This window comes from Syzygium oleosum, unplaced genomic scaffold (assembly GCF_021117445.2).
Source record: "Syzygium oleosum isolate NSW1041296 unplaced genomic scaffold, Sole_v2.1 Sole_v2.11, whole genome shotgun sequence".
Taxonomy (NCBI): Eukaryota; Viridiplantae; Streptophyta; class Magnoliopsida; order Myrtales; family Myrtaceae; genus Syzygium; species Syzygium oleosum.
Genome location: NW_026607495.1, coordinates 993,945 through 1,104,514, shown reverse-complemented (window position 1 = coordinate 1,104,514; position 110,570 = coordinate 993,945). Strand labels below are relative to the sequence as shown.

The 110,570-nt window shown below is 40.6% G+C and overlaps 9 protein-coding genes across 12 annotated transcripts; 4 read left to right on the top strand and 5 right to left on the bottom strand.

Moving 5' to 3' along the window:
* The first annotated feature begins 7,711 nt into the window (after window positions 1-7,711).
* LOC115666252 (TPD1 protein homolog 1-like) lies at window positions 7,712-9,543 on the top strand. Of its 2 annotated transcripts, XM_056316196.1 has the most exons (4): window positions 7,712-7,817; window positions 7,902-8,082; window positions 8,817-8,936; window positions 9,037-9,543. In XM_056316196.1, the coding sequence occupies exons 2-4, from the start codon at window positions 7,989-7,991 to the stop codon at window positions 9,369-9,371; spliced, it is 549 nt and encodes a 182-aa protein (XP_056172171.1). In that variant the 5' UTR covers window positions 7,712-7,817; window positions 7,902-7,988; the 3' UTR covers window positions 9,372-9,543. The 2 variants fall into 2 exon arrangements, with proteins under 2 accessions (XP_056172171.1, XP_030443873.2); XM_030588013.2 differs by lacking the exon at window positions 7,712-7,817 and having other exon boundaries at window positions 7,866-8,082.
* Window positions 9,544-11,325: 1,782 nt separating this feature from the next.
* On the top strand, window positions 11,326-11,957 carry LOC115666253 (uncharacterized). Its single transcript, XM_030588014.2, has one exon. It carries the CDS (start codon window positions 11,419-11,421, stop codon window positions 11,764-11,766), a length of 348 nt encoding a protein of 115 aa, XP_030443874.1. The 5' UTR covers window positions 11,326-11,418; the 3' UTR covers window positions 11,767-11,957.
* Window positions 11,958-34,592: 22,635 nt separating this feature from the next.
* On the top strand, window positions 34,593-38,739 carry LOC115689289 (microtubule-associated protein 70-5). Of its 2 annotated transcripts, XM_056315825.1 has the most exons (12): window positions 34,593-34,716; window positions 34,802-34,962; window positions 35,608-35,693; window positions 35,860-35,925; window positions 36,009-36,179; window positions 36,280-36,450; window positions 36,561-36,716; window positions 36,813-36,959; window positions 37,283-37,354; window positions 37,449-38,054; window positions 38,150-38,298; window positions 38,491-38,739. In XM_056315825.1, exons 2-12 carry the CDS (start codon window positions 34,866-34,868, stop codon window positions 38,504-38,506), a joined length of 1,737 nt encoding a protein of 578 aa, XP_056171800.1. In that variant the 5' UTR covers window positions 34,593-34,716; window positions 34,802-34,865; the 3' UTR covers window positions 38,507-38,739. The 2 variants fall into 2 exon arrangements, with proteins under 2 accessions (XP_056171800.1, XP_030471152.2); XM_030615292.2 differs by having other exon boundaries at window positions 34,605-34,962.
* A 1,482-nt stretch (window positions 38,740-40,221) lies between these two features.
* LOC115689288 (pentatricopeptide repeat-containing protein At4g16390, chloroplastic) lies at window positions 40,222-42,721 on the bottom strand. Its single transcript, XM_056315824.1, has one exon. It carries the CDS (start codon window positions 42,652-42,654, stop codon window positions 40,543-40,545), a length of 2,112 nt encoding a protein of 703 aa, XP_056171799.1. The 5' UTR covers window positions 42,655-42,721; the 3' UTR covers window positions 40,222-40,542.
* Window positions 42,722-48,247: 5,526 nt separating this feature from the next.
* LOC115689290 (protein PYRICULARIA ORYZAE RESISTANCE 21-like) lies at window positions 48,248-50,059 on the bottom strand. The gene is made up of 3 exons (XM_030615293.2): window positions 50,008-50,059; window positions 49,339-49,420; window positions 48,248-48,951 (listed from the first exon to the last, which is right to left on the bottom strand). Exons 1-3 carry the CDS (start codon window positions 50,017-50,019, stop codon window positions 48,395-48,397), a joined length of 651 nt encoding a protein of 216 aa, XP_030471153.2. The 5' UTR covers window positions 50,020-50,059; the 3' UTR covers window positions 48,248-48,394.
* A 19,638-nt stretch (window positions 50,060-69,697) lies between these two features.
* Window positions 69,698-70,804, top strand: LOC130139370 (uncharacterized). Its single transcript, XM_056316183.1, has 2 exons — window positions 69,698-70,120; window positions 70,669-70,804. The coding sequence occupies exons 1-2, from the start codon at window positions 69,829-69,831 to the stop codon at window positions 70,704-70,706; spliced, it is 330 nt and encodes a 109-aa protein (XP_056172158.1). The 5' UTR covers window positions 69,698-69,828; the 3' UTR covers window positions 70,707-70,804.
* A 17,791-nt stretch (window positions 70,805-88,595) lies between these two features.
* Window positions 88,596-90,156, bottom strand: LOC115689320 (uncharacterized). 2 transcript variants are annotated; one of them, XM_056316182.1, is made up of 3 exons: window positions 90,008-90,156; window positions 89,829-89,910; window positions 88,596-89,519 (listed from the first exon to the last, which is right to left on the bottom strand). In XM_056316182.1, the coding sequence occupies exons 1-3, from the start codon at window positions 90,017-90,019 to the stop codon at window positions 88,816-88,818; spliced, it is 798 nt and encodes a 265-aa protein (XP_056172157.1). In that variant the 5' UTR covers window positions 90,020-90,156; the 3' UTR covers window positions 88,596-88,815. The 2 variants fall into 2 exon arrangements, with proteins under 2 accessions (XP_056172157.1, XP_030471195.2); XM_030615335.2 differs by having other exon boundaries at window positions 88,596-89,522; window positions 90,008-90,152.
* A 7,589-nt stretch (window positions 90,157-97,745) lies between these two features.
* LOC115665641 (uncharacterized) lies at window positions 97,746-100,206 on the bottom strand. The gene is made up of 3 exons (XM_056316181.1): window positions 100,068-100,206; window positions 99,803-99,884; window positions 97,746-98,788 (listed from the first exon to the last, which is right to left on the bottom strand). The coding sequence occupies exons 1-3, from the start codon at window positions 100,203-100,205 to the stop codon at window positions 98,061-98,063; spliced, it is 948 nt and encodes a 315-aa protein (XP_056172156.1). The 5' UTR covers window position 100,206; the 3' UTR covers window positions 97,746-98,060.
* Window positions 100,207-105,693: 5,487 nt separating this feature from the next.
* LOC115669270 (uncharacterized) lies at window positions 105,694-107,346 on the bottom strand. The gene is made up of 3 exons (XM_056316102.1): window positions 107,249-107,346; window positions 106,984-107,065; window positions 105,694-106,755 (listed from the first exon to the last, which is right to left on the bottom strand). The coding sequence occupies exons 1-3, from the start codon at window positions 107,258-107,260 to the stop codon at window positions 105,788-105,790; spliced, it is 1,062 nt and encodes a 353-aa protein (XP_056172077.1). The 5' UTR covers window positions 107,261-107,346; the 3' UTR covers window positions 105,694-105,787.
* Between the last annotated feature and the right edge of the window lie 3,224 nt (window positions 107,347-110,570).

The window sequence follows — 110,570 nt, the reverse complement described above, 5'->3', positions numbered from 1 at the left end:
GCGGCTAGAGCAAAAGCGGCGGCGATCGACGGGGACGGCGGCGCGGCAGCACGGCGGACGGCGACGGCGGTGACGGCCTTGGTCTTCTCAGCCGTGGCTCACGGCCACACGGGGGAGAGAGGGAGAGAGACGAACGGCGTGGGGCGGTGGTGGCGGTGCGGTGCGGCGGCGAGACGGCGTGGCACGGCGAGGCGGTGGCCGGACAGCGGCGGCGCGGCGTACGGCAAGGAGAGGAGATGGCCGGATCGGTGAGGGGGGGGTGGGGGGGGGGGGGGGGGGGGGGGGGAAAGGGGGAGAGAGAATGGGTCTTTGGACCTAAATAGTGAATTTTGACCCAAATGGCAATTTACCATCTTGCCCTTTACACACAAACCAAATCGACGGCCCAGATTCGATCTTATCTTGAAACCGACAGCCGAGATCGAATCTTGCCCAAAATATCCAAGGGCAATTTGGGAATTTCTCAAAAAGTCCAAGGGTATAATGGTCATTTTCCAAAATTAGGGCAAAATTACCAAAATGCCCCTCCCTCATAAAACATGCCCTTCATAACATTCCAAGGGTAAAATGGTCCTTTTCCTCATTCCTCATTGAAATCGAATTTTTCTGAAGGATCCGGGAAAATCCGAAGCTATACTTTCCAACCACAACGTCGTCCTAACGTCCCGTTGTGACTTCCAAATTTTTCGATGTCCAATTTGGGCTCAATTACATAATTAAATTTTATTAAACACAACTCAAGCGTTTCTCAAACTAACGGGTGGCTTTTTGGGGAAATTCGCATATTCGATCTGTGACTGATAATAAATCGAGTCACGTGCAGATTCATTCAGCTCGTGACGACTTCGGTTGTCATTTAAATCGCGAGGATCAATCACTAGATCCAAGGGGCACAATCGTTTGGTATAGGTTCAAGATCGTTCGTCAATTCATTTCGTGGTCCAGCGGAATCACCCGCGATCCACTACTATGACAGTGGCGAACTGACCCCTAGCTATCCTTGGATTGGCCAACAGTGACTCAAAATGTCACCTCGGCGATTTTATGATCGAAAATCAATTCACGATCGAATTTTCTCTTAGTCATACGAATTTAAATCTCCAGTTAGCCTTTCCCTAATGGTTAGTATCTCAGGAACTATTCAGGCGAGAATTTACTACGAGTACATTCATAAAACTCAGTATTTTATAAATCCAAAATGGATCAATTTTCAGGATGTCACATCGAATCTTTAAAAGCATATCAAAAACAATATTTCAAGTCATCATAAATTCAATAATATATATGTAATATATATAGTTTTCATTTTGGTTGATAATTCAGAAAGCCTCTTTGGGTTGACAAGTCCTTTCTTAGCCATTAATCTGGAAAAAAAAAAATATTAACACTGATGTAGAGGGAAAAAAGATAATAAAAAGATATTATGAAATGAATAATTGGCTTGGTGAGGAGTGATTAAGCCGTGGACACAAAGGATGAACCCTAAAACGAAATTAAGGAAGCAACGGTAGAGAAGTTCTATGAGATTTGCCTACCTTTGAACTGTTGCTTTGATGATTGAATTTGTTGTGGCATGCCAAAAAGATGATTAAAGCTAGGGTTTGAAGCTTGTCTTGAGCTTCAACAAAAACACCAATAAACTCAGAAGAATTATATTGGACTTGTATATAAGGAAAGAGAGAGGGACATTTGAGAAGAGGAAATCAAAATGTGTGAATTTGATTATTGAAGTTGCACCGATTTATAGGCGTGGATGGGGGATATCTGCGATTTTTTTTTTTTAGTCGAAGAAACAAATATATTCATTTACGGAGGAGATCTGAAGAGTCCAAAACAAGGAGAATCTAAGCATAAGAGAGCCCAAAGGGCTTGCGGGGGATCAGAAAGCTAATATTGTGGAAGAGAGCCAAGACGTTGGGTCTTTGCGATCCAATCGGCTATTGCGTTTAAAGCCCGCGGACAATGGTCTATGCGGATTGAGGGGTGAGCTTTGAGGAGTTGAAGACAATCCATGATAAGGAGTCGCTCTTCCCAGTTGTATAAATCTACAGACCCACTTCTCAACGCTTCAACAAGATCCACACGGTCGGACTCCACTATTAAGGTATCAGTTATGTCTTCGATCGACGCTGCAATTTGGAGTGCTTCCAGGACTGCTAGGCTTTCAGCTTGAGAGATAGAGGAGACCTTCACCGATTTTGCGAAGCCCGTGACAATTGTGCCGGTGTAATCTCGACATATACCAGCTATGGCGCCATCCGCAGATCCATCAACTAAGGAGGCATCGACATTAAACTTTAGGACTTTCTCTCCCGGCGGCATCCATGTCCGTGACTCAGTAAGAGTAGGATTTGTCCTCATTTCAGGTTTGTGGGGGTTCCATTTTCTGTAATTCTCTTGCAAGAAAAGTGATGATTCTGCTGTTTCTTTGGCATTCGGATTGCACAGTATTAAATTTCAGATTTTAGCGCAGATTTAGATAATAAATTTTGGCGTTCTATTGACACGTTTGCATTCACTTATACCACTAGAGATTTTCAACTCTATTGATAACGTCCGATAGTTGCACCTTGTAAATTCGATAATGATGTTACTTTATAAGGGTGAAATACATGGATTCTCTTAAACTTTAATAGATCATGAACTACGCTAACCTTATAAGTAAGTTGCCTATGAAGAAATGGCTCTTGGAGATTTGAGTAATTAGTCTTATTTTATACCATTTTCTAAATCCTCAATTAATACTGATAGGACTGATGTGAAGGGTATACAAGAATTTTCATCACCGCTCGAAATAAGAACATTAGGGAAAATTGTTCAAAAAGTCCAAAACCTATTACATTTTTGCTAATTTAGTTATAAACTTTTCAATTTTGCCAATTCAATCCTAAATCTTTCAATTTTGCCAATTTAGTCCTAAACATTTTGTATTTGTGCCAATTCAGTCCATCCGGCAAATTTTGGCCGGCCAATGCTGACGTGACAATTTTTATAATATTATAATATTTTTTTTGAGTTTTTTGTTTTTCTCTTTTTTCTACCCTTCTTCTCTCTGACCGGTCCGGCGACCGGTGAGGTCGACCTCGTTGTCACTGGGTTGGACAACAAGGCCAACCTCACCATTGTTGGGTTCGATGGTGAGGCTAGACCTTACTGTTGCTGGTGGGTGAGGTCGAGCCACACCTAGCTAAAGTCGAGCCTCACCTAACTAAGGCGAGGTTGACCTCGCCCTCATTGTGTTCTCCATTGCCCAGCGATGGTGAGGTCGGCCTCACCTTGGCTCGACCTCGCCCAGCCAGGGACGGACAAGGCCGACGAGGTGGACCCTCACCTCCGGCTAGAGGGAAGAAGGGCAAAAAAAAATAGAAAAAGAAAGAAAAGAAAAAAAAGGAAAAAAATAAAAAATTCGAAAAACAATATTAAAATATTAAAAAAATTACCACGTTAATGTTGGTTGGATGGTCGGCACTGACAGGCATCCATGTTAGCATCGGCCTGTCAAAATTGGCCGGATGGACTGAATTAATATAAATGCAAAAGGCTTAGGACTGAATTGGCAAATTTTAAAGATTTATAATTGAATTGATAAAAATGCAATAGGCTTACGACTTTTTGAACAATTTTCGCAAAAACATTATTTTCATATTAGCATAAGTAAAGATTTCTAGATTACTAGGTCCATATCCTAATTATAAGGGTGATGCCTATATTGAATCCTAGACAAGTAATGGAAAATAGGAATTAATTAAAATGTATTGTTAACAAATTCAACGTGAAACTTAGGGAAAATTATCAATTAGTCCTAAATCTATTGTATGGATGCCAATTTAGTCCCAAACTTTTAAATTTTTTCAATTTAGTCCTAAATCTTTGTGTGAAATTTCAATATAATCATTCCGGTCAATTTTTATCTTCATCGCTGGCCGTCCTACATGGTACAACACTATGTCAGTGATTTCAGATGAAAATTGATAGAAAGAACTGGATTGTAATTTTGCACAAAGGTTTAGAACTAAATTAGTAAAATTGAAAAGTTAGAACTGAATTAACATCTGTACAATAGGTTTAGAGCTGATTGGACAATTTCCGTTAAGTGAATAGAGATCATATGTTTATTAGGCTTATATAAGCCTTGTAGACAAGCAATATATGATATTTCAACATCCTTTTTACGTACAAACACTTTAACAAACATGGTTGATGCACAATGAATTGATGTGTGAAACTTTGGTTAATTAAGTGAGATGTCATGCATAATTTAAATGCAAATCATATCATGATATGGACGCCCGTTTCCTTCAATTTGTGAATATACACATAATATACGAGCACTTAACTGATATGCAATGAAGTGTACCTTGTGTTTTGATATGTTATTGTAGTGTTCCATTAAGATTAACGTTAAAATAAATCTATCTATAAGAACTCAACCGCTTGATTGTTCTTCTTCATGAATATAATTTAAATTACTGTAAAAGGAAACACGAGAGAATTATGGAATCTGTGACAATTATTTCGAATTCGAATTCAAAGGGCAATTAATTAATTACTTGTTAATACTCTTGATTATGATAATTATGATTTTACCTATTTATGGCTGCGTGGTCATATAGTATTTTAAATATGTGTATTGGCTACAAACATAGAGAGAAAGAAAGAACGGGGTGGCCGAATCAACACAACCTGCCGATGAGAGCCGTCGGGATTAACCCAAGCCCAGATGACCCTCATCGTTCTCAGATGAGAGCGACTGCTGCGTCCATCATAGAGAGAGAGAGAGAGAGAGAGAGAGAGAGAGAGAGAGAGAGAGAGAGAGAGAGAGAGAGGCCATGAGGCCCCGAGAGGGGGGTGGTGGTGTTGCGAGCCATACCATGATCTACCCTGATCGATGAGGTTCGATTCTCGTCCAGCTCGAAGGCGAGATGGTCGCACCTCGCCACCGAACCTCACCACCAGGCCCCTCTATCGATTAAAACAGAAAGTTCTATCAAAGTATGACCACTTGAATGATCTGAGTTAAGTCTTCCGAGACTTAATTTGTAGATATCGTCATGAAATGAAATGAACAGATAATGCTGCAGAAAGGAGGGGCCAAGGAGCGTGTTGGTACAGCATATTGAAGAACACAAGACAGACGCCGATCATGAGTCATGAGTGGCAACGCCGGCATGGCACTGCCTTTGGCGGCTCTCTTAACTGTGCTCACCAATTCATACAACCACCCAAGTTATGCTGGTGAAGATATGTCTTTTGACTAAATCGCCTCCTGTCTGGCTTTCAATGGAAAAAGAAAACAAACCTGGAATGCTCTCTCTCTCTCTCACAGAACAAATGAGTGAAATGAACGTACCCTTGTCCAGTTATATATGGAGCACAGTCGGACATACATAACTACATGCAAACCTAATTTATTCTAAGGCTGGCATGCACACATACCTCGATAGTCAACATTCTTTAATGTCCTGTTTGAAGAAATGCCCAGAAGAAGGGGGGTGGGGACTGGGGAGAGAATGATCATTATGCATCTGACACGCATCCTGCGTGATTTCATGCAGATTTTCGGCCCAATTCCCTAAAAAATTCCCAACTTTAACCTTTGTCCCAATTATATCCCAAACTTTTATTATCTCATAAAAAACCCCAAACTTTTACTTTTGTCCCAAATCTACCCCGTTTACTATTCATCCAATTTTTTAATATTATTTTTTATTTTTTCGAATTTTTTCTTTTTTTTTTTGTTTCACTTTCAACCTCCGGCCGGTTGCCGGTCCGGCGATTAGCCAGAGGCGAGGACCGGCGAGGTCGGCCCCGCCGGCAGCTGGCGAGGTCGGCCTTGCCGTTGCTAGGCGAGGTCGACCTCGCCGGCGGCTCGGCCGGCGAGGTCGGCCTCGCCCGGCAATGGCGCGGCCGAGCCTCGCCGGATCTAGCGAGGCTCGGCCCGCCCGGCACTGGCGAGGTCGGCCTCGCCCGGCAACGGCGAGGTTCGGCCTCGGCCGACCTCGCCACCGCCGGCGGGCCGATGGCGAGGTCGGCCTCGCCATTCTTGGGCGAGGCGAGCCTCGCCAGGTGCGGCGACCCGACCCTCGGGAGATCTGGCGAGGTTCGGCCTCGGCCGACCTCGCCAGTGCCGCGGGGGCCGATGGCGAGGTCGGCCTCGCCATTGCTTGGGCGGGTGAGCCTCGCCCAGTGCCCGGCGGGGCGACCCTCACCAGAGATCCGGTGAGGCTCGGCCGTCGCCGCCGGCGAGGTCGGCCTCGCCCGGCAGCTGTCGAGGCCGAGCCTCGCCGGATCTGGCAAGGCTCGGCCCCGCCGGCAGCTGGCGAGGTCTGCCTCGCCCAGCAACGGCGTAGGTTCAAATTTCTGGCCGACCTCGCTTAAAGCAATGGCGAGGCCGACCTCGCCAGTGCCGCGGCGGGGCCGAGCCTCGCCAGATCTCGGCGAGGCTCGGCCCGCCGGCCGTCAGGCCGAGGTCGGCCCTCGCCCGGAAAGAACGGCGAGGCCGAGCCTCGCCGGTGAGCCGGCGGGGCCGACCTCGCCGGCCCTTGCCTCTGGCCGGTCGCCGGATCGGCGACCAGCCGGAGGTTGAAGGTGAAAAAAAAAAGAAAAAAAAAGAACAGAAAAAATAAAAAAATTCGAAAAAAATAAAAAATAATATTAAAAAATTGGATGAATAGTAAATGGGGTAGATTTGGGACAAAAGTAAAAGTTTGGGATTTTTTATTAGACAAAAAAAGGTTTGGGATATATTTGGGACAAAGGCTAAAGTTGGGGGGTTTTTTAGGGAATTGGGCCGCAGATTTTCTTTGAGAAGGTTTTGAAATTGACAGACACGACCCGGGCATTGTCCATCAAATCTTTAACAAATAGAAGCCTCATTGTTCTTGACCTCAATCTCTCAGATGTATAGGTTCTCAGGTCAATGAAACTTGAGTCCAATCCCTTTTTCTCCAAAATCAAGCAAAAGAGAAGTGAAAACTGTGCTTAAAAGCACATCCTCTCCAATCCAGCAGGTTATAATATAAGTCATGCTCATGCTGGGAATTCCTTCAATATATCCAAACTTTTAGCTCAGAAAAAAAAAAAAAAGGAAAAACGATGGGGAGGATCTGAAAGGTCACATGAGAAATGAGTTCGTGCATAAATTATACCAGGTGACAATGACACACGAAGAACAAGCTAAGTCAATGATGCATAGTTTTCAAAATTCAAATGCAAAATATGTAAGTCAGGATTCCTATCTTGCGAACAATGCGATTGGCCTATCACAGCCCAATAGCGATGTAACCAATACATTACTTCTTCTTCTTTTTTTGATGACCCGGACTCCTGCACCGGCCGCACTATAAGAATCCGATCGGCCAGGCACTAATCGGGGGAGAACTAGCCAAACTCACAGATTAACCTCCATGTCAATCAAAAGTGTGATAAGGTGAAGGGCAGAGGGACTCGAACTTGAGATTGGTCACCCACAATCCCAAAGCCCTTACCACTCCACCAACCCCTTGGAGAGTTTGCATTACTTTCTTTTGACAACAAAGAAAGAATACTTTTACGTTGAGTTCGTCCACGTGTAAAAGAAAAGATGGAACAGAGTTAAGATGGGGTGCACCTGCGACAGCATGCTTGCTTCTGTGCCAGTGATGACCAGACACTCCCCTTGAGAGCTATAAATGAACATTGCATTTACGCCCTAACTCCTCCTACCGCTCCTCCGCCTTCTTCTTCCGCAAAAGTCCCGCCCAAAACGCTCCGAAGTTGAAGTAAAATAATGTCCATTCACACAGAGCAAATCGCCAGTCTTGTGAGTACAAATATAGGTACGATACAGTTGCTGCGAGTTAAGCACGTTCGCCATTCATCTTGCATAGATATCTTAAACATCATTCTTCTTCATCTTTCAGCTGTTTCTAAAGCTTGAAGGGTTTCTACCTCTTTCTGGGATTTGCTTTTCGAAGCTCTATTTATGTGTCAGAAGTGACTCGAACATTATGGGTCACCACGGAGCGGAGAAAGAAGCTAGACTCGGCTCGGTCTCTTCAGCTGCTTCTTGTTTCAGATTCGTGGTTGTCTCTACGCTCCTTGGTACCATCTCTCTCTCTCTCTCTCTCTCTCTCTCTCTCTCTCTCTCTCTCTCTCTCTCGCATGAACAGGAGGAATGACATAAACCTAGCTACTGTTTTCTTGAGGCCATTCACGAAGAGAATGTATGATCATGCATGCATGCATGCAAGCAATATATTTTCTTGTTTTGTGGGTGACTCTGAGTTAGATTGTGTACGTTATGGGAATATTTACTTGTCATATATATAAATGATAGCTCGGACTAAGAAGAAACAGGACAATCAACTGCATGTAGTTCCAGAGTTCATGACTGGTTGGAACTTTATATACGTCAACATGACATTGATAGTCATAGACAACTGATTTCCTCGTTCACCTAATAACTAAATAAGTGTTCAGAATATCATAACATAGTAAATAGATGTTCCGGTTCTTCAGATCCCTTTCAGTATTTTCCACTCCGGGCCTATAGATTCTTCAACTACAAGTATCATTCAAATCAGGGCTATCGCTCAATTTATTAAGACATGCGTTTTCGCAAATTAGGATTTTGGGTTGAAACTCGTGCTGATAACATGGAAATGAAAATCTTTAGGCTCGATTGATTTTCAAATCATTTAACACTTTCATAGCGACAAACTGGGGAAAACAGCTTGTTTGTAGTCTCTTCATCACTAGGTTTTAGGCTTTAACTTAGCAGCATTAATTCGAGCATTTTGGAGCTCAAAAAAGCATTTGGCATTGATTTGTTGCAGTATTGGTTTTAATTCATGAAGAAAAGAGAGTTGCTGGTGAGGCAGCCATTAATAAAGGACCTGAGCATTCCAATGGTAAAAGCCCTAGCTCTTCCAGAAAGCTACTTCAGTCAGATGATGGTAAAATGCATCTCTCTCTGTCTCTGTCTGTCTGTCTGTCTCTCTCTCACATTTAATTGATTGTAATGACATGCAAACATTTTCCATTGATGTAATGGAGATGGAGGAGGCATGAACCGGATTGGTTCGTCATGCTCGAAGGACGACATCATGATCTACCAAGGACCGACCTCTCCGATGCCCCAGGGCATCCCGATATTCACCGTCCAGATCCTGAACGCATGCGTCTCTGACTGCACCATCTCTAACATCCATGTCAGCTGTGGCTGGTTCAGTTCTGTCCGCCTCGTCAACCCGAGGGTGTTCCGGCGGGTCGACTACGATGACTGCCTCGTCAATGATGGCAATTCCCTCGGCCCGGGGGAGAGCCTCTCGTTCCAGTACTCCAACAGCTTCCAGTACCCGTTGTCCGTCTCGTCCGCCGAATGCGAGTAATCAATCTGGTCGTAGGATTGGTATCTCGTGCACAACTCGTGTAGATTTAATATAGTAACTTCCGATGTCCCTAAGCTACTGTTAAGAGATCTTTCCTACTTGTCATGCATGTACTTGCATTGTTATACTTGGGATGTTTGAAAGTCCTCAGGAGTGTGGATTGGATTTTAAATATGAATTAACCCCATCTGAAAGAGTTGGTAAGTACTAAAAAAATTTTGGTAAAAAATAGTTACCAGTCACCTGATTTCCCGGTAAATTCAATATTGGTAACTTACTCACACTTCTATAAAATTATGAACTCTTTTTTACGGAATCCAAATTAACAAACTATCTTACCTTAAACCAACTTTCATTTGTCTTTCTTACCAACTCTTAAATGAGTTTATCAATTTTTGTTTGAATGACCTACCCAACTCTTTTCTAAATAAGAATATTAATTCTAGATTACCAACTCTTATTAGTCTTGGGTTTAGCACTAGTTCTAACCCACATTTCTTTGCTCAAAGAATGTCCCAAAGCAGCTAGTCCTTATAACTTTAGCTGCTTCCTTCTTTTCCATTTCTTGAGCTGGTCGTAGAGGTTCTTAGTTCAATGATTTCATTTTTATCAAGCATGAATTGTTTACACCGATACCTACATGACAAGTTTGTAGATAGGCTTTAACGAAAAAATAAAATAATTTTTTTTCCGAGAGGTCACAACCAAGAAAAAAAAGGTTTATGGCACTAAAAACAGAGCAAATAAAAAGAAGGTGCAACTCTGTAGTACTTAGAGTGGAAATTGGACAAAAGAATTTCCAGATTTCCTTGAAGAAATTTGTGTCCGAGAAGAGAACGGGCTGTAACTCTCATTGGCGATTACGAACCGTCACTTAATCGGTTCTCTTTTTATTATGAAATCCTTCTCGATACCTTTAATTTTTTTTCCACATACTCCAGAGGTTGTAGGTGTAATGATCGTTTCTAAATTGCCCTTTTGAACAACCTGAATTCATGTGTGTGAGACTTGTGTCATTTTGCCGACCTTCAATGTGAAAGAGAATGTGAAAATATAGATACATCAGCGCCGCCATATGATAAGTTGAATTAATTATTGAAATAGAAAGGGTAAAAGTCATTAAAAAACTTCAAATTATGTCTATTGTGACATATTTATCCTGAACCTTTTTTTCAATATCAAAAATCTCAAATCATGCCCATAGTTTCACAGTAACACATTTACCCTAAACTTTTCTTATGATACAAAAAACCCCAAACTTATATCTATGTGATATATTTATTTTCCGTTAAGATTTCGTTGGAAGATTTTTCAGATAAAATAATTTCGTTTTTATTTCACTTAAATCAGTGAGCGTCATGTCAACACTACTTGCTTTTTAGCGTTTATATAGATAGATTTTTAATGGTTCTCATTAACAGAACTTTGACAGAGGGTAAATATATCACACATATATAAGTTTGGGAATTTTTGTGTTATAGAAAAAATTTAAGATAAATGTGTCATAGTGAATGTAGGTTAGGGTTTTTAATGGTTTTTTACCCTAATAGGAAACAGAAAAATTTCTGTCTTTTGGGTTGCAATTAATTTAAGACGAGCCAATCCACATGAAGACACTCTTAACCTCACAATTCAAGAAACCACTCAACATTATTGAGGGTCACGTCAAGGCAGTTTTGCATCCATCAAGACGCAACCAACCACGATTGCTTTGTCATCTCATGCACGAAACTGAGTCTTTCCCCTCCTTCGTTCACCACAAGAAGCATTGAATTGCCAATGCGTGCGCGACAAATCACCATCCCAATTAGCTGTACAACTCGAAGTCCTAAGACAGCACTAACTATTTTTATCATTAATTTGACCACCTTAATTGCTTCATGCCTGTAACCCGCTTGTTTTTGTCCTTCACGCATTAAAACCCTCCCTATATAAATGCCTCGCCTGCTCAGACCCGAAAGCTTGCTTTACGAGATCACTTTCTCAGCCCAAAGATCTTTCTCTTTCGAAAGAGAGAGAGAGGGAGAGAAACTAGAGTCCTAGAGAGATGGCCCTGAGGTGGCTTCTCCACTCGGCCTGCCACGTTCTGGGTCACCCCAACCACGACGCCGGCGGCGTGAACCATCACGCGAGCGTCGTGTCCGGCGTGAGCCCAACATGCCGGGATGCTGTCAAGAGCTTGGAGAAGACGTCGAACCCAAAGGAGATGACATGCGGTCCGCCAGGATTCCAGATGCCCCTCCACTATCCGAGGTACAAGAAGGTCGATTACGAGAACATGGAGGAGTGGAGATTGGACATGCTTCTCAGGGAATATGGACTCAGCTTTAATGGCAACCTTGATGAGAAGAGGGCTTATGCAATGGGTGCATTTTTGTGGCCTGACCAGTATTAAGGGTTCCTACATCTTTCTTTGATATAAGCTTCCACCTTATGAAATATCATAAATAACCCTTCTCAGTGATGACTATCAGTCTCTATAATCCATCTAGACCTATTTTAGTTCTACTACTTTGGTTAAACAGTCTTTGATGTGCATGTATATGCACTTTGTAATATCCGCCATAATATAGATATGCTTAATAATGTTTTGATGGTTGCGCATGCATCTCTTTAATGATCGACAAACATCTACTTTAATCTCTAAATGCATGTTTTTAATCCAACACTAGGCAGTAATAAGTATAAGGAATTCGAGGGATAGTTGTCCAAAAAGTCATAAATCCATTGTACGGCAGCCGATTCAGTCATAAACTTTACAATTTGGTCAATTTAGTTCTAAACTTTTTGACGATTTGCCAATGTAATCATTCCAACCAATTTTGGCAAAAAATCGATATCGTGGACACCGGCTGTCCTATGTGACATGGTGTTGGCATCGGCGTTGGATGATTTTTTTAATTTTTTGTTAAATTTTATGATTTTTTTTTCTTTTCATTTTCTTTCATTCTTTTCCTTTTCTTTCCTTTTTCCTATTTCCCTTCATTGGTTGCCCAGGCATCACGGCCCTTGCCCATATCTGGCAAGCGCCAGCAAGGGCGTCTGGTCCTCGACTAAGAAAAAAGAAAAAAAAAGGAAAAGAAAGAAAGGATAAAAAAGAAAAAATTCATAAAATTTGAATAAAATTCGTCCACGTCAGCGTTGGTCATGCCACATAAAATGGTTAGAGTTGACCGGATTGCTACGTCAACAATTTCTAGCCAATTTTGGCTATTGGTTGGAATAACTACATTGGAAAATCGTCAAAAGAATTTAGAGCAAATGAAAAGTTTAAAACCAAATTGATTGTCGTATTATAGTTTAGGACTTTTTCAACAATTTTCCCAGGAATTCGATAAATATATGATGGTTAGAGTGACTATCGATAATTTGGCACTAATTTAAAGTGATCAAGGAAGGACGAACTGACATAGAGGAGAATTACAAGTTTTGTCCCTCGCTCCTGGAAGAGCTTGTAACGCAAGCAAGCGCAAATCAAAACACACCATCCAAGCAGAAAAAAATTCAATCAGGAATCATATAGAGATTAATAAATCATATAAGATTCCTCAATTTCTGTCCTTATAATCTGCCGGATTTGCTGGTTCAGATGTTTTAAGACCATTTGTTCCGTCCCAGGTGGAATGCTAAAATTTATATGACCTTTGTCTAAGCTCTAAGCTAAGATACATGCATGTGCTTGAAGATCCATTTAAATATATATCATAATAACCTCTTTTCAAAGTTTTATCTCTAAGGTTGACACATATGATTTTAAAATTAACAGGAGGCTGATCGTTCTCCTTGCAAAGAACACTTTTCTTGCATTTTTGCTTCCAACTAGGATCTTGTGCTCGCCTCATTCAAAGCACATTCAATATCATGAGTTTTGTTTGACAAAAAAAGATAATGAGTTTCAGTGAAATGTTGCAAATTTTCGACCAAAAAAATGTTTCAAATTAATAAATTATGATAATTTCTACTATTTCCCATAAATCTTCTTGCATTTATGATAATTCCTACAGCTCTTTTAGTGAGTATTAATGAAAGATTTTATTATTTTCTCTGAATATTTATATTGTTAATTACGTATAAAATTTCCATAGAGTAATACATATTAAAAAAATCAACATATTTCTTTTCTTTACATGGTGAATAAGTTTTGTGAAAAGTGGGAGAGATGCATATGGATGATTGAGAAAGCGTACATGGATATGCAGTACTATGATTCTGAAAATTAGTTTGTGATTCATGTACATTAAAGTTTTGAATTTGATATTTTAATTTAGGCAAGTGTATATTTTTTCTTTTCGTGAGAATAAAGCATATTAGGTGATCTAAATTTCGATTGTATTCTTTTATCTCTTTTAGTTACCCAAGTTCAAAGAGGTGATTTTCTTTGTTTTGTTTTTTGTATCAGTTAGTTACATTTTTTTGCATATTTTATTTGATCGAGCACAACTGTATTAGAAAAAATCTGATCAACAAAAGGCTAATGACAAGCCCATATACATCTACAATGAGCTTTAGTTATTGAGTTCCAACATTTGATTTTCTACTTCCCGATTATGTTTTCGTTTTATGTTGGCTAGCTGATATTTGTATTTATGTAAATGTTAATAAGTAATTTTTTTTAATAAAGAGAACGTAATCGACAACTGAACATAAAGCTGCAATTTCTTTTTTGCAGTGGGAAAGTAATTGAGAAGATTTTTTTTATACTTCTTCTATAGTTATGATAAGATAGTATTCTCACTAAATTGTGGTCTTCCAACTATCATTTTGTAACAGCCATACTATAATGGTGTACATGCTTGAATCACAGTAGTTTTGGCGTAAAAATTGATTAGTTTTCACCATTATTTTTTTAATTTGTGTATATGAATATTTAAAAATGAAAAGAGACAATTTTTAATATTTGATTTGCATATTATATCTGTACAAATTGAAATAGTGAAAAATACATATAAATTAATGTCGCTAAAATTTCCGGAATGGATGTAGAGAACGGCAAGCCCAGGTTTAAATTTTAACAGCAAAAGTCGAATTAGGTAGGTATAGAAACCTAAAAAAACAGGGAATGTTTTATTCCTACTGAACAAGATTCTAAGCCCAGGGGACTTGATTACGCTAGATGCGGTCTAACGCCCTTTCGGTACCTTTTCTTTTCAAAATGTTTTGGCGGGCGGTTTAGATCCATTTCAACTTAGTTACTAACATGTGAGGTGTTCATGCGAGTGCAAACCACCAATTTAACACCGAGAAAGCATTAAATAAATTGCAAGTTTGGAAGAATTACTTACCTGGAAGCAACGTAAGCATCTGCATTGTTAGCTAGAAAATCACATTGACACCCTAATATGATTTCTAATTAACAAGCAATTCACTCAATTTCTTTTTTTGGATTTTCACTTATTTAAATGAAATCTAGCCTATATGCAATGACATGCGAAAATGACATGCGATTAATGCAACCTAGCATGCAAACTATATGTCGTGCGACGACGTGACCTATTTCTAATGACAGGACGAATGATTATTTTTGGTATTTTCTCAATTTAAATTCGGAATAATAAAAATGCCTAAATTAACATGCAAACTATGATGACTTAATCTACCCTAGCATGATTTCTTTTAGGATTTTGTTAAAATTCGAAATAATGAATAACCTGAATAATCTATTAAGATTAGAATATTACTTAATTTAAACTAGGAACTAGATCATCTCAAGTCCTAATTTAAATTAAATAACTACTCTATCTTCTAGATACATTTAGGATTCCTAGACATGCAAAAACTCTAATTCAAATCTAATTAATATTTTTGAATTTTCTGTTTATTTGAAAAAGGAAAGCAATTAAAAAAACAAGGATAGCAACCACATTCAAAACGTCCACGGGATCCGCCATATTTGTTTCAAACTCGGATTAGGCACAAAAATCAAACTATCGGTCATATCTATAGGGTTATAGATATCGACGGAAGCCGATTATTCAAATTTGAAAGCGGATAAAAATCATTATCGTACCCAAGTGGTTATGGATATGATAATAATTTTCCGTATCGCCGCGTATCGAACCTTAGGGATAAGGTCGGATAGTCGTCCAGATACGTTGCTAAATTAGGAAGTTTTCCTAATTTTGGGTGTTTAAAAATATTGCGGATATATCGAACATTATCCTAAGATATCCAAATATCCACATGATATTCACGAAATATTCAAACACCCATATTAGGAAATTAAATATTCTGAAAATATCGGATAATGTTGAATTACCTAATTTGCAGATAATTCCCAAATTCAAATCGACTCGGGATCGAGTTTGCGGATCGGGATCGGACTCGGACGACGGGCGACGCGCGTCGCGCGGCGGCTCACGGTGGCGTCCGGCGACGGGCGCGGTGGAGCGCGCGCGGTGGTGGCGGGACCAACGGCGGGTTGCTGCTGGTGCTTGGCTCGGCTTGGAAAGAAGCCGATTTGGTTCAGCGAGCACAGCAAGAACGTCGAGCGCTCGCTGGATCGCTACCGGAAATTCGCTGCTGTGTGGACGTTGCTGTGGTATTCAAAAGAGGACCTCCAGGAGTCGTCCAAATTGATTGAGACACGCCAGACCGGGACTGTGACGGTGCTATAGTGGCTGGCAACGAGCACTAATTCCGCTGGATCGCTATGCTCAACGTCGGAGAGGATGAGCTCGCCGAGAATCTGCAGAAAATCATCTAGAATTACTGGAAACTGCTCGGGATCACTGGCTGCTATCTCTGGGCGCTCGCTGATTGGTGGAGCAGCGTCTCAGACGTGAAGGGCTGAGGAAGGGACAACTCCGGATGTTGGAGGCGCGGAGGTGCCGAGTGGGACGTGATATCATCCGCAGGAAATAAAGCAACAATTGTTCATGAGGTGGAGTCAACACATGGCAGTCAAGGGAGAGCTTCTTTGAATGTGTCCCACGTCTTCTTCTCTGTGGCCGTGCTTCTCCGAATGTGTCCCTCTTCACGATTTTCTTTTCTCTCAATGGTGGCCGTGGATGTCTGTGTTTCCTCTGAAAATTCTCAACCGAAAATTATGAGAGTCCCCCCGATTATGACAGCATAACGACATATTTATATCGCAACCTAGGTTAATTAACCGGGCTTCCTAGTCTTAATGGGCTTAGGCTTGGGCTTAGGTTTAATTTAATTTAAATGGGCTGATTTAACTTGGGCTTTTATTTAATTAAGCATAATGGGCTGAATTAAACTCAAATTAAAACAACCGAGCCCGTTTGACTTGTAATTCCGGCCTTGCCTTCCGAGCGAGCCGAGTCTCGTTCGATGAAATTTTAAGCTCATTCGCCATTTCTTGCTAACTGAGATGCAAAAATGCAATTAAATTAAATGGACCTAAACTATATGTTTATGCAATTTAAATATTTTTTGTTTAGGGGTTAAAATTTAATCCCTACTTTTCTATGCAAATTACACTAAATGATACGCCAAAATTTAGGTGTCAACAAGGCTCCCTCTTTGAAGGTGAGCTCGTGGAGTTGCATTCAAAGACTAAATGATACCTAAATTTCAACCATGCAAATGCAATGAATGTTGTTTTTGTCGGGATTATGAGTCCCATTTTAAAATGCATTAAGAAATGATGCATGCTAACATGAGTGGAAAACATACCTGGAATTACTTACTGACATGAGGAGTGAGATAGAGCAATTCGAGGCACGACTCGGACTTTGTATGTTGTTTGGCAAATGTCCGCTCATTTCCATAGGTATTGCCCGATATACGTTGATGAACTTCGGTGATGCAGTTAAGTCAAAACACACGAAGAAAGCTCGACGTATCCAATCATCATCTGGATTCGTGAGAATAGCTTTCGATCTTTACCAACCGCCTATACATCTCCATAGGTGTTTGCAAGATTTGGCCGCTTCATACTGCTTCGCTCATAAGTGAATTGCGGGGAGAACTTTGAAGTCAAGAGGATATTCCGACCTTTACATATACTTTGCTCATATGCAAAGATTTGGCCGCCTCACCTATACCTGCTCATTAAGCGAGTAGCGGGGAACACACGGGTTGAAAGAATATTCCGACCTTTACATATACCTGCTCATATGCAAAGATTTGGCCGCTTCACCTATACACCGCTCATAGGCGAGTAGCGGGGGGAATACCTGAAATTTGGGAGAATTCCGACCTTTACATATACACGCTCATATGCAAAGATTTGGTCGCCTCACCTATACCGCTCATAGGCGAGTAACGAGAATACCCGAGATTTGGGGAGAATTCCGACCTTTACATATACCTGCTCATATGCAAAGATTTGGCCGCCTCACCTATACCGCTCATAGGTGAGTAACGGGGAATACCTCGAGATTTGGGGAGAATTCCGACCTTTACATATACCGCTCATATGCAAAGATTTGGCCGCCTCACCTATACCTGGCTCATAGGTGAGTAACGGGGGAATCTTCTCGAGATTGTATGAAAATACGTGATTTGGTGAACAAAGGGGCCAGCCCAAGTGTTCAGGTTCCTTGACAAAGTACTGGATATCATCAGAGGTACTTGAAAAGCTTGATCAATAGACACCTAAAACATCATCAAAGGCATCTAGAGATCGCAAAAATGATCAAATGTGGGTCCCGACGATTGCTCGAACAGGTTAGGGACACCTAGATAGTCATAGACATCCTAGGGATAGAGATATACTTACCTGGCGATATCTCCAACTCGAAGGTGTGTCTACTGTAGACACGGATTTAAGTAATATGTAATATGCATTCGCACCTTTGTCAAGAACACATATACACATGCACTATGATTTTCAAGCGATTTTCATGCACAATGGTTTTTGTCAAATCGGTATTACAAACTTCGCTGAGGAACAATCATGACAAGACAATCCGAACTTACAAGTGGGTGTCTTGAAAATGCCGAATGAAGGACTTCCGATCTAAAGGGCTTTCTCTCATTCTCATTGAAAAGGCTGATTTATGAGAATCACTCCATCTCACCTTCATCATGTGGACAAGGGTCCGAGTATTCTCGCAAGGGGTACGACCTTACCAATGAGAGGTCTTTGTCGGGGCCGTAACATGGGCTTGGTCAATGGCTTAGCAAAAGGGGACTCTTTGAGTCAAGGCTATTGAAAGAACAATACTACTTGATCGTCTCCGGTTTACAAGTCAAGAACCCCGCAAAACGAGATAGAAATGGACTTGCTCGCACTTCTTCGAGCTAAGCATAAACATCCGAATCCTTCGTTAGTTCAAGTACCCTAATCCGAAGAGACTTTACAAGGAACGTAACGTAGGCTAGGCTCATGGGTTGAGAAATGAATAGATCATTAGGCTCAAAATGTATAATTGGGGTGAATAAGTTGGTGATCATCTTGGCATTGTCACCGGTCTTCTTGTTCATTCTTGGGAGTTGTCTTTTTAGCGAATGCTTCATTGGGCTTGAATTCACCACTTCTTTAAATTTGTAGGACTATGACTATCCCAATCGGGGATGATTTTGATACACTTATCTTTCATCCTTGGGCATTGGCCTTGCTTTTACCAGGCACACCGCTCTTTCTTGCCCACTAAACTCTTTTTTTTTTTTTTTACACTTGACATACGCCGTTTACAATGCATATGTTGGCCAACTATACTCTGACTGAATGATTCAACATTAGACTTCCAGAGGTAATTGCCTTCGATTGACATTCCGAATATCTTTGCCGCTCGGCGGTGACAACTTTTACCTTGCCCCAATGTGGGGATGATCACCAACTCGGTTTAAGAAATGAATTTGCAGGCTTAATTGGGCTTAGCAAAGGATAGAATGTGTATAGGATAGAGAAAGAAATGCTCTTCGTCATCCTAAGGCACTTGAACTTCGTAGACATTCATCTGAAAAAGCAACACTCGAAGATTGATGCAAGTGAGAGCAAGACAATCTCTATTCATTTTCACCTTATAATGCGACTTACCTCCTGTTTGCCCGATGTGGGTGGTTCTTGACAGGGGTAATTTGAAAGAATTTCTCCAAGTGTTTAGGCTCAAAGTGGCGAAACAATGGATAACTCAGTGTTTGGGATAGAGAAATGAACCGCCTTTCGTCATTTCGGTTGCCGTACCTTTGCGAGATAACCCTTTACCTTACGGACATGAAATTTTTTACTCAACTCATCGGGATTAGTGCATGGGACTATGTATAGGATAGGGCTTGCCTTCCATCATCCCAATGTACCTCATCCGACACATTCAAGTCATTCCACATGAGTTATCAGATTGTCTAAATAGATTTCCCTTTTGAAGTCGATGATGCAGACCGACAAAATAACCATGCAGAATTTAAAGCCAAAGCACACATCTTAACTTGAAACCATTTATTCATCGATTGAAATGTTTGCAACTCTAAATACGAAAACCAAACACTTGAAAACTTTTGCTTTGCAAAGTGTTAAATTCTATCGGGAAAAATACATCTTCACAGCATCGAGAATTAACGGGAGTGGAAAACTCACGACCATCCATTTCGGGAAAATCGGGCACCTCGAGGAAGTACCTTTTTAACCACATATAGACCAATGTAGTTTGGGGCTAATTTGCCCGAATAGGAAAAGGCAAGCGGTAAGATTTCCTTAGGACTAGGTCAATTACACTGGAAGTGTCTTTGACGTATACTTTCGGTTGAAGAATCCAACTATTCTCATGCGGCAATCGGATCAAGTGTTTCGTCTCACTTTCAAGGAGATTTGCTCTTATCTTTACTTCCTTGGGTTCCTCCGTATCACTCAGGTTAACAAGTGATGGTTGAGTCTCAAGTAAGAACTTTGGACCTTTCATGTCGTTCTAGGCCACGCGGCATTTACGAGGAACCCTCAAGATCATTGAGATCATCAAGATGTCATCGTTGAATATAATGCACCCGATTGGACCGTTCCCATACTCTTGCATGTCACAAGATTGCCCCACGAAACATAAAGTAGGGGTTCGGAAGGACAAACGGGGCTAAACGGTGTATTTTTTTTCGATTTGTTTTTTTTTTGTGACTTTTTCGAAATTCTTTTCAAAACGGTTTTAACACGAGGAAGCATGAAGAAGCCCGGGCCTCGAATTCTCCTTGGACTATATTTTCTTTTATCGGTTGGATATCATCACCGGCTGGTTTGATGTACCTCAACATGCCCTCAAAAATGAAAATAATTTGTAATTTCATTGATTATCACCGAATGAATTACATTTATTGAATGGAAATTGTAACGATGAGTCCTAGAAATGAAAAATCCTAAAAAGCAGCTCGAGATGGGGCAAGTCCTAGAAAGTAGTAAAAATTCCCGCGGGGAGTGTGCGAAAAAATTAAAGGTGCTACTCTTGCGGGCCGGTGCCCATTCCTCCAACGGTCCTTCCTCGATGGCTCCAATAAAGAAATCATCGAATAGGGTAGTGATTCCTTCCATCGCATCATCAAGGTTTTACGTCCTGGAGGTGTCGGATCATCCGTACCTCCCCATCCGTCAGGGACAATATCTACGAGCCACCCGTCTCTCAGCCCCATCTCAATATGTTCGCCTATGGAGATGAGTTGATTGAAGCTCTCAGCCGGAATGGCTACCATCCGATTACGGTACTCGAACGGGAGAGTTTTAATGAACATCCTCTTCAATTCACCGTCTATGGGTTTGGGACAACCTCGAGCGGCTATATTTCTCCATCGATAGCATAATCTTTGAATGACTCAGTCTTTTTCATCCGAGCACGCTCGAGGTCTTCGCAGTGGGAATGATGTTCGTTATGAACTTGTCTTACGCTTTAGAAATGCTTCACTAACTTCCTTCCAGGTTTTGAGGCTATTTATCTTCTTCATGAGATACCGGTTCAAGGCGGGACCCGTCAAACTTGCTTGAAATGCATGAATCGTCGGGAGTTCATTATCAACGACGGGTCATTTGTACGTGATATAGGCTGCAGTGGGCTTTGGGCGGGAGGTGCCATTGTACTTGTCAAAGTCATCTTGAACTTCTTTGGGATTTTGATGCGTGTGCGCAGGACAGGTCGATCGAAGGTGAATCCTGTGCCAGACCTTCCAGTTTCCTTCACTCTCTCTTCAAGTTTGTTGACCCGTTCATCGGGTTTGTCCTTGTTGACGATAATTTGGACGGGGTCATCTACTAAATCGGGAAGATCGTCATCTTCCTCACTATCGGCATTCTTTCCACGTTTCTTCTTTGGGGCCGATGCCTCAGGGGATGCAAGAATGGGAGTCAGTCGAAGGGCTTTGATCTCGGCGGACATCTGTTGCATTGCGGTGAGGAATTGCTTCATTTGGTCCTCAATGCCAACGACACGATCTCGTAAGTCGGTTTGGTCAGCCATTCTAGTTCTCGACCGCGCACGAATAGGCGGCGTGATCGGTCCGTAGTTACCCGATGTAAAGGAAATGAACTAAATAAGCACATGGTCAAGACAAGGTTGGTCCATGACACGCTTCTAGTCTTTTTTAGTTTATTCATGAAAATATGCGCATATGGACGAGACTTTATGGAAAGGTGCTATAAGCAATATAAATAACAGAAATATAAATAACACTCTAGACACAACCTAGAAATAGACGCATCGAAATCCCTAATCATAAAACTAGGAAAACCAAAATTAAGACTCCCTAGAAACTATGAGCGAAAACAAATTCTCTAAAGCTTTTTTTTCCGCCATTTTTATTATAAAAACAATGACAACCTCTTGTGAAAATAATTACCTATGACATACCCAGAAATAAATTCTCTAAAAAAAAGGCTTTCTTTCTTTCTTTCTTTTTCTTTTCAAAGGACTCAATGATTATGGCTTTCAAATTAAAACCTACCTAGACCTGTCATGGACCACCCAAAAAAAAATACGAGAAAATAAGTAAAGCTTGCAAGATAAAGGTTCGGAAGACTTACTTCACCTGGTAGAACCATGGCAACCACATAGACATGCGCATGAAATGTGAGATTCGATTTCTATCTAGACTCGGCTTGCAAAGTGGAGACGAGGATTACCAGAGCTAAACCGGTCATGGTGGTGGTTGAGGGATTCCCACGACTCACGGCTTAGTTAAGGAGCCGACCCGGGTTGCAAAGGGTGCAACCGTGGTGGGAACTCAATGACAGTGAAAGAACTTTCGGGACTGAGGAGGGCGACCCGTACCACACGGGTGTGGTGGGGTGTCACGCCGTCTCGATACCATCCTAAACTGTGCCGCCCGGTCCGGCGGGTAGTGTGTGCGGTGTAGTGTAAATGCAAGGCATGCACAACATGTTATATCAAACGGCGCTTTGTGCATAAAATAAACCATACATCCAAACACCTCCACCGCTGAAAACAAGGGTTAACAATCACGCCTCCCCTTATACCTCCCATTCTGCAAAAACATTTAACACCTAAAATGTTAGGGACGTACACAGGATCCTTTCTGCCAAACAAAAAAAAAAATTTTGAAAGAAAAAGCTGGCCTAAGTCCACTAAGAGTTTTAACTCAAATCCCAGTAGTCGCAGAAGTATCGCGACCTAAAATTTACTCTCGAGGCTAATGGATTGTTAAGACTAAGCCTAACTCGGGCCCTCCCTAAGCCCTACTAGATTCGCAACTTAGGGTTTAAATTTTTAACATGCAAAAGTTTTCATGCTTGGAGCCGCCACTAATCAATTTATGGTAGGTTGATTAGAAACCTAAATAAAACATAGGGAGATATGTTTTATTCCTACGAACTAGAGATTCTAAGCCGGGGACTTGATTACGCTAGATCGGTCTACAGCAGCCCGGTACCTTTTCTTTTCAAAAATGTTTTGGCAGGCGGTTTAGATCCATTTCAACTTAGTTACTAACATGTGAGGTGTTCAATGCAGTCATAAACCACCCGATTTAACACCGAAAGCATTAAATAAATTGCAAGTTTGGAAGAATTACTTACTGGAAGCAACGTAAGCATCTGCATTGTTAGCTAGAAAATCACATTGACACCCTAATATGATTTCTAATTAACAAGCAATTCACTCAATTTCTTTTTTTGGATTTTCACTTATTTAAATGAAATCTAGCCTATATGCAATGACATGCGAAAATGACATGCGATTAATGCAACCTAGCATGCAAACTATATGTCGTGCGACGACGTGACCTATTTCTAATGACGGACGAATGATTATTTTGGTATTTTCTCAATTTAAATTCGGAATAATAAAAATGCCTAAATTAACATGCAAACTATGATGACTTAATCTACCCTAGCATGATTTCTTTTAGGATTTTTGTTAAAATTCGAAATAATGAATAACCTGAATAATCTATTAAGATTAGAATATTACTTAATTTAAACTAGGAACTAGATCATCTCAAGTCCTAATTTAAATTAAATAACTACTCTATCTTCTAGATACATTTAGGATTCCTAGACATGCAAAAACTCTAATTCAAATCTAATTAATATTTTTGAATTTTCTGTTTATTTGAAAAGGAAAGCAATTAAAAAACAAGGATAGCAACCACATTCAAAACGTCAGCGGGATCCGCCATATTTGTTTCAAACTCGGATTAGGCACAAAAATGTCAAACTATCGGTCATATACATAGGGTTATAGATATCGACGGAAAAGCCGATTATTCAAATTTGGAAGCGGATAAAAATCGTTATAAATGCCCAAGTGGTTATGGATATGATAATAATTTTCCGTATCGCAGCGTATCGAACCTTAGGGATAAGGTCGGATAGTCGTCAGGATACGTTCTTTAAATTAGGAAGTTTTCCTAATTTTGGGTGTTTAAAAATATTGCGATATATCGAACATTATCACCAAGATATCTAAATATCACATGATATTCGCGAAATATTGGCAAACCATATTAGGAAATTAAATATTACTGAAAATATCGGATAATGTTGAATTACCAATTTGCAGATAATTCCCAAATTCAAATCGACTCGGGATCGAGTTTGCGGATCGGGATCGGACTCGGACTGACGGGCGACAGCGGCGTCGCGCGGCGGCTCACGGTGGCGTCCGCGACAGGCGCGGTGGAGCGCGCGGTGGTGGCGGGACCAACGGCGGGTTGCTGCTGGTGCTTGGCTCGGCTTGGAAAGAAGCCGATTTGGTTCAGCGAGCACAGCAAGAACGTCGGCGCTCGCTGGATCGCTACCGGAAATTCGCTGCTGTGTGGACGTTGCTGTGGTATTCAAAGAGGACCTCCAGGAGTCGTCCAAATTGATTGAGACACGCCAGACCGGGACTGTGACGGTGCTATAGTGGCTGGCAACGAGCACTAATTCCGCTGGATCGCTATGCTCAACGTCGGAGAGGATGAGCTCGCCGAAATCTGCAGAAAATCATCTAGAATTACTGGAAACTGCTCGGGATCACTGGCTGCTATCTCTGGGCGCTCGCTGATTGGTGGAGCAGCGTCTCAGACGTGAAGGGCTGAGGAAGGGACAACTCCGGATGTTGGAGGCGCGGAGGTGCCGAGTGGGACGTGATATCATCCGCAGGAAATAAAGCAACAATTGTTCATGAGGTGGAGTCAACACATGGCAGTCAAGGGAGAGCTTCTTTGAATGTGTCCACGTCTTCTTCTCTGTGGCCGTGCTTCTCCGAATGTGTCCCTCTCTTCACGATTTTCTTTTTCTCTCAATGGTGGCCGTGGATGTCTGTGTTTCCTACGAAAATTCTCAACCGAAAATTATGAGAGTCACGATTATGACAGCATGCATAACGTATTTATATCGCATTACTAGGTTAATTAACGAGCTTCTAGTCTTAATGGGAACTGAGGCTTGGGCTTAGGTTTAATTTAATTTAAATGGGCTGATTTAACTTGGGCTTTTATTTAATTAAGCATAATGGGCTGAATTAAACTCAAATTAAAACAACCGAGCCGTTTGACTGTAATTCCCGTACTTGCCTTCCGAAGGCGAGCCGTCTCGTTCGATGAAATTTTAAGCTCATTCGCCCTTGCCAATCTGATGCAAAAAATGCAATTAAATTAAATGGACCTAAACTATATGTTTATGCAATTTAAATATTTTTTTGTTTAGGGGTTAAAAATTTAATCCCTACTTTTCTATGCAAATTACACTAAATGATACGCCAAAATTTAGGTGTCAACAATTAATTCCCGAGCAATGTGCAGATTAATGGTCTAGTGTATTTGTAAGTTAAACATTTATAGCGCAAGAAAATTGAAAATATTTTCATGATCAAATAGACCCTTAAAATGTCAAATCCTTTATCATCCATTAATAATATTGCACGAGCGCACTTTTTCTTTTTGTTTTGTGTGTATATATATTGTTTTGGCCCCGAGATGTGTTTGGCCTATGTTGAACTATATGTATGGATGAGCTTAATTCAAGAATAAATTACAGGTCCTTGTTTTGCAAGCAACTTTGACATTGGGCAGGATTCTCTACGTGCACCTTCAAGGCATGGCTATATTGCTCTCTCTTTGGGCTAAATTAATGTTAAAAGCACTAACTCTTGAGCAACCTGTTTATGTGCACCAACCTAGTCAGAGAAATAAAAAGGCAATTTTGGCCAAGAAGACTAGAGATTTTAGTAAAGCTTGTGGGGGCATGACTACAATAGATAGCACTTAATAAAACATCGAACTTCAGATCTCACACTTTTCTTAGACATAAGATCCTTGTCATTTTACCATTTGGGCAATCTGGTCACGAGCCTCGTCTTTCGTTTCCTTAAGACCGGGGTTAGCTACAGGTTGTTTTTAGTCTTGATATTGATTTAGTTGCCAAAATAATGACGAGGTTCATGTTCATGGCTATCTAATTTGACACAATGCATTCGAGCATAGAATCCCCTACAGCTAATTTAGTGGTTAATGAGCCCACCGTCGTGTCAATTAAGCTCGTGATACAAGTACAATTCCCCCATATCGCCAGCTCAAACAATTTGTTATGCCAACACCTTGATTTTGAAACACGTACTACCTAATCGATGAGGTTAGTTGAACATTTTTTGTAAACCTAACTTTGCCTACGTAAAGATGACTCATATTAAAAAGCCAAGCATATTATTATCCCTCTCCGTTTGATATTAGACAAATGCACCATCAACTCACATGATATCTTAGTTGTGTTTAGGTGGATCGTCGGGATCTCAATGGCCTGCTGATGACTACCATTCCAAAGCATAATTTGTTAGGCGATGAGAGTTGGCATGTATATTACCGCATATCTATGAGGGCCTTCCTGTTTCGCCTCGGTTTCGCACTATCGCTTGGGCCAGTGCACCCGACCAAATCAAGGCCCAATTCTATTGATAATAGTCGCTTGCTTTATGTGATGTAGTTGCAATTGTAGGCCCATTAGTAGGATGGCCTTGTTAATTCTTTGTTGCCGACCAATCAAAAGCCTCATCAATCATGATTGGACTATATGGCCTTAATCTTTGGCTGCAGAAGTAATACCTAATTCAATATATTAAGGTTCAATGAAATCAAGATTTAAAAATTACTTTATACTCGATAAAATTAATGATTGAAAACAGAGCGAGGGACTGCACAACTTCTCAGAATAGAGGTCACAAACGGAGAGAAGCTATGTCGTATAAGTCCTCTCATTTAATTTACTTTTGCACCTATATTAGGGAAAATTCCAAATCAGTACCCAAAGTTGGGCCATTTTCTCAAAAAAGGGTCCAAAGTGAACATAGTGTCAAATAAGGACATGAAGTGCCCAATCAGTCTCAAATAGGGACCCGAAGTGCCCAATTAGTCTCAAATAAGGGCCTGGGTTCGCCGGCCGATCAAATGCTCACTAGCCGGCTAGCACGTTACTGTTCCGGCGACCGGAACAAGGATAGTTTTGTCTTTCTTTTTTTTTCCTTTTTCTATTTTTTTCTTTTCCTTTTCCTTTTTTGTTTTTTTTTTCTCTCTTTTCCCTCTACCGGCCATAGCCGGGGTCGGCAGAGGTTGCCGGCCTCAGGTGGAGGCCGCCCTCGCCGGCATCGGGCCCTTGCCCGACACCGGCAAGGGCGGCCCTGGGTTTCCCTCGCCGGTGTCGGGCGAGGGCCGCCCTCGCTTGGGGCGGGCGAGGGTGACCCTCGCCAGATCTGGCGAGAGCAACCCTTGGTCTCACCGGATCTGGGGAGGGTCACCCTCGCCCGCCCACCCCGGGCGAGGGCCGCCCTCGCCCGATGTCGGCGAGGGAAACCTAGGGCTGCCCTTGCCGGCAACCTTTGCCGGCCTCGGCTATGGCCGGCGGAGGGAAAAGAGAAAAAAAAAACAGAAAAGGAAAAGGAAAAGAAAAAAAACAGAAAAACGAAAAAAAAGAAAAAGACAAAACTATCCTTGTTCCGGTTGCCGGAACAGTAATGTGCTCGCTGGCCGGTGAGCATTTGACCCACCGGCGAACTCAGGCCCTTATTTGAAACTAATTAGGCACTTCGAGTCCCTATTTGAGACTGATTGGGCACTTCAAGCCCTTATTTGACATTATGTCCATTTTGGACCATTTTTTGAGAAAATGGCCCCACTTTGGATACTGATTTGGAATTGTCCCCCTATATTATGTTTAAGCCCGGATATCTCAACACTTAGCATTCATATAGGAAAGGACTAATGCTCGCTTCAAGGTCAACGACCTCTATGGGATGTGTATCCAATCCATCTTCTATTGAGTCTTCACATTTCAGCGAGGTCGGGACGAAGATCTCCGGAATCACCAGCTAGGGAGTCCCCCCTATTCCCAGGCTCTGATGAACGTAAGCACCGGCATACGAGGTAGCGTCCACGGTTAGCTGTTAGAAATCCTTTGAAAAGCAAGTAGTTAACTACCTTAGTTTTGGCTATATTTAGGTGGATGACAGGTTCTGCAGGGTAAACTTGAGCTAGGTAGATTAGTTTCACTAATTTATTCGGTAGGAAACTGGAATTCAAGACAGGAGGCTTTCGCCGATGCTGATCTTTAAACTGGTAGCTGTAGCCTGTTGTTTGCAAGCAAGTGGGTTGGTTTTGAGTCGAATGTTCGAGCGAACATAGCCTTCAGTGCCCTACTATCAGAGTTCTATTCTGCAGCTAATTGTGCTACTTTTAATCCTTATTTTCGAGCATCTTTGTATGACTCTCGTTGTATCGCAGCGACAGATCTCTCCCATCAACAATGTTCAGAGTTTATAGCGGGAAATCTATCATTTGCTCGTTAGAAAGAATGATACGGGCGATCTTTCGAGATATGATTCAAATGATTGTCTATTCCCTGATTACGTGCATCAGCTTAATACTTGAATTTATATTAACTACTGCCACTTAAGCTGGTTTTCGCAGTTAAAAAGGACAAATAAAAGGACATATATCTTTAAAAGGCAATAAGAGAGATCAGATGACATAGAGACCGAACAACGAAGACAAACTCTCTCTGTGTGATTTAACTTGCAGATTGACTTCCATGAAGATTTACATATTTACTCATGCCTCTGAGGCTCAGTCGATATATCCCGATTGCCCCGCGACATAGTCGATGATTCCCTCACCGGCTTTCTGGCCGTGACCTTCTGTCGAGAGCTTGGAAATCCCGCCAAAGGCGAATATTGTGACCAAGAACACGGCTGTGGAGACAAAGAGAGGCCAGAAGTAAGCCAAGATGGTCATCAATCTAGGTGCTGCGTATACCATAAGAGAAATTGCTGTGACTCCAATGACTGCCATGGCTATTTGATTCTTGTATTGCGAAATCTGAGCAGCGATGTCCATGGCCATTGAGAGAGACAGAGAGACAGAGAGGCTTTCTTTAGGAATGGGTGTTAAAGACTATTGTTATGTATTTAATGGAAGTCCTTATATATTTGATTTGTTTAAAGGTTCATGCTTTTCGTACATTATCTGCTTTGCCTATAAAGTCCCTCACCCAATTGCTTTAATTGCAGAGATACCCTCTTGCTATTAAAAAACTAAATACTAGGAGAAAATTGTAAGAGAGAGTAGAGAAAAAATTCAGAAAGAATTTTGCCAAGAACACTCTGTGTTTAAGCTTAATACTGAGTGCACAAGCTGTGTAATCTTTTTCAACACCTCCAACATTCGTCTCCGTCGATATGAATAGGAAGTTATTTGTTAAAGATCTATTTTGGCCATGATTTTAAAAGTACTTGATCTTGTATTTTTCGCTAAATACACGGACTTTCGAATTAGAATTTATGTTAAAATGGACGAACCAAGAAGAAATTATATATTTTCTTTGCTTGTGAATCTAGGTTTAGAATGTATAGGTTTATATGCCTTGACTATTTTTTGAAGAGCCCACTTTTTCAATCCAAACGAAGATTAGCGGAGAGGAATTGGCATAACTTTCCCTTTTCTCCTTCCTACTAATTGACTTCATGAAAAGATTAGGTTATCGAGAAAATGGGCCTTCTCATTTTTGTCTTGATTCCAATTCATGAAAAGAATGACTTGATGGGGGGTTCTATAGATGTCATTCTTGAAAAGGGCCATTATTATATATAAAAAGGCTTGTTGTCAGCATCCTTGTAGGCCACCAAGTCCTACCACTCAAGATTTGCATTATTCCACTTGCACTTTCGGCAGCAATTATTTTTCTTATCAGTTTCTTGATTCAACATCAACTCATCGATTCTTGAAACAATTTTGCGAAAGTTGTCGATGTTTTCCTAATGTTCTTGTCTACCTCTTACCTACTATTTCTCTATCATTTTTTAGAGAATTGATTTTATGCAGCTCTAATTTTATTTGACTTTGTGGCAAAAACAAGAACGTCTTCTTTCTATCATAGAACTGCAAGAATCGAAGCCATCTGAGTTGTAATCACGATGACCAACGAAGAATTTAGCTTTTGTTACTAGACACAAAGGGCTAGCATTATCCACAAGTTTAAAATGTTCCAAAAGAAAGGTAAACAATTAGACTTAAAAATGAACACATAATTATATGAATAAGTTACCAAAAAAAGAAAAAGTTAAACGGAACATTCTAGCAACGAGAAAGGCAGGTGCTAACCAATGTTATAAAATTCGGACCGGACCGGCTGGTTCAACTGAAAACCGGTCAGGCCTCTAATCCGATTTCTAATCCTTTGCCGGATTGAGTCAAAACCGAGCGAACAAGGTAAATAAATAATTTAGTAACTCTTTTCAATGTTTTCCAAATAAAACTAAAGATTGCCATGAAACAGAAGTGAACTTCTATACTTCACCTTTCTATCAGAAACGACAGTAGACAACTCCGTAACTTAAATTAATGCACTAATTAATGAAAGGTTCTTAACGTTCCCTACCATCTAATTATTACATTGTCCCAAGTCGGATTGCGAAAGTCAATTTCAAATGGAGATAGAAATGGATGTAGGTCATCTGTCTTGACTACTACTCTTTTGGTGTTTCAATATATCTCTACTATTGATTAATGTAATTAAAGTTGTTATCAATGGTTGAGATTTGTTAAAACATTAAAAGGAAGACCGTGCGGGATAGAGGATCTTCATCTATGAAAAATAAGATCTGGAGTTTCGAATATAGAAAAACTCATAGTTTAACATCAATATGTTGGTGATTTAAACTGATCATGACTGAAAGAACAATATTGCTCTAATTCCAGATTTCCACACAAGATAGGATCAGAAAATGTATCAAGTGAAGAAAAGCTTAGAGAAGAAGGGGCCTGGAATTATAAAATCAATACCTTGAAATCTGGATATATTCCTGATAGGCTTCAGCCCAATTGGGTTGTACTGGCCAGGCCATAAATCCATAGATATTGCTTGGGCTCCATCTGAGACTTCAATTCAAGCAATTGCATGTCAACCAAATCCCACACCCCCTAATCAATCCACTTCCTTGAGATGCCAATAATAACGAGAACAATAATAATAATAAATGGAAGAAAGAAAACATTCCTTTGTCTGATGTTCTTGTGAACATGTGCATATGAGACAACCAACAATGGTCCAGCCAGTGTGAACTTGTTCTCAGACACCCATGTTGAGCTCCTTCTGAATGAGAATGTTGAACTCTTCTCACCATTGTAGTAGTGGATAAGCAAGCATAAGAATAGCACCTCTAATGCCCATTGAGTTGGCGCTGGATCATGGTTTTAGATTTAGATTGATGATCTAGGGTCACATATTTAAAGGGTCCCTCTCCCCAAATTCCTTGGTTCAAGGTTCATTTATTGCTTTCCACTTTGTCCAAGATACGTTTAATGTAGACTTTCTTGCCATATAATTATCTAAAGTATTAACTCACAAAATGCTTGAAGTGGTGTTACAGTTCAATTTCAACATCCTTTTGCTTTATTCTATGATATAGAACTTGTGAGGTTTTCACCCATGTAACTTCTTTTACTCTATCACCCACCCTGGGATTGAAATAGTGGCAATGATGTTTTCATACTTTATGCTCAGGAACCGATGGTTGTGCATTCGATTCCTACCATAATGAACTCAGATTTAAGAGGGGAGGCATAACAATGGGTTGGTATGCTAGTTCTCCTCTAATTAGCCGGCTAGATATGGCCATGTCTTGTGCAATAAAATAAATGCATATCACCTAACATTCATAGTTTATCGGTTTGCACGTGAGAAGGGATGATAAAGTCCATCTCTCCGGAACGAGATCAATGTAGGTGTAAGTATTCATGTATACTCACATCACCTGCCATTTTTATTTCCTTTTAACCCTCTGACCATTGCTTCTCGGAAACTTCATCAAGAACAAGAGAGCCAATTATCTAGTTTTCCCTTTTATTTTCATTTATATTTTAGCTTAATGTTCTATTTCTTGATGTAAATTCTTTCTTTCTATCTACTCACCCTCAATCATGTTTATCTCAACGGTTCCAATGGAGTTGGGACCCATTAAAGAGTACTAGAAATGCCAGGTGTCTGGCATTAACATAGCATAGTTAGGTCAATCATTATCTTTAATTTTTTTTGCACACTTTATAATTGCATTATCCCTTGCCCACCTACTCAAGCAAATAAGAGACGCACAAAATAAACTACTCTCCCGCCTCCCAAAATCCCATTTCACATCAGCAGCCAGCGAACAAGAATTCATTGTTCAATAATGCAAATGATTATGATCAGAAACCCCAATCTTGATCAAACCCCTTTTGACTTTTTTTTGGTGCTTTTAAGGATTGGTCAAGCAATGTCCTTTTCTTCAAGAGCCATTGAGGGTGTTGGTAAGGGGGGGTGGTATGGAGTCTTCCCTTCGTCGTCTTCCCAAAACACTTACCGGTGTAGATTTTAGTATTGCCAAATGGCCAAAATACACGAACAAACTCGGATAAAAAATGTTATAAAAATTAATAGCTGCACATCAAGCTGGCTTTCTCTTAATCCAATCATATACTTCCAAGCAAAGATGAATGACTCTCCTCCATTCATTAAACAGTATTTCGTTTTTTGATCTTTCAAGCCACTTCAGTTGGTCCACATCAGGTATGAATCATCAATACCTCATTTACTTAGTTCAAACCCTTGTTTCCTCAGTTGCTTCCATTGAGTAAAAAAATGGCGGCAGCGGTTCAAGGAGGATTTAGCGCTTAAGCAATCAAGAGAAAATTTCTGTCGCGAGGGACACGAGTTTTATCACTGACAATACTAAGTTAGATGCCGGCAATGACAGCATATGAAGGCTTTGAAAAGAAATTATGACTTTTGCAGGTCTGATTAAACGAGATGAGCGAGAGCTTCATTAAGCATTCAAACTATTAAATAGAAAACAACATATTCAATTACTTCAAAAGTTTAGTTAATGAAGAATGATACAATGTGTATTTTTATATCGAATTACTAAATTCTCCCGTGTCGACTAAGGAAACGACGAAAATCTTGATACGTGCATGCGGATGGACTCCATCATTAAAACTTATGTTAGGAAGTTAAAATTGTAATGAATTGAAAATAACACCTAATTTACTGAAAATTATCTAGTTTTCGGATTTTTATTTGGTACACTCGGAGTGCAAAACATCTATGCCACAAGCCGAATTAAGATATCGACAACTACATAGCTTGCCGTTGTAGCAATTTTATTCTTTTCATTAACAGATAATTAATCTTTCCATTTAAAGACTACGCATGATAAATTAGAAATTTAGTGTGTATGATGTCTTTGATGAAAAAAAATCTTGTTTTACCCTATCGAAACTCAAGTAACATGTTGGAATTTGAAAATACGGAATTAAACTAAAAAGTTAAAAACAAATGAGGCATTTCGATAAACAAAAGAATTCACAAACAGAATTAACATTAGAAGTCAAGTGCAATTTCATTATTAGCATTTATATTTATAACATCAAGGAATGTACACTTCCTTCACAAGATTGCTTGCATAAGAAAAATTATTTCTCCAGTAGTACACATAATAAGTCTCCCTTAAGCATTTACATTTGAATAATAGACGGAAAAATTGTCTAATCAGTCTTAATCCTATTGTATGTATGCCAATTCAGTTCTAAACTTTCCAATTAACCTTTGCGCGAAATTCCAGTGTAATTCTTGCGGTCAATTTTGTATGTATGAACGCTGACACGGCGGTAGGCCATGTAGAGCGGTCGGTAATGACAAGTCTGCCATATACGCGATTCTCATCGAAAATTGATCAGAAGGATTGCACTGAAATTTCGTGTAAAGATTTAGGAATAAATTGGCAAAATTGAAAAGTCCATAACTGATGGTATCCGTACATTAAATTTAAGATCAATTGGGAAATTTTTCCAATAATAGCCACTCAATATATAAAATCCATGGTTGAATCTAACTTTAGATGTATAGGTCTATTTGTGAACACAGTTAAAGATTTGGAGTGATACCAACCCCATGTCACAATCATCATTAAACACTGACAAAGATTTCTACCCTATGAGATGAGATAGAAATGCAGGATGATTTTAACTGATTCCCATACCTTGTTTTGGCTTCGGTTGGCCATGCTTGGGTTCTTGATGCAATTCAAAGGTTCCTCTTCTCTCTCAACATATGGCAGCAACAGGAACAACCACCACACTCCCACAGCATTCCTTCTGGAAATACTACTAACACCCACATGTTCATGTCAAACTATGAGTGGTCCAAAATGAAATGAGGATAAAAAAAGAAAAAACCCAACACGAAATGAAATCTGCAAATAAATCATTGTCATTAAACCATGGAAAATCCAACATTTGGGCAAGGAGGTTTCTTTGTAGATAAGTTTGGACTTAAAGATAGGATTTTTTTGAATAGTAATCTTGAAAAGGAAAGAAAATTGAGTAACGGTTAGCATCAGGGGAGGAGGAAAACAAGCCGGCCAAGCCGGCTCTCTGAGAAGTAATTTTCGGATTTTGCTTCAAAACGAGGGCAATGACATCGCCTCCCTCTTGGTCAATTCCTAAAGTACATGCCAACTCTCTATCTTCAATCCTGAAACGCTCTTATAAAGAGTCTTCGTTGTGTTCTCTCGTTCTTGATTATTTACTAGGAAGGTGTGTACTTTGTGATACTGATTAAGCACCGAGAAAGAGATAAAGTCATCAAGAAAAGAGATGGGCTCTGAAGAACAATTTGGAGGACAAGAGCTCTCTCTTTCTCACTCTGACCCCGTTGTTTTAGAGCTCAACCGCTTGCAAAACCTCCTCAAAGGTTCTCTCTCTCTCTCTCTCTCTCTCTCTGGTTTTTCAAGAGAGTCGGTGCACTGTACTTTTGAATTCTGTTGGTTTAGTATGAATCACTGGCTCTGTTTAATCGAGACCCATCATGGGATTAAAATGTGATGTTCAACATGATGTGGAATTCTTGCTTCTAGGTAAAATTTTGGCTTTCTTTTTACATGAAATGATCCAAGGCTTAAAGTTGGTGCGGACATGGTTTGTACAGTCATGGTTCGATAACTTGGAAGTAGTGCTTTCTTTGGTTCTTAATCCTGTAGTTCAGAATGAGGTTATGTCTTCGGCAGGAGGACCCTTGCATGACTCCCTGTAATTTCCTCATTGGGTAATGATTATTCGTCTTGAAGGAGTCATACGGGACACTCCTGTCAATAAATGATGCTAGGACAACTGCCATGAAAAAAATGCAGATAGCTGACGTTGTTGATTGAGAAATGCTCCTGGTTTTCTGAATAAATCATTTAGTCTCTGGGGCATTTGTAATGTCAACCATGTTTCAGATAATTTACGTTGTCGATTGAGAAATGCTCCTTATTTTTTATTAGATGTTTATTGTTTCTTTGGTTCACAATATCTAGCATCCTTAATTATACATCGTCACTTTTTATGCTCAATGCAGAAAAGGATAGAGAATCGGCGAATGCTCAGAGTGAAATCAAGTCTTTAAAAGCGAATGAAGTTCTGAAGGACAAGGTTATAGAGGAGGTATGGGAATATAATGGCATTAATCACATCAATACAATAACCCATTACGTGTTAGTTCAATGTTTTTACCAGCTGCAGAGTAGGACTTTGATTATTCTTCAGTTCATGAAAATGCTCAATACATGAGCTTATATGTTCTTTCATCTCGATTATTTTGGCATGGCAGCTGAAACATATTGTTCAGAAACTGGAGGAAAAACTTGCAATCACTGAAAATTTTCTGCAGCACAAGGTGAATTGCTTCTTCAGACAACACATTAACCGCCTCTATGTCGCAAAATGGGCATAACTTTTCCAACTTCACTACTAATGCAGAATCTGGAAGTCAAGAAACTCGTGAGCGAAAAGAGGGATGCATTGGCTGCACAATATGCTGCGGAGGCGACTATTAGAAGGGTTCATGTGAACCAAAAGGACAATGATTTGCCTCCTGTCGAGTCTGTCATTGCTCCACTAGAGGCTGAGATCAAAATGCATAAGAATGAGGTATCGTATCCTTACTGAATTCAAGATAACAATGTGAAATCCTGTTGATTTCTTATCTTGAAGCACTGCTGGTGACACAATCCCCATGTTTGTTTATCAGATTGCAGCGCTGCAGGAGGACAAGAAGGCTTTAGAACGCCTCACTAAGTCGAAAGAATTAGCTCTGCTTGAGGCAGAGAAGATCTTGCGAAGCGCTTTAGAAAGAGCTTTGATTGTGGAGCAAGTTCAGAACCAGAACTACGAGCTAAAGAGACAGATTGAGATCTGCCAGGCATGATCTTATCATCCTAACAGACACAACCTAAAGGATCTCAATTTGAACAATTCGCAGCAATTCGAGTATCTGGTGATTCTTACGTAGTTTTGCTTCTAAATGTGCAGGAAGAGAACAAGATACTCGAGAAGACCAACCGCCAAAAGGTTTTAGAGGTCGAAAAGTTGAGCCAAACAATTCAAGAACTTGAGGAGGCTATTCTAGCTGGTGGTGCAGCAGCGAATTCTGTTCGTGATTATCGACGGCAGATTTCTGAACTGAATGTACATATGAAATCTTTGTAATCTAGATATCCACATTCTCATTACATTAGTTGAAGTCTAGCTGTTGAACCTATGTCCTACGTTTTCTTCCCTCAGGAAGAGAAGAGGACTCTTGAGAGGGAGCTTGCAAGAGCCAAAGTTTCAGCAAACCGAGTTGCGACTGTGGTGGCCAATGAGTGGAAAGATGACAATGACAAAGTAATGCCCATTAAGCAATGGCTTGAAGAGAGAAGGATACTGCAGGTAATTAAGTTCCTCAGTGACAGAAAACTAGAGATTCAGTAATTGTGTCATTTTTGTGTCTTTTGAATACTTCTTTTCGTTTGCTATGAAAAATTCCTATTTGTTGCTTCCTCGTGAATATGGAACTTCTTTGTGAACTGAGGGAAAATTGACTTCTATTTGTGAGATCAGAGATCCACAGCTATTTGAGCAAAATTTGAAAGCTTCATTACAAAAGGAGGATTAATGATGACAAACTTTACCTTGTTTACTAAGTGAATAGAAATGCTGGGACATGAGGCTTTGCATTCTCTTTGATGGAAATAACATATTTGGCCGTGTAGGCGGAGATGCAAAGATTAAGAGACAAGCTTGCTGTATCAGAAAGAGCAGCCAAGGCAGAAGCACAAATGAAGGTGAAGTCTAAGCTATAGCCATTTTGTATGTAGTTTGTTTCTCCTTTCGTTTTCCTTGGAAACTAATGATGATGTTCTACTATGTTGATCTCAGGAAAAATTTAAGCTGAGGCTAAAGACACTGGAAGAGGGGCTGAGGCACGGGTCAAATGTCTTGGTGAATGCAAACTTTCTTTGTGCATCACCAAAGACTGAAAAATCGAACAAAATATTTAGTTTCCTAACGAGCAATGGTGGACTCAAAAAGAGATCATCATCGCAGCCAAGGGCTTCTATCATTAGAAGCTCTCCCCTTCGGCAACCAAATATGCAGGATGAAGTGGTGAATGTTGCCAGAGAATTCAACGGCATGAATAGTCTAAGAAAGAAATTTGCTTCCGAGGAATATTTGCTGAAAAAAGGTATGTGGGTGTCTAGAAATAAGGTCATTGATAGCACAGGTAAAGAAAATGCGGAAAAGAAGACATATTCAGACGAAAGCATTGACAAGTCTGCCAATGAAAAGAAAGCAGCATCGGGGGCAAGTATGACAGACAGCAATGGTGACACTGAATTGGCAAGCAAAGGAAGTGCCAAGTTGGATAACGAAGACGTGGTCTCAGGCTTTTTATATGACAGACTTCAGAAGGAAGTCATCGGGTTAAGGAAGTTTTCTGAGGTTAAAGATAGCGTCTTGAATGCTAAGGAACAGGAAATTCAGGTAAAGTTTGAGCAATCTCTCTCCCTCTCTCATACACCCATGTGTCTGCACATGTCCACGGATGCGAATAACTGAGGTTGTCAATTTCTTTTCAGATGCTAATGAAGAAGGTGGACACATTGACAAAAGCCATTGAAGTGGAGTCTAAGAAAGTGAAGAGAGAAACAGCAAGCAGAGAAAAGGAAGCAGCGCAGATGAGAGTGGATGAGCTTAAGAACATCAAGAACCTGAAATCGACCAACAGGTAGAAGTAGAAATCCTTTTTCACTCGGCTATCGTGCTCGTAGTTTCTTGATTTACCCTGTCATTTTTCTTTTGTCCTCATTTCTTGCAGCTAATTAGGAGGAACTAAGATCATCTTACTTCAAATCCTTCGATGTCAATCTTCCACTTTTTCCCCCTATATTTAATATTTCTCTTCTCAAACGTTTGACAGGGCGATCAAGGCATGACGCGTAAAGCGAAGGAGTAGATGGAAATTGGAAACTCTGCTACACCAGCAACATCTCTTGATTTATTTTGTGTAAATATTGGTGGAAAGGAAAGAGCTTTACCATTGATTAACTAGTGCAATTTCAGTTCTGATTACTTTGGTTTGTAAAATTAGAACTGATAAATTCTAGGATTGAACTGGGAGTGTGCTTTTTTAGCGCTTGAGATTGACAAGAATGGTATTTCTTGCTCATACTATATAAATAGCGAGCCTACCTCATGAGAGATTGAACTCGATCATCTTCGAATATATACAAAGTCGAGTATTTGCTAAGCAATTCAACTTCAGCTACAAAGAAACAGAGATATATTACCAGGGTCTCTCTCTCGCATCATCTACACACTTTAACACAAAAAGTTTTAGATCTAGGCATTGCCAGCTACACTGAAACGTCCTCGAGGCGACCCGTAACTTCAACAGTTCTGGACTTCTGGTATAGTGGCTAAAGATGGTCGCCATTTCTGGCACTGTTCATCAAAGCAGAATCTGTTCAGTAACTGAACAGCAATTTCTTCAGGCACCATCTTGTCCCCATCTCGCAAGATTGACGCAAGCTCTCGCTTGGTCACCATGATCTTTACGAAGTTGCTTTTGCACTTCTTCTGATCAGATGGTTCAGTCTGCATTGAAGGGCTTTCTGGGTGCTCCGCATCCGGCACTATGTAGTATACTCCTTCAGGTTCTAGCATGGCGTTTGATAGAAATGACGACCGAGGCTGTCTTTCGCCATTGCTGGGACTGGATGTTATCTTCTTTACAGGAGTTGACGCATCAAATTCCTCCTCTCCTCCATCAAAGAGAGCATGGACATTGTCGTGGGGTCGACAAAAGAAAAGACGAATGCAATTTCCCATGATTCATTGTACTCAAGAATTGGGATTCTTGAGTATATATACAGGCATGCTTTAAGTGATTCACGTTGTAAGTAGTTAAACGTGCAAGCCATTACAGTATTATTTTATCAGTTCCTGTTTTCTATATAGCAGGGCAAAATTATATTGATCTCTAAAAATAATGATACTCGAATAGTTTATCATTATACTTTCTGGGAAGACAATTGCAGGCAATCAGAAAGATATACCTACTGGGGAAGGATCGAGTTGATGTCAAATACTAAATTACTAGGTATTTTTTTTTGGTCGGAAAATTAATTGGTATTTAAAAAGTCAATAGGACGCGAGATCGTCAACTGAATTTCCCCCTCAAGAACCTGTACAACATGTCTCCATAGATCAACCATTGTCGGCATACGAAATGAGATATATTACTGCAATCTCCTGTTTCCTAAAGTTAATGAAAATTAAGTGATACAGTAGATATACATGCATATAACAAGATTACATCATGGTTGAAGATTAAAGTATACCGGGATGTTGAGGTTCATTTCAATTAAGGAAATTAGATGAAGGATTCGGTTGATTTATCCGTCTTCTCTCTCATTTTAGGGGAAAATGCTGTTTCTCATCTCAACCCTCAACTCAGAGACCATCTAACTTCAGAGAATATCAACAGATCTGATATTTCCCAGATGGGCTAAATCATTAAAACCGTCTTAAGTCAAATTATACAAGCTGACTCACATCACTTCTTATGTTTTCTCAGCAGCGCCAATGCACATACCGCAAAGGCATTAGTTCCAGAATCGTACAGCAATCATACTGCAGCACCGGGCTGAACCATAAAAGAGAGACGCTGCCAATCCATGTCTATTGCACACCGCGACTCATACAAAGCTTGTCCAGAGTAAGCTGAGAATATATCAGGAATGCCCAAAATACAGGAGAATTAGCTGCCTAAACAGAACATCAATTCCAAGAGATTCATTGACTCTCTGCATTCAAGTTTATCTATCAATTCCCGTCTCAGATTGTATGAAAAAATTACCCCCTCAAAGACAAGGGTGAGGGAAGTCACAGGAAAGAGTACCTTTCAAGCTAAGGAGGATTGACTCTATAGTGGTTCTAATGTCCTTTTCAGCCCCTTATGCAAGCAAGATTATGAAGCTTCTAACTCAAGGGAGCTTCTGGTTTCTAACCATGACAGTGCAGCAATCTTTGTTGTCAAGAACCAGCCAACCTTATCTGGTGCCTCATGGAATGGGGCATTCAGTTCCTTCAAATGTGACTCGAAAACACTCGCTAGCCCTTTATCCGAGTACTTGTGTTTCCCATGTCCGGTGTTGATTCCTAGCAAAGGAGGAAGCTCCTCCCCAGATTGCAGTGCCTTGGACAGATCGTTAATCCAAACATGTAACGCAGTCAGAGCTGCCCCGAGGGACAAACTTTTCAAATGTAGAGACCACTGAGTTGCAGACCTGGACTGTATGTCTGTGTAAATCTCAAGCGTAAGCCCTAGGTCTAGTAGCTCACAGGCCTTCTCCAATAAATTGGCATTGACACATAGGTCGATTAAGCAATTGCAATAGGCCTTCTTTACATCAGCATTAATGGACTTAAAGAGTTCCAGTGCTTCCTCCTTAAAATTCAACTCACTCTCATGCTCTTTAATAAGTAGTTTAACCACATTTCCGAGCTTAGGATTAGCCTTCTCAATGCAGCAAACGAGCTTATCAAGATCCTCACTTGAGGTCTGCGTCATCACATTCAGGAGACACCCACAGAACCGGTCATCTGGAGTTATGGCCAACTCCAGGAGTCGATTGAATGTACTAACAACATCATCTGTGCGCTGGGCTTTTCCATAGCATTGTATAAGTGATGTCAAAACAAATAAGTTAGGCTCAAAACCTGCCTCCATCATTTGATCCAACATCCCCTCTGCCTCCGAGACCTTTCCACAACATGAATATATAGTAATCAGTGATGAAAATGTCCAACTGTCAGGCTGGCAAGTCCCGAAGCTCTTCATTTCCTCAAAAATCTCAACTGCCTCATCTATGTAACCAACATCAGCGCACATTGCCAGGAGAGTATTGTAAAGAATTATATTCAACTCCATTCCCTTCTCCTTCATCTCTCTATATATAGCTAGAGCATCTTCACTATACCGAGCTTTGCCATAGGCCCGTATAAGAGCTGCATAAGTGGCAAAACTCGGGGTAAACCCATTGTTAATCAACTCTTTGTATAAGATCTTGGCCTGCCACGGCCTCATAGCTCTGCCCATGGCATCCAACAGCGTGTTATATATAACCAAGTTTGGCTTTGCCCCAAGAGCCTTCATCTCTTCGTACACATTCAAGCACCCGTCAAAATTCTTCGTCTGCCCATATATCTTAATCAAAGTCGAGAATGTAACAACATCGACGCGCCACTTTTCAGTCCTAGCCCTGTCATAAAGGCTCAAAGCCATATTGACATTACCAGCCCGACCATATGCGTCGATCATAGCTGAATACGTAACATCGTCAGGATCGCATCCGAACTGAGGCATCTTCTCGAACCATTCAACTGCCCTCGTCGGCAGAGAACACATCCTAGCGCAGCCAATAATAGTGGAAAAAGTCACATTATCAGGCTTTACCCCTCTCTCAAGCATTTCAGCGAACAGCTTCTCTGCTCCATCCAAATCCTTGCACTTCCTAAACACCTTCAACGTCACATTATACATTATCACCGCCCTCCTTGGTCTTATCCTCTGTTGGAAGTACTTCAACGCAAGCACCGCATTCTCCGCATTAGCCATGTTATTGAGAACAACCACAGCATCCTGTTCCAATATCTTATCCCCCAAACCCCTCAAGATCCCGAAAACATCATCTTCAGTCGAACCACACGAGTTCAACGATTCGGCCATGTTCAAAACACAAGCGTACCTCGCATCATACGACTGTTGCCTGAGCTTTGAAGCTCGGGGGCTTTTGGGATTGACCCAGATGTAGCTTCTCGACGGAGAACCGATTTTCCCATCTGGGTGCTCAGAATCCGGTGATTCCGGTACTGGGTTCCGTGTTTCTTGGGAAACTGCGTCCTCCACGGGCACCTGGGTCGCCTGACAAGAGGATTTCGAGTGAAGCGAAAGGAAATCTGATTTGCGGGGGAAATTGAAGCTTCTGAGTTTGCTGTTCGGAGGGCAAGGGAGGGAGCTGCAGGGATGATGGCGGTCTTGGAGGAAGTAGGACGGCGAAGAGCAGAGATGGTACGCCATCTTCGTCGGCGTTTGCTGCTCAGAGGAAGCGGAAGAGACCTTATCGAGTGGAAATAGTTTTGTACCATTTTTCACCAGGGCAAACCTGTCAATTGGATAGAAAATATCTTCTCGAAATAGGAAAATAATTTAAATGATCCCCGAATTTTGATGAAATATGCAATATAATTTTTGAATTTGTAATTTATTCAACGTGATCCTTGAACTTTAACTTAATGTGCAATACCGCACTTGAACTTTTAATATGGTCAAACTTTTGATACATGCTTAATTTAATTCCCAAATCATATGAAATTATAGTCCAAGGATTAATGAATATGTAGTTCAAGGATTAACTTGAATATGTATAAAAAGTCTAAGGATCACATTGCAAAAAATTAAAAGTTTAGATACCACATTACACATTTGACTAAAGTTTAGGGATCATATTGAACAAATTAAAAATTCAGATATTACGTTACATGTTGACTTAAAATTCAAAAACTATTTGTGCCAATATCCATTTAAAAATTAACCCTTATTTTATTTGAAATAACGCTGTTAACGAGCATAGAAGTACTCGTTAAGTAAAAAATTCATGATAATGACATTAATAGATCAAAATATTTTGCTCATTATTCAATATTGTGTCTGATTTTTTTTTTTAATTTAACATAATCTCAAACTTTTAAAACTTGACCCGACATCGTCTTTTGTCAAATGGAAGAAAATATTACGTATAACAAGTGTGCCACGTCAGTTATGTATAAGTTCACTTACGTATGATACGTGTCCAAATGGGACCCACTTTTCATTTTCTTCTCTCTCCTCCTTACGAGAAAATATTCAGTGGTTTGTGCGCGCCACGTCACGTGCTTACGTGGCGTGCATGAACTCACGTGGATCCACTAGTAGAGCGACGTGTGGCTCTGACCTGGAATAAGAAGAAAAGATATATTTTCAGACTCTCTCCTCTCTGGCGCCCTAGAGGACTGACTCTGTCTCTCTTCTGACGCCTCTAGATAGACTGAACAAAGCAACCTTGCATTTAATGCTCTCGTTTATTGCCGCGTTCTCTCTCTCCCTCTCCCTCTCTCTCCCCTTTCACGTTTGAATGCCTATTTTCTTTTCACTTTAGAGCCTCTTCCTTCTTCCCCAGAAAACTTCCCTCTCCCTCTCTCTCCTCGTAATGAAAGCTAGATTAAGGATCAAGCTGCTGTATCAGCATGTGTTTTTTATCCGTGGGTCTATCGGCTGGTTTCACTTCAAAAATATTCTTTTGCATTGTCACGGCTGTGAAAGTCGTCCATACATGATTTATGTCCTAATGTTGTGGTGTGCATCTTTGTTCATTCGTTCAAAATGATCATGCATTGGCTTCACTTCTTGTCCTGGAGTTTGCAACAGATGAGTTGCAACATGCCAAACTTTTCTTAATGCCGGTTGCAAAAAGTAATTTTTTTGAGAGCGAGATCTTTAATCAAGAAAATGGATCCCCCACACAGCATTTCCCGATGCGATAAGCACCAAATAACATTTTGGTCCCTTCATTCAAATGTCCTTTTTCTACCCCCAATAAGGAAAGGGATCGGGAAGCTACTCAAATCAACCATTGAAGAACTTCCATTCATCATGAATAGACTCCATTCACGGCAAAGACTTGCCGAAATCTTTATACACAATGGCAGTAGTTGAAAGATGAAGTAAACATAACCATATTCGATATTATCAGTACAAATACTCGGATACTTGTGGCTCAACAAGAGTAGAGTACGAGGATGCAAAAGCTCAATCGCCCCTCCTAAAGTGCTTTACCAAGCAAGATCATAATAATAAAAAAAAGCATCTACACAAACACTAACAGTAATATCACATGGAAAACATTGCCACGCGATGGAATTTTAATACTAGGCAGTGAGCAAATCGTTCTCCAATTCCAGGTCTGAATCAGCTCCCAAATGGTGAAGTCTCGATTCTTCTAGAACAGCAAAATTCAAAGAAAACATGAGAGAGAGAAAGGTGGAAGGCTCGTATTGGCTTCCGGGATTTCTTACACAACAGCGACAAGCTCTTAACAAGGAAAAACTTGGCCAAAACCGAAACTTTCTTTGCCGGATTAAACCAAAACTGACAATTTGAAATGTCTACGAATGGATTTTTGGGTGGCCCATCCAAAGTTTGTTCTTTTTGGTGGGAGGAAGAGGAGGAGGGGAGGTGGAAGACGACCCTCCCTCGCGGCCGTTGCCGGAACCCGAGGAAGAACACGCAAATGAGAGAGAGAGAGTCCCAATGCGGAGGCGACGAGGCGGAGTCGGAGGTGGCTCGGGACCCAGCCGCTGCGACCGGCCTTCCGCTTTTCGCCGGAACCCCAAAGCTCAACGGCGGTTTCTAGAGCCCGACGAGGAGAGAGAGGGAGAGGGAAGTTTTCTGAGGAAGAAGGAAGAGGCTCTAAAGTGAAAAGAAAATAGGCATTCAAACGTGAAAGGGGAGAGAGAGGGAGAGGGAGAGAGAGAACGCGGCAATAAACGAGAGCATTAAATGCAAGGTTGCTTGTTTAGTCTATCTAGAGGCGTCAGAAGAGAGACAGAGTCAGTCCTCTAGGGCGCCAGAGAGGAGAGAGTCTGAAAATATATCTTTTCTTCTTATTCCAGGTCAGAGCCACACGTCGCTCTACTAGTGGATCCACGTGAGTTCATGCACGCCACGTAGGCACGTGACGTGGCGTGCACAAACCACTGAATATTTTCTCCCTCCTTACACTCTCTTCTTTTGCTCTTTTCTTTGGCTTCCTTTTTGCTTTGAGGCCATGGACGACAATGGCTGGCGGACGTGGATAGTAGCGTCACCGGCCAGCCATGGACAATAGTGTCACCGACCATACACTAGCCACACTCACAAGCGACACCGACACTCGTCCATGGCCGTCGTCATCATCATCCAGCCGGATTTGGTCGACATTTGGAGACTGAAATGGGCGAGGCCAGATTTGGACGAGCGACGTTGACGCTCTTCTATGGCCATCGTTGGCGTTGTTCGGCCAAATCTGGTAGGCTTGGTCGGCGCCGGGGACTCCACTGGTGGCGACGGTGGCGAGGCGCGAAGGTCGGGCTCAGAGGGAAAGGATGACGAGTTGGGTTTTTCGAGCAAGAAACACCGGAGGGAAAACCAGGAGGCGGAGGTGGCTCGAGCTGGGGGAGGTCGGTGTAGTTGGAATAGAGCCTTTTGGAAATTTTTTGAGACGTGCAGGTGGGACACCATTGTTGTTGCAAAGCAAGCTTCAGAGAGAGGCCAACCAAGGAGAGAGGTTGAAAGAAAAAACTCTGACAAGTGAGCTCATTATGGACACATGACGAATAATGAGTAGACTTATGCATGACTGACGTGGCACAATTATTATATTTAATATTTTATCTTCGTATGGTTTTTTTGATGACGTGGAGTGCCAAATAAGCATTTATGGGATGTAATTGATGAGGTGAAATGCCAACGCATTAAAAATGAGATTCTTTAGAAAAGCTCTTTTCTCCTTTTACCTTTTTTTTCCCTTTCTCCGCCATTGTTTACCTTCTTCCCTAGCAGCTTTCTTACAGAGACATCACTCTAATCGCCATCGAAGCCAGTCAGCCGGGGCCAACTCGTTGCATTGCGTGTAGCCACCATCAGAGCGTGTTAATGCCTATGCATTGCCATCATATCAGTATAAAAATATTTGTTGATCAACGGGCTCAATCTTTTAATTTTTGCAAAAGCATTTTTTCTAAAAGAGACTTCAAAACCTATTTAGAACCGGTTCAATCGAGAATTAGACTGATTGAACCATTTCCTAGGTAAAAGTAGGTTGCGGACTTGGAATCGGACACCAAACCAATCCTGGATCGATACTAGGTTCGTGGCGGTCCGCCGCTGCCAAAGAGGAGTAGGACACGAGGACGAAAGCCCCTTGACTCAGGAACCTAACTTCACATAACCTTTGCTCAGATGGATATTGCTTTAGTCGAGCGCGAGTCACCAGTACATTATGTTCAATCCCATTTTGCGAGCCAGCATCGAACTCCTCGACTTGAAGCGGTTCTTTGGAAGGCCCGTCCCCATCCAAAGGCTCGCGCTGTCTTCAAGCCCATCCTCGTACGGGGAGTTCACGGTCACGATCTCTATGTCCTTCCATCATCAACGGCCGGTACTCACATTCCACCTATCGGGAGGACATGCGTGGAGGGAAGTGGCTTGTGATCCTGATGCATTACAAAGGGCGATCCGTGGCCATAGAGGCATTCAAGCGGATAGTAACTCATGATGCCGACAGAATGTATACTGCAGAAGCCCGGCTAGAACTCGAGCACGGGTTCCTCGCGGAGGAGTCCGACGGCTGCCCATATCTTGTGGGTGTCGTGGCTCGTTGCTGGTGGCTTGGACAATTCTTCGTGGTGAATTGGGTCAATTCCTCAAAAGAATCCGAGTCTTCGAGGTGGATCTGGAGAGGGGGACCCAGACAGAGGTGAAGAGCTTGGGGATGGCGTTCAACTCTCTTGAACTGTTTATTCTTAACCGTTAATTCAGTTATAAATTTATGAACTTTTTAATTTGTTCTTCTAAACCTAACCCAAGAAATTATCTCAAATTGTAATTGAATGCGATGCCTCATACTGGTTTTTGACAAAAGATTGCAACCTGGTTTCTGAAGTTTCTTCATATTGATTCTTTTTAATGATAGATTCGAATTCAAAACCTAGTACGTGGTTTTTGCTTTATCATTTCAGTGTCGACATCGCAATTGCTTCAAGTCCTCAACATACTGATGGTAATACATTAAAGTTTGGATCGCGCATTGCTCGTGGCTTGGCGATATTAATGACAACAATCGTACCCATCAATAGATTAGTCTTAGTTTGGATATATATAGATGTAGTTTGTTCTTCCTTGTTCCTATTTCAAAAGACAACCTTATGGAATTGAGGGTGATATGCATCAACAATGACTAGAAGTTTATTTGCAGAAGCCAGCGATAACATGCATGACGGCAGCACATAGAAGGGTCAATACAAATTGCTTGGAGGAATGAAGTAAGGATACATCTGCTTTATAACACATCCATGGCGCAATTCTTCGCATTATACGACTGCGATCTTCACTTCATCGATCTTTAGACAAAGCCGTCAGGTTTTTTTATGCTCAATGGATGTCTTATGCAACTGTTGAAGGGTCGATCGTTTCAAAAGTGAGAGGGAATCTTGATCTTGAGCAAGACAATTTTGACTTGATCAAGTCTTTCATTATTGTCTTTCTGGTGGAGGGACGATGGAAGGAGGCAGGACCACAGCCACATACTCATCTTTATTTGGAGATGTTCAGCAAAAATTTGTGAAAATGTTAATGTAGCTTGTCCGAAAGTTGATCAAAATCTTAAATTTATAGATGAAGGGAGATCATATATGTATAAAGAGAATATAAATCTCAAAAATAAGCGTTTTGAGGCATTTTAGCATAGCTTAACTTATGGGGTGAATCATAGAACGGGAATGACACTAAGCAATTTTACTTGATTGATACACACTCAATATGCATACATGACCAGACTGACTTTTCACAACGCTTCAACGGTCGATAAAACCTCAACTACATAAATGAGCGGTTGATATTTATTAGGGCATTGAAGGGAGTATCGTGCGAGATAAAAGATCCACGTCATGATTTGACAGATATCGTGAAAATCCCAAACCATGGAAATGAAAACCCCGTTTCAACTAATATCACCGAACTCTCTTTACATTTGCAGGCAGGATTTCTGGCACTGGGGATAGCCGGCATCGCTGCAAACCGGTGGCCATCCATGACCACAACCATAAGGCGTCCTTGATGAACAGGCGTTTCCCTCATTGCATCGGTTGCTACACCCCAGGTAACTGGGTCTCCGGCATCCGCACTCGTGGGCCAGCCTCCCACACCCGTCATGGCACATCGGTGGCCTCCCGTAGTGACAGTTGCATGGACAGAACCCATCGCAACCCCGATTATGACATGGGATACAAACATTCGCCCCGGCCATCACATACACCGGCGGGTAGGTTGGCACCGGTGGAGCAGGATTTGGTGGTTTAGTTGGAGGGGTCTTCTCCTTTTCTTTCTTATCTTCTTTACCATTTTTCTTACCTCCTTTCTTTTTAGTGTCATCTTTCGGTTTCTGTTCAGGTAAAATATCGACGCCTTGAACGAAACATCTTCCCTTACACAATATCTTCTGTCGGACATTCTCGGGACTGCCATCCACCACTGTGATTGTTACTGTGTTTTTTGCCACCTCGTAGTTTTGGTCTTGGACTTCTGTGTTCACAAAGTTTTAATAAGTCCATACGTTACGAACACTTCATGTTATTCATAAAAAATAGTAAGTAAAGATGTACTGCACAATAGAACTGATGCATATGCCTTTGAGAGAGAAGAGAGGAAAGGAAAAGAACTAAGAAATCATGAACACAGCAGACCTAGAAATCATTTTGATTGGATAACATTTTTTCGAATTTCTTCAAGAAGTTGAGGAATAATAGGACGGAATAATTTCTTTCGTCTTCTCACAATCACTGAAAATAACAAAGATCCTCAATAGAAGTTTCATCAATATGATTAGACCAAACGATAAGTATGTTATGTCAAAAAAATCGATAAGTATGCATTTTGAATAATTGATTATGGCAAAGGCTAGGGACTCACGAGGGATCCCACACAGAATTTTCTTGATCTTCTTGAAACATCGATGACACTGAAGATCCACTTTGATCGCCATCTTTGTCGGCTGTAGTATTGCAAGCAAGCATAACAAAGTTAGAGAGTCCTATCTAAAAGCTTAAGCTTATAAGTAAAAAGAGATCACATGTATATAAAGAGTATATAAACCTGTGGACAGGCGACGTGCAATATTTTAGCACTCCCTCTCTCGTACAGATCGAATTAGGAACGGTACATAAGATTTAACAAATATGGGGCTGCACATGCGAAATAAATTGGGACTGAACCTGGTTCCGATACCATGTTACAAAGTTAAACCCAAAAACTTAAGTTTATAAGTGGAGAAAGATCATGTGCATATAAAGATCATAACAAGTGAAACTCATAACGAAATTAGTTAAACTCATAAGAAGTCATGATCATAAGCTAGTGATAAGAGTGAGGCTCGCAGCCGGCGACATTCCACATAATTGCATTAGCTATAATAGAAGATCATGAAGATCTCTCTCTCGTCCTCTCGACACTTAGAGGAATGACTGATGAAGAGAAATGCATAATATGTTCTTCCAAGCAAAGCAGAGAGAATTGAATAGAAGAAAGTAAGAAGATCAATGAAGTAGAGAGGCAAAGCTAAAGTGAAGGCGGATTTTGCACCTTCCCTGCCATATTTCTTGAGCTGACAAGACGGATTGCTGTCTGAACAAGTTCAACTCTTCTAAATAGTGGAACGTGAAGGTAGGTATGGTAGTTAAATAGAGAATAAAAACAAAGAACTTGAAGGTTCGTAGTCTTATCTCCTGTTGAATATCAGAAAAAGCAAACGTTGAATTCATGATCCACAGTATATTATCACCTACATTGTTGGTGGCAAAGATGGGTTAGAAACAAATTTTTGCACTTTTTCTGCCTTCCGCAATAGAAAAGACTGGAAAATGACATCACAAGTGCCATATTCGTAGGATGCTCATTTGCGTGCTATAATTTTTTTTTCCGTTCACATGATTGCCATATAAATGTTTTAGTTGATCACTCGAGTGCCGTGACTTTTTAAATTGTTTATCACAAGTGCTATGCCATGTCAAATTTTCGACACTCGGGTGAATATTTTTTAAAAGTTACGGCATTCAAGTGATTGAAAAAAAATTATGCAACTCAAGTGAACATCGTATGAAAGGTATATTACTTGTGGTGTCCTTTTCCCATCAAAAGACTCGTGATAAAATGATATAGCGAAGATTACAATCATACTTGAGTCACTCAAATACTCTTGGTGTTTCCTAACTCTTAATTACAACCAATAACTTACATAGTGTTTAGCCCTCACAATTTTTTGGGAAATAATCTCTTAATCTTGCCAAAAAAATTCATAAATTTTACCCCAAAATTTGTTGCCTTTAAACATATACTAGTTCTTTCATTAATACAATTCACGTTCAGCCCTTAAACTCATGGAAATTCTCCAAGAATTCCAATGACAGCCACCAAGCCGGAGATCTATTCTGCACATCAACGGCATAAATACAAAGACCATCTCTTGGAGAATATTTATATTAAACTTCAGAAAAGAACGTTTGATGAGCCATCTCCAACGTGAATTAGGAAATTGTGTTTTCCAACTGACTTCACATGGTTTAACACAAGTCCAAGTTAGATTTTCCTTTTTCGACCGTGATGTAAACACACTTCCATTCAGGTTGGATATTGTTCACGAGTTCAAACACGAGATGTAAGTTTAACAAATCTCCACCTCTTGAGCCAAATAACAATTGCTTCGCTGGAACTTGAAGTCATCACTTCGACTCTTGCACGGCCCCTTACGGGCTCAACAAATCTTCTCAAACTTAGTAGCTATAAAATTCATTGGCACTACAGGCTCTACCTCATTATACGAAACATTTGTGCTGATTATTACGCTAGCACTTGATATGTCGGCAGTTTCTGGTTGCAACTCCATATAATGCTAAATACTGTCCATATCCGTATAAATGTTGCCATAACCACTCTTATCCAAATGTATCAGAGACTTGCCAAATATAACTTTTTGCTGAAAAAGTGAATTTAATTTCGGACACTACAATGAATAGTTCCGCTCACCTTGTGCATAGCCTAGGAATATGCACCTTGTTGCCCTCCCATCAAACTTACCATAATATGGGCAATAAATATTCTAAAAACAAAAATGTTAGCAAAGTTATGTGACCACACTTCCTCGGGAGTCGAACATTCAACCACAATCGATGGGATCTATTCACCAGGTAGCTTATGGTACTAAGAGCATCCGTCAGGAATTTCCTAACTAGATCAATGTGAGAGCATTTTATGGATCGTCTTTAATAACATTTTACTTATCACAATTCATTGATACTAGTGTTGTGTCTTACTATGCCTTCCTCCTTCTAGAATTTGTTAAACAACTCAAAGTAGAACTCCATACTATTGTCGGTAAGCACATGCTTGATCTTATTACCAATCTCCATTTTAATCAAAGCACTCAATTGTCTAATTCTAATAACAACATCAAACTTGTAACTCAGCACAAGCACCCATGTGCCCTTTGAGTAGTCATCCACAAGTGTTAGCATTAATTAGGCGCTCTTTATTGAACAAAACCGCGACAGCCTGTGAACATTCAAATGAACCAACTTTGCAATCTTCATGATTTCTCCAACAATCACACTGAACTCCACTTTCCCTCGTTTGACAGCACCTACATAAATTCAATTTCTTAGCCACATAACTGCACACAAAATTTCTTTAAGTTAGACCCTTTAGGCTTCTCTCACCATTGTACCCCAAACGTAGGTTCCATATGTTAGACTCTCAAATGGATGCATTCAAGTCTTCATGGCGAAATCTTTCATTGTCTCTCCTTGAAGCTCATACAGGCTATTGTGGTTGATTCCTCTCATTATCACTAGGGCACCTCAGTTGACCTTTAGAACTCCACCTTCTGAAATATACCAACACTCGGTTGCGATAAATGAGGTTCTTATTCAACTTGGAACATGCCTCATTCCAGTCATTGTCCTTATGATATCGTCTTGCATTCTGATTTTGACATCTCTAACAACCACACATCATACTCTTAGTTGTTTCTCAACTGCACTTTATCAATATCAATACAATGATAAGTAATAAATCAATTCGTGTTTAGCATACTATGACATGAACATATAGAATCCACAACCTATTTGTCAAATGACAAATCCTCAATGACAGATAAGACATAATCAATATCTTTCGAATTACTATCCGCTATTGCAATAATAACATTAGTAGACTCGATTCCAAGTTCCTTACCTTTATTGTTCTTTAGGTTAAGATAATCCCTTCTAAGATGTACCCTCTTGCTGCAGTTCCAATATACAACAACCCATGGCCTACACTAACTACGTCTGTTCATATTCACACTAATCCCACTAACAAGAGTAATAGTTCTACCTTTACCTTCACCTACTAAACCAGGAGGCACAAGTTCATCAAATTCTCTTCTACTAATGTCCTCACTCACTTTTAATCAAAACGCATGATCTCATTAAACTTCAAGCTTCTTGACCCAATGATATTACTAGCAATAGTAACAATAGTATTGCAATTATTAGCTAGTAAGAATAATATAATCAAAGCACACAACTCATCATCAAATTCAATCTCAAATGAACTTAATTGACTAACGACAACATTAAATCCATTGATATGCTCAGCAACCAACGCACCTTCACTTTTCTTTATGTGAAAACAGAAGCATCAAGTAAACTTTATTGATGGTAGAGGGTTACCCGTACATGTTCGACAAAGCATTCATCGGTCTCGTAGCGGTCTTCTTATTTCACGATGTTGTCAATCATATTCTTTATTTTAGATGTGATAGAATAATAACGCTAATCAAGACACATGATTAGACATTGAATTGAACTTAGAGACTGCAATCATAGTGGATTTCATGTTTGAGAAAGTTATCAAAAGGAATCATCACCACCAACCTATGATCATTAATTTAACTTCAAAGAATTCCTTCCGTGAGACAAGTGGCCTCCATGGATTTGTATCATTCTGCAGGGTTGTAAACAAATAGCACTAATCCGAAAAGTAGGTCGGCCCCAAAGGAGTACAATGGTTCTGAGTCATCCGATTAGATTATACATGAAAAGTCGGCCTTCCCTATGATTTTTGCTTGGTTTATTCTAAGAAGGAATTAAAGTTGGTTCCTACCACCGATTCCACATATTCTGGGTTTGGTTTATTTGAAGAAGGAATCAAAGTTAGTTCCAACCACCTATTCCGATCATCTCATCTTCATTTACAAGTTATTTTTACAAGTGTGGCCAATTTGATGGGCTCGACTCTAACGTGTGGTTAGGCAAAGATTACTCCTCTAATATACAAACACACACCACGACAAGCTTTTACTTTGATTAGCCTTTAAGAATCAAGGGTGCGGGGTGCTGTGCTCCTTGTCATTTGCTCCCGTTAAGGACCACAAAGGCATGAGAAGAAGGTGGATGAGATAAAGCGAAGCGCTCGAAGAACAATGATTGAAGATTGCAGCATATTTGTTTACAGAGACAGCAGCATACCGCTACATTGTTTTTTGCAGAATTGGCCGATGCATCGAGCTGTACTAAATAGCCATCGTACTTAGTCCGAAAAGTCGACTACGACAAATGCGTAGTTATTCCCCCCTCCATAAAAAGACCTTCCCTTTTTTTTTTAAGGAAATAGAGCAAACACCACCCATCACCGTAGGACATTTGCTTTTATCCTGGACCGATAAGAATGGCTTTCCAAGTGAGCCAGAATTTGATTAAACTTTGGAGTTGATCGAACTCTAACTTCATGAAGGACTGCAACACACCTTGTCCCTTGGAGTACTTTGCCGAAAAGTCCCCGGAGTCCAATAAGATGGTGTAAACAATAGTTACGGCGTTTTACTAAAACACACAAAAAAGGGGGTATGGGTAGAAAATCTACAAACGTCGCTGGCCTTTCTTTTCTTTTCTGACTACTTTATTCACTTCACTAAGTATAAAGAATGCCCGTGAAGCACCACCCGCCTGGGTGGCGTCGCTGGAGCGGGCGCTCTTCCTCTCGCAAAAGGTTGAGCGTTTGAATCCCGGGCGCCGCAGGGTGACTTAACCAGTAGCACGTGTGTGGTGGCTAGCACGTATCGCCCCTAGGGTTTACCCCGGCTGTCGGCCATGCGGGGGTTCCCTGGGTTACCAAAAAAAAAAAAGAATGCCCGTGAAGCTTTGGCAAAAAATTATTTCTATAGGACCAGAATAACATGATCTTCCTAGACATTCATGAAAGGTGTTTAAGTTGTAAAATTTTCGTGATTGAGGATGGTTTTCACTTTGGAAGATCCCTTAATGAGTTCCCAAGGAAAATGAGATTTTATTTCTCACATCAAACAATGCAAACTGGTTGGATGATAAATGGGCAGAATGTAAAAATTCTGACCAATCAAAAGAACAAATATAGAGAGAACAGTGTGGAATTTATCGATTTAAGCATTCTCCTTGAAGAGAAGAATTCCATGATAGCATCTTCAATGTCATGTCCTATGATGGGCCAAGCTTTTTTGTAGAATAAGCTGTTATACCCATATGGACAGGGAGCTTTGTAATTGTTGAAACCCTTGACGACTCCGCGAATATCTGCTCTTTGAATAAACGATGTATTGATAAGAGCACTAACATCTTCATGAAATAAAGATGCGAGCCTGTCATATGGGATGCGACTATGACCGGAGTTTCGAAGTAAGCGCGTGATTAGGATATTACCGTATCCTTGAGAGCCCTCTCATCAGTGATAATAGAGCCATCGTCGAGTAAAAGCTGATTAATCTTGTTTTGAGCACTTCTACGCATCATGGAGGCGAAGAAAATCTTGCTGCTGTTATCACCCTCTTTAAGCCATAAATTTCTAGATTTCTAATTGAGAAGGACTTCTTCATGTTTGCTAAGAGCAAGGAGCTGTTCTAGTTGTGCCTTTTCTTCGTTCCCAATGTTAGGGTTGAAGGGGTCCATAACGAGCTCTCGTTGAATCCGCTGTAGGGTTTCCCAGCCTCCTTAACCTTCAAATGTAGGTCACCAAATTGAGATTTGTTAAGGAGTTTTAGTTGTTGCTTCAAAGCTTTGAGTTTCTTCACCACTGTAAACATTTTGGATCCTCTAATTTCCTGTTGCCAACAAGTGTTTACCATGTGCAAGAAGTCGGGGCTTTTAGTCCATAAGTTGAAGAATTTGAAGGAGGGTTTTTTCCTCCAAGGAGTTGGGTCGAGATGCACTAAGCATGGGGAGTGATCAAAAACACTTGGAAGCAAAAATTCGACCGGATAGTGATTATACCTGTTCTGCCAATCCGCATTGATCAGGACTTTGTCAATTCTGCTTGCTTTTAGATTACCATCCACCCTTTTGTTAGTCCAAGTAAAGAATGGGCCTATGGAAGGAGGTTCAATCAGTGCAAGTTCATCAATCATGGTGTTCAGCTCCTCCATACCAAAAGTCCATCAAGTGGTGGAGCCAATCCTTTCATTAGTATCCCTCATTTCATTAAAATCCTCCATTAGTAACCAAGGTAGATTTCCAGAATTAGCAGTAGAAAAGGTTACTATGTCACACCACAAAACCCTGCGTTCAGTTTCATTATTACTTCCATATATAGCAGAGAGTAGAAAAGGGTCATCACCAGGTTTTTCAATGAGACAATGCATGACTTGTGTTGAGACTTCCCTCACTGTTAGGCTAAGAATGGACGACTACCACAATATCCCGATTCTACCTAGGCTACTACTCATATAGTTGTGAGTGTAATTCCAACCTCGAAATCTACTGTTGATGACAAAATCAGCATTACCCTTCTTTATTTTATGCTCAATCAAAATAAGAATATGAGGATCTTGGGACAGAGCAAACACCACAAGCTCCTTTTGTTTGGGGCTACAATTCAGGCCCCTTACATTCCAAGATAGGATGTTCATTGATTAGGAGGTTCTATTGACCCATCCCCATCAAACCCAGGTAAATCAACACAGCAGCTAGAATTACTTAGGTGGTCATCTACTTCCAATAGTGCAAATCTATTCCCAGAGGTCATTGAGTTGTGAGAATCTCTATTTCCCCTGTGTGACCCTTTTTTCTTGCTATCGACTAGTTTGAACTCTGAAGAAGGTGAAATAGGGTGGGCAACAATGGGAACAATCAGTTGAGCGTCCAAGGCATTAGGAATTGGTATCATAGTGGAAGCTATTTCCGAAGGGACAATCGTATGAGAATCTCCATTTCCGATGGTATTTTGTGCAGTGCCTGTCGGTGATTCCGGCCTCATTTTAGAAGAATGGGCACAGTTTTTTTTTACTTTAGGTACCCAGACTTCTTTACCAACCGCAGAACAATCCTTGTGACCAAAGCAATTGCAATGTTTGCATTTTGGTGGAAACCAACTGTAGGCAACAGTCACCTCAAAGACCTCATCATTCCCCATGTCAATATCGAATTTATTTGGAAATGAGCTATTAAAGTCCATAAGGATGCATACCTTAGCATACGATAGCCGCCGTTTCAAATCCATGTTGCCTTAAGGAGTACATACCCATTTCATGTTGCAACGTTATATGTAAAATCATATCAAAGCTACTTGCTGAAAGAATAACTTGTATTCTCCCCTCGATTGTTGGCCTCAACCAAACTACTTTCATCAAGGGAAGACAGATTTCAAAGAATATTCTATTATGCTAGGAACTTTTGCATGACTACTATAAAGGCAATAAAGGTAAACGGGTGGCAATCAAAATCGATCTCATGAAGGCTTATGATATGGTAAAATGGGATGCTGTTCTCTGGGTTCTGAAAGCTGTTAATACCCCGCAATATTAGGTTGATATGATAAATCAATGCATTACTACCCCAAGGGTCTCACTTAACTTCAACGGTGAACAAATTTGGTATTTTGCTAGCACTAATGGGCTACGACAAGGCGACCCCCTCTCTCCCTACCTCTTTGTTCTGCTTATGGAAATCCTTAATAGAATTATCACGGCGAAAATTGCCACTTCATCTTTTAAGTTCCATTGGCATTGCAAATCGCAAAGGATTACTCATTTATGCTTTGCTGATGACCTGTTCTTATTTGCCCATGGGGATGTGAACTCCGTCCTTTGCCTTGTTGACGCACTTGATGATTTTGCGGCTCTTACAGGACTTAGGTTTAACCTAGACAAATGCCATATCTTTTTCTCTGGGTTGTCTGAAGATGAAAAGCTCCTTATATTGGATCACACGCCTTTCTCCACGGGTACCCTGCCCATCAGATACCTTGGTGTCCCACTTGTTACGTGAAGGCTCACACATGCGGATTGCAAGAGTCTAACGGAAAAGATATTCTAGAAAATAGATGGGTGGGGAATGTATCATATCAGCTACGCAGGAAGACTTCAGTTGGCCAAATCGGTACTTTTTTCCATTTGCACTTACTGGATGCAAATGTTTCTCCTCCCAAAGCAAACTATGTACGAGATTGAAAAGAAGGTTAGGTAGTTCTTATGGGCAAGAAATGCTGAAACTCACAGATCCCATAAAGTTGCATGGAAAGTAGTATGCTCACCAAAAAAGAAGGGAGGACTAGGCCTGCTCCATCTAAAACTCTGGAATAAAGTATTGCTGGGCCGCATGCTTTGGAACCTCATTAATCATCCATCCTCATCCCTATGGAGTACTTGGTTCATCACATTAAATGTATAGGTACTCCTATTATGCAACTCGACATAAACGATAGTATGGCTTGGAGTTGGTAATATATTCTCAGGTTGAGACTTGCTCTAACACCTATTATCTCTAGCCAAACATACTGTTACAAAGAGATATACAAGGAATTCAGATAGGAGGAACCGGTCGTGGAATGGTATCAATTAATTTCGACCAGTGGTATTAGTAAGCATAATTTTATGGGTTGGCTTGTTTGTAGAGATAGGCTGCCGACAGCAGTAGCCATAGAACGATGATTGTCTTTAGTTGATACTAAGTGTAATTTTTGTATGACTGGTATAGAAGACAGAAACCACTTATTCTTTGAGTGCACTTGGACAAGCAGTGTATGGCGTAGTATTTTGGCACAAATGGAATTTGGCGTCCTGCAAGAGGTTGGAATTTAGAACTTCAATAGATGATTAGGGCCACTAAGGGCAAAAAATTTGAGGCGAGACTCCTCAAGCTGTCTTTCTTAGTGACTATCTACTCAATATGGATGGAACACAATCGCAGACGGTTTCAAAACAAGATGATTGAGGCTCATCTTCTGTTGGTTAGGATACGAAAGATTGTGAGAAGTAAGGCGTCACTCTACCAACAGTGTAAGCCTTCCCACACAAATGCTTTATTGGCTATTGTATGGAGGCTTCCTTCCTCCATCTTCTCGCATAATTAGTCTCTTTGAAATGCTATGGGTTTCTTCTAAGCTTTTGTACTTCATCTGATTAATGACATTCACATATTTATACCCCCAAAAAAAAGAACAAATATATACAGACACACATACATAAATGGAATCACAAATGGAGTTCTCATTCTCTCACCTCGGGGAATTAAGCCTCTCTAATTTCGAGATAGACAAAACAAATATTTAGAAACAACTACTTTAGACGTGTAAATTTTGGAATAACATTCTTAATTCAATTGAAAGCGTGATTCTATTAGAGTATTTAAATGTTAAACCACGCCTTTTTCTAGCACTTTAAACTTTTAGAGCAGTTAATAGTAATCGTACAAAATTTTACATGATATCTGAGTAGGAGATCCTGACTTCAGATTTTTCCAGATCCCTATTTACCCATCCTATAATATATTTTCACGTTTTAGTCTCAAGTCAAAGTCCAACTTATGCATGAAGGGGACTGTTAGACCCTTGGTTGCCCAAACTTGCAATCATGTTTTAGACTTGTCTCTTCTCTTGTCTTCATGGCCCGAGCCCAAGTGATGAGGCAAGAGATTAGGCCCGGCCTGGCTATCTCCTACAACCCTATGCCTGTACTGGTTTTTGATGAATGATTGCAACCTGGTTTCCAAAGTTTCTTCATATTGGTCTTTTCTTAATGTTAGATTTCGATTGCAAAACCTAGTCTGTGGTTTTTGCTTTATCATTTCAGTGTCGATGTCACAGTCGCATAAAAAACTCGACATACTTCCGCTCATACACTAAATTTTGGATCGCACATTGCACATGGCTAGGTGATATTAATGAAAACAATCGTACCATTAGTATAATAGTCTTAAATCTTCGATAGATCTAGGTCGTTTTTCCTCGTTCCAATTTCAGCAGACAAACTTATGGAAATGAGGGCGATACGCACTAACAATGACTAGAGAAATTTCTTGCAGAAATTAGCAAAAACATGCGTCGGGTCAGCATACTTGGAGGGTCAATTAAGATTGCTTTATAAGCAATCTCGTGGGCAATTTTTCGATTGCCTCCCTTGAGCGGGACACTTTTGGTCTTTGTTTTTCCATCTAATCCAAAGGCTTATCGCTAAAGGTTTGCGGTTGATGGCCTCGTGACAAGGTAGTTAAAGGAGTGGCACATGCACTGTGAGGCCTTATCGAGGGTTTCGTTATTGTTTACTGGTGAAGGGACAGTGGGGAGAGGAAGGACCACAACCCTATGTTCATCTTTATTTGGTCATGTTTCATAAAATATGTGAAAATGTAAATGTAGATGAAATTTTTTATGAAAGAGGTGAATCGTGAAGTGTGAAGGACACTTAACAATTTTGCTTAGTGCTTTGATGGATACGCACACTCTGGGCTTTCGGAGCATACAAGAGCAAACTGGCTTTTCACAAATCAAATCCATCCTATACTTCTCGAGCACACCATTGAACAATATGAAATTAAGTGTCTATCTCTCTCTCTCTCTCTCTCTCTCTCTCTCTCTCTCTCTCTCTCTCTCTCTATATATATATATATATATATATATATATATATATATATATAAAGAGCAATCTGATACCCCTTATAATCTTTCTACCATTCTCAATAGGGGAAAGAAAATTGTTTCTCGACCTATTTCCATAAACGATCTTAATCAAGTGATTAACCACCAGAAGCAAGAGATTCATAATCTCAAAGCTTATCTAAATTGAGATGCAAAAGGAAATTCTAGAGATAAAATCTAATTTTATGAAAGGAAAAGAAAAGATAACCAGCACCCTAATCAAATTAAGGTAAGTTTGAATCCTTCACCCATAAAGTCAATGGGAAAAAGAATTTTCAGCGAGGTGGTCATTCAGTCTACAAAGACAACCCCTCCAAAATCAAAATTCTTTTCTAAAACAATATTTCAAAACATATGTACTATTGAAAATGGGTTCTATCATGAAGATCTCAATATATTTGCAAAACATATATTTTCTGATAAATTTATATATATATATATATATATATATATATATTTGTTTTTTGAACTCTGGAGTTCATCCTATACATTGAAGCCAATCATGTTATAGAGGACGATCGGCGTCCATGTTAGCGATTTCCGGCCAACTACGTTGATAAATGGTCAAAATGTTTAGGACTAAATTGGCCAAATTGAAGGTCTATGACTGAATTGGCATTTGTACAATATATGTAGGACTTTTTTTTGATAATTATCCCTATCATTATCCGTCTAGGTCTCTCCTTTCTATTCATGTCTAATGAATGGTTCTTATGTGTTGACACCTAGGTCGGTCGCGACATCATGTATTACGAGTATCAATCAACAAAAACATTAAAGGCCATAATAGGTGATAGGTAATACACAAGTGTAATGAGTTAAGACCTTTGGTAGTGTTTATACAAAAAAAAATGACCAACTTTTGATTATTGCTGACAAGTGATAAATTTAGTCAATAAGAGCAGAGTTTGGTCATTTATAAATAGAATTACCGATAACTCGAAGGGAATTGACAACTTGCTAGTGAAGTCAACAACAACGCAACGTGAAACTATCGATGAGAGTCTTGAAGTTTGTCGACAAAGTCATTGATATCGATGGCAAGCAATCGACTCGAAGATAACCGTTGGTTGGTTAGGTCATATCCATTTGCGAAGTAACTTCATAACCAATGAAAGGGAGTTATTTTTCTTTCAATTTAATAACTGCCATGTGTAAGGGTTATCAATACCCCAAGTGTACTCTTTCTAAAGCCCCTTTCAATCAATCATAAAACTCAACGTTTTGGCAAATTCATCTTTATCTTTACTTTTGTGTATTTAAATTCCCATACTTTAGTCATAGTTTCAAATACTTTATCGTTGTCGATTAAATTCCGATGTGTATCTTAGTTACTGTTTTTAGATCATCGTTGTCGGTTAAATTTCGATGTTATATGTGACATCCCGACATTTCGCTCATTTGGGATTTATGAAATGAATTATTTTACGAATGTGCTCGTAGTTAATTCTCGCCCGGAACTAATCATTCCTGGGATACTAACCATTAGAGAAAGGCTAACTGGGAATTTAAAATTCGTACGACTAAAGATAATTCAATCGTAAAGGGACTTTCGACCATAAAATTGTCGATGTGATATTTTGAGCCACTGTTGGCCGATCCAAGGATAGTTATGGGTCAGCTCGCCACTGTCATAGTAGTGGATCGCGGGTAATTCCGCTGGACCGCGAAATGACTTGACGGATGATCCTGAACTTATACCAAACGATCGTGCCCCTCGGATCTAGCAATTGATCCTCGCGATTTTATTGGCAACCGAAGTCAGTACGGTCTGAATAAATTGTATGTGACTCGATTTAGTATCAGTCACGGGTCGTATAGACGAATTTCCCAAAAGCCACCCGTTAGTCTGAGAAACGCTCGAGTTACGTTATGTATATATAATTTAAATTTTTATTAGAGACCAAACGGGGCATCAGAAAATTCGGAAAGTCACAGCAGGACCTTTGGACGACGTTGTAATTGGAACGTGCATCTCTGGAATTCTTCGGATTTTTCAGAAAAATTCGATTTCGGCGAGAAACGGAAAAAGTGACCATTTTACCCCTAAGGATTTCTAAAGGGTTAGTTTTAAAGGGCAAGGGCATTTTGGTAATTTTGCCCTAAAAGTTGGAAAAGACAATTTTGTCCTTGGACTTTTTGAGAAATTACAAGTATACCCTTGGATATTTTTGGTAAGATTCGATCTGGGCAGTTGATTTCAAGATTGGATCGAATCTGGACCGTTGGATTAAAAAGATTAGACAAGGGCAATTTGGTCATTTGCCATTTTGGTCAAGAGGCACTATTTAGGTCCAAATTGGACCATTCTCTCTCTCCTCTCCCCTCCCCTATTCGGTCCCTCTCTCTCCCGTGAACCCTTTCCTCCGTGAGCCTCTCTTCCACGCCGGACCGCCGCCCCTTGATCGCTCGTCGCCGCGCCGCCGCCCGGATCGCCGCCGTCCTCGTCGCCGCGCCCCCACCAGCCCCATCCCGCCGTCCCTCTCCCTCTCGGTTTCTCTCTCCCCTCTCTCCCCCGTGGACCCAGCCGCCCCCACTGTGAGCAGCCGCCGTCCGCCTCAAGCCGATCGCCGCCGCCGGAGCCGTTCATCGTCGCCGCCGTTCCCGATTGAGCGCCGCCGCTCCGTTCTAGCCGCGATAGTCTAGAACGCGGGTAAGTCGTGCTATAAACCCAACTTAGGACTTCGGATATCAACGGGCGATTTTTGGGCGAAATCTGGTATAAGTTAGGTGTGGAATTGCATGAATTAGGAAAGGAAATTTTGTGGCGGGCCTTAAGAATTAATTCGGGCAATATTTATTGGAAATTAGAGGATAACAGTGACTGTGGTCTACTGTTCATGGGGCCGTGATGGGCCGATCGAGATGCAAGTTGGATTTTTAGAATCGGGAATTTATGGTGAAAAAGTCCCGTGAAGGACCGGAATCGATTTGGTTAGAGAAAAATAGCGATTTCTGTGTTTATTGTGCGTTTGGAATATAATTGAGTTGGGATGGTGAAATTGAATGTGTGATTGTGCAATTGGTTGATTTAATTATGCATGTTGGGCGCACGCGTGGGCCAGACTATTTTAATTATTATTACTGGCCATGTTGAATGCTGAGTGTGCATGGATTTCGTGCAATTAATGCGTGCACAGGCCGCGTGTGAAGGGCCAATTGTGTGTGGCAAATGCTTGTTGAGCATGTGCATAAATAAGAAAGTGAATATGAAATGGCATGTGTGATTATCGGAAGACTACCAGCCCGAGGCGTGTACTTTAACGCGGGTTGCATAGTAGGTGGCGGGTGTTGAGCTTGAGGCGTGTACGTTTACACGGGCAAGAAACATGGCCTGAGGCGTGTACGTTTACGCGGGCCCGGAAGTGATGTGAAAAGAGGTCGCAGTGTACCTGAGGCGTGTACGTGTGCGCGGGTCACTGGCGAGGAATGTGGATGAGATATGATGAGAACGGAATGAGTGCATGACATGAAAATTGTGCATACTTGTGATTGTGCTGATGTGCCTGCTATGTGATAATGGTATGTGTGTGATTGCGTGTTGGGTGATTGTCTGGAGGTACGTGATAGTCTAGGTGGGGTTTAGGGGTGAACTTACTAAGAAGTGTTCTCACGGTTGTTTCAACCAAAAATTTCAGAACCCCGACAGGACTCATGAATCCTCCACCACCGCCACCAGTGCATTTTGGGGTACCAGTGCACACCGAGATCGATGTTGCAGAATTCCCTATGCCCGATAACATGACCTGGATTAGGTATACTACTACCGTATTTGTAGAGGTAGGACTACCTTTGTGGGAGACCCATGTATATACTGCCTGGTTCTTCCGGGATGCTGACGAGGATGAGTTCGGGCCCGTTAGGGGTTTTGACGTTCCGTTTGATTTGGTTGGGGATTGGGACCCTTCTGCCATACCCCTGATAGACGAAGAATTGACTAGTGTGGATACTAGTTTAGCTCAGTCTGGTTTGCATTCAGCGCCCGTAGCTCAGGGATCTTTAGAGGCTGAGCATGAACCCGAGCCTAAAGCGTCGCAAGCTGAAGACGATCCAATGGACATCGATTTGGAACCGATCCCCGAGGAGGAACTAGAGGAAGTGGAGCCCGAAGTGGAGCCCGAGGTAGAGCCTGATGGCGAGTCTGAGGAGTCGGAAGAGCCGGTAGGAGACCCGAAATATATACTCCCGTTTGAGGAATATATTGACCCCAATTTCGTGCCGGAGTACAATTTCTTTGATTTTCTGGCCGAGGAGTATCAGAATGCAGCTCCAGCTGAGTCGAGTGACATTGATCATCCGATTGTGATTGAGGTGGAGCCGGAGTCTTCGGAGGAGCAATTGGATCAAGGGAGTTCAGATTCTGGTGATGATGAGTCAGACTCAGAATGGACGCCTAGCAAGGGGCGTAAGGGTTAGTTCAGGGGTTCCTAGTAGGTTTTTGGAAAGTAACATTTTTGGGGATAGAAAGCCAGGTCATCGATCTTTTTGGTATATCGATGGTTTGTAATACGGTGTGCAAGTGTATGCGATGGTTGTAAATTGTGGCGGTTGTAAGTTGTGAATATTTTATAAGTGGGTAATGAAAAGAAATATGTGTATTCTCCCTGAATATTCTCCCCAATTTAATTGTCCGGGTGATTTGTGGTTCCCGCTGACGATTTAAATCTCTGATGATCGTATTTGAGGTCGGCGATATATCCTCGGATGTCGCAAAATCGACCAGTGGCGGATGGCACGAGCTCGATAGGGTTCGGGTCGTGACATTATATCTTTATCATCTCACTTTATCGTCAATTAAATTCCGGCAAAGTGTTTTGTACTTCGTCGTCGATTAAGTTCCTACAAAGCATATATATTCCTTGTAATTCATTGAGACTCCTGTTCAGAATCGCCACAGAATCCGTCTCCTCTTAATAAAACCAAAGAACCAATTTAGTCGATTAGGACACTTTTCGATGAAACATCTTTTTTGCATGCCTGGTGGGTAAACTTGTGGTTCAATTTGAGGAAATTCACTGCTGAGAACAAGGAATCATCTAGAGCCAACAATGCTGCAGGTAATTATCCCAATGGTAGTGATAGGTCTGCGTACTTCGGATCTTCAGCCGTTAACCGAAGGTAGAAGAATGCCAATGCAAGATTTTTCCCAACGTCTCACTGAAGATCAGTCGAGTGTTGGCCACTATGAAGAGATTAAGTGGAACGATTTAGCCAATTACATTGTAAGTCACATATCACACGTGATCAAGCTAATCATTCTCAATGTCATGAATGATGTTTTCTCGAGGCTAAGATCATTCAATCAACCACCACTATCAAATCCAGTGGTAACAAGGTACGTTCCTATTCCCTCTTCATTTATTGATGCCAACAATATTGGTTAGAGTAGCCAACTCCCAATAAGAATTATCCAAAGGCTTGAATTTTCTAATCAATGTCACATTGATGAGAATAATCAGGCTAATGTTGGTCAAAATAACCAAATTGGTGACAATAATTGGAAACTCAAAATGGTCAACATGCCATAATTGCCAAATGTTAAAGATATAAGGCCAGTTCCACTCAATGTGAATATTCCTATTAGGCCTAACATACCTATTAACGTTGAGAATCTGGCAAGACCAGCGTTACCACCTAGAGGGAAAAATGATCAAACCAAATCCACAATTGAACCTAGCACAGTTTGTCGAATAAGTTCGACAACGTTTGGGGTTAGACATGGGTGTTATCATACCTGTTTGTAGGAAGTCACATCCTGAATGGATGGATAACTGGCCATTTCCAAAAGGCTTTGAATCCCTAAATTTTCCATTTTTACTAACAAAGCTGAACGATTGATTATTGAACACATTGGTCAATTTGTAGCCCAATGAGGAGGAGTAGGGAAAAATGAGTTTTTAAGACTTAGGTTATTTCCTTGGTCTTCGTTGAAAACTGCTTTTACCTGGTCATTGATTTACCACTTAATTCGATGTGCAATTGGACAGAGATGGAGAGATAATTCCATTCTTAAGTATATAAAATGATTCTAAGGTATTGATTGTTGATTTGGCCACACTCTATCAATATAATAATAAGTTGGTTGATTAGTCTATTGCTAGATTAAAAAAGACTAGAAAGAAGGCCAAAACTTTGCCGATTTATTTCAATTGGCATTACAAGTGTGTAAGTATGAGCAATTACTTAAGGGCAGAGATAAAGGGCCACATGAAGATATTACGCAAGACGTGACTTTTGTGAAAAAACATGTCAGATGCTGAATCTGATCAAGATAACATTTAGCAAAGAAAAATTGCATTTACCGATGACAAAAGGGCACATGATGACTCATGATTATCTAATATAAAAGAATCAAATGATTCATAAATCATTAATTTCTTTTAAATGGGGCATATGTTTACACAAAAATGATCCACTTTTGGTTATTATCGACAAGTGATAAAATTAGCTAATGAGAGCAGAGTTTGGTTATTTATAAACAAATTACCGATAACTTGAAGGAAATCAACAACTTAACAGTGAAGTCATCGACAACACAACGTGAAGTTATCGACGACAGTCTTATAGTTTCTCGACAAAGTCATCGATATCGGCAGTGAGCAATCGACACGAAGATTACCATTGGTTGGTTATGTCATTTTCTTTCACGAAGTAACTTCCAGTAACCACTAAAAGGGAGTTATTTTTTCTTTCAAATTTAGTCACCGCCATGTGTAACCACCGTTTGTAAGGGTTATAAATAGCCTCAGTGTACTCTTTGTAAAGCCCTTTCAATCAATCAAAGTACTCAATGTTCTCGCAAATTTATCTTTATCTTTATTTTTCTGCAATTTAAATTCCCGTACTCTAGACGTAGTTTCAGATACTTCATCGTCATCGATTAAAATCCGGCATGTATCTTAGTTGTTGTTTTCATATCATCGACGTCGATTAAATTTTGACGTTGTATCTTTATCATCACACTTTGTCATCGATTAAATTTCGGCAAAGTGTTTTGTACTTCGTCATTGATTAGATTCCGACAAAGCATATATGTTCCGTGTGATCTATTGAGACTCCTGTCTGGAATCGCCACGGAATCTATCACCTCTTAATAGAACTGAAAGCTAATTTTCGGTGAAAAGTATTTCATCGACTGGGACACTTTTCGGCTCATCAAACTTCTTGCGCACACATAATGAAGATCTAACAAAGTTTGCATATATCTAATGGAAAGACACTCTACCCCATACCATGCTCCTCTCGGTGACTCGATAAATTTAAAATGTCAATAAAATATCATTCTCATAAACCGATGGTTAATATTTAGTGGGGTACCGAATGGGCTATGGTACGTGTAGAAGGTCCACATCATTATTTAAGATATCTCGTGAAAATCCCAACCTATGGAAATGAAAACCATGTTTCAACAAGTACGACGAAACCGGCTTACATAAGTAAGCACGAACTTTTGCACTTGTAGGCCGGCCTCCCACACCCATCAGGGCACATTGGTGGCCTCCCGCATTTGCACTCGTAGGCCGGCCTCCCGACCTATCATGGCACATCGGCCATGATGGCCTCCTGTAGTGATAGTTGCATGGACAGAACCAATCGCAAGCCCAATTATGACACAGGGGACAAACATACAACCCGCCCATCCTACACACTGGCAGGTAACCTGACGCCGATGGAGGGGGAATGGGTGGAGGACGTGGTCCTTGAGGGGATGGATCCGTTGTACCTGGATTCGGTTTTTGCACCCCTTTGTCTTGCTTGGGGGGCATAATGTCAATGCCTAGAATGATCTCTCCTCCCTTGCAACATATCTTCTGTCGGACCTTCTCGGGGCTACAACACACCAATGTGATCATCACTGTGTTTTGTTTCTGGTTGAAGGTTCGAGAAAATATTGGCTAGGACTGTCTTGCCACGTCATCGCTGAGACAGTCCACCCAAAATTCGACACATGGCCTTCGGGACCCACCATCAGAAGTTTTCAAAAATTCAGCTCCTCTCTCTTTCCATCTGTTTCTCTGTTTGGATCTCCGTTCGAGAAAATATTGGCTAGGCCTCTCTCCTCTCCTCTCTCCTCTCTCTCATCTTCTTCGTTCTTTTCGTCTCATCTAAAAGAAGACATTTCCTCTCTCCAGCAAAGTGAAGGCTTTCAAATTATTTTGAAATCGTGATTTCGCTCTCAAATTTCGCTCTCGTCGGCATTCCTGGTTGCTCCGGCGCTCGCTCTGTCGCATCGCGTTGTTGCTGCTTCAGGCGCTCCTTGTTCCCCGTCGTTGCCAACGAGTTGCCGATGAAGCAAAGGTTTGTGTCCCTCGTCGTCATCAATACTCAGTGACCAAAAAAAAAAAGCCCCTAGCCCCTCGCTCGACCCTAGCAACACTAACGTGGTTGAAATTCTTTTACTGACATGTAGTAGAAGATCAGAGCTCCTGAATCTAGCACTTTTCATAGAGAAGTCGGACAGAAAATGGCTGCATCTACTCCTCATAGATACACTATTTCGAAACAGCAAAAGAACCTTGCCCCTACAGTGTTGCGGTCCAGGGAATGCGTAAAAATGACCGTATAATTTTTATATGTCGGGCATGTGGTCGTGAGCTATTTTAGCCTATTTGTTAGGCATTTTTATTGTATATATTTCTTCGAAGTATAGAATCCTTCCTATTGTATATCTCCTAATTAGAGTTTTCATATGTCCTATATATATAACAGGATTGAGCATTGTAAATGTACAGAAAACATATTCATTGAATACAAAAAGGAGAGTCTTTTTCTACATGGTATCAGAGCCCTAGGGTTTGATCCTTGGGGTACTGTACGCCAATCATCGACTACAGCGGTCCCGCTATAGTTTGGGCTCGCTTTCTTTCTCTATTACGCCGTCCGACGTGCGTCTTACTCGATCTTCTTCATCGCAATTCAGTTTGCGAAGCTGATCTCATGGCCGACGAACAGCTGAGTGTTGCAACTGACCAAGCGGATGCTAGTGCCTCTACTACTGCCATTCTGGCAGACTTGACCGCTGCGATGAAGCAGCTCTTGACCCAGCAGGCCGCGCCGCCGCACGTTGAACCTCTTGTTGCACCGATTGCTGTCAAGCTTGATGGCAAAAATTATGGCGTATGGTCCCAGGTTGTTGAGATGTATGTCTCGGGCAAAGACAAACTGGGCTATTTGAATGGTGATTCTCCTGAGCCCCCTCCTACATATCCGTCTTTTAGACAATGGAAGACCGATGATTCTACGGTGAAAGGTTGGCTTATCAATTCTATAGACCCAGCCTTGATACCAAACTTTATTCGGTTTCCTACTGCCAGAGCCGTATGGGATGCTGTGGCAACGACCTTTTTTTATGGATCTGACACCTCCCAAATCTATGATATTAAGAGGCAGGTTTCTCGATTGAAGTAAGGCGGTGGACCCATCGAGAAATATTACAATGATCTTCAAGGGCTCTGGCGTGAGATTGATTTCCGCCGTCCTAATCCTATGCAATGTCCGGCCGATATTCTGAGGTACAATGCCATTGTCCATGAAGATCGAGTTTATACTTTTTTGGATGGTCTCGATGACCGCCTGGATAATGTTCGTGCTGATGTTATGAAGATGGATCCATTTCCCACTATTGAGCAAGCTTATGCCCGAGTCAGGCGAGAGGATATGCGCCAATCTGTCATGCTCTCCACTCCTGTTGAGGTCACCTCTGGTTCCGCTATGGTGTCACAGCGGGGCAAGGGTGATCAGTTAGTGCTTTCTGCCCGGGGACCTCGCCCTAAACCTGGTATGCCAATTCAATCCGAGGGATGCTCTCACTGTGGGAATCCTAAGCATACAGCAGCATCTTGTTTTAAACTGCATGGTTATCCGGACTGGTGGGATGATTTTCAGACCAAGAAGAAGAAACTAGGCTCCCAAAAGGGGCATAATGGAGGGCAAGCCTCCTTAGTGACTAGCAGCTTGTCATTAATTTCCATGGAGTTTGAATATGATAATGCCGAATCTCTTGAAGGTAATTGTGGGTTTGTCTTTGCTAATGGACATGGTGATGGTCATCATGGGTGGATAATTGATTCTGGCGCTACAGATCATATGACTCCGGAATCTGGTGACCTTCTTACATCTACTACACCATGTCGAGATCATATTTACAATGCTAATGGACATAGCTTTCCTGTGACGGCTGCTGGACGTGTGTCTGTCACACCTTCTATCTCTCTATCTCATACCTTACTTGTTCCTTCATTGTCTAATCGTCTGTTATCAGTTGGACAGCTTACTAGTGAGTTGAACTGTGTTGTGCTTATGTACCTTGATTTTTGCCTGTTTCAGGACATTCTCACGAAGGAGATTATTGGGCGTGGTACTAAGAGGGAGGGGCTGTATTTCGTGGATGAAATTACTTCTGGACGGACCTATCATTCTCGTGGACAGTTAGCTCAAGAGAAGGAACTTTGGTTATAGCACCGTCGGTTAGGTCACCCATCCTTTGGGTATTTACGGCAATTGTTTCCCAAGTTATTTCATGGTCTATCAAACTCTAGTTTTCAGTGTGATACATGTATTTTGGCAAAGAGCCATCGCACTTGTTTTCCTCCCAGTTTGAATATAAGTTCTACTCCTTTTTCCTTAATTCATTCTGATGTATGGGGTGCGTCTCCTATTACTACTGTATCTGGGTTTCGATGGTTTATCATCTTTGTTGATGATTGCACACGTATGACTTGGCTATATTTGATGAAACATAAGAATGAGGCTGAAGCTATCTTTCAGACTTTCCACCGTATGATTCAGACTCAGTTTGGGGCCAAACTTCAGGTTCTCAGATCTGATAATGGTGGCGAATACTTAAGTAAACCTCTTGCAGCTTATTTTCAAGAACATGGTTTGATACATGAAACTTCTTGCCCTCAGACTCCTCAGCAGAATGGTGTTGCTGAGCGTAAGAATCGCCATCTTCTTGAAACCACTCGAGCACTCTTGGAGGGTAGCCATGTTCCCCATCGTTTTTGGGATTCTGCCGTAGTCATAGCTGCTTATTTGTTGAATCGCATGCCTTCCCGCATTTTGAGCTATCGTACGCCAATGCAAGCACTTGCTGCCCATGTGTCTCTTCCTTCGGTTCTTACATTGCCTCCTAAGGTGTTTGGGTGTGTCGCTTATGTCCATCTTCACAAAAATCAGCGGACCAAACTTGACCCTTGTGCAGTCAAATGTGTGTTTCTTGGTTATGGCCCTTCTCAGAAAGGGTATCGGTGTTATGATCTTGCCGGGAAGCACACGTATGTCACCATGGATGTAACATTTATCGAGACAGAGTCCTATTTTCCTTCTCCCCAGTGCCCTGTTCAGGGGGAGACTAGTTGTAGAACCAGACATTGGTGGGAGGTAGGAATTGCAGGAGCAATGGATGGGTGCGCATGGCCACGTGATTCTGAGGTTGCTGAGGCTGAGAATTTTGAGCTATTGCCGCATGATTCTGAGGATTCTGAGGCTGCACGACCAGACAACACTGAATTACTGCATGGGTCCGAACAAGTGTCAACAGATGCAAAGCTGCAACAGCCCTCCTTGTCTTCGCCCTCTTCAGTACCACTCCAAGCTCCTGAGAATGTACCTGAGGTAAGTACTTCTACTGTACTTGATTCTTTTGAAGATACTGATGTGCTTACTGGTTATAAGCTACCCGATAGGCATAATAGGGGTAAACCACCAAATCGATATTCTCCAGATGTAGAGGACCGCCGGTCTCGATACCCTATTGCAGACTATGTGTCTGCCAAGAGGCTGTCCACACCACTACAAGCCTTCGTGTTTACGATTTCCTCAGTTCAAGTTCCAAACAAGGTTGAAGAAGCCATGAAGGATCCGAAATGGCTTCAAGCGATGGAGGCAGAGATGGAGGCGTTGGAGAAAAATCGAACTTGGAAACTTGTGGAACTACCAAATGATAAAAAGCCGGTTGGATGTAGGTGGGTGTTCATAGTCAAACATAAGGCAGACGGCACTATTGAGAGGTATAAGGTGCGACTGGTAGCTAAAAGGTATACACAGACTTATGGGGTGGATTATCAGGAAACATTCTCTCCAGTTGCAAAGTTAGACACTATAAGAGTGTTGTTATCTCTGGCTACAAACTTGGATTGGCCTTTGCATCAATTTGATGTGAAGAATGCATTTCTTCATGGAGATTTAGAGGAGGAGATCTATATGGAGCTTCCACCTGGATACAGATGCGCAGATAAGCCGAACATGGTCTATAAGCTGGAAAGATCATTGTATGGGTTGAAGCAGTCCCTTCATGCATGGTTTGGTCGCTTTAGCTCAGCTTTGAAAGGGTATGGATACTCCCAAAGTAACTCAGATCATACTTTGTTCTTAAAAGGTACTCAAGGAAGAATGACAGCTCTTATCATATATGTAGACGACATGATTATTACAGGCAATGATAGTGTAGAGATTATGAGACTGCAGGAATTATTATCTAGGGAGTTTGAGATGAAGAACTTGGGAGGTCTGAAATATTTCCTGGGAATCGAGGTTGCTAGGTCGAAGGAAGGGATTTACTTGTCTCAGCGGAAGTATGTTCTTGATCTTTTGACCGAAGTTGGCATGCTAGATTGCAAGCCTGCAGACACTCCTATGGTACAAAACTGTAAGCTTGGAGAGTACCCTGATCAGACGCCTACTAATAAAGAGAAATACCAAAAGTTAGTAGGTCGATTGATTTACTTATCACATACACGTCCTGATATTGCTCATGCAGTAAGTGTGGTGAGTCAGTTCATGCATGCACCTAGTGAGGATCATATGAGTGCTGTGTGGCGCATCATTCGATATTTTAAGTTAGCCCCAGGAAAGGGGTTGCTATTTGCAAAGAATGGCCACCTTGAAATAGAAGGTTACACAGATACAGATTGGGCTGCAAGTGTGACAGACAGGAGGTCTACATCAGGGTATCTTACATTTGTGGGAGGCAACCTTGTTACATGGAGAAGTAAGAAACAAAAGGTTGTAGCTCGGTCTAGTGCAGAAGCTGAATTCAGAGGTGTAGCAAAGGGGTTATGCGAACTTCTATGGCTTCGGAAGCTGCTAACTGAGCTCGGGTATCGACCAGGTTTGGAAATCAAATTGTTTTGTGATAGTAAAGCAGCCATAAATATTGCTCATAATCCAGTTCAGTATGATAGAACCAAACATGTTGAGATTGATAGACATTTCATCAAAGAGAATTTGGAGGCAAAAGTGATCCAGTTACCATTTGTCAAGTCTCGAAGACCGGTTAGGCGATATATTGACAAAGGCTCATCAAGTAGAGAATTTCATTGCTCACTTATCAAGTCGGGTATCAAAGACATCTTTGCACCTACTTGAGGGGGAGTGTGGTCGTGAGCTATTTTAGCCTATTTGTTAGGCATTTTTATTGTATATATTTCTTCTTAGTATAGAATCCTTCCTATTGTATATCTCTTAATTAGGGTTTTCATATGTCCTATATATATAACAGGATTGAGCATTGTAAATGTACAGAAAACATATTCATTGAATACAAAAAGGAGAGTCTTTTTCTACAGGGCAATTATCGAAGCCCATTCTACCCCGCATTCTAATTGTATGTGGATCGGAGAGTTTACTATTCGTTGTCAAATTTGGTTTTTCAAGGCATTTAGCTTCTTATAGATGATTGGTAAAGGATCGTTTTTTCATGACCATTGTTGCAAAGTAGCATCAACCTTTTACTACTTTAAACTAAGCAATGTGCCTTATTGCTCAATCTCAGCGTGAAATGTTTGCTGTTATTCGACTGGGCTAGCTTATAATGAATATATTCCTTTTTGTTTCTTAGACAACGTTAGCCCAGTGAAGATGGGTAAGGTAGCATTTTTTTTTAACGTTCATTAGTAACCTGGATGCGAAAAACGAAAAATGATCACAACCATTGTGGTGAAGAAGCATCACCTTTTCATACTTTCTCCTATTTCTTTTTCTCTTTGCCATGAACCTTTCCCTACTTTAATATAAGCAAATGTGCATCTTATTGCTCGATCTTAGTGTGAAATATCTATTGGTACTCAGCGAGGGCTAGGGTGTTATGAATACAAATTTCCTGCTTATGTGTTGTGATAATTAGCGTGAACCATTCCTCTAGAAATTCATTGAAAACCTAATCAAGGGTCTTGTGGTTGTAATGGAACTCTACCGATACACCACACACTCTATAATCTCTTCTGCACAACTTGACGCATATATACAAGAATTCTTGTCCAACCAACACCATATAACAACTTTCAGGCAATCTAGACTTGTCTCTTTTAGGAGCTATGTATCAATTGTGTACACTTATTATCAATTGTAACAGGATAAACACGCTGAAAATTCCCAATAACATCAATAGAATCTTGCTTATTTTGCAATGAGTTCAAAATGCTATTTCCTGGCATAGTTTTGAAGCTCAAATGGCTGAAGTGACTTCCAGGTGACTATGAAAAATGAGATTAACAAACTATTTGTGCAGCAAACACTCCACGGACCTCTTTGCAAATAACATTGTGACCATCAGGTTCAAGTTATGCTACTATACTGCTCATTTGCAAGCAAATTGTGCATATCCTTGACATTCCAAGTCAACTAGCGATTTTAAATTATATGTGCAAAATAAATCATGCTTTGGTGGGGCATTTGGCACATATGAAAGCATAAAACGTGAAACACAAGGAAGCATGTTAAAAGTCTACTAGCCATTGCACCAAACCATCTTCAATTTATTTGCAACCACCTTCCATTTCTGGATGCATCAACATCAAGATTGTTCCACTGAGGTAGGTGAGAAAATTGCTTATACCCTGTCGTGCGCATCTTACTCAAAATTCACTATCCTCGGTTCTTCACAATATTCTTGAGCTTCTCATTTGCACCCACAAGCTCTGCTGCTATGCCATGTTCATTAGCAGAATGTCCCGCATTTGGAATCACCTGTTCATAGTGCAGCAATTTACTAAACAGGATAATGGATGAAGATTTTACTTCATAAATCTTCATGACATGCAGAATCAAAATCATGAAATCATAAGCAAGAATTCTTATCTGAAGTGGCCATCCACAGAACCTCACAAATGCAGAGAACTGACCTATCTCTAAAAGCCATTGGGAAAAGCAATATTTCGGCAAATCCGTAACAACCATTAACATTAACCGTAAAGAAGTAAAGAAACACTAGAAGAATACCCTAAGCACGGAGGTCATCTACAACCTAAAAAACAGATTTTAAGCATAATCAATGGCAGGACATGCCTAAACAGCAGAAATCCTTGTGATCACCCGACAAATACACATGGCTCATCAAGGGATGCCATAACAAGTTCAAATTCAACCAACTCAGAATTAAATTTTTCCATCTTAAAAGTATTGGAAAAAGGGTAAAAGAAATCAAGACTTACAACATATCTCAGTGTTTGATTGGGCATGACAGACATGAATTTATCGTTTAAGGCCCAAAAAAAGGAAAACCAGAAACAAAAACAAAAAAAAAACCCTCATTAGTCTTAAACTGTAACAAAATGCTTCCATGGGATCTATGGCTACTCCAACATCTATAAACGATAAACCATTAACAATGAACATTAGAATTTGCAACAAATTTCAGCCACGCGACCTCAACCAGGTTCTACGTCGTCTCACTGATATACATCTGTCATATGTCTTTTTATTTCAATTACCTGATTTGCTTGCACTCTCTATGTTCAAGTTCTCATTATTCCATGCTTGACACTAGCAACTAACAATTGTGTATGTAACTCTAAATGAATAGGCGCAAACCACAAGGATTACCAAGCTATGCAACACCAAGGACATAGTAACAGTCATTGGAATGTATTGAAAACAAATGCATCAGGAAACAATGACTCGTTCGCGCTAGGTTTGAGCGAGGGACTTGAGAATTGAGCATCTAAAAACTCCAAGACAACAAAAAAAGTGGAAGGAAACCCAACGAATTCAGAAGACGCAGCTCAACACAAACCATCAACCCCACAAAGCCAAAACCAAACACACACGAAAAACCCAAACAAAAGAAAGAACGTCACGATCTTGCACGTTTTGCTTGGGCACCTGGCTGGTGTACCGGGCGATGCAATGAGGGACGGTGAAAGGCGCATCTTGCTGAGCGAGGCCCACTCTGATGTTCGCAGTATTAGAATAATTAAATATTAAACCACTTCTTCATCTAACAGCTTAAGCTTTTAAAACAGCTGGCAGTGGTCCTACAAAATCTCATATGGTATCAGAGCTGAAGGTCCTGAGTTCAAATCTTTCCAAGCCCCATTTGCCTTCCTAATTAAATATGACCATGCTTAGTACTAGGCAAAAAGACCAGACTAAGCGTGAGGGGAAGTTTTAGAATAATTAAATATTAAACCACACATTCATCTAACAGCTTAAGCTTTTAGAACAGTTGGCAATGGTCCCACAAAATCTCACACGCAAAACCTATGAAAGCCAAGGGAACGAGTCACGTTCAAGCTAGGGTCGAGCGAGGGGCTAGGGGCTTTTTTTTTTTTGTGGTCACTGAGCATTGATGATGATGAGGGACACAAACCTTTGTTTCGTTGGCGACGGCAGGGAGCAAGGAGCGCCCGAAGCAGCAACAACGCGATGCGACGGAGCGAGCGTCGGAGCAACTAGGAACGCCGACGAGAGCGAAATCACGATTTCAAAATAATTTGAAAGCCTTCGCTTTGTTGGAGAGAGGAAATGTCTTCTTTCTGATGAAATGGAAAGAACGAAGAAAACGAGAGAGAGGAGAGAGGAGAGGAGAGAGGCCTAGCCAATATTTTCTCGAACGGAGAAACATATGGAGAGAGAGGGCAGTTGAATTTTTGAAAATTTCTGATGATGGTTCCCGAAGGTAACGTGTCGAATTTTGGGTGACCTGTCTTAGCGATGACATGGCAAGACAGTCCTAGCCAATATTTTCTCTGAAGGTTCGGTCTTTTACTTCTGCATTCACAAAGTTGTAATAACTCCACATATCACGCACGAACAGTTCGTGTTATTCGTTGTATATAGTAAGTAAAGATGTACTACACAATAGAACTGATGCATGCACTTTTGAGAGAAAGGAGAGGAAAGGAAAAGAAGTGAGTCATAAACCAGCGGAACTAGAAATCATTTTGAACATGACACATTCGATAACATTGTTCGAATTTCATCTTCTCATAATCACTAAAAGAATAAAGATCATCAGCATCAGTTTCATCGATATGATAATGGTTAACTAAGGTAAAGGCGAGGGACTCACGTGGGATCTCACACAGAATTTTCTGGATCTTCTTGTAACAGCGACCACACTGAAGATCCACTTTGATCACCATTATCGTGACCTATCATATTGCCAGGAAGCACAACAAAATTAGCCAAATTCATAACAAGTCACAGTCATAAGCTACTAATAAGAGAGAGGCAAGCTAAAGTGGAGGCGGATGTTGCACCTACTCTGCCATCTTTCTTGAACTAACGAGATGAATTGCCTTCTGAACCAGTTCACCTCCTCTAAATAGTGAAACGTGAAGATTCCTACGTTAGTTCAATAGAGGACAAAGACAAAGAACTTAAAGGTTCATAGTATTATTTCAAGTCATTTTGATGTTTCATATTAGAAAAAGCATGCGCTGAACTCATGACGTCCATGGTATAACATCACCTACGTTGGAGGCATGCACACGGCGGCCTTGATGCTTTATTAAAAAACATATTGCACCTTCTTTACCTTCCATTACTAAGAGAATTTCAACAAATCACATTCCATACTACTAAAGAAAGATGTTTTGCTCCTTAAGCTATCGTTTTCCCCATGTGATTTCGGTCCTTTGATTATTGTTTTTGCATTTAATTTGGTTTCGACAATTAATTGCACATGTGCTTTGATTTCAAGAGTATCCATTGGTGACTGTGCTAGGCTGAAACTGTGTCGTTTATACGCCCTAATGCTTCACTCACTACATGGAACTCAAATTGGATGGACTGATCATCAAGCATGTTGCCAAAATAAGCGATCGAGCACAATAAATTCAATTCCGGTCACCAAATATTTTTAAAAAAAATATTATGTGACTACACTTTCTCAAACATGTTGCAAGGGAGCGGAGATAATACATTTGACTAGTCCAACAAACATTATACATGCAACCAAATATTATAAGAAAATAATAAATAAAGTTATCTGACTAAACTTTCTCAAGAGTCGAACATCCGATCGCAGTTGATGGGAATTTATTCATCAAGTAGCTCACTGTACTAAGCACATCTATTAAGAATTTCCTAGCCATACCAACACTGGAGAGTATTTTATGGGCCATCTATAATAACATCTTGTCGATCAACTCTACAATCTAATATGGCTCCCTGGAACTAGTGCGGTGTCTCACTATGTCCTTTTTCCTTGTATAATTCATTAACAACTACAAGTAGAAATCCATGTTATTGCCAGTCAGCACATCTTTGATCATCTTACTAATTTTCGTTTCAATCAAAGCTCTCAACTGTCTGATTTTGACAATAACATCAAACATGTAACTCAGCAAAAACACCCAGGTCTTCCTTGAATAGTAGTCCATAACTGTTAGCATAAATTTGTCACTCTTCCTCGATGGAAACTGTTATAGCTTGCAAACATCCAAGTATATCAACTCTGCAATTTCCGTGGTCTCTCTAATAGCCGCATTGAAGTGCACTTTCCTTCATTTGCTTGAGTTACAAAACCTACATACATTCAATTTCTTAGCCACATAAAATTACAAATGATGGCTTTCACTTAAAGCCTTTGGGCTTCTTTCACTATTGTATCCTAAACGCATATGCCACAATACAGACTGTTGAGCAGATGCATCCGGTGTCTCCATCGAGAAATTCGTCACTGTCTCCCCTTGAAGCTCATATAGTTCACTATGCTTGATTCCACTCATTGTCACCAGGGCACTTCGAACGACCTTTAGAATTCCACCTTCTAGAATATAGCGACACCTAGATTTTAAGAAATTAGGTTCTTCAACCACAAAACATGCCTCAATCCAGTCAATATTCTCACGGGCGTCATGCATTCTGATTCTGTCATCGCCAACGATCACATCATCTCACTCACTTTGTTCTCCAACGGCACTTTACCACTATTCATGCACTGAGAGGTAGTAAACTGGTTCTTGTTTAATGTACCGTGAAACAAGCAACCAAAATCCATAATCCATTCACCAAACGAGGAATCCTTAATTATAAATAAGGCATAATCAACACTATCCGAGTAATTATTAGCTATTGCGGCAATATCATCGGTAGACTTAACTTTAATTTCTTTACCTTTATTGTTCTAGTGCTTAAACCAATCCCTTTTAATATGCTCCCTTATGCCACAATTCCAACAAATAATAACACCTATCATAGACTACTACATCTATTTAGGCTCACTCTACTCTTATTAATACAAGTATTAATTCTTCCTTTACCTTCACCTATTAAACCTGCAAACATAGTTTCACCAGATTCTTTCTTATGGATGTCCTCATTCAGAATCAAATTGCACCTCATGAAACGTCAAGCTTCTAGACGTAGAGTAATTACCGACAATAGTAAAAATAGTATTCCAACTATCAAGTAATAAGGAGAGTAGAGTCAAAGCACATACCTTATCATCAAAGTCATTGTCAACTGGACTCAAGATGACTAATGACGACATTGAATTCATTGATATGTTCAGTATCCATCACACATCTGCTCATGTTTAAGTGAAATTGACATCATATCATGTAGACCTTGTTAATGATAGAGGGCATCTCGTACCTGTTCGACAGGGCATTCATCAATCCTGCAATGGTCTTCTCTTTCACAATATTGGCAATCATATTTTTTACGAAGATGTAATAGAATAATAGGCTAATCAAGATACATGATTCGACATAGAATTGAACTTAAGAAAGTGCAATCGTAGTGGATTTCATCTTTGACAAAGTTATCAAAAGGCATAAGACTATCATTATTTTAATTTAAAAAGTTCATATATACCAATGTAATAGTGGCCTCCATGGATTTATATATAATTAGAGACTGTTGATATTGTTGCAGAAGCAAGCGATCAAATAATAAAATAGACAGAATAAGAAATAAATCGAACATCAAATTTACATGGTTCAGTTAAGGTGGCCTATATCCATAGGGAGAGCAGCAAATAATTTCACTATAAATCAAGCCATACAATAGCGATTATAACCATACTCGGGTCACTAAAATACTCTTAATATCTCAATTACATCCAATAACTCACACAATATTTAACCCCATAATTCCTCATGAAATAATCTCTCAATCTCATGAAAGAATTACATACAAATTGTTACCACTAGAATTTCTTTGTTAAAACGCAAATGCTGTGAAATTTTCGAAGAAATCAATTGTCTCGCAGAGAGTTGATCTCATGACAAAAGAATTCTTCAAGTTGGGTACAATGTCAATAAAAACTCGCGATAAGAGCTCCTTTGCAATTTTTAGCACACCAAGCACTCGCACAAAACCGGCGCTGCAAGGCTCATCACCAGAATCCCATGATTTGTATATACACACACACCACCGCTTATGGAAGAAGCCCAATATTGGAATATGTGAGAAGTCCACGCCAAGTGGAATTAGGAAACAAAATCCAAATCTCTTTTTCCTTTAATTTTCCTTAGCCGATTTCCACTTCTCAAGTGAATATTTCGTGTCCACAAGTTACCAAAATTGAAATCCTACACTTGCTCGTTGCGCATCTAAAAAGTCAACTTCGTGCTTTACTTTAATTCATCTTGGGTCGGGTTTCGTTCACGGACTCAAACTCGAGACACATTCAATAGATATATCCTATTATGAACATATATAAGAAGAGGGCCTTCCCTATAATTCTTGGCTTAGTTTATTTGAAGAAGAAATAAAAGTTAGTTGCGACCGCCTATACCTATTCTTGGCTTGGTTAATTGGAAGAAGGAATGAAACTTTGTTCCGACCACCTATACCAATAATCTTGGGGAAAATTGTCCAAAAAATCCTAAATTTATTGAACTTTTGTCCCTTCAATTTTAAACTTCTTAATTTTACTAATTGAGTCATAAACCTTTTTACATTTTGCCAATTGAGTCCATCTAGCCAATTTTGATTGGAAATTGCTAATATGGATGCCGGCCATTTTATGTGGCACAGTCAACGCTTACATGGACAAGTTTTAATAATATTTTGTTAAATTTTTCTTTTCTTCTCTTTCTTTTTTTTCCTCCCTTCTTCTTCCTCCAGTCGGCCGTTGGGCTTGGGCGATGGCTAGTGATTGGCCAAAGGAAACAACCGGCGAGGGCGACCCTCACCGGCCTTAGGCAAGGTCACCCTTGTAACAGCCTGAATTTCGATGTAATTCCGGGATCAATAAAACTGACAATATTTCGCTTTTCATTTTAGTAAGTCTCGCCCAGAGCTGATCACTCTAGGGATATTAACCAATGAGGTATGGCTAACTAGAAAGATGGTTCGTGGACCAGGGACCCGATCCAGAATCGAACCCCGATCTCGAGAAATGATGAGGGAATATTTTGGGCCAATGCGGGCCGATCTTAGGAAAAGTGACGGATTTGGTTTGGCCAAGGCCAACGATGTACCATCGGATCGCAGGTGATTCTGCAAGTCCGAAAGTGCACGTGGCCAACCAGTCCCGAACTTATACCGAACGATCGTGACCTTTGGAACTAGCGATAATTCCTCTCATTCTCTGAGTAATCGAGACCGTCATGACTCGGATAACCCTAGATCGATACGCGTAAACCCTAAACAGCCGCCTGTTAGTCAGAGGCTTTAAAATTTGAAATCTAGCGAGTTTTGGTCACGAAATTGGACCCGAATTTCAGTGTCGATTTTTTAAGGCTTAAAAGATTATTTTCACGATTCTGACGTCATATCATGCTGGCCACACATGTTTGGGGTAAGTACGATCGAAAAATGGAATTTCGACCCGGAACTCAGAAATTACGGTTTTGCCCCTGTGGGCACCGAGGCTGGATTCGGAGGCCGTTTGAGGTTATTTTTCGCGGCCAAGGTCATTTTTGGGTGGCCACGCATACCAGGAGTCGTTTTGGACAAAAATTGGAATTTCGACAAAAATTGGAAAAATAATATTATTTTATTCCCAGAACTTCGCAATCGATTTTCGAGGGCTTAGAAAGTGAATTTCGCGATTCCGACGCCACATTATGTTAGCCACGCACATATGGAACATGTATGTGCGAAAATTGGAATTTCGCCCCGGGACCGGAAAAATGACGGTTTTGTCCCTGGGCTAATTTTGGTACGAATTTTTTGGGAAATTTTTGGGATAAGTAACTGTGGTTATCAGCTGCATTATTGGACCGAAAGACCCAATTGCCCCTCAATTATTTAAGCCTATCTCTTTAGAACCGTTAGATTAGGGGCGTTTTGGTCATTCCTCGCGGATCGGCGACACGTGGCACTTGTGGGCTGATTTATTTGACCAAGTTGGACTGTTTTTCTCTCTCCTCACCCTCCCTCATGACCAGAACAGCCCAGAACAGCAGCCCCTCTTCAGATTTCTCTCTCTTTCTCTCATTTTCTCTTTTGGCCAAGCTTCGCCGGAGCACACCGCCGGTCACCGGAGCGCCGCCGCCGGCCACCGTGCCTTCCCGTCGACCACCACAGCCCCCAGCCTCAGTCTTGCCCCTGTCCGACCTCTTACTCCCTCCCTTTCTCTCTCTTTCTCCCTCTTTTTCTCTCTTTCCGTCCGGCAAATAGGGCCGCCGGAGCTTCGCCGGAGCTCCGATCGCCGCACCGTCGCCACCCAGCCGTCCAGCCTCACCGTACGACGCAGACCGTACCTGTCCGTACGGTCGACACTGTAGCAGTCCGTACCCCGCCATCCGTACGGCCGCCGCGCGCCCGTCGCCGCCGTCTCGCCGGCCATCGTTCCCCCGAAGACGCATACGGTGTCGCACCGCCGTGGAATGGGCATCACGTGAATGGGCGCGCCCGAGAATTTCGCCACCGGTTTCACTGTTCATCAGTGATCGGCCGCCGTTCCCCGTCGCTATGGTCCAGAAATTAAGTGAGTATATTTCCTAAATCCGGATTAGGACTAATAGTGCGTTTTTCTGGACTGGCTTAGGTATTATCAGTGTATGTTGGACTGGCTTAAATAGTACCGGTGTATATTTTAGACTGGATTGAGGACCCATTTGGTGAAAATAAATCCAAAGAAATTAGTGGGTTTATTAGAAATAATTATTGAGATAGTTCGGATTAGTTAATGATTATGTGATTGGACTGCCGGGTGTGCCCGGGCTGAATGACTGGTTGATTTCTGTGCCCAATTGTTGGGAAATTGTATAATGCCATGTCGTGTGACCGAGTGGCCAATCAATGCGGAGTGTGATTGGCCAATTGATGGCATGAATTTGACTGGGTGCTTAGACTGGGTGTTGCTCGTGGTGCATTATACTACATTGCATGGTCACGCATTGTGAATGCCGAGAGTGAGGCATGTGATAAATTGTACGAGAATGCGTGCCTGCCATGAGCATGTGATCACTTAATTAAATTATGCCCAAATGCATTACGTGGGGCTCCGATAAAATTGGCAGTGTGCCGTGTGATCACTTAAGGCCTTCCGGTCGTGGCCTTCGGGTCGTGCCGTCCTGAGGCGTTTTACGCGGGACGATGCCCGGTTCGTCCGGAAGACGACCAACCTGATGCGTTTTATGCGGGCTCTGGTTCATGAGGAGATCGGTGTTGTGCCTGATGCGTTTTACGCGGGCTAGAGACACCGGGCCATGAGCGCTTTGGCGAGGGCCGTGAAGTGTTGTTGGCCTTCGGGTCGTGGCCTACGGGTCAATTAATAATGTCTAAAAATGAGCATTGTGCCAGCGTGCATCGTGTGAACTGAATCCTGAGCATGGCAATTGTGTGCCGGTGTATGTGGCTAATATGTGTACCGGTGATTGAGTACGAGGCAGACACTAATGAGCATGAGCATGCGTATGGCGCACATGTGATTGAGTATGATTGCGCCTGTGCCGTGATTATCGTGGTAATATAAAATGCCTAACCTGCAGGGTCAGCCAGGTAAGAGATTTGGGCCAGAGGGCCTAGGTCGGAGGTTATTCATGAGTAAAATTGCTGTGTGACTGTGTGTCCTGATCAAGAGATTGCATGTTAGCCTAACCTAGGTTTAGGGGGTTATACTCACTGAGATTCGTCTCATGGTTGTGTAAACCGAAACATTTCAGACCCCCAGCCGTAGGATGCCGAGGAGAGCGCCTCTTTTTGGTATACCGCAATTCATCCAGCGGTCATCTAGTGTGCACCCTTGTGGGGACGGACCTGCAGCCATGGTCGAGGAAGCTGAGGAGCCCGAAGTGATATACGCTGACCCTTTTTGACTAAGTGGCTGTTGACTGTGTGTTTTCTCGACTGTTGTATAAATGAATTTTGTAAAAAGTTTCCTATGGTAATACTAGTATACATATTTTCAGAGGTGCTGTTTGCTTATTGTACTACATTGGTCTCATGTGTTTTATTGTCAGGGTGTATATATATATATATATTTATATACGTGCTTTCGCATGTGTTTGATCTCTGATTGGGCGTTGGGTCGGCGATGCTTCCTGGGAGCGTCGCACCATAATCGACCGTGACGGGATGTTGCGTTCCAATGGGGTACGGAGCGTGACAACCCTCACTTGGATCTGGTGAGGGGCGACCTTGCTAGCCTCGGACGAGGGCGACCCTCGCCAGTGGTTGCCTTTGGCCGATCATCAGCCATCGCCTAGGCCTAGTGACCGGCTAGAGGAAGAAGAAGGGAGGAAAAAACAGAAAAAGAAAGAAAAGAAAAGAAAAGTGTAAATAAATAAATAAATTGAAAAAAATTAAAATTTTATTAAAAATTATCAACGTTAGCGTCAATCATGCCACATAGGACAGTTGACATCCACGTTAGCGATTTCTAGCCAAAATTGATTGGATAGACCCAATTGGCAAAATGTAAAAATGTTTAGGACTCAATTGGCAAAATTAAATGGTTAAATTAGCAAAGGTGCAGTAAGTTTAGGACTTTTTTGACAATTTTCCCAATTATCTCATCTTCATTTGCAAGTTATTTTGCATGTGTGGCCAAATTGCTGGGCTCCAAAATTGCTCCTCTAACATATAAATACATGCACAAACACAAGCTTTTTCTTCGATTAGCCTTTAAAAAAATAGAGGTGCGGGTTAGCTGTGCTCCTTTATTTGCTCCCGTTAAAGGCCACTAAGGCATACATAAAAGGCAGATGAGAGAAAGCAAAGTGCTCAATGAACGGTGAGTTTCCAAGGAAAATGAGATTATATTTCTCACATCAAACTATGCAAACAAGTTGGATGACAAAATGGGGCAGAATGTAAAAAGTCTGACCAATCAAAAGAACAAATATACACATACACATATAAATGGAATCGCAAATGGAGTCCTCATTCTCTCACGGGGGATTAAGCCTCTCTAACTTCGAGAATTTAGGGTAAGTATGTTGATGTTGATTGTGACAGATAAAATAAACCTTAGAATTAAATACCTTTAGATGTGTAGATTTCAGAATGACATGCTTGATTAAATTGAAAGCGTGGTTCTATTAGAGTATTTAAATGTTATCCATACCTTTTTTTTTTTACAGCTTAAACTTTTAGAGCAGTTGATAATGATCGTACAAAATTATATATGGTATCGGAATAAGAGATTATGAATTTAGATATTTTTAGATCCATATTTACCTGTCATATTATATATTTTTCATGCTTTAATTTGAAGTTAAAGTCCAACTTATGCATGAAGGGGAGTTGTAGACACTTGGTTCGATCAACCCCGTTCAGTGGCTAGCCTTCTTTGACTTAGGCAAACTGCTTTGCTTTGCAAGTCTACTTTGATGTACTTTTTTTTTTCCTAATGGCATTAGTTGCCTAACAGCTTTCAACAATGTGAAGCCCGAACCCACGGGTGTAGGCCTCAACCCGCGGGTCTAGGCCCGAACTTGCGATCATGTTTTAAAACTTGTCTCTTCTCTTGTCTTCACGGCCCGAGCCCAAGTTATGAGACAAGAGATTAGGCCCGGCCCGGATATCTCCGACCACCCTATGCCTATATGTTATAGGCAAGGTTTAACACATCATGGCTTTGATGAAAGAATCATTCGAAATTGTTGCAGATAATTAGGAGATTCATCATCTCTAACATGAAAGATAATTCCAACCTTAATGGTTCGGAGTCTTTTGGATCCCTAGAATGACGAACTGACATGGCGTACTAAACTCTGCTTAATAATCAAGTTCAATCAATTGTAATGCGTACATTAGTTATAAAAAATGTGTGGGCTTCACATGCCATGAAGAATTTGAGACGGATACGGTTATTTGTCTAGTCATCGATACACCCCATGACGGGCCTAGGCAGGCTTGAGCCGGTCCATTTGGGCCCAAACAGTTGCGTTGTTGCACCCAAGCCCGAACTTGCTGGCCTAGTTAAGAGTATAGGCCCACCACAAGGTCCACTTTCTTGTCACACAAATAAGATAATAAAGGTCCGTTTGTTTCGCGGAAAATGAATAATTTGAATAACATTTTTTTTAAAAATGGTCGCTTATATCGCTTATAAATATAAATGAACGAAAAATACTTTCATCGTCTATGAAAATGTTTATATATAAATTGTTGTCGATAATGCAAACGTTTTTCGTCGACAAATTATTTTAAGCGATACAAACGATCATTTTTAAGAAAATATTTTTCAAATCATTCTTTATTTGCAAAACAAACAGAGTCGACATTTCAAATCCAAAGGTAGATTAAGAATCATGACGCCCAATAGAAACTACTATTCTTTTATTTTTGCACGAGTGGGGTTTCCATTAGCGATTCAAATCTATTGGTGCATAAATATTAATCAGAGCGGAAGAATCCATCTCTCATGTTCAATGTGTGCATCTGCTCAAAGGCCCAAGCACTAAATGATGCCCTAGATGGGCCTCGTCTCGTACATGTCATGTCATGTCATTTTTGCTTATGTATTTTCACTTGTATGACTTTTTCCTTGGTGGGAAATCCAAGGGAAGGACGTGATTCAAAGTTAAACTAGCACATTTATTTCATAGAAAATAAATAATTTAAAAAATATTTTCCTAAAAAGCAATTGCTTGTACCGCTTACAAAAAAATGAATAGTTAAACACAAATTATCATGGATAAGAAGAATATCTTTAATTTACTAATTATTTTAAACGATTATTTTTAAGCGAATGTTTTCCAATTGGTGATATTGTTATCTGTCTAGGCCTCTCCGTCCTACTCATGTGTAATGAATGGTTCTTATGGATTCCGAAGTATAAAAGGACAAAAAACAGAAAACTATTGGTAAATAAGCTATTTCGGCCAAAATGCCCCATAACCGAATATTACGGGTATCAAATCAATGGAAAAATGACAAAAATGAATCATAAACTTTAGCTTAATGTGCAATATTATTTATGGACTTTTAATTTATTCAATGTTATCGCTAAACTATTGATAAATGTTCGAGGTGATCATTCATTTTGCCAAAATGATAAATTAGACGTTATTTGATGACCTTGATTATTATATGGTTAATTGAATGTTTAAAAATGATGAGTTAACATGTTTATCTTTTTATCCATTTACTTAAAAAAAGGAAAAATAAATTTAGGGCGTTAACATGTCTATTGTTATTTGGTTACGTTGATTATTATATCCTAATTTGAGATGAATATCTTACATGGATAGTCCACGCATAACCTTTTGTTTTTAGTCTACCGTTTAAACTTAATGGATTGGAAGCCACATCAGCACATTTCGTTAATTTTAATTAACCAAAAGATGATATTGAACATTTTTATATAGTTTAAGGATTAGATTGATCATTTACCAATGGTTCAGGGATCATATTAAATAAATTAAAAGTTTAGGGACGACATTGCATTGAACCAAAGTCCATAAATCATTTATGTAATTTTCCCAATAAAAACATTAAAGACCACCATAGGTGATAATAGGTAGTACACGAGTGTAACAAGTTAAAACCTTTGGTAGGCATAATTCAACGTATCAAACGCGCACACATAAACAAGATGTGACAGAATTCGCATATATCTATTGCGAAGATACTCCATCCATACCGTGCTCCTCTCAGTGACTCCAGAAATCTTAACTGCCTATAAAACATCGTTCTCTTGAACCGATGATTGATATTTTTTGGGATATCGAACGGAGTATCGTGCGAGTAGAAGGTCCACATCATTATTTAACAAATCTCATGAAAATCCCAATCTATGGAAATGAAAACCATGTTTCAACAAGTACCACAAAACTCGGCTTACATAAACGAGCAGAAACTTTCGCACTGGTAGCCGGCATTGCTGCACGCTGGTGGCCTTTAGTGATCACAACTATGTAGCATCCACGATGAAGAGGCGCTTCCATCATTGCATAGGTCGCAACATCTCGGGTAACTAGGTCTCCAGCATCCACACTCGTGGGCTGGCCTCCCGCACCCATCCAGGCACATCTGTGGCCACCCGCATCTGCACTCATGGGCTGGCCTCCCGCAGCCATCGTGGCACATCGGTGCTGGCCTCCCGAATCTGCACTCGTGGGCCGGCCTCCTGCACCCATCAGGGCACATCGGAGGCCTCCTACATCTACACTCAAGGGCCGGCCTCCCACACCCATCATGGCACAACGGTGGCCTCTCGTAGTGACAGTTGCATGGACAAAACCAACCGCAACCCCGATTATGACAAGGGGGACAAACATACAACCCACCCATCACATACACCGGCGGGTAACCTAGCACCGGTGGAGGAGGAACCCGTTCTGCGGGTGGTGCAACAGGTGTAGGACCTAATTCTTTTGTTTTTGTAGTTTGAGTGGATTGATCCTTTTTACCTGGTTGTTTAGTTTCGGTGGGTTTATTCTCTGCACCTGGATCCGGTCTCTCTTGCTTGGGGGGTATAATGTCGATGCCTAGAATGAAATCCTTTCCCTTGCTACATATCTTTTGTCGGACCTTCTCGGGACTGCAACACACCACTGTGATCGTCGCAGTGTTTTGTTTCTCGTTGAAGATTCGGTCTTTTACTTCTGTGTTCACAAAGTTGTAATAAGTCCATGTATCACGAACACTTCGTGTTATTCATCATAAATAGTAAGTAAAGGTGTACCACACAATGGAACTGATGCATGCACTTTTGAGACAGAGGAAAGGAAAGGAAAAGAACTAAAGAAGTAATAATAAACACAGCAGACCTAGCAATCATTTTGAACGTGGCATATTCGATAACATTGTTTGAATTTCGTCTTCTCATAATCACTAAAATAATAACGATCATCAGCATAAGTTTCATCGATACGATAATGGTTAATTAAGTCGAAAGGCAAGGGACTCACGTGGGATCTCACACAGAATTTTCTGGATCTTCTTGTAACAGCGACCACACCGAAGATCCACTTTGATCACCATTATCGTGACCTACAACATTGCGAGCAAGCACAACAAAATTAGCTAAATTCATAACATGTCATAATCACAAGAGAGAAGCAGGCTAAAGTGAAGGCGGATTTTGCACCTGCTCTGCCATATTTCCTGAGCTAACAAGATGAATTGCCTTCTCAACCAATTCACCTCCCCTAAATAGTGAGACCCGAATGTTCCTACGTTAGTTCAATAGAGGATAAAGACAAGGAACTTAAAGGTTCATAGTATTATTTCAAGTCATTTTGACGTTTCTCATTAGAAAAAGCATGCGTTGAACTCATGACGAACATAGTATAACATCACCAACGTTAGAGGCATGCACATGGCGCCCATGATGCTTTATGGAAAAAAAGGTGCACCTTTTAACCTTCCGTTACTAAAAGAATTACAACAAATCACATTCCCACACTACAAAGGAAAAGTGGTTGTGCTCCTTAAAACTATCAATTTCCCCATGTGATTCCAGTCCTTTGTTTATTGTTTTTGCATTTAATTTGATTTCGACACTTAATTGGACATGTACTTGGATTTCAAGAGTATCCATAGGCGACTGTGTTGGGGTGAATTAAACTGTGTCGTTTATATGCTCTAATGCTTCGCTCACTACATGGAACTCAAATTTGGATGGACTAATCATCAAGTATGTTGCCAAAACAAGCGATCGTACATAATAATATATAAAATAAGTAAATAAATCGGATGTCGAATTTACATGAGTCGGTTAGTGTGACCAATTCCGCAGGGAGAGAAGTATATAATGGAAATCACAACTACACTTGAATTACTCAAACAGTCTTTGCGTTTTCCAATCTCAAATTATACCAAAATAACTTAAGAGTGTTTAGCCTCAAAAGTTTCTCGAAAAATAATCTTTCAATCTCACAAAATATAATTTATAAATCTTTTCACAATATTGATTGGCCTCAAACACACACTCGTTCGTTCATGGATGCAATTCTCGATCCACCCTTAAACTCATTCAAATTCTCCATGATTTCCAATGGAAGCAACCGAGCAAGAGATCGCATTCTGCACATCAACGACATCAAAATACTTTTAAACTTTAAAAAAGAAACTTTCCGGAGCCGCCTTTACATGGATTAGGGAATTGCCTTGTTTTCCAAATCGACTTTACATAGTTTGTTGTCCTTTTTTGATCGTGACTTTAACATACTTGCATTCAGGTTGGATTTCATTCACAGGTTTCCAATCAAGATGTATTCTATAATAATTATCCACCTTCACTTGACATGAGCAAAATTACAATCGCTTCGCTGAACTTGAAATCATCGCCGCTACTCTCCCACCACCCTTGATGGACTTAACCACCGTAAACATCTTTCAAGTTCAAGTCATGCTTGAACTTCGCCGTAACAATGGACCACATCAGAACGCAAACGTCACTTGCTTCTTTAGTCACTCTACAAGGATTCTCCGAATCAAACTTCTCCATCATCGATAAAGCAAAATCGATGTTGCATCCATACTTGCCATGAGGTCAAACTCCCACCTTGTCAAACTCAATAGTTACAATAACCGTTAGCTCTACAGGCTCCTCATTACACGAAATACCGTGTCAATTATCACGCTAGAACTCGTTACCTCAAGAGTTCAAGTTGCAACTCCACCATCAGCTAAACAACGTCTAGATTCATCAAATGCAACTTTTCCGCTGAAACACGTGAATTTAATTCTGAGCACAACAATCAATAACCTCACTCGCCTCGTGCAGAGTTAGGATTATCTATTTTCTTGCCCTTCCATTGAGCTTTCCATTAATCACACGAACATAAAATGGGCAACAAAATACTCTAAGAACATAATAATCATCAATGTTACCTACCTATATTTTCTTGGGAATCGAACATCTGATCGCACTTGATGAGAATCTATTCACCAAGTAGCTTCTACAAAACATATTTCCCAGAAGTTTCCTAACCATAGCAGCACTAGAGAGCATTTTTATGGGTCATCTCTAACAACATTCGACTCATCAACTTTACAATTTTTTTGTAATTCACTAGCACTAGTGCGGTGTCTCACTATGCCCTTCTCATTGCATGACTCATTTACACAGCTCCAATTAGAACTTCATGTTATTATCATTCCACAAGGCCTTGATTGTCTTATTAGTTTCCATTTCAATTAAACCTCTCAACAGCCTGATTTTGACAACAACAAACTTGTAACTCAACACAAACACACAAGTCCTCATGTTATCATAAATCTGGCGCTCCTCCTCAATAAAAATCGCAACCGCCAGTGAACATCCAAGTGAACCAACTTTGCAAACTCCATGGTTTCTCCAACAATGTCATTGAACGACACTTTTTGCTATTTGCTCGAGTTACAGCACCTACATATATCTTTGCCACATAAAATCACAACAGCTTCCTTTTACTTAGAACATTTAGGCTTCTCTCAACATTGTACCCTAAACACACATGCCATAATTCAGACTCTTGAACAGATGCATCCGACATCTATATGGCGAAATTTGTCACCGTCTCCTGAGTTGAAGCTCATATAGGGTACTGTGCTTAATTCCTCTCATTGTCATTACGGCACCACGAATGACTATCAAAACTCCACCTTCTTGAGTAGTTTGACATCCAGCTGAATTTAGGGTACTTAAGAAAATCATATTCTTATCAACCCTAGAACATGCCTCACCAATCAATGTTTTCATGATACCGTTATGCATTATGATTCTGACATCTCCACCACCCACAGCATCTCACTTACATTGTTCCCCAACTATGTTTTACTACTATCCCTGCACTAATAGGTCGTAAATCGATTCTTGTTTGGTGTATCGTAAAACAAGCAACCAAATCCGTAATCTATCCGCCAAACGACGAATATTCAAAGACAAACATGACATACTCAACACTATGCAAATAATTACCAGTCATTGTAGCAATATCATTAGTATACGCAACTCTAGTTCCTTTACATTAATCATGCTTTAGCTTAAAGCAATCCCTTTAAAAATGCCCTCTCATACCACCATTCCAACAAACAACAACACTTGTCATAGACTAACAATGCCTATTCAAGTTCACACTACTCCTGCTAACACCAGTACGAGTTTTTCCTCTATCTTCAGCTATTAAACCAGCAAAAATAGCTTCAGCAAATTCTCTTTTATGGATTACCACATCTAGAATCAAATCGCAAAGGTCTTAGCAAAATCACGCTTTTAGATTTAGAGGAATTACTAACAACAGTAACAATAATATTCAAACAATCAAGCAATGAGTAGAATAGAATCAAAGCGCGTAAATCATCATCAAAATCAATCTTAACTGAACTCAATTGACTAACTATGACATTGAATTCATTGATGTGTTCAGCAACTATTGTACATTCTCTCATCTTTAAGTGAAACAGATTTACCTTGTTGATGATAGAGGTCTTCTCAATATGTTCGATAGGGCATTCATTAGTCTCACAATGATCTTCTTTTTCACAATGTTGGCAATCATATGATTTACTGAGATGTAGTAGAATAGCAGGCTAATCCGGAAACATGATTCAACATTGAATTGGAGTGCAACCATGGTAGATTTCATCTGTGACAAAGTTATCAGAAGGCATAAGACCTATGCTGAATTATCATTATTTTACTTTCAAAAGTTCATACCATGATAATAGTGGCCTCCAGGGATACATATAATCTAGAGACTGTTTATATATTTAGTCATCCTATTACAAGCATACATAAGAAGTGGGCCTTCCATATGATTCTTGGCTTGGCGTATTCGAAGAAGGAATAAGAGTTGGTTGCGACCACCGATACCAATTATTGGCTTAGTTTATTTGAAGAAGGAATGAAAGTGAGTTACGCCCACCTATACCTCCAGTGCTTGGGTTGGTATATCGGAAGAAGGAATGAAAGTTCGTTCTGACCACCTATACCAATTATCTCATCTTCATTTGCAACTTATTTTGCATATGTGGCCAAATTGGTGGGCTAAAAAAATTGCTCCTCTAACATATAAAAACATGCACAAACACAAGCTTTTACTTTGATTAGCCTTTAAAAAGATAAGAGGGTGCGGGGTAGCTGTAGTCCTCTTCATTTTCTCCTGCTAAAAGGCCACAAAGGCGTAGTACATAAAAGGCAGACGAGAGAAAGCAAAGCGCTCAATGAACGATGGCAGCAAATTTTTCTTAAAGACAGCAATAGACCACTACATTTTTTAGCAGAATTGGCCAGCGCATCAAAGACCTAGTACAAAGTTGCCATCTTACTAAATTTGAAAGGTCGACCCCGACAAAAACGTGGTTATTCCCCTCTACCTTTCTTTCCCTTTAAGAAATAGAGCAATCGTTTTACGAACTCTATGGTTATGGTTTTCTCATAGTGAGGAAGGTATCGTACTGATAAAGTCCCAACTTCTTCTTGGATGGCTTCGATGTGCTGCATAGATCACACACGGCTTATCACCGTTGGACGTCTGCTTCTATCCTGGGCCTATTTGAATGCCTTTCCAGGTGAGCCAGACTTAGATTACACTTTGAAGCTTATCAAACTTTGGCGTAATGAAGGACTTCGAGATGCCTTGTCCTCCAATTACTCCGCCGTTAAAGTTCCCGAAGTCCAATAAGATAACTAGAAAGAGCAGTTACGGCTCTTTAATACACACACACACACACACACACACACACACACACACACACACACATATATATATATATATATATATATATATATATATATGTATGTATGGAAGGACTACGAGACTCCTTGACCTCCAAGTACTCCGCTGTAAAAGTCCCTAAAGTCCAATAAGACGGTAGAAACAATAGTTAAGGCGTTTTATTGCATGTATGGGATAAGTACATAAGAAATTCTAAATCTTGTTGTGAAAGTGCGATTGAGTTCCAAAACATTCAAAAAGTACAATTAAATCATACAGCTTATCAAATTGGTGCAATCAAATCCTTCAGTTACACTCCATCAATTTTGCAAAGTTGGATGCGAGAAATAAAATCTCATTTAACTCGGAAACTCATTAATGTATCTTGCACAGTAAAACCCATCCTCATTCATGTAAACTTTACAACTAAAGCATCTTTTATATATGGTTAGGAAGATCATGTTATGGTGGTCCTATCATCATTATCTACTGTGAAAGTTTCATGATCATTCTTTATGCTATAGTCAAACTCGACGAAACACCCACATTTTTCAAAATTGCCTCTTCACCCTCAAGAGGTGTGAGGCGGATCCGTTTTTTCAGAGATTTGACCCCATTTATATTAGGATTCACAAATGGAGTCCTCATTGTCGTGAAGGATAAAATAAACTTTTGGAACAACTCCTTTCAGACGTGTAAATTATGGAACAACATTCTTGATTAAGTTGAAAGTACGATTCAATTAGATTATTTAAATATCAAACCACGCCTTCAGAAGTCTTAGACTTTTAAAATAGTTGTCAGAGCTCCCACAAAATTTTACATGCAATAAGAGCACAAGATCCCGATTTCAAATCTTTCCATACCTCTATATATTGTCATGCTTTAGTCTTAGAAAAAAGTCTAAATTATGCATGAGCGGCATTGGTGGACTCTTGGTTCAATCAACCCAGATCACTAGCTAAGCCTTCTTTGACTTGGGTGGATTGCTTTGCTTTGCGAGTCTTCTTCGATGTTCCTTTTTCCGTAAAGGCATTGCTTGCCCACCAGCTTCAACAATGTGAGACCCGAACCTGCGTGTCTAGGCTCGAATTTGCCGTCATGTTCTCAACTTTGTCTCTTCTTTCGTTTTCATGGTCTGAGCCTCAGTGATGAGGCAAGGGAGTAGGCCCAACCCGGCTATCTCCATCACCCTATACCTATATTTTCTAGGCAAGGTTTAACAAATCATGTAATTTAGTGAAAGGATTATTTGAAATGTTGCACATAATTAGGAGACTGATTATCTCTAGCCTGAAAGATACTTCCAACCTTTAAATGGTTTGGAAGTCTTTTGGATCCCTAGAACGACGAACCGACGTGGTCAACTAGGCTCTAAAAACACATTGAACGAACAATCACGTGCATTTCGATCGAAATACTGCTTATTAATCAAGTGTATTGAATTGTAGTTTATACATAAATTGAAAGAGATGTCGGTTTCACATGGTACGAAGAATTTCAGATGGACAAGATTAATTATGACGTCATCATCCCCCATGATGGGCCTAGGCGGGCTTGAGCCGGCCGGTCCATGCGGGCCCATGCAGCTGGATTGTCGTGCCGAAGCTTGAACTTGCTAGCCTAGTTAAGAGCCTAGGCACACATGGTCCATTGTTTTTTTAATTTTTAACTTAGAAAGTCACAGAAATTGGACAATTTAGCTGGAAAATATTACAAAAGCCAAAAAAACCATATACCAATCTAAAGATAGATTAATAACTTCTATTTATTCTTACTTATTGTCGATCGTTTCAAAAGAAAGAGGGAATCATGATCTCCGGTCTTGGATACAAGCCAAGGACTAGCAGCTCTCCTAGATCACCATCGTCTATCTTTTTAGTCCAACATGATCTACAAAGTGGCAAGTGGAGATCATAGCGGGTCGACTGGACGTGTTCCGTGAGCAGGACAACTTTGACTGAATCCCAATCGGGCAATATTTCTCCTCTAGTCCAAAGGCCCGTGAACTAAATGACGCGGTAGATGACCTCATCTTATTTGGCATAAGCCTCCATTTATTTCATGAAAAATAAATTATTTAAAAATTATTTTCCTAAAAATGATCGCTGATATTACATGAATAATTAGTCGATGAAAAATATTTTCATTATCGATAATAATTTATGACTAAATATTTCCGTGAACGATGAAAATATTTTTTTTTTTATTTTTATAAATAATATATGTATATTTTTTTAAAAAATATTTTTTAAATTATTTATTTTTCATGAAATAAATAAATCTCTCGTGAAACTACAGTTGAGTAGAATTCAAGCCAACGCAAAAAACGTGGGAGTTGAGAGTGGAGAGAAACCAGTGGTCTAGACGAAAAGATTGACTGGACAAGGAAGTCAAAGGAAAAGCAGCATCGTGATGCCTTATCAATCCTATCATTGTTGCTTTCTGGTGGAAGGTCGGTGGGAAAAGGATGGACGACAATCGTACAGCATCTTATCCGGTGATGTTTCATTATTATCGTGAAAATGCAAATGTAGAAACTAAAAAATGTGGATGACACTAAACAATTTTCCTTGGTACATGAGCAGACTGGCTTTTCACAAAATCAAATCCATCCTATACTTTCTTGAAAAAGCCATGAAGAAATTTTCGACAAAATCATCCATTTTATTATACGGATCTCAATTCAGTCTTAAATTTTTTAATTTTACTAATTTAGTCATAAACCTCTATGCCATATTTTGATATAATCTTTTCTGCTGATTTTTGCTAAAAATCGCTAACGCAGCGATGTACTATGTAGAACAACCGGCGATGACCGGACAACCACGTCAACAATATCCAACAAAAATTAGCCGGTAGGATTATATTAAAATTTCGTGCAAAATTTTATGATTGAATTAGCAAAATCGAAAAGTTTAAGACTGAGTTAACATTAGTACAATAGATTTAAAACAGCTTAGGTAATTATTTCGATATTTTCTATTAAGTATACTTCTTTTGTACTCCAGAACTCATAGTAATTGTTGAATTATTATCTGTATAGATCTCTATGTCCTATTTATGTCTTATGAATGGTTATAATGGATTCCGAAGGATAAAGGGAAATGGAAAAAGAAAACAACGAGAAAATCTAATATCATCTAAATAAACTATTTCCGCCATGATGCCCCCGTAATCGTATATTACAAGTCTGAAATCAGCAAATACATTAAAGATCACAGTAGGTGACAGGTAATACAAAGTTGAGTAAGTTAAAACCTGTGGTAAAGCATAATTCAACATATCAATCCTCATGGCACATAATCAAGCTGCGACGACGTTCACGTGTATCTAATGGAAGATACTATATACCTTACTCCTCTCTCGGTGTCTCAACAAATCTTACCGTTACTAAAATATCATTTCCATAAGCCAATAGTTGGTATTTATTGAGGCACCGAAGAGAGTATCGTGCGGGGTAGAAGATCCACATCAACAAATATCACAAAACTCTCCTTACATAAGCGAGCAGGAACTTTCGCACTCGTAGCCGGCATTGGTGCATACCGGCGGCCTTCCACAGTCACAACCATGCGGGGTCCATGATGAACAGGCATTTTCATTATTGCATCGATCGCAACACCTCGGGTAACTAGGGCTCCGGCATCTGCACTCGTGGGCCGGCATCCCACACCCATCCCGGCACAACGGTGGCCTCCTACATCTGCACTCGTGGGCTGGCATCCCACACCCATCCCGGCACAACGGTGGCCTCCTACATCTGCACTCGTGGGCTGGCCTCCCGCAACCATCATGGCACATCGGTGGCCTCCCGCATCTGCACTCGTGGGCTGGCCTCCCGCAACCATCAACACACATTGGTGGCCACCCACAGTGACAGCTGCATGGACAGGACGAACCACAGCCCCGATTAAGACACGGGGGACAAACACACACCCACCCCATCACATAGACCGGCGGGTCAGCTGGCGCCGGTGGAGGAGGATCTGTCTTTTTAGTTGAAGGGGTCTCAACCTTTCCACCTTTTGAACCACCTGCATCGTCTTCTTTCTTCTTTTTGCCCTTTTGATCATCGTCCCCTTTCTTTTCACGTAAAATCTCGACGCCTTGAACGAAACATCTTCCCTTGCACAATATCTTCTGTCGGACATTCTCGGGACTGCAACTCACCACTGTGATCGTCACTTTCTTTTGTTTCTCGTCGAAGATTTGATCTTTTACTTCTGCGTTCACAAAGTTTTATTAACTCCATGTATCATGAACACTTCGTGTTATTCATCACAGATAGTAGTAGGTAAAGATGTGCTACACAATGGGAAAATTACTAAAATAGTCCTAAATCTATTGCGATTGTGCCAATTTAGTCATAAACCTTTTGCATTTGTGTCAATTCAGTCTATCTGGCTAATTTTAGCCGGCCGACACTAACATGACAATTTTTAAATATTTTTTTGAATTTCTTTATATTTTTTTGAATTTCTTTTTTCCCTTTCTCTCTTTTTTTTTTTTTTTTGCTTTCCTTCTTCCCCTGGCCAGTCACCGAACCGGCCAGGCACCTCGTCGGCCACTGGTGAGGCCCGCCCTCCTCGTCACGGGTGAGGTCGGCCATGGCGAGGGCAAGGCTCGACCTCGATAGATCTGGGTGAGGTCGAGCTCGCCCAAATCGAGGGCAAGGTAGATGACCATGGTGAGGCTGAGCTCACCCAGCCATGGCGAGGGCGATGACCTCGCCGTCGTGGGTGAGGTCGGCCATGGCGTGGGTGACGACGGCCATGGCAAGGTTGGGCGAGGTCAAGCTCCTCGCCTAGATCACCGTGGTCGACCTCACCCGTGACGACAAGGTCGTCACACCTCGATGAAACACCCAAACTTTAAATTTTTTTTAAAAAATTCCACAAAATATTTAAAAATTATCTTGTCAACGTCGGTCAGATGGCTCGCATCTACGTCAGTGCCGGCCGGTCAAAATTGACCGGATAGAGTGAATTGACACAAATGCAAAAGGTTTATGACTGAATTGGCCAAAAAAAATGTTTAAGGCTGAATTGACACAATTGCAATAGATTTATGACTGTTTGGCTAATTTTCCTGCTACACAATAGAACTAAGGCACATGCTTTTGAGAAAGAGGAAACGGAAGAAAAAGAACTGATGCATACATCTATTATACGTTGATGCGATAAGAGTAATCAATAAGTATGCAGATTTATTAATTGAGGTAAAGGCGAGGGACTCACGAGGGATCTCACACAGGATTTTCTTGATCTTCTTGCAACAGCGACGACACTGAAGATCCACTTTGATCTCCATCTTCGCGACCTGCAACATTGAAGGCAAGCACCACAAAATTAGCTATAACATTGGGAAAGTATGGTCAAGAAGCTAAGTTTGAAAATTCAGATGAGAAATCAAGATGAGAAGAACAGGAAGAGAATCGAATAGAAGAATTCAAGTAGATCGATGAGATAGAGAGGCAAGCTGAAGTGAATGAGGATTTTGCACCTGCTCTGCCATGTTTCTTGAGCTAATAAGATGAACTGCTTCCTGAACAAGTTCGCCTGCTCTAAATAGCGAAACGAGTAAGGTTCGTACGTTAGTTCTGTTGTCATTTTCGTGTTGAATATTAGCAAGAGCATGCATTGAATTCATGACGTCCGTAGTATTACATCACCTGCATTATTGGGCTTTCACGTGTTGTACCTTCCATCGTCAAAAGAATTCCATCAAGGATCCGTTTATTTCACGTAAAATAAACGATTTAAAAAATATTTTTTTATAAAAATGATCATTTATATCCCTTGAAATAATTAGTCAATAAAAATATTTTCATTATCAACAACAAATTATATCTAAATATTTTCGTGAATGATGAAAATATTTTTCTTTCATTCGATTTTGTAAGTGTTATAAGCAATTATTTTTAGAAATATGTTTTCCAAATCGTTCATTTTCCATGAAACCTACGAAGCCCAGGCCACAATCCGAACGACAACAGAAACAGGAAAAGCACAGCGCCGATTGCTACAATTCATAGGTGAGCGTGTTAGGGTGAACCATATCGTTCACACGTTTCAATGGTTTGCTCAGTACATGCGACGGAAATTGTATGGATTGACCATTGAGCATGTTGCAAAACAATCGCCCGAACGTAATAAACATAATAAGAAGGTAAATATGATATTGGATTTACCAGTTCAATCGGTGGGACCTAACCCACAGGAAGAGAAACATGGCTTTCAACTATAGATTAAACGACACAAAAGAGATTACAATCATACTTGAGTTACTCAGACACGCTCTGTATTTCCTAGCTTTCGATTATACCAAAAAACTCACACAGTGTTTAGTTCTCATCTCTTAATCTCACAAAGGAGTTCACAAATCTCATCACAAGATTTATTAGCTTCAAACACAAACTCGTTCTTTCTTGGATGCACTTCACGATCAATCCTTAAACTCCGATCTAATCCCCCTCCCCCTCTTTGGGAGCTAATTTGTTATGATGCCCCTTTATCATGTGCTTGGCCGTACTTAATGACAAGGAAAGTAGCTTTTCGAACCAAAAAAAAATAAAAATTCCCCACGAAGTATATCATGAAATCAAAGGATAGTGGAAACAAAAAAAAAATTGAATTCTCTTATCGACAATAGACCAAATTACACGCTCACTATTTGGTTGGCAATGTAGATTAGGATCATATTGGTCTTTGGATTAATTATAATTTTTTTTTTCTCCACGCCATTCGCAACCTTTACTACTTCATTGATTTTCCACGATCGAATAGACAACATAAAGATTGGGGACCGCGAATATAACAGTGGAAAGAACAAAGAAGCTTGGTTTATTAGGCCATTATTATTTTGTTACAAAGCCGCCATCCACAGTACAAGGTGACACAGACTCCTCATATGATGTGTTCGGACCAAGGATTATCGCGAATTAGGTGGGACAAAAGTAGAGAACTTGAGAAAACCATGGACTTTTGAATGGTACGGATTACTAATTTCCATTCTTCCAATTAAAGATATGAAAGCTTATAATATCTTGGCCTCTCCATATAATTTGTGGTCGGCCTTGCAGCTTCCATGTGCGTGGCTGCCGATCATATGGAAGTGCCACTAGAGTTTCGTCCGTATGGGAAAGTTCCCCTTGATTAAACGTTAGTGTTGTTGTACACGAGCATAACAAAATGGAATAAATATGTAAGGAAAACATTAATATAAGGAGAAATTGGAGCCTGATGAAATTTAACATTAATGTTATAAAGGGTAATTTTGAGAGGAATAAAAAATAAAACGAAATACTGTTTTGTCTAGATAGATCGGTATTCTTTATTTACCCTATGTTGTAGGCCTTAGTAGCCAAAATTGTAGGCTCATATAAGGACGAAAATGGTGTGCTATGTAGAGCTATGCAATCGGACCGATTCTCCTTGGGAGCTGGACCGAACTGTCCTGGAAACCGGTCCGGTTCCAAGTTCCAAATTTTTGGAACCAATGGGAATTGGTCCGGATTTCGGTACCAAGTGGAGAACCACTCGAGAGCAAGACTGATCAGACCAAATTTGGAATTGGTTTCATAAAGCCTAAAAAACTCTAATTTTTCTCGACATCTTTTTCTCTATCTCGCTCTTTTTTTCTGGTCTCTCCAACCTCACTTTAACACTTCACGACTCTCTCTCTCTCTCTCTCTCTCTCTCTCTCTCTCTCTTGCTCGTAACTCATCCCCCTCGCTCACTCGCAGCTCGTTCGAGCCTTGCAACCCTCGCTTATTCCTGACTCGCATTTGCTCGCTCGCCCTCGTTTTGAACCTTTTTATGGCTCATATTATTTTGCTGTAAAAAATGAAATAAAAAAAAGGAACAAAAGAAAAAACAAGTTCTCGAGAATACAAAGTAGGTTCCACGGCAAACGGGGTAAATTTCAAGTTCCAAAAATTGAGAACTGGTTCCAACAAGGTAGGTTATAGGTTTTAGGTTTGGAACCTACTCACCTTGAAACCGATCACCCTTAATGCTATGTAACGATGATATCAGACATATTGACGTGTTATTAATAAATCGCTAATTGTACTTGTTTTAGCATTTGCGTATTATTATATTTGCTATAAATAGAGACACTCGATTTTTTTTCCTTAAATAATGTAAAAAAAAATTGATTAGCCAATGATACAATATAAAAGTTGTCACGAAATAAGTATTAGATTATACAAGTTTATCTAAAGTCCACTTAATTTGAAATTGATTTAAGAAAGGGAAAAAGCCACCAAAAACCCCAAACTACGGCCACTGTGACACTTTTACTCTCAACTTTTTTCTGTAACATCAAAAATCACAAACTATGCCCACTATGACACACTTAACCTGAACTTTTTCTCGTGATGTAAAAAACTTCAAACTTGTACCTACGTGACACACTTACTTCCCCTTAAATGATTTTTTAGCCAAAACAACTTTGTTTTTATTTCACTTAAGCCATTTGGGTACCATGTCAACACTGTTTGCTTTTTAACATCCATTTAGGCAGATTTTTAACAGTGCTCATTAACGGAACCTTGATGGAGGATAAATATGTCATACATGTACAAGTTTGGGATTTTTGGTGTCACATAAAAAAGTTTAGGGTAAATATGTCATGGTAGGCATAGTTTGGGGTTTTTGGTGACTTTTTCCCTTTAAAAAAAGATAACTACATAGCTATTCATAAGATTTAATTTATTACCCTATTGTTTAACAAATTGTTTTTACTTTTACAATTTAAATAAATTTAAACAATTCGTGTTTTAATTTAGTCATTCAAAAGATTAAATGAAAATGACATTTAAATAACATTTAGGGATAAGGAAATCCAGATGCTGAATCTATGGAATATATTTTAAGGACCTTTATACCGTACTTGACAATGTGTAAAATTTTCTTTACATAAGCAGGCAATCAAGACATGCGTGGTTATTAAATGTGAATATCGACATGTATCTTGATCTTAAGCTCTCGCTTGTGTCTAGAAAATTTACACGGGCCATATTTCTTTAGCAAATCCTTATCTACTGATCAATATAAATACTAACAGTAACGATGACAAATATAAAAATCATTTTTTCTTTGAAAAAATCAAATTTCAAAGTCGCCATCCACAGTACAATGTGACATAGACTCCATATATGATTGTCTCGACCTCCCCGTGGCACGGACCCTCGATAGGCCGACAAGAGTCTGACGAGAGGTTAATAGATTGCTAAGTCTAAACTTGAGGACTTAATTCGTGCTCTTCTAAACCCATACCAACTCACAATTTAAGGTTTAAGTTTTTAACATGCAAATTGATTTTATTTAAGAGTTGCCACTAATCAGTTTAAGGTAGGTTAATTAGAAATCCAAGTAAGGCGATGGAAGAATCGCCTTACTCCTACGAATCAGAGATTCAATGAGTCCAAGGACTTGGTTATAGTAATTAGACAATTAATGCCCTTTCGATACCTAATCCCGTTCAGACATTATGTGAACGTGTTCGTGCAGTCTTCTAACGATTGTGGATCCTAGGGTTCTAATCCTAATCATGCTAAGGAAATGACAATCAATACATCAGAAGTGCGCAAACAAATGCTTAACATGCCTCTAATTAGGCACATGCAAAGTCGAATTAAATATCCAATTCAAACATGCGAATCAACCAACGTGCAATTAAGCGTGGCATTAATCACACAAGAAAGCAAGAAAAGGGAATTTCAAAGCTCTATTTCCATTTTTTGTTTAATTTGCGAAGTTGGCTATTTTTTTTTTAAAATTTTTAATTAAAAAATTATTTTTTTAATATTAAAATAATAATATTATATTATATTTTTATAATAATATGGACGGACCCGGGTCGGATCTCCGGGTCAGGACTGACCCAGAGGCACCGGCCCGGGTCCACGACTGGACTGGGCTCAGTAAATGAGCCTAGTCCGGCCTGTCCTGAAAAATAAAAAAAGAAAGGCCCAGCCCACTTTTCTAATTTTTTTTTAAAACAAGCCCAGCCCAAACCTATTCTCTAATCGTCTAGCCCTAGCCCAGAGAAACAATTTGGAAACTGGCCTGGCCCCTTCGCCCGATCGGGGCTCCGACCCTCCCACTCCGCAGACCCGACTAGGTCAACCTCAACGCCACCGTGACGGTCTCCCGCGCAGCCATGACAGGATTGTTTTCTGGTGGAGTGGAAGGACGATGGGAAGAGGAAGGACCACAATCACACATCTTTTATCTGGTGATGTTTCATAAATATCGTGAAAATGCAAATGTAGAAACTGAAAAATGTGAACGGCTCTAAACAATTTTGCTTAGTGCATGAGCAGACTGGCTTTTCACAAAATCAAATCGATCCTATACTTTCTTGAAAGAACCACGGAAAAGTTTTCGGCGAAACTGTCCAATCAGTCCTAAACCTATTGCACGGATGCCAATCCAGTCCTAAGTTTTGTAATTTTAGCAATTTAGTCATAAACCTCTATGCGATATTTTAATATAGTCATTCCTGCTAATTTTCGCTAAGAATTGCTAACTTGGCGGTGTGCCACATAGGATGATCGGCAATGATTGGACCACCACTTCACCAATTTTCCATCGAAAATTGATAAGGGCTACATTAAAATTTCATGCAATAGATTAGGACTGAATTAGCAAAATCGAAAAGTTTAGGACTGAATTGGTATGCGTACAATAGATTTACAACAGGTTGGGTAATTATCCTCAAATTTTCTATTAAGTATGCTTCCTTTGTACTCCGGAGCTCATAGTAATTGTTGAATTATTATCTGTCTAGGTCCCTCTGTCCTATTCATGTCTTATGTATGGTTCTTATGGATTCCGAAGTATGGAGGGAAGTGGAAAAAGAAAACTCCATGAAAATCTAATATCATCTAAATAAACTATTTCTATGGTAACCGTATAGTAAAAGTATCAGATCAGCAAATACATTAAAGACCACCGTAGGTGATAGGTAATACAAAGTGTAATAAGTTGAAACCTATGGTAAGCATAATTCAACATATCAACCCTCATGCGCACACATAATCAAGATGCGACGAACTTCAAGTTCATCTAATGGAAGATACTGTATACCGTGCTACTCTCTGTGCCTTGCTAAAATCGCATTTTCATAAGCCAAGGGTTGGTATTTATTGAGGCACTGAAGAGAGTATCGTGCGGGGTAGAAGATCCACATAAACAAATACCACAAAACTCTCCTTACATAAGCGAGCAGGAACTTTCGCACTCGTAGCCGGCATTGGTGCATACCGGCGGCCTTCCACAGTCACAACCATGCAGGGTCCATGATGAAGAGGCATTTTCATCATTGCATCGATCGCAACACCTCGAGTAACTGGGTCTCCGGCATCTGCACTTGTGGGCCGGCCTCCCACACCCATCCCGGCACATCGGTGGCCTCCCGCATCTGCACTCGTGGGCGGGCTTCCCACACCCATCATGGCACATCGGTGGCCTCCCGCATCTGCACTCGTGGGCCGGCTTCCCGCAGCCATCATTGCACATCGGTGGCCTCCCGCATCTGCACTCGTGGGCGGGCTTCCCACACCCATCATGGCACATCGGTGGCCTCCCGCATCTGCACTCGTGGGCCGGCTTCCCGCATCTGCACTCGTGGGCGGGCTTCCCACACCCATCATGGCACATCGGTGGCCTCCCGCATCTGCACTCGTGGGCCGGCTTCCCGCAGCCATCATTGCACATCGGTGGCCTCCCGCATCTGCACTCGTGGGCCGGCTTCCCGCATCCATCATCGCACATCGGTGGCCTCCCGCATCTGCACTCGTGGGCCGGCTTCCCGCAGTGACAGATGCATGGACATAACCAACCACAACCCCGATTATGACACGGGGGACAAACATTCACCAGCCCCATCACATACACCGGTGGGTAACCTAGCACCGGTGGAGGAGGAACCGGTTTCTTGGCGGGTCCATCCTGTGTAGCACCGGTTTTTTTAGTTTCTTTACTCGATTCATCCTCACCGGTTTTTGTAGCTTTTTTACTCGATTCATCCTTTGTAACTTTCTCGGGGGCTATAATGTCAATGCCTAAAATGAAATCTCTTCCCTTGCAACATATCTTCTGTCGGACCTCCTCGGGACTGCAACACACCACTGTGATCGTCACTGTGTTTTGTTTCTCGTCGAAGCTTTGATCTTTTACTTCTGCGTTCGCAAAGTTTTATTAACTCCGTGTATCATGAACACTTCGTGTTAGTCATGACAGATATTAGTAGGTAAAGATGTGCTACACAATAGAACTGAGGCGCGTACTTTTGAGAAAGAGGAAAGGGAAGAAAAAGAACCGATGCATACATCTGTTAAACATAGATGCGATAAGAGTAATCGACAAGTATGCAGATTTATTAATTGAGGTAAAGGCGTGGGACTCACGAGGGATCTCACGCAGGATTTTCTTGATCTTCTTGTAACAGCGACGACACTGAAGGTCCACTTTGATCACCATCTTCGCAACCTGTAACATTGAAGGCAAGCACCACAAAATTTGCTATAACATTGGAAAAGTATGGTCAAGAAGCTAAGTTTGAAAATTCAGATGAGAAATCAAGATGAGAAGAACAGGAAGAGAATTGAATAGAAGAATTCAAGTAGATCGATGAGATAGAGAGGCAAGCTGAAGTGAATGAGGATTTTGCACCTGCTCTGCCATGTTTCTTGAGCTATTAAGATGAACTGCTTCCTGAACAAGTTCGCCTGCTCTAAATAGCGAAACGAGTAAGGTTCCTACGTTAGTTCTGGTGTCAGTTTCGTGTTTAATATAAGCAAGAGCATGCGTTGAACTCATGACGTCCATAGTACTACGTCGCCAGGTCACCTGCATTATTGGGCTTTCACGTGTTTTTCCTTCCATCATCAAAATAATTACATCGAGGATCCATTTGTTTCGCGTAAAATAAACGAATTGAATTTTTTTTTAAATGATCGTTTATATCGCTTGAAATAATTAGCCAATAACAAATATTTTCATTATAAACAACAAATCATGTCTAAATATTTTCGTGAATGATGAAAATATTTTTATTTCATTCGTTTTTGTAAGTGTTATTAGCAGTTATTTTTAGAAATATGTTTTCCAAATCGTTCATTTTCCATGAAACCAACGAAGCCCAAGCCACAATCCGTACTACAACAGAAACAGGAAAAGCACAGCGGCGATTGCTACAATTCATAGGTGAGCGTGTTGGGGCGAGCCGTGTCATTCACACGTTTCAATGGTTCGCTCAGTACATGCGACGGAAATCGTATGGATTGACCATCGAGCATGTTGCAAAGCAATTGCCCGAACGTAATAAACATAATAAGAAGGTAAATCGGATATTGGATTTACCAGTTCAATCGGTGCGACCTAACCCACAGGAAGAGAAACACATCTTTCAACTATAGATTAAGCGACACAAATGAGATTACAATTATACTTGAGTTACTCAAACACGCTCGGTGTTTCCTAGCTTTCGATTACATCCAAAAACTCATACAGTGTTTAATTCTCATCTCTTAATCTCACAAAGGAGTTCACAAATCTCATCACAAGATTTATTAGCTTCAAACACAAACTCGTTCATTCTTGGATGCACTTCACGATCAATCCTTAAACTCCGATCTAATCCCCCTCCCCCTCTTTGGGAGCTAATTTGTTATGATGCCCCTTTATCATGTGCTTGGCCGTACTTAATGACACGGAATGTAGCTTTTCGAACCAAAAAAAAAAAAATTTCCCCACGAAGTATATCATGAAATCAAAGGACAGTGGAAACAAAAAAAAAATTGAATTCTCCTATCGACAATAGACCAAATTACACGCTCACTATTTGGTTGGCAAAGTAGATTAGGATCATATTGGTCTTTGGATTAATTATAATTTTTTTTTCTCCACGCCATTCGCAACCTTTACTGCTTTATTGATTTTCCACGATCGAACAGATAACATAAAAATTGGGGACCGCGAATATCACAGTGGAATCCTTGTAAAGAGCTATGAGCCATTGATGAGAAAGAACAAAGCTTGGATTATCAGGCCATTAATATTTAGTTACAAAGTCGCCATCCACAGTGCAAGGTGACAAAGACTCCCTATATGATGTGTTCGGACCATGGATTATCCCGAATTAGGTTAAATTCGGCTTGCAAATTAGGTGGGACAAAAGTTGAGAACTTGAGAAAATCATGAAATTTTGAATGCTACGGAGTACTAATTTCCATTCTTCTAATTAAAGATATGAAAGCTTATAATATCTTGGCCTCTGCATATAATTTGTAGTCGGCCTTGCAACTTCCAAGTGCGTGGCTGCTGATCATATGGAAGTGCCATTAGAGTTTCGTCCGTATGGGAAAGTTCCCCTTGATTAAACGCTAGTGTTGTTGTACACGAGCATAACAAACTGGAATAAATATGTAAGGAAAACATTAATGTAAGGAGAAATTGGAGCCTGATGAAATTTAACATTAAAGTTATAAAGGGTAATTTTGAGAGGAATAAAAAATAAAACGAAATACTGTTTTGTTTGGGTGAAGAACACTAGAAGTACCAAAACTTGTGTACGACGCTCACTTTAGTGCCAAATGTTTCCGTCGGATCACTTAAGTGCCAAACTTTTTGAAAAAATGATCACTTAAGTGTCAACTCCGGTCAGTTTGGCCGGAAATCCAATGTGGCATTTTTTTATTAATTTCTGAAGCCTATGTGACTTGCCGGAGATTTAGTCAACATGTGCACTTTAAAACGACGTAGTTGAGTATGTACACTTCGATTTTTTAAATATTTTTTCTGATTTTTTTTTTCCTTCTTTTTTTTTTCTTTTCTTTCTTCTTCTTCTACCTTTCACCGGTGACCGGACAATGGCCACCGCCCACCGGCCATGGTCAGCTGCCTAGCCTCGCTCGGATGAGGCCGCCGTCACCCACCATAGGTGAGGCCCAGCCGACCCTCGCTTGGACGAGGGTGGGCGAGCCTCGGCGAGGCTAACGTTCACCCAAGCCACGGCGGCCTCGCTAGGCATCATCTCCTCACCGGGGCTCACCCGCTCTCGCCTAGGCGAGGGTCGGCCTTAAAAGCCACATATGTGCGGCCTCGCCAGATCTAGGCGAGGCCGCCCTCGAAAGCCATAGGCAAGGGACGGATGTCGACCCTCGCCCGGGCGAGGGCAGGCAAGCCTCGGCGAGGGCTCCCCTCACTCGATTTGGCGAGGCCGCCGTGGCCTGGGCGAGGGCTGGCCTCTCCAGGGTTCACTCGCCCTCGCTGGGGCTTGCCCGCCCTTGCCTAGGTGAGGGTCGGCCGGGCCTTGCTTGTGGCGGGAGACGATGGCCTCATCCGGGCGAGGCCAGGCAGCCTGCCATGGCCAGTGGCCGGTGTCCGGTCACCGGCCAAAGGTAAAAGAAGAAGAAAGAAAAGAAAAAAATAAAAGAAGGAAAAAAATAAAAAAATAAAAAAATGTTTAAAAAATCTAAATATACACATGGAAATGCCACATAGACTGATTTTTTTTAAAAAAAAAACCCAACTCAGATTAAAATTTTAATTATAAAAATCACGTATTAATTTGGTCGGAATTTCTCGCCGTTGGCACTTAAGTGATCATTTTTTCTCTGATTTGATACTTAAGTGATTCAGCGAAAACTTTTGGTACTAAAGTGAGCGCTATATATAAGTTTTGGCACTTCTAGTGTTCTTCCCCTGTTTTGTCTAGATAGATCGGTATTCTTTATTTACCCTATGTAGTAGGCCTTAGTAGCACTAAAATTGGTAGGTTCCGTTTGTTTCACCTAAAATGAACGGTTTGAAAAACATTCTTTTTTAAAAATGATTGTTTCTATCGTTTCAAATAATTAGCCAATAAAAAATATTTTCAGTATCAAAAACAAATTATGTCTGAACATTTTCATGAACGATGAAAATAATTTTCTTTCCTTCGTTTTTGTAAGTGTTATAAGCAATTATTTTTAGAAATATATTTTCCAAATCA

What these genes read in the sequence shown, in the direction of transcription:
- LOC115666252 (XM_056316196.1), top strand. Translation starts at nt 7,989, where the DNA reads ATGGGTCACCACGGAGCGGAGAAAGAAGCTAGACTCGGCTCGGTCTCT. An exon ending in GGTTGTCTCTACGCTCCTTG is followed by an intron (nt 8,083 to 8,816) that starts GTACCATCTCTC and finishes GATTTGTTGCAG; the next exon opens with TATTGGTTTTAATTCATGAA. An exon ending in GCTACTTCAGTCAGATGATG is followed by an intron (nt 8,937 to 9,036) that starts GTAAAATGCATC and finishes GATGTAATGGAG; the next exon opens with ATGGAGGAGGCATGAACCGG.
- LOC115666253 (XM_030588014.2), top strand. Translation starts at nt 11,419, where the DNA reads ATGGCCCTGAGGTGGCTTCTCCACTCGGCCTGCCACGTTCTGGGTCAC.
- LOC115689289 (XM_056315825.1), top strand. Translation starts at nt 34,866, where the DNA reads ATGGGCTCTGAAGAACAATTTGGAGGACAAGAGCTCTCTCTTTCTCAC. An exon ending in CTTGCAAAACCTCCTCAAAG is followed by an intron (nt 34,963 to 35,607) that starts GTTCTCTCTCTC and finishes TGCTCAATGCAG; the next exon opens with AAAAGGATAGAGAATCGGCG. An exon ending in AAGAGAGAAGGATACTGCAG is followed by an intron (nt 36,960 to 37,282) that starts GTAATTAAGTTC and finishes TTGGCCGTGTAG; the next exon opens with GCGGAGATGCAAAGATTAAG.
- LOC115689288 (XM_056315824.1), bottom strand. Translation starts at nt 42,654, where the DNA reads ATGGCGTACCATCTCTGCTCTTCGCCGTCCTACTTCCTCCAAGACCGC.
- LOC115689290 (XM_030615293.2), bottom strand. An exon ending in AATTCTGTGTGGGATCCCTC is followed by an intron (nt 48,952 to 49,338) that starts GTGAGTCCCTAG and finishes TTGTGAACACAG; the next exon opens with AAGTCCAAGACCAAAACTAC.
- LOC130139370 (XM_056316183.1), top strand. Translation starts at nt 69,829, where the DNA reads ATGCAATGTCCGGCCGATATTCTGAGGTACAATGCCATTGTCCATGAA. An exon ending in GGGACCTCGCCCTAAACCTG is followed by an intron (nt 70,121 to 70,668) that starts GTATGCCAATTC and finishes TGCCTGTTTCAG; the next exon opens with GACATTCTCACGAAGGAGAT.
- LOC115689320 (XM_030615335.2), bottom strand. An exon ending in AATTCTGTGTGAGATCCCAC is followed by an intron (nt 89,523 to 89,828) that starts GTGAGTCCCTTG and finishes TTGTGAACACAG; the next exon opens with AAGTAAAAGACCGAATCTTC.
- LOC115665641 (XM_056316181.1), bottom strand. Translation starts at nt 100,205, where the DNA reads ATGCATGCTCTTGCTAATATTCAACACGAAAATGACAACAGAACTAAC. An exon ending in CAAGAAACATGGCAGAGCAG is followed by an intron (nt 99,885 to 100,067) that starts GTGCAAAATCCT and finishes TCAATGTTGCAG; the next exon opens with GTCGCGAAGATGGAGATCAA. An exon ending in AATCCTGTGTGAGATCCCTC is followed by an intron (nt 98,789 to 99,802) that starts GTGAGTCCCTCG and finishes TTGTGAACGCAG; the next exon opens with AAGTAAAAGATCAAATCTTC.
- LOC115669270 (XM_056316102.1), bottom strand. An exon ending in AATCCTGCGTGAGATCCCTC is followed by an intron (nt 106,756 to 106,983) that starts GTGAGTCCCACG and finishes TTGCGAACGCAG; the next exon opens with AAGTAAAAGATCAAAGCTTC.